The sequence below is a fragment of the Canis aureus genome, chromosome 37, assembly GCF_053574225.1.
Source record: "Canis aureus isolate CA01 chromosome 37, VMU_Caureus_v.1.0, whole genome shotgun sequence".
Lineage (NCBI taxonomy): Eukaryota > Metazoa > Chordata > Mammalia > Carnivora > Canidae > Canis > Canis aureus.
This window is the reverse complement of record NC_135647.1, coordinates 20,120,501-20,246,401: the sequence shown is the minus strand read 5'-3', so window position 1 is coordinate 20,246,401 and position 125,901 is coordinate 20,120,501. Positions and strand designations below refer to the sequence as shown.

The 125,901-nt window shown below is 38.0% G+C and overlaps 2 long non-coding RNA genes across 5 annotated transcripts; both read left to right on the top strand.

The window, feature by feature from the left end:
* The first annotated feature begins 5,512 nt into the window (after positions 1–5,512).
* On the top strand, positions 5,513–73,967 carry LOC144306422 (uncharacterized). Its single transcript, XR_013373539.1, has 3 exons — positions 5,513–5,834; positions 24,655–24,807; positions 71,502–73,967. It is a non-coding gene; the product is annotated as an uncharacterized LOC144306422 (long non-coding RNA).
* A 625-nt stretch (positions 73,968–74,592) lies between these two features.
* LOC144306421 (uncharacterized) lies at positions 74,593–111,419 on the top strand. 4 transcript variants are annotated; one of them, XR_013373536.1, is made up of 3 exons: positions 74,593–75,149; positions 85,385–85,556; positions 109,450–111,419. It is a non-coding gene; the product is annotated as an uncharacterized LOC144306421 (long non-coding RNA). The 4 variants fall into 4 exon arrangements; XR_013373535.1 differs by lacking the exon at positions 109,450–111,419 and adding an exon at positions 93,080–94,736; XR_013373538.1 differs by lacking the exon at positions 109,450–111,419 and adding an exon at positions 92,116–92,450.
* The last annotated feature ends 14,482 nt before the right edge of the window (positions 111,420–125,901 follow it).

Here is a 125,901-nt window from a genome sequence, read left to right as displayed (position 1 = left end):
TTTTTTCTTCTCCTTCCTTCTTTCTTTTTTTCTTTTTCTCTTCCTTTTTCTTTTCTTCTTTCTTTCCTCCATTTTCATTTGTTAAATAGTTTTTATATTTAACTTGTCTGTTATGGAGCATAATTTCTTTATTGAGTTATAATCAACAAATAATATTGTCATATATTTAAAATGTACCATGTGATGACTTGATATACACATATGTAGACACTGTGCAAAGGTTAACACCATCGAGTTTTAAGTAATCCGTCTATCACTTCACATATTTGCCTCTTTTTTTTTTTTTGTAGGACAGTTACGTTTTACTATCTCAACAGATTTCAACTGTATCAAACAGTGTTATCAACTACAACCACCATGTTTTACATTAGATCTCCAGACCTTATGCATCTTATAACTGATTATCTGTACCCTTTGACTAACTTCTCCCTATTTCTCTCTTTCCCTAGCCCTTAGCAATCACCATCTATTCTACTCTCAGTTTCTATGTGTTTGATTTTTTTCTGGATTCCATACATAAGTGATACTATATGGTATTTCTCTTTCTTTGTCTGGCTTATTTCACTTAGTGTACTGCCCATTGGGTCCATCCATGTTCCCACAAATGAAAGGATTTCCCTTTTTTTTTAAAGGCCAATATTCCATTGTATGTATACATACCACAGTTACTTTATCCATCCACCTGTTGTCCGATGCTTAGGTTGTTTCCTTACCTTGCTACTGAGAATAACGCTGCAGTGGACCTGGGGATATGAATATCTCCTAAAATAGTGATTTCACTTCCTTTGTGTATGTATCCAGAAGTAGGAGTGCTGGATCATATGGTAGTTCTATTTTTAATTTCTTAAGGATTCCCCATGCTGTTTTTCATAGTGGCTGCACCAGTTTACGAGAATTCCCTTTTCTCCATATCTTTACCAACACTTGTTATCTCCTTTTTTTCTTTTCTTTTTTTATGATTTTTATTTATTTATGAGAGACACAAAAAGAGAGGCAGAGACTTAGGTAGAGGGAGAAGCAAGCTCCCCATTGGGATCCTGATGCAGGACTCGATCTCAGGACTCTGGGATCATGACCTGAGCCAAAGGCAGACACTCAACTACTGACCCACCCAGGTGCCCCTGTTATCTCCTTTTGATAATAATATCCTGACAGGTGTGAAGTGATAGCTCATTGTGGCTTCAATTTGCATTTCTGATGATGGGTGATGTTGAGCACTTTTTCGTGTACTTCTTGGCCATTTCTATGTGTTCTTTGGAAAAATGTTTTCTTGTGGTTTTTTTTTGGAAAAATGTTTATTCAAATTCATATCTTGTTTTTAATTTTTTGTATTGAGTTTTATGAATTTCTTGCATACTTTGGATATAACTCCCATCTCGAATACATTGTTTGCAAATATTTTCTTCCATTCCACAGGTTGATTTTTAATTTTGGTAATCATTTCCTTTGTTGTAAAGACAGTTTTTATTTTATTTTATTTTTATTTATTTATTTATTTTTTATTGGAGTTCAATTTGCCAACATATAGCATAACACCCAGTGCTCATCCCGCCAAGTGCCCCCCTCAGTGCCCATCACCCAGTCACCCCAACCCCCCACCCACTTCCCCTTCCACTACCCCTTGTTCATTTCCCAGAGTTAGGTGTCTCTAATGTTTTGTCACCCTAACTGATATTTGCACTCATCTTCTCTCCTTTCCCTTTATTCCCTTTCACTAATTTTTATATTCCCCAAATGAATGAGACCATATAATGTTTGTCCTTCTCCGATTGACTTATTTCATTTCGCAGAGGAAGACATAGACATGGCCAACAAGCACATGAGAAAATGCTCCGCATCATTGGCCATCAGGGAAATACAAGTCAAAACCACAATGAGATACCACCTCACACCAGTGAGAATGGGGAAAATTAACAAGATAGGAAACAACAAATGTTGGAGAGGATGTAGAGAAAGAGAGAAAGGGGTACCATCTTGCACTGTTGGTGGGCATGTGAACTGGTGCAGCCACTCTGGAAAACTGTGTGGAGGTTCCTCAAAGAGTTAAAAATAGACCTGCCCTACGACCCTGCAATTGCACTGCTGGGGATTTACCCCAAAGATTCAGATGCAATGAAACGCCAGGACACCTGCACCCCGACGTTTCTAGCAGCAATGGCCACAATAGCCAAACTGTGGAAGGAGCCTCGGTGTCCATTGAAAGCTGAATGGATAAAGAGGATATGGTATATGTACACAATGGAATATTACTCAGCCATTATAAAGACGTTTTTTAGCTTGGTGTAGTCCCACCCATTTGTTTTTGCTTTTATTGCCTTTAGTTTTAGTGTCAAATCCAAAAAATAATTGGCAAGACTGATGCCAAGGAGCTCATCCCTTATATTTTCTTCTAGGAGTTTTGCAGTCTCTTGTCTTATATTCAAGTATATAATCCACTTTGAGTTGACTCTTGTGTATGTTGTATGATAGAGGTCTTGTTTCATTCTTTTACATATCAATACCAATTCTCCCAACACTATTTATTGAAGAGACTGTCTTTTCCCCATTGTATATTCTTCGCTCCTTTGTTGAAAATTAATTGACTGTATACACATGGGTTTAATTTTGTATTATTCTGTCCCATTGATCTATGTATCTATTTTTATGCCATCTTTCCTCCTTCTTTCCTTTCTTTTTCTTCCTTTCTTCCTTTTCCTCCAAAAGTCAGTACCTCAGAAGCCTTCACCCTCAGTACCTCATAAGTAATCATATTTGGGGATAAAATTGTTAAAGTGGTGATTAAATTCAAATGAGGCTGTTTGGTTGGGACCTAATCCAAAACAATTGGTGTCCTTATAAGAAGGGGAAGAGACACCAGAGATTCATGCACACAGAGACAAAAACATGTGAAGACAAAGCAAGTGGGTGTCATCTGCAAGTCAAGGAGAGAGGCCTACCCAGGAGAAATTAACTATGCTTACGTCTTGCCTCCGACTTCCAGCCTCCAGAGCTGTGTGTTTCTGTTGTTTTGTTCTGGATGCCCAGGCTTTCTCCCTGGTTCCCACCTAACAACCTACACTAATATTTCAGCGGCTAGAAATGTACCATACAAGCCCCTGTTGAAATACAATTTAAGAAATGAAGTTTTTACCAAGGCCCTTCTCCAACAAAATTGAGAATGCAAAAAGAAGGGGATAATGGATTTGGGATAGGCAGTACAAGTGTAAGGCAAAGAGAAATGCTTTCATCTAGAATGTTCTATTAATTTTTTTAGAGGATATGAGATGTGAGCTAGATCTAGAGGCAAACATGAAGGAAAGGGGAGTCTATATAGAGGGGTCATCACGGCAAAGACAGAAGATCAGAGAACATAAATTGGGTGAGAGCCAGTGAGGTGAAGGCTTAGGGCGAACAAGCCAATGAGGAAAGGTACTAGGAGATTAGTCAGAACATGGAGGTCGGGGGACTAGCTGGGGAGTACGTTACTTTTCTAGGGCTGTCACAGAAAATACTGAGTGGCTTATACAACATCAATACATTTCCTCACATTTCTGGACACTGAAAGTTTGAGATCAAAGTGTCAGTAGGGTTGGTTTCTTCCTTATCTGTAGATGGCTGTTTTCTCCCTGTGTCTTCACACGGTCTTCCTTCTGTGTGTGTCTATATCCTAGACTCCTGTTGTTATAAGGAAACCAGTCCTATTGGATTAGGCTCACCCCTAAGGAGCCCATCCTAATTTCCTCTTTAAAAGCTCTCTCCAAAGACAGTCACAGGCTGAGGTATTGGGAGTTAGGATTTCAACATGTGAATTTGAGGGGAACAGAGAGGGGACACAGTTCAGCTCATAACCAAGAAGATCTTAAAGTCTCAGTTTGGGAGTTTACATTTTCTTTTCTCTGTAATAGGGAGAGAGTAGAGGTTTTTGCGCAGGGTAAAATATTACCTGAGTAATTGTTTGTCAGCGAGCTAGCCTTCTTTTGGCATTGCGTAGGATGTATTGGCAGAAAGGAAACCCGAGAGTGACTATGGCTTCATTGTAGGCAAGAGGTAGTGATGATCTGATTTAGGACAGTAGAAATAGAAATGCAAATAGGAGGAAATGGGGCAAAGAGGTCAATTCCAGAGAATAACCAGGACCTGGTGACTAATTTGATATAGAGTTGAGGATAAGGGAAAAGTCAAAGGCCATCTCCAGGTTTCTGAGGCCAGATGATGGAGTGGTGGGGGCCACACTCCCTGAGATGGGAATACAAAAGGAGAAGCAGATGGGGCGACGTGAGGGAGGGTGAGTTCAGTTTTGGGGCCTGATGGTGGTTTCAAGATGTGTGTATGACACCAGAGTGGAGTTGTTGCAAAAGCAACTGATGTATCAGTCCATAGCTTGGTCCTCACCAAGAGTCATGTTTTCAATGGCAGGTTGTCCTGAGGCAAACTTTTGAGCAGGAAAATTTATCACTGAGGTCTTTTCACTTCCCTTCCTGTCATCTCTCCTAATCCCTGGGTCCCAGGCCCACATGTTCCCAAATTGCCTCTCTTCTTCCCAAATGCAGATGTCCTTACACTTAATCAGACCCTGTGGATTCTGAGTCCTATAGAAGGACAGAATGATGATGTCCCAAAGAAGTACTAGCTTGTCCTAAGAGATCCATGGCTGGTGGCATTTCAGGCACCGTCAACGTGAGGAGATGGATTTCAGCCTCTGTCTGGGAAGCATTTTGACTAAAGATGCCTTCCCAGGGCTCCTGGAATCATAGTATGCCCTCAGCCTTCTCAAAGGATTCTGAACCTAGAAATCATACTTTTGACCGCCTACTTATGCCTGCTTCTAACAAAATGCCTTCAACTCTAAAATTTGTATTTGAAAATCAATAATCACATGCATGGGATTTGCATACGTAAAAATGGGTTTGTATCATACTGGCAAACTTGACTTTCCTGAAGTAGTAGACAACCAGATGGGCCCCTCACTCGGGGGAAGGGTCATCAACTCTACCGTTCCATTGGCATTATTTAATGGATGAATTATCTTTCTGTTTGCTGCTGAAGAGTTCTCCAGAGTGCTCTTCTTATTAAGATTAGCTGCAGGCCAATGTTTGTCCAATTTTAGGTTGCATGACAGCACCACGAAGAAATGGATACCTATTTCAAGTTTGTTAAGGTCTGTACTTTGGTGAAGAAAGGCATGCATTCTATCCAGAGATGAATTCCTTCTTTCCTCTGGGCTTCTATTTCCTTTGAGTAGTGTCACATGGATTACTTCCTGGGCTGCCCACTCCACTTCTGGGTCTGTCATTGCTGCAGTAATGCCAGGCTTTCAACTTACTGAAGGTCTCTCATGGCAGCACACTACCTGGTGATCATGCTTCCTGACACACAGGGGACACAATGATCTCTACCCTCCTACAGGTCTCCCCAAGAAATGAGCTTGCTTGCAGTCAGTCGTCCCTGGCCAGGACATAGCTTGAAGTTGGGCCAGAAACACTTTTATTCCTGCAACAGAGAAGGAAGGAAGTGAAGAAAGGGCAGGGAACCAGAAGAGCAGGTGCACAGGGCAACCCAGGTACAACAGCAAAGGGCTGTTGAGGAGACTTGGTACAATAAAGTCCCCCTCTTTTTCTCCAGGGTCTCTTTCTTTTTCTCTAACAAGTTGTGTTTCTGACAGCCTTCACTTCAAAGCTGGTAGGAGTGACCACTCCTTTTATCATTACCAAGTCTGACTGGCTGACCAAGAGCTGCATTTGCAAGTTCACCTCTTTTTAGCTGTGGATCATCTGCAGTGAGATGATACCAACTGCCCAGTGATTTCCACATGGTCATTCCCCACTGAACCCCAGGATCCTCACCCTGGCAAGCAGGTCAGTGTCTTAATTCCCTTTTCCTGGTTTCAGATGATGTTTAATTTGGAAGTATTGTATTGTTTCCCCCTTTTCATTCAGGATTGGGCATTTTAGTGTAGACAGCTCTACTTCTTTTAGCCAGAATGAGAAAAATCCTATGGCTCTCAAGCTCAGGTTTGCTGCTAAATTAATATACCAAGGTGTCTTTTTTTTTTAATAGACAACATGATTCTGGGAAAAGATCATTGTATTCTCAGTCTCTACACTGTCTAGTACAGTGGTGATTAGCCTAATGTTTTAATTTAATTTTAAATTAATTAAAAAAATTAAAATCCAGTTCCTCAGTTACACTAGCCACATACCAAGTACTCAGTGGTCACATGCAGCTAGCAGCTACCTTGTTGAACAAGAACATATAGAACATTTCCAACTTTGCAAAAAAGTTCTACTAGATTGTTTCTAAATAACCACTGTCTCAACTCTTCTACTGCTGACCATTGGTTGTGAAATGTAACTATTTCTTTGCCCTATGGCCCTTGCCACATACTTGGATTTGGTCTAATGACAAAAGATCACTGGTTACAGGATATGTTTCATTTGTATTACTGTATTTTTATTCTATTCTATTTTCATTCAATTAATTAACATATAGTGCATTATTAGTTTCAGAGGTAGAGTTCAGTGATTCATCAGTTACATGTAACACCCAGTGCTCATTACGTCATGTGCCCTCCTTAATAATGCCCGTCACCCAGTTACCCCATCCTCCCACCCAACTTCCCTCCAGCAACTCTCTGTTTCCTATGGTTAAAAGTCTCTTTTGGGGGCAGCCTGGGTGGCTCAGTGGTTTAACGCCGCCTTCAGCCCAGAGCCTGATCCTGGAGACCCGGGATCGAGTCCCCCCCTTCAGGCTCCCTGCATAGAGTCTGCTTCTCCCTCTGCCTGTGTCTCTGGCTCCCTCTCTCTCTCTCTCTCTCTCTTTCTGTCTCTCATGAATAAATAAATAAAATATTTTTTAAAAAAAGGTCTTTTGGCTTATCTCCCTCTCTGATTTCATCTTGTTTTATTTTTCCCTCCCTTTCTCTATGCTCCTCTGTTTTGTTTTTTAAATTCCACACATAAGTAAAATCATATAAAAATTGTCCTTCTCTTATTGACTTATTTTGCCTAGCATAATAAATGGCAAGATTTAATTTTTTGATGACTGAGTAATATTCCTATCTGAATTGCTATTATTAGTTGATTCACAGTAATATATCTGCCAGGTTTGTGCCTGATTTCCTTATTTATTATTTCACAGATACAATCTGCTTGTGTACTTAATAGAACTTATTTCTAAGCTGTATTCTTCTCCCTTGTTCTTGATACTCAGTCATTTATTATTCATTCATTCACCAGATACTTGCAGAGGGTATATATATTCTCCATGCTTAGAGAGTATGGTGTGTTAAGTACAGACAATATAACATTACGATTAACTGGGTCTCTGGCATCCACTTTCTAGTGCCATTCATTATTATCCCATAAAGATGACAAACATATGAACCTCCTGGAGTTATGAAAATGAAATAGTCAAAAACATGTATAGTTTTTAACAAGGCTATCATATAGCAATGGTCAAAAATGTTATTTTAATCATCAATCTATTTACTTTCATTATTCTTATTAAGGGGTGATGTTTAAGGTTTAAAAATATGAAAGAATTACTGTCTGTCCTTATTCTCTGTGCTGTCTTGTCGTTTCTAGACAATCATTCTGCAAAGGAAATGAAGGGGAAGGCCTGGGATTGTGGTTAGTGTGAGTGTGTAGTTTCTTGCTAAAACAATCATTTTTTGCAGTTGCTGCAGTGTGGTGAAATTTCCTGTTCGTTGTTTCACTGCTTTTCCTCCATAAAGAAAAACTATGAATAAGCTGAATAGTAAGCAAGCAAATAAGAAATTAGATTCTGAAAATGCTTGCTCTTCTTTTATAAAAGAATAGAGCCTATTCTAGAACAACAAACCAAGATGAAGATAATTGAGTTTGCCTTGCTCCCTCAATCTCATTCCCTACTTTAAAAAAATATGTTTATTTATTGAGAGAGAGAGAAAGAGAGAGCATGAAATGGGGGGGGGGAGGAGCATAGGGCAAGAGAGAGAAAGAATGGCAAGCAGACTCCATGCTGAGCAGGAGCCCAATGTGGGGCTTGATCTCAAGACCTTGAGATCATGACTTGAGCTGAAATCAAGAGTTGGCCGCTTAACCGACTACACCACTCAGGCCCCCCTCATTCCCTTTTAAAGTGGTTTCATTATAGCAAGAATAAAATTGGTGATGAAAAATAACACCACTTTTATTAATTGGGAGTACTTTGCATGTAGTAGAAATCTTTCAAATAATTCAAAACATTTAAAGAACTAGCTTCTGTCTAAAACCTGTACACATATGTGGCAGGAAGTCACGTTAATGGGTGGGTTCACATTAAAGGGACTCTTTGGTGCACCAAAGTTACCTTTACTTCATCTCTGCCTGTTCTTGCCTTTACTGGCTGCAGTATGAACCATCTGAGCCACCCATTTTCATGCAATTACTCTTTAGATCTTCTCAGGTACCTTACAGGTCAAACTCCCTGCTTCCTTTGGCACTGCTAACCACCTCACTCCTTGAAAATGTATCCTCAATATTTACAGCTTAGTTTCTCAGCCAGTTCCTCAGAAATCTCTACATTGGAGTGTATAGGGATGTAGTCCTATTAAAATTTAATAGTATTTCGAATAAGGACCTTGCTCATATGCTATTCACATTTTTGGATGCTGTTGAAGTTTAGAAAGTTACTTAATGTGATGGATTACACAATGAAGACAATAAGAAATCAACAGATTGGAACAATAAACCAATTGCAAAATCTTCATCTTTGGTGCCTCCAAAACAATGCCAGATTGAGCACAGAGAAAAAGAGACGTGGGTTAAGAGCAATGTAAGATGGCTGTAAGTTTATTAAGGAAAATTATATAAGTTAAGTTGGGAGTATATTAAGAGAAGTTTGGGAAATAGAACAAGGGAGTCTAACTCTTTTTATTGATGAAAGAGAAAATGATTGATATAATAGTCATGAAATATCTAGGGAGTGTGTGTCTGGCACAGACTATGTGCTCAATGTCAGACAATTTTCTTCTTTTCCTTGCTGGCTAGACTACAGCTAGTGCTTTGTGGACTTTTCTGGGATGTGTGTGTACTTTATGATGGGCATTGACATTAAGAGCTCTCAGAGGGAGGAGGGAGGAGTTAGAAGTCCATATGATGTGCTGTATGGAAGTACCATGTCTTTCCTCAAATCTGTGTAGATTGTCTAAGGACAGTCTGATGTAGTGCCTTCCCAGAATGGCAAGGACTGATGTTTATCCTGGAAGGGTCAGCCTCCAGCTCTGCTACCACCAAGCTGTAATATTAGGATTAAAATGAGTGGCCTTTGGACTGGCTGTCTTCCATTACTGGCATGTCCTGATCTTTTCAGTAAGTGTAGACCACAAGTTCCATGAAAAGTGGAGGTTGTAATTGTCTTTTATACTCCTGAATCCCACATTCAACATGACATTTGGCACAGAGTAACCACTCAAAGAATGATGTGTTGAGATGAAGACTATTTCTCTCCATAAACATGTGTGTTCCCTATGATTAAGCCCTGCCCATCTTTCACTGCTATCTCACTCACTCTGATATTTATTTTTTTTAATATTGATTTATTTGAGAGGGAGGGAGAGAGAGAACACATGGGTGAGCAGGGAGAAGTGCATAGAGAGAGGGAGAGGAAGAACTTCAAGCAGACTCCCCACTGAGCACAGAGCCCAACAAGGGGCTCGGTCTCATGACCCTGAGATCATGACCTGAGCTGAACTCAAGAGTCAGATACTTAAGCCACACAGGTGCCCCTCCTTCTGATATTTCATTCCTTCATTTGGTCTCAACTTTCATCTCTCTATGAGGAAGGTGCCTAAGGTTTGACACTTCTTGCCAGACCCATATTTCTAATTCCCTGCTAGGCATTTAATTGGAAATCTCATTATCTCTTCAATCTCTTCAATCTTAAATTACTAAATTCAAGCTCCCATCTTACCCTCCAGGCAAGCCTTCCCTCTGATTTCCCTGTTTCAGTACTGATTCAACCGCTTATTCAATCACCTAGCTTCTCAATAATGATCCATAAGCATTTGGTATTGTGAACAAGAGATAAACAGTGTAGCTTGTCATCAGCCAAAATGGGCCCAATCAAAGCTAGTTTGTAAGACTTGCATAGATAAGGCATAAGCCTAGTTTATGAGCCATCTGTTGGGGGTGTTTTATAGAAGACATGACCACCAGTTGACCTGTGAGCTGGATGCCAGCAATTGAGTCTCCTCACCCTCTCTCCTGTCCCAGGAATGTGCAATCTGCTTGCCTTTCGCATTCCCAGAAACTACCCAAGGGCATAACCTTGAGATAGTGATGTAGTGTTGAGACCATCTAGATAATATACATGATTGAACCCAGTTAAGTTCTCTTTGCAAACTTTTAAAATTTGGCAGCCTGGTGTGGAAATCTACTCATCCTGCAGCCACTCAAGACAAGCCTCATATGTAAGTTCCCTTGCTTATTAAATCTGCCACCTACCAACCTCTTTTTTTTATATTTTTATTTTTTTATTTTTTTTCGTCTCTTGCCCTCCCTGCACTCAACCTGGTTTCAGATTTTACATAGGAAGCTCCTCAGGAGGTTATGAACTAACATCATCACAGGCAAGGGAGAAGCTAATTTTGGTCAAATATGAATTTCTATGTCAACTTAATGAATAAATTCATGATTATCACTTTCTCATTAATAATAAAGGAATGCAAGCTAGTTCCATCAATGAACTGGAGACCTAGGAGAGTTAATGGTCAACTACAATCTGAATCCAAATGCCTGAAGACCAGGAGAGCCAATGTCAGAAGTTCCAGTCTTAGGGCAGAAGAGAGATGTTGCAACTTAAATGTAGTCAGGCAGGATGAATTATCTCCTACCCAGGAGAGAGCAGTCTTTTTGTTCTGTTCAGGCCTTCAACAGTTTGGATGAGGCTCACACATTGTGGAGGGCAATCTGTTTTATTTAGTCTACAAATTCAAATGTTAATCTCATCCAGAAATACCCTCACTGACATACCCGGAATAATGTTTGACCAAATACCTGGGCACCCAGTAACCCAATCAAGTGGACATATAAAAGTGGCTATCACACTTTGTAGAGTGACATTTAACCCTTGTTCATATTTTGGCAATGAAGAGGAGTCCTTTGTTCCATGGGGTACCCACTCCATGGTGGAGTAGCAGCCTGCTTAAGCAGATATTTAGCTATTCTGTCATGTTTATCCTAAGGAAATGACCTCACCTCAGTAGTTTCATTGGTCCAATGAGGCAGTTGCACTAGATGATACTAAGGCTCTGTCTTTGCCTATCTATCCAGGAATCCTCTCTTCTTGCCCTGCTCCCCTTCCACATGACAAACTTCCAAATCCCCACAGGCAGCACTCAAATCTCCCTTTAGTCTCTTTATCAGCTTTTCTACAGCTCCTTGGCACCTCTGAGAGTTTTATAAAGCATTCCCTTCATAGCACCATCATAAAATATCTAGCAGGAACTGACTTGAGGGTGAGGCAGCTCACCAGGCTCCAGGGGAGGGCAGAGGCAGCACCCTGCCCTGGGATGTCTGTGTACTACCTCTTGCATCCCAAGAGGCAGGGCAAGGGAGTCCCCAGCAGGGATGCTCCCACTTCTCTGCAGATAGAATGCACAGCCAGCCTCAGAAAAAAAAGACACTAGTGACTCCAAAGAGGAGAAAATAAGCATCTTGTTACAAAACAGAGAACCAGGTCTGGGATATATTGCTGAACCCAGAACAAAGAAGCAGAGAAGCACCAACATTTTCCTTGGAGAGGAGTCTCTGGCAGCCTTACCACTCTCTCCCTACAGACTGAGGTCCTGCTAAAGATTTGCCCTTGACTGCTTGTGCCCTTCTGCCTGAGTTTTTTTCTAAATAAGAATGTGAAATAGTTCTCTTTTTCCTAGAACCATGGTCTCTGAAGACTCCAGTAAGAGATTAGCTTTAATTTTGGTCATTACCATGCTCTGGATTAGTCAGTTATTAGCTGGACACCCCCTTTGGCAGAATGACTTAGAGGATTTTTGACTTAGAGGATGATCGAGAATATTTCCTATCTAAAATTCTCAAATATACAGCTTATAATTACATTTCATTGTTTGGCTCTTAAAGGTTTTTTAAATTTTTTTAGTTTTCTGAGGGATCTTTTGAAAGATATTCATTTCTTAAAGGGATCAGACTGTAAACCATTGTCATTGCACTCCTTAATTATCAGTGAGTGTCTATCCTAGGGGTTAGCTGGTATTCAGGTTGGTGGTACTACATTTGTGTTGGGCTGCACATACAGAAGATAGTTATCTCCTGTTGGTGTGTGTTGTTTCCATGAAAGACAGTATTTCCTGATTTTCCAATTACTTAAGGACAATTAGAACACCCTAAGGCCAGTTGTTTGCCAACTGTTCAATTGGTATAGATAGGACCCATATCGGATGCTCTGTAGAAATTAAGGACCATGTATCTACTCTCCTGAGTCTTCCACACTAAGAATTTGCTAATACATTTTTATTAAATTAAGCAGAATCAATATATGAACCCGAATTTCTCTGTTCCTATTTTAGCCAGGGGTACAATTCAACATGGCCTGTGTTCCTTTCAGTAATTCATTTAATATTTACTTGTCCGCCACATGCCAGGTACTGGACTTGGAGTATTTAAGGAGTGAAGGCAAGTAACAGGTAATCATGACACTGTGTGAGGAGAACTGTGTTAGGGGAGTTGTGGGCAAGGATAACTCCTATCATCTCAGCAAGGTCAAAGCTAGTCTGATTGTTTATAGTGAAGGGTTTATTCTGATTGGTCAGAAGAGGAGAAGGCAACCTGGCTAGTAGGGAGGGACAGCTGATAAGATCTAGAGGAGTCTTCCAGCATTTGATTTAAAGCTATGCAACCCTACCACTTGCACCTTTTGACTGACCCTCTGATATCTTACCTGCTGGGCACATCTCTGTCCTTCTTGTTCCTGCCACTGCTGGCCTCCTCTCCAGGGTCTTTAAACCTGTCCCCCACCCCCTACCCAAACCCACCACTGATCCGTCCCAACACTTTCTCCCCAACAGCCACACATAGCCATTCATATCTGGTGTAGCATGTTTTGTCCTCAGAGCATATTTCAGAAGCCTGGAGCTTCTTGGCAGACTTCTACTCCAGTTGGAGGGAGGTACAGAGAAAGGTCCCTGGAATGGGGGGTGGGGGCGAGAATTTAAATTGTTGCCCCATCTGTCAGAGCTGTGTGAATTTGGGAAGATCATATAACATCTTTGAAAAATGAGGATAATAATGTCTATCTTGAAAGGGATTAAATGATGTCATGGTATAAAATAGTTTGTAAGCATTAAAAATCTTACAGAATGTAAGGGTCTCACCTCAGCCCTTAGGAGGATTATGTGGCCTGAAGCTCCACACCTGTGCATTGGTCTTATTTCAGTTCTGTTCATCATCAAATGGCTGAAAGGTTTTGAAACTGGCAAACTCTGATTGCCTATTGGCTATTTCCATAGGAATGTCCCACAGCTACCCCTTGAATCACGCTGGCTTACTCCTACTTCCTGCCTAAGACTTAAGTACTTCTCTTGCAAGTGCTTCCTGGCATTTCCCCCTTCCTTTGTCTAATTTAAGACTGAATCCCATGCTCCTCCTGGGCATGCTGATGGCAGCCAGAGCATGCCTCTATTAAAGCACACATGTGGCACTGATTTTCTGAGCTGTTCCCCTCTATGAATCTTCAGTAAACAGTAAATCCCTAATAAATATTTCTGGAGCAAATGAATGAATGGAATTCCAGACTCATTTCTAACATGTGCATTTTCTGCTTTCTTTGAAGAGATTGTCGACATAAAATGACCACAGACATTCCATTCTCCAAAGTAGAACTGCTGCTCATCTTCATGGTAGATGCTGGCCTGGTGATGGCTTGTATGCAATACGATGCAGGGAAGGAAGCCCAGGCATGGGTGATCTCCCTCACACAATCCTTTATTACAATATTCCTCTATTGCATGCTTGGATTCTGTGGAGATGCAGACAAATGGTATAACCAAAACTCATTAAAAAAAAAAGTACTATAGTACTTTAAGAGATTCACGTTGGAATGGTTGGAGTGTAGAGACCTCACAGGATATGTATATAATGTAATATTTGAATGTCTGGACTTTGGAGTCCAACAGACATGAACTCAAACTTTAGCTGTTTCTCATCAACTACATGATCTTAGGCAACTTTCTTAAACTTTCTGGGCCTCATCTTCCTCATCTTTATAGGCTTTGTATTCCTCACACATTTGTGCTGAGGGTTAAAATAGATAATGCATGTCAGCAATTAGCACAGTCTCTGGCACCTAGAGAGTGCCCAGTATCTGCCAGTTCTTGCTTTGGTGTCATTATTTTCATCATTAGGAAGTCACCCCTTTCATCCTCTTGTCAGCTATCCATGAATATCTCTCTAGTTTAATGGATGTCAAGGGTAGCAAGGGTAGCAAAACTCCATGAGATTTTTAGTGTCTCTGATAACATTTGCAAATTTGTGTCTCTTGGGGAATAGAGTTATTCTCCAAAAAAAAAAAAAAAAAAAAAAAAAAATCCAAATTCTTTACGCATCATCAAACCAATAATGCTTCTAAAAGCATTCAATCAGGGCAGCCCCAGTGGCACAGCAGTTTAGCGCTGCCTGCAGCCTGGGGTGTGATCCTGGAGACCCAGGATCGAATCCCACGTTGGGGCTCCCTGCATGGAGCCTGCTTCTCCCTCAGCATGTGTCTCTGCCTCTCTCTCTCTGTCTGAATGAATAAATAAAGAAAATTTTAAAAAAGCATTCAATCATATCTCAGTGTCTTATGGACAAAATAATTCCTAACATTTATTCTTTTCTCTCTTCAGTGTCCAGCCACTTAGCTGGTGCCTCTTGCCTTCCATAGCAACATGTACTCTGCAGGACAACCATATTCTACTCTAGGTAGCTGCTATGCATATCTCTTGCTTTTCTGATCAGGTCTGTTTCCATGGAAACAGAAAATTTTACTCTCTTTTCCTGATTTCCTACTATTGCAGGACATATGGGTCAGGGGAAGGAATTCCTATTTCACTTTTTCTTGATGTGATTAGATAGCCAGGCTATGGTGCATTACCACAGTTAAGTGGCTCTCTTGTATCTATCTCCAAAACTAACCTGTTCACAGATGTGGACCATATCTTGATCTCTCAATATCAGTCATAAAACCAACTATATACCCTACAGGTGCTTGGAAATGTATGGTGAGTTAATGAATGAGTGAATGAATAGACAATTAAGAAAGCCAGCAATGTGAGTTGTACTAACCACGAGTCTCACTAGTTCTGGACGTCAGGGAAAAAACCTTTAAGCTTCTCTGAAAAAAGAAAACACTTTTCATTCTATATCATTCTATAACATCTCCATGTTTCATAGTATGGAGAAGGAGGAAGAGGAGAAAGAGAAAGAAGGACTTAGATAATAAAACAGTTTATATAATTCCATTTAGATGTGTTTTGCTTTACATTTTTAAAAGTATTTTCATGTTCATTTAACACTCAATGTATTTGAGTGTTAAACACACAACTACGTAGTGTTTGTAGCAATATGGCTACAAATTGAATAGGACACAGTTCCTGCCCTAGTTCACAGCAACCCTGAAAAATATAAGGGGCCTAAAGTTGGATTATGCTCCATGTAATAATGAGCAGACTGAAACTTGCTCAGAATGAAAGATCACTTGTGCAAGAGCACTTGTCCAAGAGCTAGTTAGTGCGGGGACTGAGACTGGAATTCAAAGTTGCATTCCCCACTTATACCAAGATACCTCCTTTATGCTTCAGTTAGATCAAACAATGTTAAGCTACTTGTGAACTGTCATAAATGTCCCCAAATCTGTATACTGGACAGGAAGACTTTGCGTATATTCAGTAACTCAAATACTGTGAACTTTTTTCTCATATAGTTTACTGCCCAAAATCTGGTAAGGGAGCGTTATATGACATTTATAATCCACGTCTACACAATCAAGAATTAAAAGCATTACACCAAGCTTCTTGTACATGGTTACTAGCATTTGGCGATCACATAATTAAGCAAACCAATTTCAATTCTGATGTTCAGATTTGAACTATGAACCCTACTCAAATTAAAAAGCAACACTTTGCTGAATTCTGAACCAATAGCAAATACTGATTACTACACCAGAGCCAGAAGCTAAATTCCACCGAACCACAAGTGAGTCACTTCCAACAGGAGTTAAACTGGAAAATATCGGACTAAAAAATCAAAATAGTGTTCAGAACTAAATGTCAATCATTCCAACACTGTACTCAGGTACAGTCCCTATAAATGACAAAGCAGTCAACAGAAGGAGGATGGGCATTTGCTGACGTGCCAGTAAGTACTGGCCAACCCTGCAGCCAAGGTCACCAAAGCGAACAAACTTGACCTTGTTATTTGGAAGCGAATACGGGGTGAAAAAAATTTTAATCAAAAAGCAAGACACTCATTATTCAATGGGAGCCATTTTGTAAAGAACAGCTGCAAAAGCAAATTTCACGTCTCCCTCTGTTGCAATCCCAAGTAACTGAGAGTACTGCTCCGCCACTTCTATTTTTGTAATGTCACACGCCCACAGAGAGTTCACAGGCACGCTAGCTGCAGGAAAGATTGGTTCTCCCTTTTGTACCACTCCCCCTGAGAGGCAGGCAGGGAGTTGCTGCTAAGGAGAGCTAATAAACATAGTAACTAGAAAAAGAACCAGAGACAATCAATAGATCAATCAATCAGGTTACCGAATTCATTTCACTTGTGACAGAACTTGAACTGTTTGTTGAGGACATGGTGGGGAGAGTTAGGAATTGGAATAGGAAACAAGTGAAATTTGAGGTGGAGGTAGAACTGAATGGGGTTAAGGGGGTGATCTGCTGTATTAGTTGGCAAAATCCTTCCAGTCATTTCCTTTCTTTCACTCCCAACAGGCTTCTGTTGCCACCAATCTACTCAAAGTGCTTTCTCCAGGATTCCAACTTGAAAAGTGAAATTTCCCAGTTAGAAGTGGTTGAGCCTACAGTGTGTGTGTATATATTCAATTCTTCACTCAAGCATACAGTGTGGCCCCTCTGCACTTGTGTTCAGCCTAGTTCTAAGCAGTGGGAATATGACTAAGTATTTAAATAAGATAAACATAACCTTGTCTTATAGGCCCTATATTACACTAAGCCAATACAAGCTAAAGTATGTAACAATCATTTAGGACTAAGCTCAGCACAAGAACACTAGTTATTTATGATGCATTCCACAAAGTAAAACAACTCAGATCAGCCCAGATTCAAAGAGTAGGGAAATAGTGTTTATCTCTTGATGAGAGAAGCTGCAAAGTCATGTTGCGAAGGAGATACAGTGAAGGAAAAACTGCAGCCATTTTTGCCACGAATCTACTAGAATCAGACTCCCTGCCAGAAGCATATCTTAAGATAAGGAATCGATTTTAAGCAGTTGATTTAAGAAGTGATTCTCAGGGGCACCAGGAAAGGAGTAGGGAAGGAAGACAGTGTAGGGAAGAGAGTCTAGGCAAGGTTTGTTCATAAGACAGTTCTCACTGCAGAAAACTGAGCTTAATCCCACTGGAAGCTTCTGGGAACCTATATAGAACCTGTGTCAGAGTCACCCCACCAGAAGGGAGGGAAGATAGGGCATGTAGGTACCAGCTCCGATCTCATTGGCTGAGAGCTGCTCCTGGAGACATTGACAACCTTGAACTTCTAGCCTTCTTCTAGCTAGCCAAGCTTACTTCTTTGAGAGAGAATCACAGGTGGTTACAATAAATGGCCTCTGTGTACAAAGAAATGATGAGTGCTGGGGGACAGAGGCCAAACACTAATAGGGAAGTATGAACAGAGAAATGACCATAGGATTTCATCATCTAATGGCTGGTGGAGATCTGGACAAGAGTAGTTTCAATTGAGCGATAGGAACAGGTGCTTGCTTGAATTGGGATCAAGAAAGAAGTGGAGAAAAAAGGGTAAGAATCTATTTAGCAGACTTCCACAGTGAAAGATAGAACAATGAATGAAGTACGAACTGGAGGGGACAGTAATACCAATGGAGGGTTATTTATTTATTTATTTATTTATTTATTTATTATTTTTTATTTTTTATTTTATTTATTTATTTATTTTATTAAGTGATATATTGTAGATTAATTGTATGCATATGGAATGATTCAGTAGAGAAAGAAAATGTCACAATACTTAACAGAGAATGGGCCTCTGTGAGATTCTGCTTGCTTTCTTGGGATCTTACCTCTGCTAATATTAAAAAGCCCAGACTAGTCTGAGAGGACATAAGGAGGGGGCCTGACCAGGACATTGATGGAAGAGTTGTCTCCTAGAAGAAATACTCTGCAACATGACAGTAAGAACCAAAAGTTGTTGAATCAATAGTCTTCACCAAAGGACTGGTGCTAGTTAAATATAAAATTGGGAAAGGGGAATGTCCAGATCATCTGACATCTTCAGATTAAGATCTAAGCTGATGTGTGTGCCATGAAACCACAAGCACCACCATGACACCTTGTTATGGTTGGGATTCATGGATGCCAGATTAATGGAGTTTTGATTAAAGTCCATCTCACAGTGAGTTCAGTGGGTCTATGGACCCACCTGTGGTCATTTCTTTGGTTCCCAATTGCATAATAGAGATGGATACACATAGCATCCTGAAGAACCTTCATATTTGTTTCTGACCTGTGGAGTAAGAATCATAATAATGGCCAAGGCCAAGCAGAAGACCCTTAAATTGCCTCTTTTCCTCAACCAAGATAATAAGTCAGAAGTGGTACTGCATTCCAAGGAGAATGTCTGATATTAGTGCCACCCTCAAATATGTAAAAGCATGCAGAATAGCGATTCTCATCATATCCCCATTTAATTCAACCATATGGCCCTTGCAAAAACCAGATGGATCATGGAGCTGATGGGGTGATATCATAAACTTAACCAAGTGATAGCCCCAATTACAATTGTTTTAGAGGTGTGATATCTCTACTAGATTTAGCACTAAATCAATATAGCCTCTGGTACTTTGTATGTGGATACCAATTTGGCAAATGCATTCTTTTGTATGCCTGTCAAGGAAAGGAATCAAAGGCAGTTCCCAATAACCTGGAACAGATAATTTCATGCATTTACCCTTTTTATTTCTTCTGAACTCTGTTACAATATAGTCCAACTGATTTTTGATGATCTGGAAATTTCACAGAAAATCGTGTTGGTCCACTATATTGTTAGCATCACATTAGTCAGACCTGGGTAGCAGGAAATTGCAAGTGTTTCCTATGCTCTTGTAAGATGTGTGCATTACTAGATGATGGAGGGTGGGGTAGGGAACTACAGAGATTTAGTAAAGTTTCTAGGAGCTGTCAGGTCTGGAGCATGCCAGGACATTCCTTTAAGGTAAAGAACAAGCTATTGCACTTTGCACTTCTTACCACTAAAAAAAAAAAAAAAAAAAAAAAAAAAGGAACAATGTTGGGTAAGCATCTTTGAAATTTGGAAACAGCATATCATATGCTTAGAAATTCTGCTGTATTCTATTTGTATCCTATTTATTGGGTGACTCAGACAGCTGCAAGTTTTGGGTGGATCCAGAGCAAGAAATAGCTCTGCAGCAGGTTCAGGCTGCAGTATGAGCCTCCCTGCTACTTGGGTCATGTGATCCATGGACCTAACAGAGATAGAAATACCTATAGTAGAGGAGAACAGTGTGTGGAATCTCATGCAAACCTCAATGGTAGAGGCTCAGTACAGAGCGCAAGGGTTCTAGGGCAAACTATTGCCATCTGTATCAAAGAGCTATTCACTATCCAAAAAAGCAGCTCTTGGCCTACTGTTGAGTCAAACAGAGATTGAGTACCTGGCTATGGAGCAGCAAGAAATTATTGGGCAGCCCGGTGGCTCAGCGGTTTAGCGCTGCCTTCAGCCCAGGGCATGATCTTGGAGACCGGGGATGGAGTCCCATGTGGGGCTCCCTGCATAGAGCCTGCTTCTCCCTCTGCCTGTGTTTCTGTCTCTGTCTCTGTCTCTCTGTCTCTCTCATGAATAAATAAATAAATAAAATCTTAAAAAAAATTATCACATGACTGGAGCTACCCATCATGAATAGGGGATTCATCAGAGCCAACAAATTATAGGATTGGTCGGTCAGGCTCTGCAGTAATCTATCATTCAGTGAAAACTGTACATTTGAAATTGAGCCTAAGCAGCTCTGAAAAGCATAGGCAAGTTACACAAACATGTCTAGACACCACTGCTACATGTCTCCATTGCACAAATGCCTTTCCCCCACTTCACAACTATGTGAGCCAAAACATGGATTAGTTACAAACTACAGCTCTACTGAGGAGTTGCCCTGGTGTAGGGTGGAGAGGAGAAATACTTTCAGTGGACAGGTCACCATACACACACTGGGACATGACATTTGTGTGGAAATGGCTCTACACATGGCTCCTTGGACATTGATTAATGGCCTGGCCAGGACAGAGTTCAAGCTGTGCAAATTTGAAAGGTCAGAGGCAAGCAGTTGTAGGGAAGAACATATTAGAAGGACCTGTGAGAATGAGCGCAATGAGTCTTGGAGTCAATATTAGCAGCTCAGTCACTCAGTCACTCACAGGCAGCAAAGTGTGGAAGTGGGCACATGACTATAGGATCTATCATTTCTACACTATGTCACATCACCTAGAAACAGGCAGATTGATTGAATGATGAATGGCCTCTTGAAGGCACAGCTGAAGCATGAGCCTGAAATGGAGCATGACCATTTGGGATACAGTATATACTTTGAACCATTATATGGCCCTTGTAAGATACATTATCCATGATAGCTAGACTACATGAGCCTCGGAGCCAACAATTGGGAAGGAATGATTCTCATATAATCACTCCTGGTAGCCCACTTGGGGAAATGTGTGCTTCCTAACCCTATATTTTCAGATTCATTTTGATTAGAGGTTCTGGTGTGCATGGAAGGGAACCCAGAGTTTACAGCAAGACTTCCATTAAACCCTTTAAATACAAAGTTATCATTTTGGGCTCCTACTGCCCATGTACAAGCAGGAAAAGAAAGGAATTATATTGGTGGACATAACCAACCTAGATTGTCATCAAGATCTCTGGTTGCTGCTAGATAAAGAGGAATTCAGGATGATAAAGAGGAATTCAGGAATTCAGGGATTATTTTTTTTGTGCTTCTGTGCCTAGTGATAACCATAAATGGCTGGTTATAGCAACCATGGCACGACTAAAGCACAGCAACCAGTGGTTCAAACCTCTTAAGGGTAAATGTCTGGGTTACTTATTACACAAGAAAACTAGGCTAGTAGAAGTTTTGAATGAAGGTGGAAGAACTCTAAAGTGGAGTATAGAAGATGGAGATAAATATCTTTTATATGCCTTAGGACCAACTATAGCAGAAGAGACTGTGTGTGTTCTATTAATCCTACTGTTAAAGTTTGTTTTCCTGTATTTTAAAGAAGATACACCTTGAAGTATTAGTTCCACCTTGAAGATTTGGTTACTAGAATAAACTTAAGACAGGCCAGAAGCTGACCACAGCTGTGCAAGTGTTGATGCTTCATTCAAGGACTCCTGTTGACATTCACTGTTCCCTTATACACAAGTGGTTTTGTGCTGAAGCACCCATGAACCTCTTCCTCTTCTCTAATCACACAAGTTTGTCTGGTCTATGTTCAGGACTGGCCTGAAGTGCTAAAAAGTTAATTTCCTCAAAAGGAGACCTCAGTTAATGTCAGTTGTATGTTAGTTAGATTAATAACCAATTTAGCCCACCTTCACGTGGGAAAAACTGAAGCAGATTATGTATATAGTTTTCTGGAGGCCCTCCAGTGGAGTCAAGCCCAAGGTGCCTGCTCATTAATGTCACCTTATTGGCTTTCTTCCCTCCCTTGTCTCACTTCTTCAGTCCTGATGTTTCCCTCCATTGTTACAGAAGTCCTAACAACTTCTCAAGAGTTGGGTGTCTTGGGAAGACCAGGACAAAACTTGTTTCCTTGGTCATAAAAAAAAGACAGAGAGAGAGAGAGAGAAAGAAAGAAAGAAAGAAAGAAAGAAAGAAAGAAAGAAAGAAAACATTGTTATAGATTTTAAAGTGTTGTTCCCCAAAAAGGCTTATAATTAAGAAAATGACATTAAAGTTTTTTGTTTTTAAAGCAAAATAATGATTTCTCCATAGGAAATAATCAAAGGAAGACCAATCGTAAATTACTGTAGTAGCCTAGGCAAGAAATGACGGTGGCCTGGTCCAGGGTTTTAGCACTAGAAATGCATTTGCTTGTCAGTTTAAAAAAATGGGTCTGGACTCTATTGAGTCCTCTTGTGAACATAAGCCTGAAATTTTAATAAATCTGATAAGGTTGTCTCAGTGCTACAAGCTTAGGCTAAAGGAATTGGTTAAAATCAACTTGCTCAACCAGGGATGGATTTTAGAGCACTGACCTCTTTAGAGCTGTGTTCCAGCTAGTTGACTTAGCATTTTACAGTACAGTAATAAAAATATAAAATTATATAAAGCTCATGTTATCCAAAGTATTTTTTAGGTCTTTGAAATGTCATTGGTATCATTACTATGATGGCAAGAGTAGAATGTAATGGTTGGGAGAGGTAGACACCTCTGAACATTCCTGAGGCCCCTGTTTTTTTGGCCTCACCTGGTTCTGCTGGCCTGGGCCACAGCCCCCACGACCTGGAGTAACATACTCTGAAGCAGCAGTTCTCAACCCTGGCTATCTACTGAAAATCACTCAGGGAGCTTTTTACAATTATTGAGTGCCCCGAAGAGTTTTAGTTTATGTGAAGTTTATCTGCCAATGTTCACCATATTAGAAGTTGAAACAGAGAAATATATAATTTGCATTTTAATTTACTTTAAAAAATAAATGTATTATGTGTTACCATAAAAAAAAAAAAAGTCAAGGAAGTGGAGTTTGGCCACCTGGATTCAAGTCTACAATCCATTCCATAAACAGATAAACTCTCTGTGCCTGAGTCCCTCATTCATGGAGTAAAGATAATAGAATATACCTCATAGGTTTATTGTGAAGATTGAGATTATCAATATTAACAATGGAAAAATCAATGTCATAAGATATCCTGCAGATATTTAACAAAGAAGAATATTATCAACTTTATGCTGACATAGTTAAAAATTTAGATGAAATAGACACAGTTCTCAAAAAATATCTCTCATCAAAACTGATTCAAGAAGAAATAAAAGCAATAAATAGTACATAACTGTTAATAAGCTTGAGTAAACCAAAGTGTACCTAGAAAGGTAACTCAAGGCCATTTAGTTTCACTAGATGATTCTACAAAATATTGAAGAAAAAGAACTTACAATTTTCCCAGATTCTTTAGATAAGAGAAAGAGCATACTTCTCAATTCATTTTATGATTTGAGTAAAATTTTGATACCAAAGTTCAATAAAGATAGTAAAATAAGAGAAAAAAATCACAGGTTGATCTATAAACTTAATGCAACAAGATTACATTAGCAAATGTAATCTAGCAGTTTTTTTAAAAAGAAGGATAAATCATGGCCAAATTGGATTTACCCCAGGAATTCAAGATTGTTTCAACATAAGAAAATCTGTTGTTATGATTAACCATATTCAGAGATTAAAGCAAATGTCCATATAAATAATGTCAATAGATGCAGAAAAATGTTTGATTGATTTCAGTGTTAATTCATAATAAAATACAATAGTACACTACAAATAGAATAGAATTCCCTTTACTTGTCAAGGGGATCTACAAAAAAATCTACATCAAATTTCTTTCTTTCTTTCTTTCTTTCTTTCTTTCTTTCTTTCTTTCTTTCTTTCTTTCCTTTGCTTGGGTTTATTTGTCATTCTATTTTTAGCTTCATAGATTGATGCTTAAGTCATTGCTTTTGTGCCTTTCTTTTATCTTATATATTTATCTTGAGTTATAAGTTTTCCTCTAATCATGTCTTTAACTTTATCCCATGAATGTATGCAGCATTTTCATTATTATTCAGTTTAAAATATTTTCAAACCTCCCTTACAATTTCTTCATTGACTCATTAGTTATATGGAAATACAGGTCTTTACTTCAAAATATGTAGAGATTTTCTAGTCTACCTTTCTTTAAAGTTGCTTTTTACATGATTGCTAGAATATGTTCCCTATGTTTGTAAAGTATGTTGATTACTTGCTTTATGGTCAGAAATATATGAATATATTTTGTAACTGTTCTAGGTGTGCTTCAGAAAAGTATGAATTCTTCAGTTCTTGGGTATGTGTTTTATAGTCTAAATTTGTAGCCTAAACACCTATCATTTATATTTTTTTTCTATTTGTATATTAGCTACACTCCTTTTAAAAGTTTCCTTTGGATGCTTATATGTTTTAAGCTCCTCTTCTACTTTTTCAAGCTTATTAGACATCGTTTCATGATCTGTGTCTGGTGACTGTAATAACTCAAATCATTGTGGACTCTTTCTGTTTTTTGTTGTTTCTGCTGACAGTTGATCATGGTGTCTTATCTCCTCATGTACCTGCTTATCTTTGACCAGAGAATTTGAAAAAAAAAAAAGTTGTGCATATAATTTGAGGCCCGGGATGATGGTGCCTTCCTTCAGACTAAAGGTTTATTCTGCTCCCTAGCTGCATGTGGAGCCCCCAGTGTGAGACCACCTGAATGCAAGTTTAAGTCTTGAAACTCCCCAGACCAGCCAGAGGAAGAGAACATGGGCTGTGAGTCAATGTGAATGCTGGCTTGCTTCTGGTCTGCTTTGACCTTAAGGCTGAAGAACTTTGGTAATCCTAGCTTTTTTTTTTTGTATATTTTTTTTATTGGAGTTCGATTTGCCAACATAGTATAACATCCAGTGCTCATCACATCAAGTGTCCCCCTCAGTGCCCGTCACCTAGTCACTTCATCCCCCACCTACCTCCCGTTCCACTACCCCTTGTTTATTTCCCAGCTTTAAATATGAGTAGGATGTATCAGACTTCTCTCCTTGGGTAGGCTCCAGACTTTGACTTGTGTTCCCCTTGCCCTGGGATTCTGCTTTTCATTTCCCCTCTCTGGATAAACAAATGCCCTCACAGCAAAAATTTTAAAGATTTTATTTTCCTATTTCATCTGTCTTTTTCACTCGTTTTTTTTTTCTAATTGGAGTTTAATTTGCCAACATATAGCATAACACCCAGTGCTCATCCCATCAAATGCCCCCCTCAGTGCCCGTCATTCACTTGTTCTCAGCAGGAGGGTTTGTTCAAATTGTTTTACCATTACTGGAAGTAGAAGATACCAATTGAAAAAAATGTTTTATATCCCAAATTTCAGTATTTATTGCATCAGTAAAAGGGTAATAATAATAATAATGATAACAATAATATGAACCCATTCTTTTCTTATAAATATTAAGATCGTAAAAATATGTTGTCATTTTTTCACAATAGCAGCATTTAAGCTCTTTTTCAAAAACAGACTCTAAATTGAAATCACTATAAATTCTCCAACAAAAACCACAAATAATATGCTCAAGATCTCCTTTTCTGTTTACTTTAAGGATTTGCCAGTTTCAGACTTCTCAAATAGTGAGAAATGTTTTCTTAACAAAAGAACTCAATTTTACTGCCATAAATAAATGAACAGAGTAGAAAGGATTTCCAAGTGATAACTGAAATATACACTTCCCACATGAAGGGAGTAATTTTTCATTCTGTTTATGAGAGTGGCTCAAACTCCATGATTTAATTTTACCTTTCTTAAAAATAAAAACAAGTCCAGTGGAATCCCAAAGTAGCAGAAATATCCTAAGTTAAAAATCTTTAAATTACTCCAAAAGCTAGTGGGCCCATGAAAATAAGCTCAACTCAAAACACCCTGAAAATCGTTCAGTTTATTCCCAAAACCTGCCTAAGAAAGAAGTGAGAACTGGATTTGTTTCATTTCAAGTCTAGAAACACACTCCATTTTATTGAGTTGATTACACCATTAGGTTGTAGATTAGGGAAGCCAAAATAACAAAATTACAAATTATGCTCTACACCTAACCCAAAGCAGATGAAATTTCTCCAAATTTATCAGTTACCCCATAAAGGATGCTAATCTGAGACCCACTGCAACCTTCTCCATACCAAAATATTACGGTGATTTTGTGTCTAAGCAACTGTGATTTCTAAGAAATATATAACATTGTCCCAAGCCTACCAACTTTCAATGGTATCAAAACTCTTATTTTTATATGCCCTAAATGCATGTAGTTGCTGGCTTTGGATTTGTTCAGGTTGTTCATGACACCATTTTCAATCTGTTGATAAAATGTGTCGTCATTTGTTGTGAACAGTCAGAGACCAGGAGACACCCAGGCAAAACTTTCTTTCCAAACCTAGATCAGCTGCTAAAAGATCTTCATTCACCTACATTGTTGAAAACAGAACAACAAAACCAAATTTCTCTATCACTTTAAAGTGAAGATTTATGTTAAAGATAATTTTATTGACAGGATCAAGTGTTTCATGTGTATTCTCAATTCTCTTTAACATCTTCCAAACCTGTTCATGGAGTCTCATCCAAGTATTTTCCACCTCTTTCCGGCAGCAAATCCCAAACTTTTGGCAGAATTGTAGGAATGACTGTGTCTGGCAAGCTTGCATTGCAATGGGAAGTTTTCACATGTAAACTTCATGTGAATATATGTGCAATAAGTAACAGTGAACACTCAAGCAGGCTTGCCTAATGATACTAATCGTTTTATAACACTTTTTCTTTTGAAAACTGAGAGAAAACACTCATTATGTGCAGGATATAGAAAGAGAGAGAAACACAAAATCAATCAGAAATCACCCCATTAGGGATGCCTGGGTCTTTGGCGGATATTTAGCCAACCTGGGAAATGTTTAAAGCAGGAGTAGTTTTGGTTATCCTCCCTTGGGAATCTTCCCATAGCCAGTGCTGCCCCCACTTCCTACATTCCCTCACCAGGTATCTTGTATCATTTCTGATGTTGCATTTCACTATAGGGAAGCTCAGATTGCACATTTTTCCTCCTTTTCACCTAAACTGTCCTGCATTTCATTTCCTCAGATCCTTGCTCTATTTTGCTCTGCTCTCTCTTAACTGAAATACTCTTTCTGACTCATAATGTAAATACAAGGAATCCTCACTTTGCACAGTTCCAATATGTATGAATTTCAGTCAACACTGTGTTAAATGCGACTAATTGCATCAAGTTCAAACTTTGTTACTTGCTCTTCAGTCTAAAGATCACCACATAAAAGATGTGCATTCTGATCAGGGACCAATCATGTCACTCCCTTCAGAGCTTGCCAGTGACTGGTCATTGCATCTGTTATCATGCACAGACAGCAAAGTGTGTGGTTGTGTGGGCTTCTTGTCTCCCTGGGATAAACCCACATGACATTTTACAGAAATTGTCTATGGCCATACCACCCTGAACGCGCTGGATCTCGTCTGATCTCGGAAGCTAAGCAGGGTCGGGCCTGGTTAGTACTTAGGTGGGAGACATTTTACAGAAATGAAGAATCAAAAGAGAATAAGCCAACAAAGATGAAACTGTAGCTAATAAAAAAAAAAAGTGGAACCAGTGGAAGTGAAATTCAAATTGTAAATAAGTGGAGTTATAGAAGAAATAGCTGACTGTGTGAAATGCAGATGCTGCCCTCACTGGAGAGACTCTAGACACACAGCCAGATGAGCTTCAGGCAGTTCGTGAACTTACACACAGAAAACAGTAAAGTGGCTATAATGGAAAGGATAAAGATGATCTGGGGAAGGTGACACCACCAACACCAACAATGGAAATTTGTATTAAAGGAATTCTCAGAGATTTTTCATGACACTGAAAGTTCAAAGGATAGATTGCTGGAGGCTGATCCAAACTTAGGAAGGAGGATGACAGTTAGCCAAGGCACAGAAAAGCTGCTGGCCCCAGGGAGCATGTTATATGGCAAGAAAAAGAAGACAGACACTGCTCGGATCCCTCTTAAGCAACTTTTTACAAAAAAAAAAAAAAAAAAAATCAGTCTTTAATTTCAATGTGTCTCATGTTTTAAATTACAGTGTTCTAAATAAATACTAGTGTTACTATATTCTTGTCATTTTCCTGTATATTTATAAGCAAGAGTAAGAGAGTTCTTAATATTCGGATAAGTTAACATTTTATCATTTCTATGATGAAATAGTCAGTTGCATGTTAAAAGCCCATAGTTAGGCGGTACCTGAATGACTCAGTCAGTTAAGTGTCTGACTCTTGATTTTGGTTCAGGTCACGATCTCAGGGACTGAGACTGAGCCTGGAGTCAGGTTCTGTGCTTAGCAGGGAGTCTACTTGAGGATTCTCTCTCTCCCTTTCTCTCTGCCCCAACTCACAAGCTCTCTCTCTCTCTCTCTCAAATAAACAAATACACCTTTTTTTAAAGCCCATGGTTAGTAACACTACACAAGTAATAGTTTAAGTCACCCTAAGGTGACAACAAAAATTACAATTTAAGGATTGTGCCACCTGAGCTAGAACACAAAACAGCCATCATACTGTTTTTATTTAGTTAAGCTGAACGATCTACACTTACTGATATCTTTTATAGCCCTCCAGCTTCATCTCTCTGCCATTCTCTTTTGTTCTCTCTTTTCACTCGGGCTCATTGGTCTTTCTTTAAAAGAACTAATAGGGCACGTGAGTGGCTCAGTCAGTTGAATGTCTGACTCATGACTTTGGCCTAGGTCATGATCTCGGGGTTATGGGATTGAGCCCCACATGAGGCTCTGCACTCAGAGGGGAATCTGCTTGAGATTTTGTTTTTCCCTCTCTCTCTGCCCCTCTCCCAACCCATGCTCTCTCCCTCTCTCTATCTCAAATAAATAAATAAATCTTAAAAAAAAACTAATAATAGATGTATAAAAGTATAAGGAGTGTTATAATGAACTCCATACACTCACTGCCCAACTTGAAACAAAAAGCAGAATGATAATATAGCTGAAGCCCATAGTGTGCCCCTCATAGACTGTATCTCCCTCCATCATTCCTGGCACATCAACCACAACCATGATCCCATATTCTATGTGCATTGTCTCCATTACTTTCGTTATTCTTATTCTTTAGCAGCTATAAAATTAAGAATTTTTCTTAATTCTTGAACATTTTCTGCTCCCCAACACTAACACAACTTACTTTAACACAAATTCATTTCTCTGTTTAGATTCTCCCTACCCCAGTTACCACTTGTATTTTATTCAGATCTCAACTACAGCATCACTTTCTCTGGGAAGCATCTTTTTTCCTCTTACTAGGTCAGGTCCTGCATTGCAGGTTCTCAGGGTACCTCGCACCTTCTCTCTATGGTGGCTATCTCAAGTGTGACTTCACTTTTATTTGTTTTGCTTTTCTATTAATAGATGTCTCCACTATGATCCTGATAGCAGGAATCATGTATATTTTCACCTAACGCTCTATCCTTGGCACCAAGTTCAGTGGCCCGCACATAGAAAACACTCAATCCTGATTGAATAAATGTAGGCAAGATTAATGTTAGGCACTTTGGGAATCTCTTAAGTATTTGAAAGATCAAAGCCTTCTGGCCAGATTGTAGATTCCCTCCCCCAGAAAAATAAAATGTTTGTAAAGCCATATACCAGCCTTGACCAATGAGAACCATACACACAGATCCCCAGAGGTAATGGAATTTGTCCCATGGCCCTAAAGAAAACTGGCAAAATTGAAGCAGCTTCTAAAGCTAATTTTCTTTTTTTCTGAAGCCTAATTTATAGATTAGGAAGTTTGTTTCTATAAAAAGATGGCACAGGCACCCCCACATGACCCAAGGGCGATGATGATTTCAGCAGAACTTAAAAGAAATGGAAGGAGTACCCAGTTGAGAAAAGGAACGTGACCTAATATGGTCATCAGAAGCCTGCTGGATTAGGAAATCTTTTAGGAGGTAGTAAAATGAGGCCATGTAAAGGTTTCTTTCTCAACAGCATGCATTTTTAATGAGACTGCTTTGTACTTTCTAGCTCTTCTCACCCAAGGACCTCAACTCCAGGCTCCTCACAACTTTTTCTCCCTGCCCCTGTCAGGTACGTCTGCTCATTAATCAGCTCCAACCCTTGTGAAAGAAGCAGCTCCAAAATATTGTTACCCCAGTTCATGTTAATTACTAGGGCAGTTCTACAGCCTCCTGAGGGAAGTCAGAGTCCTCTGTGCATGAAAGTGCTTCAGCAGAGGCTAATATTAGGATTTTAAAATACCCCTTTTTGAGATTAACATACTTGGTCTGAACAAATCCTATAAAGAATGTTTCCAGGTCAGCCCAAGTGGCTCAGCGGTTTAGCGCCTGCCTTCGGCCCAGGGCCTAATCCTAGACACCAGGGATTGAGTCCCACGTCGGGCTCCCTGCACGAAGCCTGCTTCTCCCTCTGCTTGTGTCTCTGCTTCTCTCTCTCTCTCTCTCTCTCTCTGTCTCTGTCTCTCAAGAATAAATAAATAAAATCTTAAAAAAAAAAAAAAGTAATGTTTCCATGTAGAGGGTAAGGCGTTTCTTATATAAAATTCTCTTGGGTTTCATTGACTTAGATTTGGGGACTTTTAGGTATAGAGAGTAAAGTTTCTGTAAAGTAGATGTTCTAAATTTTAGATTTATGAATGAACTGGGTTGGGGGAGAGGGGAACCAGACCTCCATGAAACTGTAGGCATATTTTAAGTGCTAGTACATTTTTCTGTAGCAAGAATGATAGCATTTATTAGATCCTTAAGGAAGTTTGTAGCTTTAAAAGAATCTTATTATTGGGCTGATGACTTAACCATTAAGCTAATACCTAAACTTGATTGGCCAAATCATCTTAGATGTTGCCATGTGCTGACAGCGAAGCAGCTATCTCATGACAGAGGAGCAAGATTGGAATTTTGAGGGAGAAAAGTATCACCCCTGCCTTTATATTCCTCATTGTTACTATAACAGTTTTCCCAAGATGGCCATAGATGTTTTATGCTAGGAAATAGAGCATATTATTTACAGAAATGACAAAGAAACCTGGACCTTAGAATCAACACAGACAGTGACATTAATTGGACAAGAAGCCTCTGAGATAAATTTTGCCAAAGTGGTCCCCTATGCAGGATGCCTTCTCCATTATAAGGCAAAGAAATCAGGGCAAATTGGAACCAGAGGGGTATTGGACCCTGCTCCCATGAGCCTAGGGGAGGCGGTCATGCATCTCTTCTCAGCAGCATGTTCCATGACATCACATTGGCAACTTGATGCTGCCTGTGTGGGAGTAGGTACACCGTGGAAAACAGCAAACACTACAGATTAGGGCCTTTGTTCTCAGATATCTAGTAAATAAACATTTACCAACACACCACTGATTGCACTCATTCATGAGAGTAGATGGGGACTGATTGTCTTGGGGCCACACCTATGTGCTCAGTAGAGGCCTTGAGAGACCCTCAGTATAGAAAATATTATAAGGTTCCTTTCCATAAATAATTACAAAATAAAAACCATGCTAAATGATTAAAAAAACACATACACCAATTTATAGGCTTTTTAATTATTAGAATCCAAAATTCTGGATATGTTTATGAAAATGGATGTCTGCACCATTATCTGCTATTCCCGTGTTGATGATTCTCTAAACTCATGCTTCATCTCTGTGTTAAGTATCCAGCACAGCTGTGAACGCAGATGGAATTTTATTTTGCTTTCTCAAACAAGAAGCATATTCTTTACTGCGCCAATGACCACAGGCCTACATTTTTCAAGGTTTCCCAAACAAGGTGGTGGGTTTTTGTTTGTTTTTGGTTTTGGTTTTGGTTTTTTGCTACTGTCAGAAGCTCCTAACTGGTTAGGTTGCCAAGCAGTAACAAAATGGTTTGGTTAATATAACCTGGATGGGCCTAGATGAGGCACCTTGGCTGAATTCCTAGAGTCAGGCTCCCAAGTCTGGAGGCAGCTATGTGCTAATGTCTCCTCCTGTGATTACAGCTGCCCTTAAAAATACAGGGAAAAACCCAGGGAGAATAAATCAGATTTCACTCTGCCCTTACTTCACTAGCTCACCCAGTGTTCTGGGCAACCAGAGCAGCTGAGAGGCTAGCAGATGTCTGGAGGACTGAAATATATGAAACTCCAAATTCACATGGGTTATACTGGCAAACACATCTCAAATTTGTAACCAAACATCTCTTCAGTTATTGGTTATGTTAGTTTGTGTTTGCTTAGAGGCAAATGCCAGGATGGTATTAGAAGTCCCAGAAATTTATTGAGGGAGGGATCCAGAGAAGTTGGGCACCATAGTCAATCCACACTGCAGGTCTGGCAAATGTGGGAGGAGAGAGGGAAGGGAGGAGAATTGGGCAAGGAGAGGTTTGGACTATGACACAATCCCAGGTCAGGTTCAGCCCAGCTGATGGTGAGGCCTCCGTCCATAAGAGCCACCCACAAGAGTCCTGTGTTTCACCAGAATGGGCATGCCTTAGGGCCATTCCTCTACTCAGTCTGCCTGAGAGCAGCCCACAGTGAGCATGGCCTCAAGTGAGCATGACAGTGGATTTGGAGGGCAGTGGCTGTGCTGTTAGTCACTTATGTTCCCATGCAGGCCTCAAAGGTGCATTGTTATGGCCATTGCACTGGTCCATCCTTGCATGGATGGCTTGTCAATGAATTTGCTTAATTTTTTTTTTAATAGAAGGAACTGTGATAGAGATGAGGCTCCTGTGTATAGAAGTGTGAAAAGTATGAGCTCATTCATTCATCATGAATATAATCCTAGACCTGCCAATCACCCAAGAAAAGGTCTGCACCTCAGACTAGAAATAGAACTGGGTAGTAGTTTTTCTAAGGCCATCTCTTTGTCAACTTTGGCTTGGGCTCATAATGTACAAAGTATCTAAGACAATCTACAGGGACAGAAAACTGAGAAGACAGGAAAACTTATGAGAAGTCAGGAAGCCTGGAGCTTGAACATAATGTGGATCCATCCTTGAGATTAAGAGTATATATCTCTCTGCTCACATTGGAGTAGAACAGGTAGGGATGACGATGGCTTTGTCCATCAGAAATCAGTGCTCTGTATTTTAGATTGTCCTTATCTAACTCCCTCTTTAACCTTTATAACATTAAGAAAGTCTTCCAGAAAATTCTAGCTCTTAAAATTCAAAAATTCAGAAAAGTGATCTTCATTTACCCCTGGGACAGAGTTTTAGAAAGAAAGCCAATGCAATGGTGCCCACAGTAATTGAAGAAAGAAAACCAAAAAAAAAAAAAAAAAAAAAAAAAAAGAAAAGAAAAGAAAAAGAAAGAAAGAAAACCTGTGGGATAGATGAAATTTAAGAATAGAAGTAGATGCACTTGGCCCAAATACCTTGTCTTACTTTGGCAGTCTCCTATGACTACTAAAACTTTAGAGAGTCTTCATGTTGTTTTAATAAGAGGGTTCAATTCCCTTAGACAGATTATAAAAACATATGCATATTAGTGAACCAAACACTCATTATGCAACACTTTCCACACAGTGTTCCATGGCCACCATCATAGATTTAGGAACTTAACAAACCGTTAATTCTTCCATGCAACCTTGTGGGGACTTTCTCTGACATTTCCAGAAGCCCAGCCCCATCATCCCTCAAAGGCAGCACCTATAGTCTTAGAGGTCTGAGACACTTCAGAAACTAACTGTGACCTAGTTATTTCCTAGGCACATGTGTCATCCTCCTACCTACTCTGCAATAGGAATTGAAAAGGAGTTTCCCTTGGTTCAATTCACAGAAGAATCAGAAGGTCAGAGAAACAGACTCTGACTCTCTCTCTGTCTCTCAATCTCTCTCTCTCCTCCTCATGAGTCCACTAGAAAATAAGGGTTGAATGAATGAACAAATGGATGATGCAATCAGGAGGTAAGAATTTAGACCAATTTCAACCTTATCTTCTAACATCCTATATGCCCAATTGAACAAAGAATTGGATTTATACCTGGGCAATGGACAGCACAGCAGAGATGTCCCCAGATCTCTTCTCAAGCCTGTTCCAGGTAGTAGGAGATATAAGAAGAGCATTTGATTCCTCCATGCATTTGGGACTCTGATCCTTCTAACTAACAGATGAATGATAATTCCTTATGTTTGCTTAGTGTTTCATAGTTTTTAAAGCAACTTTATATGTTATCTAAGATTTACAACAGACTTATTTGTAAAATAGGAACTACTCACATCTTCATCATATCCAAATAGGAAACTGAAGCTCAGGGAAGTGAACTAGCTTGTTCAAAGTCAAGCAGGCAGAGAACATTCTAGCTAGAATAATGGTAAAGCAACAACAACAGCGACCACCTATTGAGTGCTTATTTTGAACTAAATACTAAAAATTTTACATAGATTACCTCTAATTATTAAGGAATCCTGTAAGTAAGGTATCCATGTGTTCATTTTACATTGTTCAGAAGAAGCAGCAAAGTGCTTTTTGATATAGATCCTCAAGGAACATTAGCGGATTGACTTACTGGAGAGAGAGAATACATAATATGTTGGCTGAGTCCAAATCCATTAAACTTTTAGGAAGTGATTCAGAATTTTACAGAACTGTAGTTGAGCAGCAAAAAGAAAAGGAAGGGAATATTAACCTAATTCAGGAACATTAGTTTTCTAGTTGTCTGAGCTGTTGTACTCAATTATAAATTTTTGGCCTTTATATTCACTTTTGATTACATCACTCTCTGTTGGGATGCCTGGGTGGCTCAGTGGTTGAGCATCTGCCTCTGACTCAGGTCATGATCCAGGGTCCAGGATGGAGTCTTGCATTGGGCTCCCCAAGGGGACCCTGCTTCTCTTTCTGCCTATGTTTCTGCCTCTCTCTATGTGTCCCTCATGGATAAATAAACAAAATCTTAAAAAAAATAAATCCCTCTCTGTCAAAGTTGGACTCATTTTTAGGTGGACTAATCTTTAGGTGGAGCCATAGTTTTGTATTCTGCAGGATCCCTAAAGCCTTAAAAATCCATCCCAACCAATCATCTTATAATTGATATTCCACAACTTAGCCTAGCCACCATGTTTATAGCCTGAGTACAATCTAATTAAAATAGAAGAGAATTTACAAGTGGTTGTAAATTCTTTACAAGTGGTGTCAAAATTCTTTTGAACTATCTATCATTTACATCTTAGTATAAATAAGTATTTTGAGCACAGGTTTCGATTAGAGAGGCAGGCTGAAAAGTAAAGTAATATGAGTTGGGATGGGAGAAAGAGGAGGAAGTAGACACAGAAAAGAGGCTGGTCTCATAGAAAATGTACTGGAGGGTATTATGCTGAGTGAAGTAAGCCAGTCGGAGAAGGACAAACATTATATGTTCTCATTCATTTGGGGAATATAAATAATAGTGAAAGGGAATATAAGGGAAGGGGGAAGAAATGTGTGGGAAATATCAGAAAGGGAGACAGAACGTAAAGACTGCTAACTCTGGGAAACGAACTAGGGGTGGTAGAAGGGGAGGAGGGCGGGGGGTGGGAGTGAATGGGTGACGGGCACTGGGTGTTATTCTGTATGTTAGTAAATTGAACACCAATAAAAAATAAATAAAAAAAATAAATAAATAAAAGAATAAAAAAATTAAAAAATTAAAAAAAAATTAAAAAAAAAAGAAAATGTAATGCATACTTTTGACAGAGCCTATTGTATTTACTCTTGTAAATTAGTGCACAGTCATACACAGTCATTTTACTCATTATTCCCCATCTGCTTCGCCAACTTCTCATACCTCTTCCACCAACATTCCCTCACTTTGCACTCTCACACTCACATACACAGATAAAAGAAAAGGCATTCTCCCAACCTACCGCTAGGATATCATTCAGATACTAGAGAAAATCTGTCTCCAGCGTGGGTCCTTCTATGATTTAATAAAAGTAAAATAGCAAGTATGATAATAGAAATTAAGGAAAAACCACTCACCCTGCAGGAAAAAAAAGGAAAAATATACTGACTGCAAAACTATTCTATTGCTAAAATAGTTTACTAAAGTCCCTGCTCTTGTTCCTTTTCTTGGAAGCTTTAAATAGTATAGTAATAGTAAATAGTCAACCTAATAGGTGGTCTAAAGGCAGATGTAATTGTTGAAAGAAGGGTCAGGGTCATAGATCATTGGAGGTATTCTTATGTCTCCAAAACCAGAATAGTTGTAACTTGTAGAGAAAGCAAACCAGGCACATTAGAATATTTGTATTCACAGACTGATAGTGTGGTCTGTGCTTTAGAACGTGATCCCCAGGAATCGTTTTCTATTCTTCCTCCAATTTTATTCTTCAAAATGCAGCTTACTATCATGCTTTCCAGAAGCATTCCTGGGTGTCTCAAACCTAGAACCCTTTTTTCTCAGAAATCTTGGGGCTCGTTTGACTTATAGGCTATAAATAGAGCAGTGGCAGCAAGACCTAGCTACTGTTCAATGGACATTTGGTGATATGATTTTGTTTTCTAGAGCCTAGTAAATAAGACTACATAGGCTTAGCTACATTTTGGGGATCTCTTGATCCTATCACCACAGGATCTGATCCAGGTGTTCAGAGCAGCCACCTCTGAAGCCTTACATTTGGCAGAACTGAGTGTGACCTATTGGTTCAGCACATGAAAAAAACATTCAAGAAAAGTAGCCTCATTGATAAAGAGACAGGGGACTTGAGAGCTCTTTGTGAATATGATTTGAGTCCCAGTTAATTTGTCTGCCTCTTCCCACAACCAAAAAGGATTTGGCCATCTTGAATCCTTGGTAGGATTCAGCTACCAGGGCTGAAGTGGGGTCCCCACCTGAGTACAGGTCCATGAACCTCAAATAGAGTGACCAACCATCGTGATTTGCCTAAGACCAAAGGAGTTCCTGGGATACAGGGTTTTCAGTTTTAAAACTGAGACAGTCTTGGTCAAACCAAGTAAGTCAGTCACACTAGCCACAGAAGACCAGGGCAGAAGAGAACCCCATAGGATTGAGGATTGATTCTTGGTGGGTGAACAGAAGGCACACAAAAGCCAATCAATACAGTGTCAGGGTTGGAGTGAGATGGAGGGGAGACACTTGTGTTATAAAAGCGTCCTCCAAAAAAGTAAGTTCCCTGGACAAGATACTTCTTCCAGCTGGTCCAGAAGGATTTGGTAGCATCAGTTCATGACCATGGAAGATTTCCTGCGTACAATTCCAAAAAAGAAAAAGAACGAATATCTAATAAGAGATTTTAAGTCCCTGAATAAGAGATACTTAGAAATAAGCACTGGTGACTCAGCAAAGACCCGTGCAACTTATACTCCCGGGGTTCCCAACCAGCTAATAGTGTCTCTGTTTCAGCAGGAATTTTATGTCTCCAGTTTAGATGTTTAGGGCTCCCTGGCCCCTTCTTCTGTGTAAGACCATGTGTATGAACCAGGAAGTGAACTCTCACCAGTACTCAGTCATACTGGTGGCTGATCTTGGAGTTCCCAGCCTCCAGAACTGTAACAAATAATTCTGTTGTTTATAAGCCACCCAGTCTAAAGTATTTTTGTTATAGCAGCTCAAGCTGACTAAGACGGTCCCTAAAGAGCATTCCCCATCCTGGGAGACAGGGACATTAATGAACGCACTCTGGGAAACCTAGTGATCACATTTGTGGCTGGATTTTCTTCTTCTTCTGTTATTATTAAAGACTTTATTTGTTTATTTCAGAGAGAGCATGAGCAGGGGGAGGGGTGGAGCGACAAGCAGACTGAGTGGGGCTCTATCCGGGGGACCCTGAGATCATGACCTGAACTGAAGGCAGATCCTTAACTGACTGAGCCACCCAGTCATGGATTTTATTCTTTATAAGACTTCATTTTAGTGTGTAGGATAATCACTTCTGTCAGTGAAGTAGGGAAGTGGGATATCGTAGGGGAAGGTGTTCTTGGACTTTATCCCCTTCGAAGTGAGATAGCTCTAAGAGTCAGCAAAGGCCCTCGTGGCCATGAACAGCTACAATACAAGCTTTTCACTCCAAATTTGGAATTCCCAAAGCCTAAGGGCTATGAAATGAGGTAACAAAGCCTCCTAGGCCTAATATTTAGCGATTTGTCTCCTTGCTTTTCTCAGAAAGGGGAAAGATACCTGGTCACAGAATGATCAGATCTGTAGATTTCCAACATTTAGGAGACTTTCAGGAGGTGAGAGGCACCTGCTTTGACCACCTGCTGGCAGTGATAGCTCACCCTGTAGTTTTTGGGATCACCCAAACTGAATGTGAGTAGCACAGCTTTAAAATGTTCTTTTCTAAGTTGTTCTACATCTTCCTCATACTGGGAAACTTGACCATTTGTCAGAGGCAGGGCCTGATCGCCTCTATTGTCAGTAGCCAAAAGGACAAGACTAATTGTCAGATCTCCAAATTCTAGTGTCCAGCTGATGGTATCCTATAAGCAACATGCTTTTTAAAAATTCTGGACTTTCACACATACACTCTGAAGAAAAGAATCTTTTTGGATTTTTGCTTCAAGCTGGTGACATCTTTGATGGTGCTGGGTAATTGGAAAAGGGATTTAAATAGGTCTGGAGGCTTTCCAGCACTGTAGAATTTGCAAACACTGTACGGAATCCATAAGCAAACAGAGTTTACAAAGAAACTCTTCCCTCTGGAATTATTCAAGGATCCAATTTGAAGAGATTTTAGTTTATTCTGAGGTAATGCCAGGAGGCCATGAAAATAAGAACAAAGCAGAATAGGGTGGGGATGAAGAGAGAGTCACTTTCTGGTAGAGAAAAAAGCAAAAACAAAAAACTAGTACAACTCTCGTGTGTGATGGTGACTGAGCATGGGATGAGGAGCCCTCTGGTTTAAAGGAACAACCCTAAGGACAGAGAGGTGTGTATTGGCCCTTCTGGGCATCTCTTTCCAGAACTCGGGGCTAAACTGTAAAAAACTGTCTCCAGGAGAGCAGGAAGTCTGAGTGGTGGGGCTGCACTAAAGTCATTTCTAATGCAGTGTGTGTGTGTGTGTGTGTGTGTGTGTGTGTATAGATGTGCATACATTACAAAGATTCTCATTTACTTTGTTAGGCAGGGCAAATATTCTGGCTTTAATGCAACTGCTCATTTTCCTCCATAGCAGCTATCTCCAGCTACACAGAGTCTAGCACACGTGAATACACAGGCGTGTAGAGGCCCTTGCCTCTCACTGCAGGTGCACATTCTTAAATGAGTAAAGCAAAGACAACATTCATTCTCAATCCCTTTCATTCACAACCACTTAAAGTGCCTAGAAATAAAAAAAAATAAAAGTATAAATAAAATAAAGTGCCTAGAAATGCCTAGAGGAGCTCCTCTCCACCATCTCTACCTTGCAACAGGACACTACATTTTATTTGGAACTTTTCATGAAGCCTCGGGGATATTTTTTTAGAATAGTGTTAGAGTTATAAAAAAGAGTTGCAAAAATAGTACGAAGAGTTCCCATATCTCCTCCTGCAGTTTTCTCCTATTATTAATATCTTACATTAATATGATATACCTGTCACAATTATTGAACCAATGCTGATAGATTACTTTAACTAAAGTCCATACTTTATTAATATTTGCTCAGTTTATACCTAATTTTTTTTTCTGTTCCAGGGGACCATCAAGGATATTACATGACATTCAGTCATTATGTCTCTTTTGACTTCTCATGGCTGTGACTCTTTCTCAGGTTGTCCTTGCTTTTAATGACCTTGACAGTTTTGAGGAGTACTGCTCAGTTATTTTATATAATGTCCCTCAACTGAGGTTCATCTGATATTTATCTCATCATAAGACAGCAGTTATAGGTTTGGGGAGGAAGATCACAGAGCCTGTTGCCATCGCAATCACATCTAATCAAGGGGAGACACTATAAATAGGGCTTATCACTGTTGATGTTGACCTTAATAACCAGACTGAAGTAGTGTCTGTCAGATTTCCCCTCTGTAAAGTGACTCTGTTTCTCCTACTTATATTGCTCTATTTGGAAGGAAGTTGCTATGTGCTGCCCACACTTAAAGAGTGAGGAGTTCTGTTTCACTCCTTGAGGGCAGAAAATCTGCTTAAATTACTTGGAATTATTCTGCATGGGAGATTTATCTATTCTTCTCCATTTATTTAGTTATTCAATCATTTATTTATGTAGCATTGACTCATGGATATTTGTTTTATACTTTTGGTTATAATCAAATATTTCTTCACTTTATTGTTCAAATGGTTCCAGCCATGGCCATTGAGAGTGCTTTCCATTGGCTCCTGTGTTCCTTTGACATACTCCTCCACAATGTTATGGCTTCAAAACACAAAACAAAACTTCCTTACTTTCTGGAATTATTGGATGCCTTAAGTTCATCTTGAATATTTCCTGCCTCAATCTTAGAATCAACTATTTCTCTCGGGAACCCTGGTTTCTTTCATTGGAGAATGGTATTAGAAGTCAAGATCTAGGGGCTGCCTGGATGGCTCAGTCAGTTAAGGGGCCAACTCTTGATTTCAACTCATGTCATGATCACTGGGACATCTACTTGAGATTTTCTTCCTCTTCCTCTGCTTCTCTCCCAGCTTGCATGCGCTTTCTGTCTAAAGTAAATAAATAAAGCTTTAAAAAAAAAAAGAAATCAAATCTGGGCACTGTGTATGCTCATTGTTACCTAGGTGTCATTGTTTCAAGTTCTCTCAGCTGATAAAGCAATGAAATATATATGTGTGCATACTAATCCTTGTATATACACATATCTATAAATATTTCTTTATGTTATGGTCTGTACCTATATTAAGCTTAGTAGGAGTTACTGATGTCTCCTCTGTAGGATTTTAAAGTGTGGAACTTCATGCTTAAAAATAAAATTTATTTCTTAGAAACAGCATTCCAGTAGCCTATTGGATGAAGATGGAACAGAGGCTTCTGCATAAAGAAGGTCGACACCTGATTAAGATAGTATCAGAGAGCATTGTAAAGCCTGTTTCCAACAGAAACAGTATTAAGTGATTAAAAAACAAAAAGGGATTCATTGTTAAGAATTTACTTTCACTAAATTTTTCTACCACTTTAGAAATTTTCTTCAAAGATTTTTATTTAGTTTTTTTTTAAAAGATGATTTTTAAAACAATTTTAGGTTCACATAAAAATTGAACAGAAAAGGGTTCCTGGATGGAACAGTTAGTTAAGCATCTGACTCTTGGTTTTGGCTTAAGTCATGATCTCAGAGTCATGAGACTGAGTCCTGCATCAGGGTCTGTACTCCGTGTAGGGTCTGCTTGAGATTCTCTTTCCCCTCTGAATCTCTTGCTCATGCTGTCTCTCTCTCTCTAAAATAAATAAATAAATCCTTAAAAAAATTGAACAGAAGGTACAGAGATTTCCCATATGCTTCCTCCCTACCTCCAGTCTGCTCACTTATAACCTCCTCCACTATCAACATTCTGCATCATGGTGGTACATTTGTTACAATGGATGATACCCTATGGATACACCATTATCACCCAAAGTACATAGTTTACCTTAGGATTCACTCTTGATGTTGTATATTCTATGAGTTTCAACAAATGTATAAATGACATGTATCCACCATTGTGGTATCATACAAAATAGTTTCACTGCCTCAAATTCCCTCTGTGCTTTGCCTATTCATCCCTCTCTCTTCCCAATACCTGGAAACCACTGATCTTTTTTACTGTCTCCATAGTTTTGTCTTTTCCAGAATATAGTTGGAATCATACAATCACACAATATGTATGTAGCCTTTTCAGATTGGCTTTTTTCACTTAGTAATAATCATTTAAGTTTCCTCCACATCTTTTCATGGTTTTATAGCTCATTTCTTTGTACTAAATAATATTTAATTGTCTGCCTGTGCCACTGTTTATTTATCCAGGCACCTACTGAAGGACATCTTGGTTACTTCCAAGTTTTGGCAGTAATAAATTAAACTGCCATACACATCACATCTGTTTGTAGGTTTTTGTGCAGCTTAAATTTTCAATTCCTTGGGGGGAAAAAAAACATCAAGGAGTGTGATTGCGAATTGTAGGATAAGAGTACACTTAGTTTTGTAAGAAACCTCCAAACTGTCTTCCAATGTGGCTGTATCTTTTTTCATTCCCATTAGCAACAGAAGTTTTCCTGTTTCTCCATACTCTCAACAGCATTTTGTATTGCCAGCGTTTTGGAATTTGGCTATTCTAGTAAGTGTGTAGTAGTATCTCATTGTTGCTTTAATTTATGATTCCCTAATACTCTGATGTTGAACATCTTTCCATAAGATTATTTGTCATCTTTATATCTCTTTTTGTGAGATGCCTATTCAGGTTTTTTTGCCCTTTTTTCTAATCAGATTGTTTACTTTTTTATTGTAGAGTTCTAAGTGTACTTTACATTTTGGATACAGCCCTTTATTAGACGTGTCTTTGCAAATATTTTCTCCCAGTCAGTAGCTTGTCTTACTCACTTGATATGATCTTTTTCAGAACAGAAGTTTTTTTAGTTTTCGTGAAATCCAGTTTATTAATTATTTCTTTCATGAGGTATAGCTAACATGTCATTGCCATATCCAAGGTCATGAAGATTTTCTGCTCTGTTATCTTCTAGGAGTTTTATAGTTTTGTGTTTTACATTTAGGTCAATGATCTATTTTTACTGATCTTTTTTTTTGGTCAAAGGTATAAAGTCTGTATCTAGACTTAATTTTTGTATGTGGATGTCCAATATTCCATCACAATTTGTTTAAAGGGCTTTCAATATTGAATGGGCATCCTGGGTCTTTTGCCTTTCCATGTAAACTTGAAAGCCAGTTTGTCAATACTCACAAAATAACTTGCGTGAATACTGATTGGGTTTGCATCACATCTAAGTATCACATTAGGAAGAGCTGACATCTTGACTATATTGAGTCTTCCTATCCAAAAACATAGAATTTCTCTTCATTTATTTAGTTCTTTAATTTCTTTAATCAGAGTTGTATAGATTTCCTTGTATAAATCTTATACATAGTTTGTTAGATTTATGTCTAAGTATTTCACTTTTTGAAGCTAATATAAATGGAATTTATTTTTAATTTCAAATTCCACTTGTTCATTGCTAGTATATAGGAAAGCAATTAATTTTCTTATATTAACTTTGTATCCTGCAACTTTGCCATAATCATGTATCAGTTTCAAGTTTCTGGTTAATTACTACAGATTTTCTACACAGACAGTCTTATCATCAGTGCATAAAGACAGTTTTAGGTCTTTCTTCCCAATCCTAATAACTTTCATTTTTCTTTTCTTATCTAATTACTTTAGCCAAGACTATCTTGAAAAGGAGCAGAGAGAAGGGATATTATCTTATTCCTGATCTTAGTGGAAAAGTTGAATTTCTCACCATTAAGTATGATGTTAGTGGTAGGTTTTTAAAGACATTCTTTATCTTGTTGAGGAAGTTTCCCACTATTCCTAGTTTGTTGATGGTTTTTATGTTAAATAGGTATTGGATTTTGACAAATGCTTTTTCTGCATCTACGTATATGATTATGTGACTTTTCTTCTTTTTGTTGATGCAGATATTATATAAAATGTCTTTCAAATATTGAACCATCTTGCATACCTATAGGATAAATCCCCCTTGATTGTGGCATATAGTTCTTTTTTAAATATATTATTGGATTCAATTTGCTAATATTTTGTTTCAGATTTTTTTCAACCATATTCATAAAAAGCATTCACTTTTCATTTTCTTTTCTTTGTCTGGTTTTGGTATTAGGACAATGCTGGGCTCATAGAATAAGTATTTTCTCTGTTTCTGTTTTCTGGAACAGATTGTAGACAATTGATATAATTTCTTCCTAGATGTTCTGTAGACTTCACTAGTGAATCCATTTGGTCTTGATGCTTTCTATTTTGCAAGATTATTAATTATTTATTCATTTTTAAAATTAGGTATATTCCTGTTCAGATCCACCACTTTTTAAGTTGCCCTTGATTCTCATCCTACCCAATTTTTAAGACCTCTACCTTTGTTGCAGTTGCCTTGTAGTTCATTTAGACTACAGAGCTTCCCTATCTTCCACACTGGGAGTCGGGAAAAGCCAGGTCTCTTATTCTAGGTCCAGCTTTCATGATCTACTAATTAGGCAGAAATTACCTCTCTGAAAGAGAGCTGCCCTGCCAATTTCAGCAAAGAAATGCCTGTGGGTTCTGTGCTGAAATGAAAAAAAGTGAGGAATTTGGAGTCAAACTTATGTGGGTTTTAAATCTGGCTCTCCCACATAAATATCTTGTGACCTTGCTTACCCTAAGATTTCAGTAATCTATATTTTACTCCTCTAGAAAATGAGAAATAAGACTAATCTCATGGAATTCTCTGAGTACTAAATGGGATATAGCAATAGGCCCCTTTTCTCCAATACATTCCTGCTTACTGTTGTCTTAAAAAATGGGAAAAGTGATCAGGATCCATTTCATCACAAACCAGATATTAACTTGTCTACCATATATTGATTTGCATTGAATAACTTCTCCATTAGGGCTTGCAGTTTTATAACAACTATTTATAGTTGAGGACTATATTATATATAATTATATATACTATTATATATACTATTTGTAGTATATAATTATACTATAATATAATATAGTATAATATAATATAATATAATATAATATAATATAATATAATATAATATAATAATTACATATACTATTTATAGTCCAAAATAGTAGGACAACAAAATGGGATGGGAGGTCTAGGAACCAAAGACAAATCTCAAGACTTGACTTTTTTTTTTTTTTTTTTTTTTTTTTTTTTTTTAAAGATTTTATTTATTTATTCATGATAGTCACAGAGAGAGAGAGAGAGAGAGAGGCAGAGACACAGGCAGAGGGAGAAGCAGGCTCCATGCACCGGGAGCCCGACGTGGGACTCGATCCCGGGTCTCCAGGATCGCGCCCTGGGCCAAAGGCAGGCGCCAAACCGCTGCGCCACCCAGGGATCCCCAAGACTTGACTTTTAATGACAGTTTTAGAGTACAAATATTTTATCTTCTCAAACAACAAAGGGGAAGATCAATATAACTGTGAGTAATAATGACTCTGTAGCATAATACTGGAAGTGAGTTTTCATTTTTCTTTTAGATAGTGAATAGACAGATATTTCAAATCAAACTGCTTTTTAAATTAGCCAAACCTTTTGTATTTAAAACATATTTATAAACAGAAAAGTAAAGTTCAGTTTTAAAACAGTAAATGGAATGCCATCATTGTCAGTAATAAGATGGCATGTGTGAAAGGTAGGTATTGAGGTTGCTAGGGGAAAGACCCTAGAAGGTTACTAATTATCTCACAAACATTGGACACATTTTAGAGGCTGCTACCGGTGCAAAAATTTGAAATATGACTTTGAGAATATTAAGATGCCTCCCTTGACAGGTTAGGGAGAAATAAGGAGTTCCCTCTTTTTGGAAATAAAGAGGACCTTCAGTAAGCCACATGTCTTCCTTTCAGTTTTTCATGAGGTGTCAAAGTTTAGATAGAAGGATTTGGTTATTTTATACAGAAATACAAAAAAAAAAAAAAAAGATGCATTTTGACCAGCACAAGGACTAGGGAGATACATAATGTAAAAAAACAATTTTACCTCACCCTACTTCTAGTTGATTTATAATGAATGTGATTTTTTAAGCCATGAAGAGAGGGATTTGGACCAGGAAGCTGGTTGAATGTTCTGAGGTCATTTGAATGTTAATATGTACAAAGAGAATGCCAAATGTTAAAGGTTACAAGAATGAAGAAACCAGATTTTCCTCTAAAGACTAAGAACAAATAAGGGTTCCTTATTACCATGTATTTCAACACAGTAGTGGTTAATGTTATAGGGAAGGAAGAGGAAACAGTTTTAAGATTGGAAATAAAGAGGTAAAACTATCATTATTTATAGATAATATTACCAACTATCTAGAAAAACAAATAGAATCAACAAACTTCTAATAGAAAAATAATTAGAATAAGAGAGTTCAGTAAGATATCTCAATAGAAGCACAATCTAGAAAACTCAATACTATTTCTCCAATCCAGTAAAGACTGACTCAAAATAAAATGCAAAATCATATTTTTCAAAATAACAAAATTAAGGGATTTACAAATTAAATCAGAATATATATATATATATATATATATATATATATATATTTCTGTGTAGAAGAATTTAAAGCTTTCATAAAGAATATTAAAAATTATTTGAATAAATTAAGATACTCTATGTTCTTAAATGATCTATCTCAATATTATGATTTTCCTTACATTGATCTAAAATTCAATGAAACTTAAAATACTAGTTGGATTTTAAAACTAAATTAATTAAACTTAAAATAGAATTTAGCAAAATAAATGCATATAAACAGATTTTTTAAAAGAGCAAAGAGAAGGGACTTTTTGCTCCATCAGATTTAAGATATATGGGACACCTGTGTGGCTCAGGGGTTGGGCATCTGTCTTTGGCTCAGGGCGTGATCCCGGGGTGCTGGGATCAAGCCCCATATTGGGATCCCTGCGTGGAGCCTGCTTCTCCCTCTGCCTGTGTCTCTGCCTCTCTGTGTGTATCTCATGAATAAATAAATAAAATCTTTAAAAAAAGATTGAAGATATACTATTGGGTGGAACCACATGAAATCACCATTTTTGTAGGTCAAAAACGATTGAATATTAGTAATTTCATATAATTCAACGTATAAAGTATCATTATGATTTTTTAAAAACCTGTGTCTTGGTGAAACAAACAGATAAATAGAGCAATGAAATAGAATGGAGTACAAAAAGAGCTATGTATATGTGTATATAGTGCTACATACCATGTGTATATACTAACAAAATATCTGATGAAGAGATTATTACAAATTAATGGAGAAAAACAACTTGATTAGTAGATAATGGAGAGAAAAATTAAGTGGAGAAAATATGTGGAAAGCATATTTCTCCCATTATATGAAGAAAAATAAAGTAAATCTCTTCCTAACAATACTACATATAAAGGTGGATGCAAGGTGGATTGAAAAACAAGAAAGGTAAAATTTTTGAGTTCATAGAGTAAAATTTAGAAGAAACTTTTCTGTGAACTATGGGCAGAGGAAGGTTAATTAAAACAAAACAATGTAATGCATTGATTTAAAAATTGTTTAAATGATTTTATTGAAATTAAAAACTTTAATGAAAACACTAAAGACAAACTTAATAAACACATGGTAGATTATAAGAATATGTAATGTCTAAAAAGATTAATATACAGAACATGGGGGTGCCTGGGTGACTCAGTTGGAGTATCTGCCTTCAGCTCAGGTCATGATCTGATTCTGAGATCAAATCTTGCATCAGGCTCCCTGCTCAGCAGGGAGTTTTTTCTCCTTCTTCCATTTCCCCTGCTCAAGGTCTCTACCTCTCTCACACTCTCTTTCTTTCTTTCAAATAAATAAATAAAATCTAAAAAAGTATATCCAGAACATCAGTGCCTATCCTGTTAGTGCCAAAACAAAACAAAACATTTAGGAATCCAAAATTAAAATGAGCAAAAGATCTCAATAGGGTGTTTTTAATATAAAAAAAATTCACAAAGCTTATAATCATTGGAAGAAATGCTCAACATAATTTGATATAAGAAAAAATTAAATTCTTACATGTAAGACTGCATAAGATAGAAAGCTGTATACTGCTAAGTTTTTGTAATAGATAGTGGAGATGGAGAATCCTCATATGTTGTTGGCAGGGTATAAGCCCGTGTAGCTATTCCAGAGAGCAATATGATTTTACTTTGATGACTTAGTCAGCTTAAGAGCACACATATTTTCATACACTGAGAGCTAGTGATTCCATTCCTGAGGATATATGCCCAAACAAGTTTCACACAGATTCAAAAGAGAACATGAGTGAAGATGTTACTACAGCTTTATGTATGATGGTGGGGTGGTGGATGTAATCTGGGTGTCCACCCTGGGAGAGAATACACATAAAATAATGTGCAATCACATTTCTGGAGTATAATGTGGCAGTTTGAAGAAACATGTCTGGCTTTGAGAAAATGATGCCACACCTATTAGGGTGGCTACTATTTAAAACATAGCAAGTGTTGGTAAGGATGTGGAGAAATTAGAATCCTTCTGCACTGTTGATGGGAATGCAAACTTATGCAGCAACTGTGGAAAATCATATAGTAGTTCCTCAAAAAAATAAACATAGAATTACCAGATGATCCAGCAATTCCAGGTATATATCCCAAAGAATTGAAATCTGGGGCTCAAATGGATATTTGTGCACCCATGTTCAGAGCAGCATTATTCACAACAACCAAAAGGTGGAAGCAATCCAAATGTTCGTCAACTAATGCATAGATAAACAAAATGTGGAATATAATGGAATATTAGTCAGCCTTTAAAAAAGGAAGTTCTGACACATGGATGAATGTGAAGGATATTCTACTAAATGAAATAGGTCAGTCGCAAAAGGACAAATACTATTATGACTCTACTTAGCTGAGGAACCTAGAGTAGTCAAATTTACAGAGACAGAAAGTAGAATGGTTATTGCCAGAGTCTGGGGCTCGGTGGAATGGGAAATTAGGGTTAAATGGCTACAGAGTTTCAGTTTGGGAAGTAAAAATCATTCTGTAAAGGGATGGTGGTGATAGTAGTACAACAATATGAATATACTTGATGCCACTGAGCTGTACACTTAAAAATTATTAAGAAGGTAAATTTTGTGTTATGTATATTTTACCACAGTTTTTAAAAACATGATAGTTGGTGGAAAAAGTAAGAAATGAAATTTTAGATAGATAGACATACACCATATACACTAATTTAAAAATGCACTCATACAGTAACTTCATGCAAAATTCTTAGGTAAAAATGTGGGATACGTGAACCAGCCACCATTCCCTATTCTTCAGCCCCATCGTGGCTGTGAGGATGGTTGCCTATGTTTCTGGGGAAGTGTCCTGAGGGACTTAGTTTCAGCTTTCTCAACTGTAGCGGCAATGCTCAGTGACCTCTGTCAGAAGATTTGAAGATCCACGGCCCTTTTATTTTCTTTTGTCTTTTTGGAACCAAATATTTAAGGAAATTTTCATTGGGTCACTAGATGACAGCCGATATAATGGAACAGAAATATCAGGGACACACACAATAAAGAATATACATTTTGCAGAAGATGGATTAGAAAAATCACAAACAGATTGCTCCAGCTCTCAAAAGAGAGAAATCAATACTCCTTAGCATGTCAGAGAATCACATTTCCAGTTGCCATATTATAAAACTCAGAAAGTCCAGTTCTCAACAAAACAACGAATATTACAAGTGATGCAAAGACAAGTATAGTTCATTCACAGGAAAGAAAATGATAAAAATCGTCACTGAGAAAGCCCAGGTATTAAAATTACTTATCAGAAAGGATAAATCAACTGTCTAAAATACAGTCAGGACGGGGCAACCCGGGTGGCTCAGCAGTTTAGGCTGCCTTCAGCCCAGGGCATGATCCTGGAGACCCGGGATCGAGTCCCACATTGGGCTCCCTGCATGGAGCCTGCTTCTCCCTCTGCCTGTGTCTCTGCCTCTCTGTTTGTGTGTGTCTCTCATGAATAAATAAATAAAATATTTAATTTTTTTTAAAAAAAACATTAACAACATTGCCTAGGAGCTTTTAAAAATAAATAAATAAATAAATAAATAAATAAATAAACAAACAAACACACTCAGGATTAAGAACTACTGAAAAATTTTTAAGATATGTATGAACAAAATAAGAATATCGACAAAAAGATTGAAATTATAAAAAGGAACCAAATGCAAACTCTGGGGTTGAAAGTTATCTGAAATGAAAAATGCACTGGAGGGGAACCTGGGTAGTTCAGTCAGTTAAGCATCTGCCTTTGGAACAGGTCAGGATCCCAGGGTCCAGAATCGAGCCCCACAGAATTGCTCCCTGCTTTTTCCTCTCCCTCTCTCTGCCTGCTCCTCTCCCTGCTTGTGTTTTTTTTCTCTCTCTCTCACTCTCTCTTTCTCTTTCTATCAAATAAAGAAATAAATAATTAAAAAAAAAGAAAAATTCACTGCAGGAGCTCAAAACCAAATTTGAGCATGTAGAAGAAAGTCTTAGAAAACTTGAATATAGGCAGTGAACTAATTGAGAATGAGGAACAGAAAGAAGGAAAAATAAACAGACCCTTGGGGACCTGTTGGACACCATCAATCAGATCAACATCTACATTGTAGGAATGCCAGGAGGAGAACAGAAAGGAAGGCAGAAAAAAACACTTGAAGAAATAATTTGAAGAACTTCTTAAATGTGATGAAAGTAATGAAAATATATATCTAAGAAGCTCAATGAACTACAGATAAGAAACTCAAAGATCTCCATGCTGAGATGCAGTCACATTGCTGAAATCTAAAGGAAAAGAGAAAAATTTTAAAGTAGCAATAGAGAAGCAATTTGTCTTATATCCTCAATAAGCTTAACAACTAATTTCTCATTAAAAACCATGGAGGCAAGAGGCAGTAGGATGATTGACATATTTAAAGGAAAAAAAGATCCACCATCAAACAAGAGTGCTATATCTGACAAAACCATCCTTTAAGAATAAAAGAAAATCTCAGACATTTCCTGAAAAATAAAAGCTGAGATAATATATTACCAGTAATCCTCACTATAAGACATGCTAAAGGAGTTCTTCAGGCTGATAGAAATGGACATTGGATGGGACCCCTGGGTGGCTCAGTGGTTGAGCTTCTGCCTTTGGCTTGGGGCATGATCCTGGATCCTGGGATTGAACCCCACATTAGGGTCTCTGTGGAGAGCCTGCTTCTTCCCCTGCCTGTGTCTCTGACTCTCTCTGTGTCTCTCATGAATAAATAAATAAATAAATAAATATTTTTTAAAAAATGGACACTGGACAATAACTCAAAGTTATAGGAAGAAATAAAGAACATTGGTAAAGGAAACCACATCGGTAAATATAAATTCAGTATTATTATACTTTTGGCTTATAATTTTTCTTTTTTTCCCTATGTGATTTGAAATTCAAATGTATAATACAGTCATTGTGAATCTATGTTAAGGGCAAACAATGGGTAAAAATATATCTGTAGCAATAACAAAACAAAGGGGGAGCAATGGAGATACATTGGAATAGAGTGCTTCTATACTACTAAAACTGAGTTGATATTCTGAAATGATATTATTATTTAGTTGTTTAAGATATGAATTGTAATTTCCAAGGTTATCACTAGGAAAATAATTTTTTAAATGCATAGGACAGTAAAGAAGGGAATCAAAATGGCACATTATAAAAATCAACTAAATACAAAAGAAAAATAGAAAAGAAATAAATACATAAGAAGGCAGTAATGAAAGAAAGGAATAAGACATGTAAGGCTTACAGAACAAATAACTAAATGGCAGGTGTAAATACTTTCTTATCAGTAATAACTTTAAATGGAAATGCATTAAACTCTCCTATTAAAAACGAAGAATGGGGGGATCCCTGGGTGGCGCAGCAGTTTGGCACCTGCCTTTGGCCCAGGGCACGATCCTGGAGACCCGGGATCGAATCCCACATCGGGCTCCCGGTGCATGGAGCCTGCTTCTCCCTCTGCCTGTGTCTCTGCCTTTCTCTCTCTCTCTCTCTGTGTGACTATCATAAATAAATAAAAAATTAAAAAAAAAAAAAAAAACGAAGAATGGGGCAGGAGTGCACTGGTTGTGATGAGCAATGCTGTTGTGTTGAATCACTATATAGTACACCTGAAACTAACATTTCACTGTATATTAACTAACTGGAATTTAATTAAAAACTTTAAAAGGTTGAGTAGATTGGATAAAAAAATACCATGATTCATCTATATTGTGTCTACAAAACACTCAATTTATATATAAAGACACAAAGAGATTGAAAGTAAAAAATGTATTGAAAGTAAAAGCTTTTTACTTTCAATAGCTACTCAGCTATTCTATGCAAACAGCAACCAAAAGAGAGCTAGGATGGCTATCTTGTCGTCAGACAAATTAGACTTTAGGTCAAAAAAGTTTACAAGAGACAAAGTCATATATTGACAACAGATTCAAACCACCATGAAAATATAACATTTATAAACATACATTCACCTAGCAATAGAATCTTAAAATATGAAACAAAAATTGACAGAATTGAATAGGGAAATAAGTGGTTCTACAATAATAATTGGAGACTTTAAGTTCTTTTATTTCTTTTTTTACTTAGACATAATTGACATATAACGTTGTGTAAGTTTAAGATGGACATGATGATTTGATGCCCATTCTTGAAAGTGGATTGAACAGAAAGATCAAAAGAAAATAGAGGACTTGTCCAGAACACTGCACCCAACAACTTCCAAATATACAGTCTTCTCAAGGGTCCATGGAGAATTCTCCGCAGCAGGCCATGTGTTAAACCACAAGATGGGTCTTAATAAGTTTAAAAAGATTAAAATTATACAAGGTATCTGTTATGACCACAATGGAATGAAACTGCAAATCAGAAGGAAAATTGAAAAACTTACAAATATTGGAAGTCAACACCACACTTTTAACCAATGAGTCAAAGAAGAAATCACGAGGAAAACTAGAAGTACCTTGAAATGAATGAAAACAGAAACATAACACACCAAAACCTAGCGGATACAGCAAAAAGCATTGCTACACAAGACATTTATAGCTGCAAACAACTATATTAAAAAGAAGATAGATATAAAAATAATTAACTATACACCTTAAGGAACTAGAAAAATCAGAGCAAAGCAAACCCAAAAATATTAGAAGGAATGAAATAATAGACTAGAGTGGAGATAAATTAGAGAATAGATAAACAATAGACAGTGAATGCCTGTGTAGAAAAAACTCCTGCTAACTTAAACTTTGTTCATCTATCTATTCAACATTTCTTACCATCTTCTCTATGCCAGATCTACACAAATACTATAAATATATAAATATTGCAAAAAATACTTTTTGTTGTTACATATGAAAAGTAAGCACATTTCCCAACCTTGTCTCAGTACCACTGTCCCCTTCCCATTAGATAATTTCTGTTGAGTTTCTTATTAATCCTCCTACACATATTCTGAACATATATTACATTTATATTTACATTTATCTATTTTATTCACACAGATATATAGATATGCCTTTATGCTCCTCATTAACAAATTATCTTTTAGATAGATCTGTATCACCATGTAAAGTTCCTTGTTCTTTTTCATGACTTTATGTAAACAATGTCTGAATGTAATCACAATTTGTTAAACCAATTCCATATTGTTTCCAGTCATTTGTCATCACAAACAGCACTGTATTTTGTACATGTGTTCTAGGAGTCCAATTTCTGAGTTCAAAGATATGTACATTCAAAGATATGTACCCCAATACATGAGAATTGGTACATTGCCTCTCAGAGAGTTTGCACTTATTTATACTTCACCAAAAATGTAGAAACACATTTTCATAACCAGTACTCTGTTTTATCAAATGCTATGTATTCTACAAATCTGATTGGTTAAAAATTTGAATTATTAGCTAATTTGCATTTCTTTTATTATGGGTGGTGTACAACATCATTTCATGTGTGATGTTGTATGTATATTATATATATACATATTTATGTTTAGTTTTTTATAAATATGTATATAATATATATGTATATACATATTATATATATTTGTTTCTTTTAACTCCCTGTTCATGTTTTATTTTCCAGTGGATAATTATTTATAATAATGATTTGTAGGAGCTCTTTAGATTTTAATTAGTCCTTTGCTCTATTAAATACATTTTTCTAGTTTGTTATCCACATTTTAACATTACCTATGCTCCTTTATTTGCCATACATAAATTACAATTTTTATATACTCAAATTTGCAAATTTATCTATTTTTCCTTTCCAGTTTCTGGGCTTTCCTACTCTTTGATTTATTTTCTTTTTTTTTTTTTTTTTTTTTTTTTTAAAGATTTTATTTATTTATTCATGATAGTCACACAGAGAGAGAGAGAGAGGCAGAGACATAGGCAGAGGGAGAAGCAGGCTCCATGCAGGGAGCCCGATGTGGGATTCGATCCCGGGTCTCCAGGATCGCGCCCTGGGCCAAAGGCAGGCGCCAAACCGCTGCGCCACCCAGGGATCCCTGATTTATTTTTAAATTCTGTTTCTTTCTAGTATTTTTACATATTAAAATATTATATTTAAATACATTTGAATAATATGTAACTTATACATAGTGAAACGTAGAAAATACTATATTTAAATACATTTGAATAATATATAACTTATACATAGTGAAACGTAGAAATGCTAAGTTTTTCATCTAGTTTTAATAAACACATTCATATGTGTAGCCGACACCACTGTCAAGGCAGAAATTTTCCATTCACTCCAGAAAATTGTCCTGTGCCCTCCAAAAACAGCACCAAGTCCTGAATTCCAAGCAATAATATTCTTTTTATCTTAGTTTTACCTGTACTTAAGTTTCTTATAAATGGAGTCACACAAAAATACTCTTTGATTTTAACTTTTTGGCTCAATGTTTTTGAGGTTCATGAATGCTGTGCATGAGTTAGAAATTCATTCTTTTCATTTGTGGTTAGTACTCCATTGTATACGTACATGGCAGTTTATTCTTTTATTGATATTTAGGCTTTTCTCGTTTCTGACCATTATATGTAAAGTTGCATGAATGTTCTTGTACAGATCTTTTTGAGACATATTTATATTTCTTTTGAGTAAATATCTAAAAGTATAATATCTGGGTGATAGGGTACTTTTGTTTTGTTTTCGACTTTACAAGAAACTTTTAAACTAGTTTCCCCACTGGTTATATAAGTTTACACTCCCTTTGTCATATATGGTTATTCTAGTTGCTCCATATGGTCATGAATATTAAGTATTCTTAGTCTTTTTAATGTTAACCATTATATGATTTCTTAGTGCTATTTATTGTAGTTCTAATTTTCATTTTAGATAACTAACAATGCAGATAATTTTAAAATGTGCTTATTGGTTACTGATATATCTTGTTTGTTAAATGTCTCTTCAAGTATTTGCCCATTTTTATTGAATTGTTTTCTTATTTTGCATTTTAAGAGTTTATATATATATATGTATGTGTACATAAGATATATGAATATATGTGCTTACTGTCAGATATGTGCATTGAGAATTTTTTCCAGTATGTAGCTCTACTATTTTTTTTTTACAGTGCAAAATGTTTTTCAAAGAGCAGAACTTTTTTTAGTTCAATGAATTCAATTTCAACAGTTTATATTATAAATAACTATTCCTGGATCCTATTCAAGAAATTTTTGAATGCCCAAGGTCACAAAGATATTCTCTTAGGTTTTCTTCTCTAAACTTTATAAGCTTGGCTTTTACATTTAGATCTATGAAATAGAATAAATTTTTGTGTCTACTGTAAATTGAAATTTCCACACTTTTTCTGTTGCTCTAACACCATTTGTTGAAAGGACTTCTTTTTCTCTTTGAATTGCTTTGGTGAATATGTCAAAGATCAACTAAACACATATATGAGGGTCTATGTATGGGCTCTTTATCGTATCTTTTGATTGATATTTTTTATGTATTTACACATATATATCATATATAGCTTCTATATAATGATTCATAGTTACTGTAAATACAGTGTAAGTAGTGAATTCACATAGCATAAGTCCTCTAATTTCATTGTCATTCAAGATTGTTTTCACTACTCTAAATCTTGAATTTCTTTGTAAATTTTAAAATCAGTTTTCTAATATCTACAAAAATTTATTAGGATTGCATTGAAATTTTGCGTCATATTGGGAAGACTTGACCTCTTGACAATGTTAAGTCTTCCATTCCATGGATATTTCCTTTTACTTAGGTTTTCTATAATTTATCTCAACAATGTCTTACATTTTCAGTGTATAAGTCTTGCACATATTTTTATTGAATTTACCTTTAATGATGCTCTGTTTTTTATATTATAGTAGATGGTATTTCCCAATTATTCATGGATAGCATATGGAAACATTAAGTTTTACGTATTGACCTTGCATTTGTAACTTTGTTCTATTATTTTTTTTTACTTGACATTTCTTTTTTTTAAGATTTTTATGTATTTATTCATGAGGGACACAGAGACAGAGAGAGAGGCAGAGACAGACACAGAGGAAGAAGCAGGCTCCATGCAGGGAGCTCAACATGGGACTCGATCCCAGGTCTCCAGGATCACACCACAGACTGAAGGCAGTGCTAAACTGCTGAGCCACCGGGGCTGCCCTTGACATTTCTTTATACAGACTCCTTAGGACTTTTTATAGAGAGAATATTTATATGTCTATAAATAAAGGCAGTTCACTTCCTCCTTTCCAATCTTTGTCTTTTATATCTTTTTCTTCCCTTATTACACTGGCTAAGATCCCTAGTACAACTCTGGGTAATGACAGTATATCTTGCAATATTCTTAATCTTGGAGGCAGAATTGCATATTTAATCTTTCACTAATAAGTATGATGTTATTGCATGTTTTCATAGACATCCTTTATCAAGTTGAGTAAGTTTCATTCTCATTGAGAATTTTCATCATTAATTAGTTTTGTATTTTTTCAAATGCTTTTCCTGTATTTTTCTTTTTTTGAGGGAAAGAGCACAAGTGAGAGTGCAAGTGGTGGAGAGGGGCATGGGAAGAAAGAGAGAGATTCCTAAACGGGGCTCAATCTCATGATCCTGAGATCATGACCTGAGCCAAAATCAAGTGTCAGATGCTTAACTAACTGAGCTATCCTATCCAGGTGTCTCTAATATAAACATTTAAATCTATAAATTTGGGGCACCTGGGTGGCTCAGTGGTTGAGCATCTGCCTTAGGCTCAGATATTAATCCTGGGGTCCTGGGACTAAGTCCCTCATCAGGCTCCCCACAGGAAGCCTGCTTCTCCCTCTGCCTATGTCTCTGCCTCTGTCTCTCATGAATAAGTAAATAAAATATTTTTTAAATCTTTAAAAAAAATCTATAAATTTATTTCTAAATACTTCTTTCCTACATATTACTTTTTTTAATAAGTTACTTTTTTGTTATTACTTGGCTCAACTGTGACATTTTCTTTTACTCAAGGATTGTTAAAAATGAGTGATTAATTTCCAATTATTTGAAGATTTTTCTAGAATTTTTTGTTGTTGATTTATAGTATAATCTTATTGTGGCCAGAGAATATACTCTGTTTTCAAGCCTATCAAGAAATCTATCAAGACTTATTTTATACCCTATGTTATTGTATATACCTATTTTGAAGAATGTATTCTGAACTTGTTGCACCTGGTGATCTATAAAAGCAATAAGTGTCTAGATAAAGTTGGTCAAGCATTATCTTTTCTATCAAGTATCAAGAAAGCAATGTTAAAGTTTCCAAGTTGTAATGGCAGAATTGTCTATTTCACTCTTCAGTTCCATCAATTCTTCATGTATTTTGAAATCATTTTATTATACATATGTGCACTTAAGATTGTTATATCCTCTTGAAGAATTGGTCTTTTTATTATTATGAAATGTTCCTTTTTATTTCTGATAATTCTTCTTGTACTGAAGCCTATTTATTCTGATACTAAAATAACCACTTTATTTTCTTACGATTAGTATTTTTATGGTAAATATTTTTCATCCTTTATATTTAGCTTGTGTCTTCATATTTACAGTATATCCCTCAAAAATCGTGTACAGTTAAGTCTTGCTCTGTAAACTAGTCTGGGTTTAATTGATGACTGATGACTGGTTTTAAGTCTATTAGTATTTTTTCTAGTTATTTCAACTGTTCTTTGTTTCTTTCTTTTTCCTTTTCTGCTTTCTTTTTATTGAGTTTTTTTTTCCTTAATTAATCTGTCTCATCTTCATTATTGGTTACTTTTGCTTTAATAAGAATTTTTTAAAGGAAATTAAGAAGCAATAAAACCTTTTTACATTTGTTTACATATTTATTGTATCTGGTGTATTTCATTCCTTTTTTTTTTCATTCCTTTTTTTAAGATTTAAGATTCTGTTAGACATTATTTGACTTCAGTATGAAAAATCTTTATTAACATTTCTTGTAGTGTAGTTCAGCTAGTGACAAATTTTCTCAACTTTTACATATCTAAAAACATCATCAAAATTTGTTTCATTTTTGAACAATATTGTTATTGGATATAGAATTCTAAATTAACAATTTTATTTTTATTTAAACTTTTAAAAGATGTCATTCCATTGTCATCCATTGTCTTGCTGCTGAGGAAAAGTCAAGTAATAATTCTTATTGCTGTTTTCCCGTATGTGATGTGTTCTTTTTCTATGACTGTCTTTTACCTACTGATTTAAAATCTAAGTAATACTATGGTTATATGTATTTCATGTTTCCAAATAATCACTATACACCTCCCCTCCAGCCATCTTCTATTTAGAAAGTCTAGTAGTTTCCCTTTGAGGATCATCCCCTCTTCCTGGTATATGCTGCCCACTAATCCTACAGATTTACTCATTCCAAGGGGAGGAATTGATCCTCTCCTACTATCAGGCATAAAGGGATGTAGAATCCCATCAATTCACCATTGCTACTTTTTATTATTATTACCCAGTGTTGCTCTTGAAGCTTAGTGCTGCATAATGTCTTTTTTGTGTGTATTTTGTAGCAACATAAGTCCATATTTCCATACAGACACAGTAGTTATGTAAGAGAGGTGTTTACAATAAAAAAAGAGAGGTGTTTAAGTCAATACCTTCAGTGCAAAATTGAATCAAGCATGCTTGACACCTCATTGTCACAGTTTTCAGAGTCAGCTCTTTTTGTTTGAATATACAATTACTTCCCAGGGTATAAACTGGTCCTTGAAAGACTGGGTTAAGCTCTTACTTTATCATCCCATGGATCCATAGCCAGTGGCCCCATTTTCTGCCGCATGACCACTCCCTCTCCAACGTAGACTCATATTTCTTTTCCTAAGGCAAATGAAACCAGTCCTCGTACTGTGTGTGCTCATGTAAACATGTGCACGCAACCAGACACATGGCTACACTTTTGATGTAGGCTGCTCTGAGGATCCCAAAGAAATTTTCTGCTCCTGTCAAAACTAGTTATAGCTGTTACAGCTGATAATTTGTCATTAATCAAAATATTAATATCAGCCACATTAAAAACAAATACTTCAGTTTTTATTTTTGTTGTTATAAAATGACACATTTTAGAATTCATAGCCCTTCTCATTCTGAGCTCCACTAACCTACGGGTGTCTCCAAATCTTACATCTATATGGAAAATATAAATATTCTCAAAAAAGAGCTTTATCTTAAGTTCTCCATTAGAATTATTAACTCCTTGTCAAACAAGTTGAGGACAGAGACACATGAAGCTAGTATGTCAGTAATATTGCCAATTGAAGATTAATCATGGAAAAGAAGAACAAATCTCAAAAATACTATTTCAGTGAAATTGTATGTTTTAATTCACTAAATGTATATTCAGCTATCCAAGAATATATTTTTGCAGAAAAGTTAAAGTTACACCATCCTTCACCACAATATCTCTTACTTTCAGGAGCTGGAGAAAGGAGGTGTAAATGTAGCCAAATGGCTTATTCAAGTAACATGGTAGGGAAACAAGGAAACAAGCCATAGAAGTCTGCCAATATTCACCATGAGCACTGCTCAGCCTTAAGTATGGCCATGCGCAGCCTTCTACCTTTACTGCCACCAGGTCTCTGGAGCTTCTGAATTTACTCCCGCCCTCCCTTAGAGAAATCTAACACCTGGCACATTCCTCAGGAATACAATCTCAGTTCTTCCCTCTGCCAGGATGACTTGGCCCATCCATGACATATTGATTGGAACTCAGTGGAAACTTTTGAGTCAATTTTATTTTAAAAGAAAGAAAAACAGATACAACTGATTAAAAAAAAAAAAAGACAAATTTTGTTCAATTATCTGGGTTTGTGCCAGACTGGAGGAAACAACTTGCAAATTCTTCTTCAAAAGCTGTCAGAATATTTGCCTTAAGTTTGCTCTGACTCAGCTATCTGCAAGAAAGACATGTTGCTAATAGTTGATTCATCAATAAACTGCCTCTTGCCCAAAAATAGTCACAGAGTCACCTTTGATTCCACTTGATCCAACTCAAGAAGGGGAGTGTTTGTGGTCAAAATGGAACACCACCCAGTTCCCACAGAATCAGTATATCTTGAACTACTCAGCACATGGCAACTGAACTTATCTTCTTCATGCACTTCTTCGTATCATCTCAGAGGTTTTGAAACAGAACAAGTGTCGGGGGTAAAAGGCACAATATAAAAATGTCAAATCACCAGGTACTTTGTTTTTCATGATGAATCAACACAACTGTTTTTAAAAGGTGGCTTCAGTGTCAATCCAAAACATATACTATAAGCAGTGAAAATATAAATGTAGCTGAGTGAAGTAAGCCAGTCGGAGAAGGACAAACATTATATGTTCTCATTCATATGGGGAAGATAAATAATAGTGAAAGGGAATATAAGGGAAGGGGGAAGAAATGTGTGGGAAATATCAGAAAGGGAGACAGAACGTAAAGACTGCTAACTCTGGGAAACGAACTAGGGGTGGTGGAAGGGGAGGAGGGCGGGGGGTGGGAGTGAATGGGTGACGGGCACTGGGGGTTATTCTGTATGTTAGTAAATTGAACACCAATAAAAAATAAATTAAAAAAATAAAAAAAAAGAAAATATAAATGTATCCTCAAATTTCTTAAAAAGTTTATAGTTTTCTATAAATTGTTCTTCTGTACCCAGTTGCATTGTCTAAAACATTAAGAGTCACCTTTTACTCCTATTGCTGGTAGTAATCTCTATGAATTTAAGCATGTCTCTGTCAATAAACTTAACTGTGCTTATCACATACACCCAATGTATGTAGGCAAGCTACTGTCAAAAAATCCAGGGGTGGGAGTGAATGGGTGACGGGCACTGGGGGTTATTCTGTATGTTAGTAAATTGAACACCAATAAAAAAAATAAAAAAACAAGAAAAAAAATCCAGGATTCCTCTTGCATTTGAGTTTGGATCTATTAATTTACATTTTATTTTATGCACTATGGGAGAAGAAAATTTGATCCCAGGGTCTGTGGTTTTCCAGATTACTAGAGGTGCTTACACAAGCTATATAGTGATTAATACAATGCTAGTAAATTTAATTACAAACGTAAATGAACAAATTCCATATCCTATTACAAATATAATATGTTGACAAAATAAGCAATAGGATGCATTACTTTTACTTGCTTCACAATTGGAGGTTACACATCAGAAAAATTAAAAATTAAATATGAATTTTGTGCTGGATATTGAGCTAACAAATGGGAAGAATTTTCTAGTCCTATTGAAGATCTTGGATAATTATAATAATAATTATCAGAACTGGTATAAATATAATATAACTAATTTTTTCACCTTTTGTCTATGGACCCTTTTTTCTCTGAGGTCCTATCTGAACTCTGTATTGTATATATTCTAATTTTACAGGAAGAATACTTTAAAACTCAGAATACTCAATAGTCAACCTGATTCTTTCTTGAGGCTTATTACAAATGGCTGTGATTTATAATCTATTTTAATTTTGTCTAAGGCTGAATCAAGGTTGTTTGTTTGTTTTGCTTCATAATTTTTATTTCTAATTAGTGATGAGATGCAAATATGAATAAATTAGTGAGATTTTTGTGAAGGGGTAGGAGTTTTGGAGTGGCAGCATGAGGACTAATGTAAATCTGCTTCTCCATAAAAAGAATAAAATGATGGTAAGAATCATCGAAAACAACTTTTTCAGAACTCTAAACAGTAATGAAAGGCTTGCAATGATTTGAGGAGCATTTATTCTTAAAAAAGAAAAATAATTATTGAACCTCAATAAGAACACGGGCTTTGTGCACTTAGTAGCTGACCTCTCAGTAGATGACCACTAAACTAACTGAGCAAAGACTTCAGTGATGTAACTATACAGGGAATACAGACTTTGAAGACTTAGTTAAGGAATGTTACTACACAAACAGAACAAACAAATAGCAATAACAACAAAATAGCAACAAAAACAAAGTCTGGGGAGGATAGTGGACTCTGATGTTCAGAGTTACCACATTATATTATGCCTAATTTATAGTCCTCATTATATATTTTTGTCTCCTTGGTCATAGATTAATTGGGTTTACTTCTGGGTTCTCTATTCTTTTCTATGAATCTATTTTTGTGCCAGTACCATACTGTTTTGATCACTAAAGTTTTGTAGTATATCTTGAAATCTGGACTTGTGATACCTTCAGCTTTGTTCTTCTTTCTCAGGATTGCCTTGCCTGTTTGGAGTCTTCTGTGGTTCCATGCAGAATTTTAGCTTTGTTCTAGTTTTGTGTAATGATGGAATATCATACAGCCATAAAAAGGATAAGATTGTACCATTTGAGAAAAATGGATGGACCAAGAAGGCATTGTGCTAAGTGAAATAGGTCAGACTGAGAAAGACAAATACCATATGATTCCATTCATAAATGGAATCTTAAAAATAACAAAAAGAGGAAGTAGAACTATAAATACATAGAACAAACTGATAGTTTCCAGATGGGAGGGGGCAAAATGGGTGAGGGGAAGAAGAAAATACAGATCTCCAATATGGAATGAGTAACTTACAGGAATAAAAAGCAGAACATAAGGAATAGTCAATAAGTCAATAATATTATAATAGTGATGTAATGGGACAGAGGACACTAATACCTGTATTTGTGGTGAGCGTAACATAATGTATAGACTTGTCAAATCACTTAGTTGTACACCTGACTAATGTAATTGTGTCAACTAAACTCAAATTTAAGTAAATTGAAGTTAAATATTTTAAATAAAATGGCCAATTTAGAATTTAAAAAAAGTAAAGATTTATAAAAGGAAAAAAAGGAATCAAAAGAAAACCTTCCAAAGGAACTTCAGATATTGAACTTGCTAAACAAATATCTTAAATCAGGTATTATAAATGTTATAAGAACTGAAGTTTCCTATATCTAAAATGTTAGAATTGGTTTCACATCTGAAAATCGATCAATGTAATGCATGACATTAATAAAGAACAAAAACCACATGATATCTCTATAGATACAAAAAGGCATCTAACAGAAGAGAACACTCTTTTATGACAAAAATCATCAACAAACTAGGAATAAAACAAAGTTTCCTTCTATTCCTTTAAGTCCTGGCAAATGGCATCATACTTAATGGTGAAAGAGAGAAGGTTTTCCCCCTAAGATCAGAAAAATGTCCACTCTTGCCATATCTATTCAGTATTGCACTAAACATTTTAGCTGGAAAAATCAGGCAAGAAAAAGAAATAAAAGACCTCCATATTGGAAAAGAAGAGGTAAAATAATCTCTGCAGCTGACATGATATTGTATAAAGAACATCCTAAGGAATAAAAAGAATGTAGAACTACTAAATGAGTTCAGAAGAATTATAGGTTAAATGATTGATATTTAAAAAAAAAATCATTTGGGTAAGTGCACTTGGGTGGCTCAGTCAGTTAAGCATCTGTTTTCAGCTCAGGTCATGATCCCAGGGTCCTGGGAATGAGCCCTTCATCAGGTTCTCTGTTCAGCAGGGAGTCTGCTTCTCTCTCTCACCACCACCACCCACCTTCTTGTGCTTTCTCTCACTATCTCTCTCTCAAATAAAGAAATAAAATCTTTAAGGGGATTCCTGGGTGGCTCAGCAGTTGCGTGCCCGCCTTTGGCCCAGGATGTGATCCTAGAGTCCCGGGATGGAGTCCCATGTCAGGCTCCCTGCATGGAGCCCGCTTCTCCTGCCTGTGTCTCTGTCTCTGTCTCTGTCTCTGTCTCTCTCTCTGTATGTGTGTATCTCATGAATAAATAAATAATTTTTTTAAAAAAGTAAGAAGATCTTTAAAAAAAATCAGGGGGGCCTGGGTAGCTCAGTTGGTTAAGCGTCTGCCTTTGGCTCAGGTCATGACCTCAGAGTCCTGGGACTGAGCCCCATATCAGGCTTCTTGCTCAATGAAGAGCCTGCTTCTTACTCTCCCTCTGCTTCTGCCCTTATTTGTGCTCTCTCTCTCTTGCTCTTTGTCAAATAAATAAATAAAATCTTTTTAAAAAATCAGTTGCATCTCTACACATTTACAAAGAACAATTCAAAAATAAAATTAAGAAAATAATTTAATAGCCTCAAAAAGATAAATACTTAGGAGTAAATTTAACAAAAGAAACATGAAACTTATACACTGAAAATTACAAAACTGGTGAAAGAAATTAAAGGTCTAAATGCATGGAAATACATCTTAGGTTCATGGATCAGAAGACTTGATACTATTAAAAATAGAAATATTCTGTAAATCAATCTACAGATTCTAATGTTTATCAAAACCCTAGCTGGCTTTTGGGAGAAATTGACAAATGGTCCTAAAATTTATAAACGTACAAAGAACCAGAATAGTCAAAACCAAAGAAAACCATACCTGGAGGACTCATTTTTCCCAATTTCAAAACTAAGCACAAAGCCAGTGATCAAGTGAGTGTAGAACTGACATAAGGATACACATATAAATGAATAGAATAGAATTAATAGTACAGAAATAAATCTTTACTTTTATGATTAATAGATTTTTGACAAGAGTGACAACACAATGGAGAAAATAATTTTTCAACAAACAATGCTGGGATGACTGGATAACCATATGTCAAAGAGTGAAATAGCCCTATATCACACACACACACACACACACACACACACACCCTCAAAATAGATCGTAGACCTAAATGTAAGAGCTAAAACCATAAAACTCTTAGAAGAAAACATAGAAGGAAATCCTTATGACCTCAGATTAAGCAATAGTTTCTGAGATATACAACACCAAAACAACAAAAAATAGGTAAATTAAACCTCATCAAAATTTAAATCATTTTGCTACAATAAAATGAAAAACAAACAGACTTTGGCCCCCCAAAGATAGCCACATCTTAATTTCCAACACCTAAGGAACTTTGTGCCTTGATTAAGTCAGGTGTCTTGAGATGGGGAGATTGTCCTGTACTATCTGTGAGTGCCCAATGTAATCATAAGGGTCCTTACAAAAGGGAGACAGGATGGCCAGAGTTAGAGAAGCCTGTGTGATGATGCAAGCAAGGACAGTTAAAGAAGTAACAACAGAAGGGAGAGACAAGGAGACAAGACATTGGAAACAGAAGTGGGAGTGATGCTATTGTTAAAAGGAGCCAAAGAATGTGGGTTGGAAGTTGGAAACTGCTCTCCTGGTGCCTCTAGTAGGATAACAACCCGGCCAACACCTGATTTTAGCTCAGTGAGACTGTTCTTGAACTTCAGACCTCTAGAACTAAATAAGATAGTAAGATACTGTGTAGTCAATGACAGCAAACTAATACAATATCCAAGAGAAATGAAAGCATACGTCCACATAAGGACTTACATACAAATGTTCTTATAGCATTTTTCTTAATTACCAAAAAGTAAAAATAACCCAAATGTTCATCAATTGATGAATAGGTGAACAAAATGTAGTATTTCCAAACAATGGAATGGTATTTGAAATAGAAAAAAAAATGAAGTAGCAACGCATGCTACATCATGAATAAACTTTTAAAATGTCACGCTAAGTGAAAGAAGTTGGTTATTTATATGAAATGTACAGAATGGGCAAATCTACAGGAACAGAATAAATTAGTAGGAGATAGGGAGTGATTACTAACATGTATGGGATTTCATTTGAGAATGATTAAATTGTTCCAAATTATATTGTAGTTGTGCAACTCTGTGAATATACTAAAATCCATTAAATTATAGGCTTTTAAAGTGATGAATTTTGTTATGTCAGTTATATAATAATAAAGGCATTGATAATCTATGACATTTACTAATGCTCACCTGATTCTACTTGACAGCAAGGTAACAGCAAAAAAAAAAAAAAAAAAAAAAAAAAAATATATATATATATATATATATAGATTTTTTTATCTCTCAACTGGGTTTTTAGTTTTATTCTAATATTAGCCACCTCTACAGTGAACACTAAGTTAAATTACCTACTCACTCAAAAAATGAATGCCTACTACATGCCATACCCTAGCTGGGCTCTGGACCATAAGTACCACTGGAATAGACTTAATGGGATTACCTTTTTAAAAATTCTTGGTCCTCCAAATGCAGTGGGTCTGCCAACTTCCACCCAACCAATCATATATCTTTTTTTTTTAAGATTTATTTACTTTAGAAAGAGAGATGGTGCAGAGGAGAGAGGCAGAGGAAGATGGAGAGAGAGAATCTCAAGCAGACTACTTACTGAGTGTAGATCCTAATACGGGGCTTGATTCCACAACCCTAGATCATGACCTGACCTGAAATCAAGAGTCAGACGTTTAACCAAGCCACCCCTCAAATATCTTAAATATGTCAAATTTCTATTATTCTATTATTTCTATTATTCCTTATGTAATAAGGCAACCCTCCACGGTGGATATAGAGTCGTTTAAATTTGCTTATTTATAAGATTATTGGTCAGCTCGAAATTGTTGATACAGGTTAGGTTTAACCTGTTTATACACACATACCTCAGTACTCATGCTGGAGAATTTCAAATACAGCATAATAATATTAATCAAATGCTTACATAAATAAACATGTAACAGAATTAATACTATGAAGAGAATGTCTAAGGAGTTTAGAAAGCAATTATTGCCTTGTCTTTTAGGTCAAAGAAGTTCTTTCCAAGGAAACAAACAAAAAAGTATTTCGGGAGGGTAGCAACACGTGCAAAGATCTAGAGATAGGAGAATGTTTGCTCACTGAAGGGAGATGCCCATCATGGCTGGAGTGTATGTCAGGGCCAAGTCTTGTAGAACTTCAAAGGCCAGAAACTAATAATAGTTCCTATATATTCATTTTCAAACTTTTAATTATGAATACCCAATTATTAATATCCATTTTTTTAGCTGAGTATCATCTGCTTGGATAAAAGACTCTAAACCCAGGGCTCCTACAATGTGTCAGAGAGGTGTCACACCTTTATTTTCAATCATGCTACCTTCTGTGGACACGTCTGGCCCTGCATCAGTCTGAGTTACTTGGGAGGGAAGAGTGCCTGTCTTATCATCTGCCCCATGAATGGGATTGAGGAGTTTTCTCGCCATGTTGTCAGTCATGCTCTTTCCATGGAGATCTCCCCTTGAGGAGGTGAACTCAGATGAAAAGGGCTGTTGGCCCTAATGCTATGCAAGGCATAAGGCATCTGGTTGCCTTGCCATTTCCTGTTCATCACAGCGAGATATCCTTACCACTTTTCATGCCTCTGCAGTGGGACATAGAATGACCACATTCTCTACTATCCTTCCCCTTCTCATGCAAATGGTGAAATTTAATGAGAAGCATCAAAATTACCCAGAAATAAAACCCAGATGTCCACTTTAAAAAAATAAAAGACTATATCCTACTTCCTTTATGGCTAAGAGGTTGTATGATACACTGTGGACAACACAAGGTAAGCAGAATGGTCTGTTAAGGGAGAAAGTGTCAAAATAATTTCCTCCTTTCAGTTAGCCAGAAGATGGACACAATGACTGGAGACTAAACAGCCTTCTTGACTGTGAGTAAGAGCCTCATGTTGCAATACCAGCTAAAGGTAGAAAATGTCCATGTCTTAGGTATCATGTTATACAAAGTCAGCCCTGGTCTGCCCATCTCTTATTTCTCTTATGTGAGGGAGAAGAAATTTGTATCCTATTAATCCGCTGTGATTTTAGGGTTTTTTTTTTTTTTTTTGTCCTTCATGGTTAAACATAATCTTAACTAATACGTTGTTAAGGATGTGTTAGCCTCTCTTACAAGTATTGGGAAAATAAAAAAAAGTTATGACATAATTGCCTTTCAGTTTAAAAGATAATTTTATCATGTAAAGGCTTGAAATAGGAATAGACTGGATATAGGGAGATCAACTGGGAAATTATTACAATAATTTAGGTTAAAGATGCTAGTGAATTTAGATTAAAACAGTGTCAGACAAGAAGAAAAAATGAATTTGAGATATATTTAGGAGAGAGAATCAAGAGGACTTGGTTACTGATCGTTGTAGGGAGTGAAGAAAAAGGAGGTGTTAAGGATGACTTCAGTCTTTCTAAGATGAGCAATGGGTGGGTTGAGGTGCTATTTCCTGAAATGGGAAACCTGGAGGAAGAACAGTCTTAAGAGAAAGATCAAGAGTTTAATTTTGGACTGAACAAGTCTGAAATGGCTGAGGCTATGGCAAGTTTGCAGTTGGAAAGGAAGAAATGGAGACCAGAAGATAGGTTTAGGCTGGATTCACAAATTTGTGTAGTGGGATGCTGTGGATGAACACTTAAAATTCAAGGGGATTTTGGCTGATGCTTTTATATCTCTGATCCAGGGCTATGCTTTATAAACTGAAGATTATGATCCCTTAATGGTTCATGAAATCAAATTTTTTTTACCTCATTGGCTTTATTTTTTTAAATGACATAGAATTTAAAAATCATGATATACTACTAATAGTAAGTATAATTTAAAGAAAAGTTTTGTTTCCTTCTTACATATGTATATGTAGATAGACATATACATATACACACATACATACATTAACAGGGGTGGTATATATACATGTAAGCTTCTTGGGAAGATATTTTGTTCATTTTGATCACTGAGGTATATCCATTGCCTAGAATGGAATATGATTGGCATTCATTAAAACTTAGTTTAATGAATAAATAATGGACATGTACATATTTGTACATTCACTGGGTGGTGATGTAAAATCCATTTTTATCATATTTATTTTGACAATTTCATATTTAAAGACAGTTAGTGGGAAAAGTCAGAGATTTCCCAGATATCCTTTATCCTTTCCCCAGATCCCTCAAAAGTTAACATTTAGTTTTGTTTATTTATTTTAGAGAGAGAGTGTGTGCTTGAGTAGGGGGAGGTGCAGAGGGAGAGAGAGAATCCTGAGCAGACTCCTTGTAGAGCATGGAGTCCAATGGGGACCTCGATCTCATAATCCTGAGATTACGATCTGAGTCAAAAGCAAGAGTTGGATGCCCAACGGACTGAGCTACCCAGCTGCCCCCAAAAGTTAACATTTAGCTGCATTTGCTCTCTCTCTCTCTCTGTCTCTCTATACATCATATATCTATATATATCTATAACTGTGTATCTAATATTTTTTGAACCATTCAAATGTTGCAGATATAATGCCCATTTACCACTAAATCAGGATTTGCATCTTAAAAATGGTAAGTATCTTATAGAACCACAATGTAATTAACATTGAAATGGTACCATTATCTACCATAGTCTAATCTGCTCCTACCTCCCCACCTTTGGGGCATAACTAGATGGTCATCTGACCTTAAAATGAGGACTATCTATGTGGTCATTAATAAATTTCTAAGATATAAGGGAAAAAATCAACCCTGAAATCTTGTATTAAATAATCTCTGAGTCCAAAGGTCAGGAAGGAAGATAATTAGATGATGGACAATTGAGGAAAACAAGAACAAATTTCCACTGCAATTAATTTATAATGATTAGAGAGAAGTGTGTGTGTGTTTGTGTGTGTGTGTGTGTGTGTGTGTGTGTGAATAAGTATTCTTCATATACCCCTACAATCCTCCCATGTATGCTACCAGGAACCAAATTTGCCCAGACAGGTGAAGTAGATAAAGGCTTAGTAGAGCAACTGGAGGGGTGTCGATTGCTCTACACTACTGGTGTATGAATAGTGTGTGAATATCCAATTCTAGAGATACATTCCTCTACAAACATGAACTTTAGGCCATTTTTTCCTTACATTTCCTCTTCAGAAACCCCAGCTAAAATATTCTATTCCTTCTCTATTCATTTTTAAATGCTTTGTCTAAGTTATCCCTTATACTTGAGGGCAGAAATCCCACTGTCATCTTTATAGTGCTCAGCATACCCAGCACAGTGCCTGGCATATACGAGGTGGTCAAAAAAACATACAGAGTGGGCTAAAATATAATCATGCATGGTAATGTTAGAAATCTATCACTCATGTCAAGGGCATCCAGACTAGTTTCCTCCTGTAAGGAAAGACAAGAAGGCATCTTGAGAATCCCAAATTGCCCTGAACTAACAGAATATTGACAGGATATTAAAAAGAAGTCACTAAAGTGAAAGCACCAAAGTGGTTACATCGAAACATCTTGTACCTGGGGTGCCTGTGTGGCTCAGTGGTTGAGTGTCTGCCTTTGGCTCAGGTCGTGATCCTGGGGTCCTGGAATCGAATCCCATATCCAGTTCCCCACAGGGAGCCTGCTTCTCCTTCTGCCTATGTCTCTGCCTCTCTCTCTGTGTCTCTCATGAATAAATTAATAAATTTTTTTAATTAATAAAATCTTAAAGAAAAAAAAGAAACATCTTGTACCTATTCCTGCTTCATTAAATAATCTTGAGCTAGTCATTTAATTTCTTCATCTCAGTTCTCTCATCCACAAATTATCAAGGTTGGATTAAAAATTCTCTAAGGTTCTTTTTCTCTTTACTCTCCTCCCTGCTTTCCTTGGGAGTGGCATGGAGGACCATTTGTTATTACCTGTCATCACATTATGCCTCTTTCTGTATGCACTGCTTCAATACTATCACTCTATTCCTTAAAACCCTGTATGATTCTCCATTAAATACAAGATCAAATTCAAGCCCCTTCAGCTAACTTTCAAGACCCTCCTTCATCTATGCACTTGGCCTACTTTTTCAGACTATTTTTCATCAGCACCCTATTTTAAACACCCATTTGCTGCCAAAATTGGTCTATTTTCATCTGCCAAATAGTCCTTTAAATTTTTTGACTTTGCACCTTTACTCAAATTATTCTGTCCACACAGAATTTCCAAATCCAATGGTGTCATCTTGAAATCCTCCCATTCTTCAGAACCAAGTTCAACTACAACCTCTCCCACAAAGTCTTCAATAGCAAGATGTCTTTTCCCTTGAATTCTTACTGACTCTCTCATTTATATCAATACTAACACTTTCATAATGTCTTTTATTTGTGTATTCATGCTACTGATATCTCCAGAGTTTGCATGCTCTTTGAGGATGGAGATCATTTCTTAGAAATTTTTGTATCTTATATAATCCTATCATAGTGACTTGCAGCAAAATGGTAGAAGAGAACCAGCTTGGTACTGTTGTAACAAGATCTTTAAAGACTTACCTCTTTACTACTTATGACAATTCTATGGAGGTACTTTATCTGTGGAAACGTAGACACGGCTAAGAGCTTAGCTAATTATTAATACCTAATAAGTGGTAGGAATTCATGCCCAGGTGTGTCTAATTCTAAAGTTTGTGATTTTGCCTACCAAAAGGCATCTAATTTATATAGTATTTGCTCAATAAGTATTGATGAGCACATGGTAAATGGCAGAGGCAGTCAGTGCTCACCAAATATTCATCCATTTGTCTGTACTTTTCAGCCCTGCTTGCAGTTAGACTGGGACCATGAGACTGGATCCTGCCAAGGAGAAGTTGGAGACCATTGCTTCAGATGGCTACAAGATAGTGGAGCACTCTTCATCATAATCAGATGGTGATGTGACAGGAATTGGACTTTAATTGGTTAAATTATAGGATTTTAAAAGTTTTGTCTGTTGTTAGTTACTCTGAAAAATAAGACTGAGCAAATGAGCACAATTAATATAATGATATGTAATTTCAAAAGAATCTCTTGCATTGATTTAGGGGTCCATTTACTTATTCCTTGACATCTTATTGCTGCTTTTAGAAAGTTCGGTTAAAATGGCTCCTGTTGGGGCACCCGGGTGGCTCAGTGGTTGAGTGTCTGTCTGCCTTTGGCTTGGGTCATGATCCCGGGGTCCTGGGATCAAGTCCTGCAGCAGGCTCCTTGTAGGGAGGCTGATTCCCTTCCCATAGAGAGCCTGCTTCTCCCTCTGCCCATGTCTCTGACTCTCTCTGTCTGTCTCTCATGAATAGATAAATAAAATCTTTGTAAAAAATTACTGCTGTTCTTGAGTAGATGCCAATGAATCTTTAGTCCTTGAGCACATGTATTGATAAATATGACCTTAGTCTTAAGTCTTAAGTCTATGTATATAGACTCTCATATATGCATTTATATAATTCTCATGTTAAAGAGCGTGACTTTTGAGCTGTATTCTATCACTAGATGTTTATTTAGTGAGGTTAGTCATTTTCCCTTTGATCCTGGATACAAACTTAGGCAGGGCATGACCTTCTGGTTACTTTTACAAAATAAAAATTCCTACAGTCATTTTAAGTCACAGTAAAGTCTCAATTTAGTAATAATGTATCATTCAACTGGTTTTTGTGACCTCTGTTCACAAAAACACAACACTCTAAACTTGATTTAAATTTGAGGTTTCTCCCTTTTCCCCAGCTCAGGTCTGCTGTGGATGGGAAATCATCACTGAGAAGGGGTGGTTGTCTGGTTCCTTATTCCATTCCCTTAGCTCCCTGATCCTTCAGGGTTGGAGCCCAGGAGGGGAACAAAGGAAAGGGAGACAAAGAATGTTCTCACTTGATTGACACTGTCATGAATGGATGCAGTGTACTCTTTTGACAAAAGATTAAGCTGATTTTTATCTCTTATGAACACTTGTAAGGGTTCTTCAGAGATTCCTTCATCTATACCTGAAGAAATTCCTCCTCTATTTCCGCTAGACCAGCAGACACATCTCTGTTCTCACTTATCATTGGAAGCTCCTTTAGCCTCTGGAGTTCGGCCATTCACTTCTGATTCTTTCTGCTGAGCTGGAACTTTTAACTGGACTTTAGCTGACCCCACATTGGTTTTCCCTCTCACATGAACTGTATCCAGTCCATGGGAAACACTCATCCATCCTTAGTTCTTGCAACTCTGGAGAGATAGACCATTCCCAACCAGCAACAATCTCTTCTTTACTCAGAACTTATGTCCAGCCAATCTCCCACCTATTAGATTTTTTTTTTTTTTACTGAACTCAGATATTGGCCCAGCAAGCCCACAAATTTCAGGGGTACCTAAAAACTCTCACGGTCTCATTAACTTCCATTTGGATGTAAAATAAAGGGGAAAGCGCCTCTACTTTGAAGGGCAGACTTACAAAACTCAATGGTGCTCTCCAAAACTCTTTTCGGTAAATCTTACTTAACTCCAAAAAAGGTAACCCTTTATACAACATAGGAAGTATATGAGTTTATAACTATTATTTGGCCATCTCCTTTGGAATCCTTATGGAATCCTTGTGGAATTCCTTGTGGAATCTCCTATCTCAATGCTTCAGATACCATTTCCACTTTAATATTTAGTTAAATATACATGCTATTGCTGAGATCAAATCTAAGAAGTGGAGTTTGAGAGGGCCGGTTACTTTTTACTTTTGTACTGTTTAATTTTTTAACAAGCTTTGTGATTTCTGTTACAATAATTATTTAATGAAAATTACCCTTAGGGATAAAAATGTAACTGTTATGAATTTCAGTTTATAATGCCTGTCAGAAATGTTTACTTCCATTAATTTATTGTCAAAACAAAGTATTTTGAAAATTGGCTTAACTACAAGAAACTTTCAAGAAATAAGAGGTACAGAAAAGATATGAGTGACAGCTCCCATAAAATCATGATTTACTGCAATTTTTCTGTTACTAGAATGAGAAGGAAGCAGTTGACTGCTGACTTGGGGATCTCTGGTACAATCAGACAGCTGATTTCAAGAAGGCGGCATTTTAAATTTAAAAACTCTCATGTTTTCCATCTGAGGAAGATCTCTCATGTCACTATAAAATCTCTGGATCATGTAGCACCTGGGTGACTCAGTGGCTGAGCATCTGCCTTCAGCTCAGGGCATGATCCCGGGGTCCTGGGATTGAGTCCTGCATCCTCCTTCTGTCTGTGTCTCTGCCTCTTTCTCTGTGTGTCTCTCATGAATGAATAAATAAAATCTTTTAAAAATATCTCTGGGTCAAAGAGATCAAAATTAACAGAGTTTTATAATGTAGTATAATATTTAAACAATGTATTCCTGAAGGGCAATAAAAGTCAGTTTAACTTACCCCCACCACCACTAGCATTGGTCCCCATATTAATGGGCATATAGTACAAGTTCAACAAACACTCATTATAGGGTTTTTCAAAGAGAAGCCTGGTACCATCTCTGCCACATGCCCCCAAATTGGCCTCCTGATGAGAGCCATCACAAAATCATCTGGATTTCTGATTTGTCTATTCTGTGGTTTCAACAGCCAGGGAGCTTTTTCCAGCCTCGATTCACTTGGAACAGTCCTCCTAAGGACAAATAGTCATTACCACTTCCAATTTTCTAACTTTGAGAAAAGGAGTTATTTCCTGTCCTCTTTTTATATGTGTGGGAGAAGAAATGATTAGATTCAGACACATTTTTCATAGTATTTCAAAATAAGAAAAACATGCCCCCTCTAAATTAGAATCCTAAGAACTGATTCACTGAATATGGTGAGCCACAATGACTTCATAGAGCAATTATGGGATCACAAGGAACCAGAAAACACTGCCTTAGCTGCCTCCTTCAAAATTATAAAAACCTAGGTGCTATTTTAGTACACACCCCCTGACTCTACTTCTAACACTCATCTGGAGTTGGGTGATAAATGTCTATTAAAACCACAAGGCTGTGAGTGAATATGCCTGCCTTGTGATTTCCAACCCACCCAAGCAAAGGTGACATCGGCAGACAGTGGTTGATGGGATAGTTGTTAGAATTGAGCCAATTCCCAAACACACCCAGCAATAACTCCCAGCTCTGGAGAAAAATGCCTGTCAGACTTCCAGATGGAGCTGAGCTTCAGCAACCACAGCAGAGACTGGGAGGAGGAGGGAGATGGTGAGAACTGAGTCTCCAAGGATGGGGTTCATCTGTGTCAGGACAGATGCTAGCGTGTTCCAGCAGAAGCCAAGTTCTTGAAGAGAAAAGTGTGGGCAGAGGGAGACTGTATGGAAGGGGAATGTCCTCTCTCATTGTAAGAATAGATCCACACATAGAGTAAAGCTTGCATCTTGCTGGGTCTCCTCTGAGGATCAAACAATGAAATATTGCTTCAGTGGTCTTTGGAATAATCTGGACTTGCAGGTAATTGGGTGCAGGTAATTGGATCCCAGAAGCAGATTCCAAAGTAAAGTTTCATAAGGTGTATTAGGGAGCATATTTAAAACAACCAGTAGTGGCACAAGAAAAGGAAAAAGGAAGGGAAGAAAGTTATCCCACAGAGGGTAAATTTGGCTCAGTCCTGCAGGGGGAGCTGTAGAGATAGCGCAACCACATCTCAGAGTCCAGGGGCAGGAGAATTGGTGTATTCAAACTGCTGCAACCATCATCACTCAAGGGCTGCTCTGGGGGATGGGAGAGGGATGTAAGTTGCCAAGCACATATAGCTTCCAGAATGTGCAGGTGAAACAAAGTTGAAGGTGTCCTCACACCCCAAGCAACACCAATGGTCCTCAGACACCCATGCAGGTTGTCCGGAGTGAAAGCATATGGGGGACACGGTGCAAGAAAATGGCAAAGGAACCAAAAGGATGTGGGTGGAGCAGTGACAGCATCTGCTACAAGAGAGACCATCGCCTGCAAAATTTGCCTAGTGGCTTCTCCCGAAGAAAGTGTGACCTTTGTTCACAAAAACACAAGCCATCTGTGCTTATCTTTCTAACAAAGGGCCTCTGGGCTACTCATCAGAACTAGTTTTGATATAATTGCCCTGTTCCTACAGGCCTAATAAAATTTCCCCAGACTAGTCTTTCTCTCCCCACTCTTCCATATTCTTTTTTTTTTTTAAGATTTTCTTAAATTTTATTTGAGAGAGAGAGAGAGAGAGTGAACAAGCAGAGGACGTAGCAGAAGGAGAGGAAAAAGTGAGCTCTCCACTGAGAGGGGAGCCCTACGTTGGGCTCCATCCCAGGATGCTGGAATCATGACCTGAGCCAAAGGCAGAGGCTTAACTGACTAAGCCACTGAATTGCCCCCTTCTGTATTCTTTTATAGCCCTACCAGTGACCTGCACTTACCAATTCCTGTCCTCCCTTCTTCTTTTTCAATATTTCTCTTCCCTCTCTTTCTTCCCCTCCTACTTTTTCCAACAGTAACATCATTGTCTTACCTTGGGCTGCTTCTGATTCCACATAAACACAATAGTTCAGGTACCAAAAACGAGTTGATATAAAAAAATATACAATCAAAATCAGCATGCAAGTTTTTTTTTTCGGTTAAATCAATTATTCAAGGGGGAAAAAAATCTCTGGGAAACTGACAGACTAGTATTTGATTCCAAAATGTCATTTAAACTCCTTAAGTTTTAATAAGGTGATTGTTTCACGATACCTATAACATCATTAAAAAAATATATACATACTGGTTAAGTACTTTGTGGTACAATTCTATTTCCAGAGCTGTTTGTTTATTTAGTGGTGGCTTTCTGTTTCAGTTGGAGGTATTACCATGTGAAAACATTTGATGAGCCTGTCTTTTTAGCCAAAGTACAACCCGAGAGTTTCAAACATACTTTGAATGTCTAATGGATACCAGCCAGAGATCAGAGATGTTTCCCCCTATGTATACTGACATGAACTTTAGAATAGTCACAACTATTTTCTGTTTTCACTAATATCTTCCCCTACTTTAAATGTGTCCCTGATAAAAATGTTGAAGGGAGAGTGAATATATTTGGAAGACCACATCACAATAGTGATAGGTCACATTATTAGCAACTCCTCCAAATTACAACCCAAAGAACTGATTTATGAAATGCAGTGAGGCTAAGGCACGGACACATCAGCCAAAAATAATGGGCTTTGTTGCCTGTCTAAGCATACTAAGATATGAAGAACCACAGAATAACTAATTTATACTTTCAACAAATTTGCTTTGCAAACCAATGGGTAAAGAGAAATATAGTTTGTGGTTTTACTTATTTCTTCACCATGCCCTAGACTTTTAGTTTGGACATATCCAAAGATTTTTTTTATCCTAACCATAGAAGTTCAGTTAAAAAAGAAATAATCAGTTGTTAACAATCTACCATTGAAAGGTACAACATAAATAAGACATAGATCTTGGCCTTTGGATTCTTATACACTAAGGAAATCAAATATACACTCATGACATAATTTGAGAGTAATGAACACTTACAAGTGAAAAATAATACTGGCAATAATCCAAAGTTGGAAAACAAATCCAGTGAAGTCAGTAAAAGAAGCAGGAAACCTTGCCTGATAATGAGACATAGTCACAGGCTAGGATGGTGTTTCTAAAGTGCCAAGCTTATATTTATTTAAGTTGGAAAGTAGGACTGGAATAGTCTCACTTTTTTTTTTTTTTACCTGAATTTACTAATTCCCTATTGTATCGGGAGTTGCCAAACTTAGAACATGGGGGGGTTTCAATGGCTTCTTATTACAAGTTTTCATAGACACTTGTTAGTATTTGCTTTGACTTTCATTTGTACAAATTCTATCTAGTGAGCAGTAATGGAGTGATGAGTAAAGGTAAATAGCCTCAAGACTCATGAAGAGGCTATGGATGGGGAGAACAAAGATGCCAAGATCAGCATGAACGTGTACCTCGTTCCCTATCTCTCACCATCCCAGGAAGAGCTGTGCTTGGGTGGGGTAATGCTGTTGGACTCCATATCTGTGCTCCAGAGGAGGGGCCTTGTCCTCCTACCTTCTTATAGAGAAGAGAGTCAAAAATAGCCTTAGTTGAGGAAAAAGCAGATGGGCCATCTGCCTGTAAGTTCCAACTGGAGGCTGAGAACATCAGCTTGTGCACCTGGAGACATTTTGCAACATTGGATTCAGGCTGCTACATGAGCAGGGAGGGGACATGGTCCCATGAAAAGCTGAGTTGAGCACAGGCTCTGCCATTGGAGAACAGGAAACCTTGATCCTGGTGAGCTCATTGCCTGGCAGTTGACCTCCAGGTACTCACTGGACAATCCTCCTTGCCTTACCACCGTAGAAAACAGGGCATCTTTATTTAAAAAAAATAGAATATATTTCACAGCTATATCACTATAGCTGTGGGGAAAGTGCTATATTCATTTTTAACCCTCAACAGCCAGCACATTGCTGGACATGCCATATGCATTCTAACAAACCTTTCCTGAATATTACATGGACCCAGCACGAGGGTCACTCTGGAGCATTTTGCTTCCTCTGCCACAGCTGATGAGCTGATACCATGCGAGACTCTGTTGTCTCTACTGCAGCAAGATAGAGTCCTCACCAGAAAGGTATTCTCTGTTGTCTTTCTATTGACAATTCTTTTCGTCACATCTCTTTGCATTTTCCCTTGGGGGAACCTAATGCTACTGCACTGGGTGTCATATATTAAAGTAATAGTGATAATAACAGCACTAGGCATTTACTGAATACTGACTGTATGTCAGGCATTGTGCTAAATGCATCACCTACATTATCTTAATTTTTCAAAGAAACCAATAAGCTGGTTATTATTGTGTCATATTTTCTATGGGGAAAAATAAGTGGGAAAGTAGAGATGTAAACCTGCACTTGTAATGAGTTTTCTATTCAGTCTTGACGTTGTCTGGCAAAGAGGGCACTGTAGAGCAAAGCATTTAATCCATAAGGATTAGTAACTCTTACCTCTTATAACTGCAATACCAAAGTTCCATTAGGGCTTGTCTTCCTTGCCCCCCAATCTATCTTCAGCGATGAGATCAAAGCTTAGTATGAAGTAGAAGCCCAATAAAATCATAAAATCAATGAGGCCTTCAAAGCTTCCTCTTCCAGAACAACAGAGGTATGTACCTCGCCTCCTGTGCAATGCTTGATAGAAGGCAAGATTGGTTAAGGAGGCAAAATCTGCTTCTAGGTCCACTCCACCTCCACTCCTTGGGAGCTTTGTCCCTCAACAGCTGCTGGTTTAGCATCCTTACTTTGCCTCTTTCAATGTTTCTTCTTAGCTAGGATGTGAAATAAAGAACAATGAACCTACAATTTAAAAAGTCTCCATAAAAAGCCCCGCACCAAAAAAAAAAAAAAAAAAAAAAAAAACCCCACACCTACTATTCGGCAGCTATGTGAATTTAAGCAAATCAGTTGAGCTTTCTTAGACTCTATTAAAGGCACTAACCCATATCTCATAGAAATGTAAAAAACAAATTATAAACTTCAAAGTCATAATGCCTGTTATATGTTATCATCACTGATTAATTATTGTAAGGGATCTATCGAACCAGCTCAAGTGAAAGTGTTTATCGGTGACAAATATTTAATGTGTGGAATGTAATCTTTTTGGTTAGATTAGAATTAGAATACTGTTAATATATTCTCACATAAATGATTATTTTTACAACCTCCCTAAATGGTAACTTAGAACACTTACAATTCTATTTTCAACCGTCCTGACTTGAATTACTTTTGTCGTGCATTTTATTTTATTTATTTTATTTTGTTATTTTTTTTAGATTCCAGTGATGTTAATATACAGTGTTATATTAGCTTCTAGGAGTACAATATATTCAACCATTCTTTGCATTGCTCCATGTTCATCATGCTACGTGTCCTCTTCTATTTCACCCATCCCCACAAGGGTGTGGATATGTTTCAGATAAACTCAAAAAGGCAACCATCAGTTCTGTTTATTTTGGTCAACTTATAGTAGTATTGCACCTCGTATCCATTAACAAACATGACATCACCCGTGAACCTAATAAGTAAAACAGATATCAAATGGTTTCACCCACCTCTGAAGGGGCTTCATGAAGGCATCTAGAGTCAAGAGAAACCATACAGCTCTGGGAAATTTAGCCCATTCAACAGAAATTACTTGTCCCTACCACCACCTTTCCCCACACATACACTCTGAAAAAGATGATGTCAAATAAACAGAAGTTTTCTTTGACTAATTCAAGCTCTGTAAATAATCTCAAAAGACACACTGGAAATTTAGGAGAAGGAAAAAATGTGTTTCCTTATTTTTTACTTCTCCAATAAAACAGAAAAACTCCTGCTTTGCTTGGCGGGGACTGGAACAAATCTCACTGCACACCCAAGAGAGCCCTGAGTGATGAATATTTAACACACGGGTCAGCTGTAAACAGCTGTAACTCCCTGGTGAATCACTTGTTTCAGACACCCAAGCAATCTCATCATTGAGGTCCCGCCTACAGGTCATTGGGCTTCTCACCTTTCAACATGAAGTTGTTTGTTTACACCCTCCTTCATATTCAGACTTTTTGCCCACATAGCACAGAGGGTGATAGATGGCACTTGATTTCGTTTGCTTCTACTGATCTTACTCATCTACACTCACATTCCCTCTCTTTCGGCTGCAATCATAGTTGCTCTTCATCCACTGCACACACCACTGCTCTTTTCTAATATTCTCGCTAGTCTGTGTGCCCCCCAACTCTACATGGGCCCCAATTTGTCTTATAAATAAGGAAATTAAACTGCATTCCCTACTTCCAGCAGATTTTGCTTCCAGGGTTTGTTACTCAAGGCATCTTATTCAGATCTACCTCAAGCCTATGTCCCCAAGTCACACTGCTCCTGATACAGCTGATGAAGGCCACCTTGGCAAAGTGGTATGTGAGTAGCAAAATCACACAGATGAGTTAGCGTTGTTGGAACCAATTCTAGTGGAGAACTCCAGAGAACTGCATGTGCGTTTTTAAAAAAGATTAATTGATGATTGATTGATTGAAGAGACAGAGAGCACAAGGGGTGGGGAATGGCAGAGGGAGAGAAAGAAGCTGACTCTCCGCTGTGTGAGGAGCCCAACTTGGGACTCAATCCCAGAACTCTGGGATCATGACCTGAGCTGAAGACAGATGCTTAACCAACTGAACCACCCAAGTGCCCCATGCATGTGCATTTTTAGGGGGAGGCCACATCTAGATGCCCACCATCCCCCTACTCCTATAAAAGAAGGAAGAGTTCACAAAGACCAAGTGAATACCAATTGAGATCGCTTGTTGCCTGGCATTCAAAATGAGGAAGAAATCCTCAAGATAAAAGCTAAGAGTGTTTAGCAAAGGCATAATAGTCTAAAAACCTCAGGGACGCAACAAAATATGTTGGCCCTCCATTTGGAAGACTTGGAAAGAAACTCGAGGCCAGTGAATCCTACTCTGGGCCCTTCACTCCAGAGCAGCTATCTCATTTTGAAGACCCTCCCATGGGCGGGGGGGGGGGGGGGAGGAGGAGAGAAGTTCAGTTATTTATACAGTAGCTCCATAAGTAACATTTGTGCTAAGCAACGTTAATATTGACATGCTGCTCTTATTCTGTAGTCAGCCTATTTCTTCCTAAAAGCTAATCCAGTGGTATTTAAGAAAAGTCACTCAGTACATTCTCCCTTTAAATCCAACCTTAATATCGTGTGTTACATTTATTCTCCTTTCTTTCTGTTTTCCTCAAAAGATATGGGGCCCATTTTATCACCCATGACTTCTTTTTAAAGTATCACAAATCATAACACTGGTCTCTCTCCAGTTCCTCCTTCTTTTAGTTTAGTTGCTCAAATCCTTGATTCTTCTATGAGCCTTTTTTCTCCTACCTTATTCCCACCTTCCCACCTTCACTTCCTGGATTCTGTACAATCTCTATGACACCATTACGCAATGACCAGGGGCCAACAGAACATTTTGGTAATTTCTGGCTAATTTGGAAACCATGGGAGTCTGCCTCGGGTTGCTAAATTCTTCACTCCTTATTCCTTCCTTGGACACTCCTTGGTTTTTCTAAAAGTTGCACAACATTGCTGATTCACATTCAGTTATTCAGTGTGCAGACACCAAACAGCAAATGACATTTCTATTGGCTTCACATAAGGAGAGTGAGCTTCCTTGCAGAACAGTGATAGGGGTGAGGCTTTACCTCCAAATGCCAACTGCCTCCTTATTCTCTACTGACAAACTGACTCTCAAGAAAAGATTCAAAACTCCTTCATAAATTCACAACACTACAGTGTTGCCTATCTTTGAGTGAGTCACATTTTTACAGGGTCCAAAGCTTTCAACTAAAGAAATGTGCCCCCTACAACAGAAGTGCTTGGAAAACAAAATGAGCAGGCCTTTCCCCTAAGTTCATGCCAACTTTTCCTCCACATTACGCCTCTTTTACCAAGTGTTCACTTTGTTTCAAACTCTTTAAATGACTTCACAAAACTGCACTGGACCTTATAGAAAGCCACTATCAGTATGAATATTCTTTTTGCTCTACCTCTGCCCTCCTTAGCTTTCCTGGTCTCAGGACTTCATATGGAGTTGATTTTTTCTGAAAATGCCCCCAATTCTCTACCTCTCCTTGTATTCATATTCTTTGCAGCGGGACTTTGCAATTTCTCCCATCAAGAAATGAAGTTTAGTCCCTCACTCCCTGAATCAGGACTGGTCTTGAGACTGCCTTTGCAGCAGAAATGACAGTGTGCAAGCCTAAATCTCAAGAGGACTTGCATGCTTTTGCTCACTCTTGAAACCCCCCATCTACTATGAGAATAAGCTTCTGCAAGATGAAAGACAACATGGAACAGGACTGAATTATTCCAGCTGAAGCTACCCAGACCAACCACCTCCCATCCAAACTTCCCACATAGCTATAGACACAGGAATGAGTCCAGCCAGGATCAGCCAAGTCTGGTCCTAATTGGTGGAGATGTTCAGCTGCCCCATGGATTCACAAGAAATAAGAAATGGTTATTATTTTAACCCACTAAGTTTTGGGGTGATTTGTTATACAAAGTGGCTAATGGATACACAGCCCATACTCTGGTTCCAATTCTCTGAGTTTCACTGTAATAAATGAGGCTTTCTCTCCCATATTTGACCCCTGGCACTACTGAAGAATACAACAACTCTAACTACTGGTTTCCTGCTCTATAATTTTGGATAAAATGTACATCACTGTGCATCCACTACTCTCAATGCCTTCCTCATAGGGAAAGGACTCAGACACTCAGACCAGATGAGTACTTACCACCCCCCCTCTATGGCCCCTGTGAAGCTGCTCTTCTTTCTGCATCTATTCCTCCTGGGAATATCACCTCCCCACTACTTAATCAGTCGTGTATGCTACAACTGAGGAATAACCCAAGGCTCCTTTTCCCTCATCCCTTTGAGACCACATCCTTCCATTTATTATACCTCCATGCCACCTTTCAAAGCCATCCCCTCCATTTCCTGCACCTCCACTCCCAGGAGGGCTCCAACCACTAGCAATCATAACTACATGCCAGGTTCCCATGAAGGATTTGCTGAGTGACTCTCAAGGATGGGCAATTCACCAACTCACAACTTTCTCTGATCAGATCATCAAAGAAAAGTTTGTGAAATACAATTATTTTATATCTCCCTTTGTATCCTCCCCAATCAATAATAACTTTGGTAAGATCATCTTTTGTTGCCATTGGGCTCTCTTTTTAATAGTGGGTCCCATGATGAAAAGTCTAAATATCTGCAGGCTTTATTAATTTTTATTATAAATAACAATGAGTTGAATACATTTGGGCTTGACAGGAACATTACACAGGAATCAAATGTAAGAAAGAGGGCTAATCTTTCTGTCAGTCCTAATGTCCAATGTCCTAGTTTCCTATGTTTTTCATGTTTAACTTAAACAGCTCAAAATCATGTGATTAATGGCATTTGGCTTCCCATTACCTGCTCGTACCATTCCCGTTACCTGCTCCCTCATCCTTGCCCTGGCCATAGTCTTATAGGTACATGATGATGGTTGCACAGGACAAGCTTCAGACAGAAGGGATTGTATTGTGCAGGTGGCTGGGTGGGTAGCACCCTGGACGTAAAAACACTGCTTCTTCCTGAAACTTCAAATCCTGCCAGATGGATCTAGGACCAACAAGATGCCAGAGGGAGGCTGGTCTAGTGCTTGAGGTTCATAACTTATACACTGAAACACTGCCCATCCTCCTCCTCTCTGCAAGGTGGTTACTGACTACTATAATCAGGCCTTCACCTTGGAAGCAGACCACAGGAATTTCAGCCCTGGTTGGGAAACAAACAGTGATTATCCCAAACCGACTCTGTAGGATATGCCTAAATCTGGATGTGAGTGATTTTTGTAACACAAAACATCTGAATTATCTTGGCACTGAGGAAACAGTGACCACAGGGCAATGCCTAAGCAAGTGGTACACAAAATGAAGACGCTTGGCCACTGGCTGAGGCACAGGAGTAAGCTCCCAGCCCCAGATCCACAGAGCTTGAAAAGTTGCTGTCCTCATTTTCCCATGCTTGGAGGTGAAGATTCTCCTCCCCTCCCCCAAATCCTGATTTTTCCATAGCACTGCAGAGATTACTCAGACTTTTCACATATATTTTTTTTCAATCATTCCCATGACAATATTGCAGCTTAAGTACAATTATTATTTTTCCCATTTTATGAATGGAGAAAATAAGACTAAGGTCAGGTAATAAATTGTCCAATATTACATGTTTTTCCATCTTATATTCATTTTCTTTTGGCCTGGAAAAAACCTAGCTAAGTAGGCTGCATTAGCATCCCTTGAAAGAGTAGGAAATAGAGGCAGAGAGGTCACTGTGAAGTGATTTGTCCAAAGTTGCATATCTAGCAAGTGTCAGAGTTTGGATTTGTCTCCAAGTTTGGTGATTCAAAGCTTGTGTTTGTTTGATTTTAGCTCACTTCCCCACATTGCCTCAGCTCAACCTCCTTTGTAGCCTTTGGGAATCGAAGGATTTAGGGAAGGATCTAGAGTCAGAGCTTTATTCCCTTAACCCCCATACATAACCATTCTCTCATCTTCCTCTCTCAGGCAGAGACTGCAGATAAACTTGTGTGCAGCTGGCTGTTAAGTTTAGTGAATCCTTCTTTTTTGACAGCAATGTAACCTGCCAAATTATCCTCTACAGGAAGAGATTGACATCTTCAAAGTGCTGGATCTGACTCTGTCATTTGAGCCCAATCCTTCCATCTTCATTGCATTAGCACTTGAGAACAGCTTTCTTAGGGGCTTTGCACTGAATGTATCTATATGCTTGAACCCTTCATCAATAACCACTTATTTGGAAAATTAAAATTTTTTATCTTTCCCTAGAAGATTCTGGTTCTTAGCTTATTACTGGTGATGAAAGTTCAAAAAAACAACAATGAATATTTGTTGAGGATCTGCTAAGTTTTTAGCCACTGTGCTAACCATTTTAATATTTATTTTATTTAATTCTCATAATAACCTAATTAGCTAACTATTGTTGTTATTTTACACATTAGGTTAAGAAACAGGAGAATTTGCCTGTGATCGTACAGCTAACAAAGTGGCAAACTTGGTATTTGAACCTGGATTTTCTTTCTTTTTTTTCTTTTTTAAAGATTTTATTTATTCATGAGAGACACAGAGAGAGAGAGGCAGAGGGAAAAGCAGGCTCCGTGCAGGGAACCCGACGTGGGACTCGATCCCAGGTCTCCAGGATCAGGCCCTGGGCTGAAGGCGGCACTAAACTGTTGAGCCACCTGGGCTGCCCAGAACCTGGATTTTCTGATGGTAAGTCCAACTTTCAATTTTTACCCTAATCAGAAGCCATGTAATTTAGTAATAAGCATAGTTTAAGATTTTAAAAAATACTCATATTCTTTTAATCAAATTCTAAGTGTTAATTATAAAGAAATGATCAGAAGTAATCTTAAATACATATGCACAAGTTAAAATACGACAATTATTTATAATTGCACAAACTGAAAAATGTCTAAGAGCAAAAATATTTAAATAGCTTCTAAATATTCATTGCTTAATACTATGTAATTCTGTTTTTGAAGATATAACATGATATTTCATCACATGAAAAAGCACCCAACCTGCAATATGCAGAAAAAAAACAGAACAAAGGTGGAACTTTATATAGGCTTCTGTTACTGAATGAGGTTTGCACATGCTCACTTCCCCATCAAGGTCATTGTTCAGGATAAAGTGTTTCTTGTTGAAATCTGAAATTTCCCAGGCAAAAAATACATCTACAGGGTTCAGATGAGGCTAGGCATCACTTGTCCAGTGTCTCAAGTCCAGAAAAAGTAAGTTAATTCTTGAAGAAAATAACATTAAACTTATCTTGATTCAGGAAGCCACAACAGTTACAAACAAGGCTAAGAGAAAATTTTTGGATGGCATCTATGCCTCTGAAAAAGGAACAGTTCAGCAGACTGATGAATAAGATCTAAGAGCTGTCCAGCTACAGAAAGAACAAGATGCCAGATGAGTCTTAAGACCTACTTGTGATTTTTTAAGATGCAGTAAGAGCCCTCTATTGATTGGGGCGGGGGGGACTAGATATACAATATGATCTCAAATTTGTCCAAAATAAAAAATTTATACATATACAGATAAAAATTGTAAATGAATAAGACATCCTAACTTGTGAAAAAATGATAGTGAATTTTTCTTTTTTCTTTGATTTTCCTATATTTCTTAATTCTCATCAATGAGTTTCCAACATTATAGTACAATAGAAACAAAAATATATTATTTTTTTAAAATTCCTACCATTATTTCAAATAAGCAGAAGTCAAGCTGGGCAAATCTAAAAATGCTGCTAGAACCACCCTTTTCTTGGCTATTCCCCAACTCAGAGAGCAAGGGAGGCAGTGTTAGAGAACATAAAGTGCCAGCTGTGTGACTTTGAATAAGTCACATCACCTCTCTGGGCCTCAGTAGGTTTTTCTGTAAAATGAGCAGCCTGGATCAGTGACCCCTGCCCCAGGCCTAAGCCCACATTCTCCCTCAGTGGCCTCTAGATAGAACTATCTTTCAACATGCAATTAGATCTGGCCTTCCCTCATGACTAGAGAGAAAAAATATTTATGAATTACTCTCCAGTTTAGAAATGGATCTCTGTCTGGGAACAAAGAATCACAAACCCCACTGGCAAATTAGAGTCCATTATCAGACACTGTAGCAGCAAGCTCAGCCTAGTGGTAATTGTATCTGCAATAATAAGGCTGTGAGGGCCACTTTAGGCCATTTGCTATGTGAATCAATCATCATTACAGTCTAGCAGTGGAGTGGACATGGAAATGAGACCCTGTTACCAATGGCCAATTAGAGCAGAGATCCATCAAGAAGCTCATGGGGATGGGGTGGGGGTGGGTGGGAAGGATAGGCAGGAACATAGCAGGTGGCTTGGGTCTCTCTATCAGTTCCCTGATATCACATGTCACCTAGGAAGATCACTCTGAAACTACCCGTGATTCTGTTTAGGGTTCCTAGTAGATCTCAGTGACTTTAAATAATACAAACTCTGCTTGACCATGACATGCTAATTTCATATAAATGTACACTCCCCAGTGGGTGTTATTTGAATTTACCCTGTGTATTGGTGTCCTAGGATTGCCATCACAAATGACCACAACATAGGTGCTGTACGACATTGTGCCTGTAGTTACCGGTACTGTATTGTACCCTTAAAAATACATCAAGAGGGACATATCACATATCCTCATGTTATCACATATCCTCATGTTACATATCACATATCCTCATGTTATGTTCTTACCAAAATAAAATTAAATTTAAAAAAAAAGAGCTTACATGGCTACACTAGACATTCTGATACATTGCTAGAAAAAAAAGTCTACATTGACAAAACCTTTTTGGAAAGTGATTTGGCAGTATGTTAATAGTCTGAAAATAGCTATACGTGTTTGACTCAGTAATTATGTTTCAGGGAATTGTTTCTTAAAAAAGAAATCTGAACTACATAAAGCCTCCATCCACAAGATGTTTATGACAGCATTGTTTATAATAGCAAGGAAAATAGATAAATTTAAACAAAAGGAGATTACTTAAGTAAACAATGTTATACCAATATAATGAAGTAGTATGTCTCCACTAAAGTAACATGAATAGTTTACAAGAAGGAGAAGAGATGCTTATGTTATAACCTTAAGTTAAACTGAGATATAGAGGGGTCTGTATAATATGTTAATATAATATGTATAATAAGACTAAGTTTTTAAGCAGCAGAAAAGAGAAGAGTTACATCAAAATGTTCATAGCAGCTCTTTTAGAAAAACTGGATAATTTTCCCTTTTCTCCTTTTTCCCCCACCTTTTTGGATTTTACAACTTCTACAATATACATAAGTTACTTTTTTAATGGGAAAAAAGATAATAAGGAAATAAAAAATGCAAACCAATGTTAGTGACAAGGCAAGCAGGATTTTTATGGAAGGGCTGAGGGAGAAAGGAAAGGGTGGTAAGATCAAAGATCTCCTAAAATCTAAGCAGGACACACTAGTTGCTTTCTCAGAGGCTCTGGCATTTGGTATTAAATTCTGAAACAGTAGATTAAACAGTAAATCTAAATTACGGGTTTGACAACGGTACATACTACACAGATGTCTCTTGAAAAATAAATAGATATCTGAGCTAAGTAAATACATGGCATAAACAAATGCAGAAATCCATGTACAGGTAAATTAAATAAGTACTTTGAACAGAAAATGCCTTTCTTTACTAAAGGGAACAGTTTAAAGTCACCTCCTTCTTTGCTTCTTAGGAATCCCACTGGGGAGAAAAAAAAAAAAAAAGAATCCCACTGGGAACCTGAACACTTAATGTCATTGACTCCACTTTGTAAGGCTGTGGATTAAGCTTTACCTCTGCAGGTATAGGGGATAGAAACTCAGAAGAAGAAAAAAATATCATTAGGCTGAGGATCAAATCAACAGAAATTAGACTGACCTAGATCGATGCCCCCCCGCCCCCCAAAATAGCTTTTCCTTCTGGACAAGCGCTGAAATGACAACCTAGTTGATTTAAAGGACAAACTGCCCTTCAGTTCAGGAAATCAGGAACACTTTAATATATATCAAACCTTTGCAATATACCCTCCTACTCCCATTTCTTAATTAAAAAGACTTCTACTTGTGTTTATTACCACATAGCATCTGTTAGCAACCAGGATGGTTTTGTGGCTCTAAGTTAGGGCACAGAGCTCAAAATCTGGACCCATTGAGTTAGTCAGATTGCCTTGGCCATGGGTCCTCTGAGGTTTATTACTGAGTATGACACAAACATTCCCATGTTTTGACTTCTAGGACTGGCTACTGAAAATGTTTATGTCCCATAGTCATATGGTTACTCACACTCTTTTAATGACCCAGAGAACAGAGGTCTGCTTGGTCCCCAAAGCCAGGACAGGTGGAGATGCAACTCTGTCCATGATTTGATAGTGCAAGGTCATACACTAATGACTGGGAACAGACTGGCTGGCCCCTAGGACTCCAGATATGGCTGTTTCCCAAGTGGACTCTCAGGTGACTCTGCTCAAGATATTATATCAGGATGTCAGTGGAGAACACATGTGGGCCAGCCATCATGGACAAGCAGCCTGAATGTCCCACTGCAAGGAAAGAAAGGCCTAATACAATCAGGCAAAAGGCTGATGAGAGCCACATTTCACTGGCATGGCTATCCAACAGACTTCTATTCATTCATTCAACAAAACCTTGGGAGGGCCTTTAAGAGCTAGGCACTACTACCAGTGGGTTTTTTTTTTAAGATTTTATTTATTTATTCATGAGAGACACAGAAAGAGAAAGAGATAGAGAGGCAGAGACACAGGCAAGGGAAGAAGCAGGCTCCATGCAGGGAGCCCGACATGGGACTCGATCTCAGGTCTCCAGGATCAAGCCCTGGGCTGAAGGCGGCGCTAAACTGCTGAGCCACCCGGGCTGCCCATTACTACAGGTGTTAAAGACACTAAGATCACAGTCTACAGGGAGGGGTAGGGGCATAAACTGACAATTACAATATGCACATACTGGAGGGTTGGAAGAGGCACTGAGCTCAATTTGGAAGATTGGAAAAAAACATATCAGAGGAGAAGATGGTCAAACTGTGCTATGAAATTCTGTGCTCTCATGGAGCAGAGACTTGGGAATCTGGGAAGAAGTAAAGTTTACTGCCTACATTTGCATAGAATCTGAAACTAGCCTTTTTTTTTTTTTTCCAGGACTACTAAGGGTACAGCCGGTGCACTCTTTGGGCCTCTAGAAACACAGGACACACTGGCTGCAGATAACAGGGTTTATGATACAGAATGAGATCACTGCTTTCATGTCCACAAAAAGATAAAATGAATGCCTATAATGCCTGGCCCTTGGCAGCATTCGCAGGAACAGTATCTCATTACTAGGGAAATGATATAAAAAAAAATTATAAATTGCGGAAGCCATGGCTTAACTTGGTGATTTGGAGTAAGTCATTGCTCACCCATGTAAACAGTGCTGCCTCAGTCTGTGCTTTCGACTTACTGGATGAAAAGTATTTGGATTCTTTGTTGGCTAAAGAGGAACCTTTTGCTTGGCTGATCATTTGGGTTTTGAATGGAGTGGGCAGGATCTTCAGATTTTAGAACTTGCATCAGAGTGTCTGCTCAATTCTAAGAAAAGCACTTCATTTGTCTGGTTAAACGAGCTGTGCCAGCTGCATATGTCTTATCACTGAACTGAGACAGGCCAAAATTGGCAAGATTTTGGAAGTCATTGAAGAAAAAAAAACCTAAACTATATATTTTCAAATTATAAAGGTGGGTAAAGCAAAGACCTGATTGAGTTAGAGGAGTGTATAAATTTAGGATTCTATGGGAAGTAGTGAAGAAATGAATTCTCCAGACTAAGTCCTTCCAAATATGCTCTCTTACAAAGCCAATAATGACAGATCAGCTTGAAAAAATTATAAAGAGACCATATTCTGAAAAGAGAGGTTCTACTTGAAACCACCAGGGTGACCCGCCTTTGAGCACTGGTAGATGAATGACTTGCACCTAGAAAGGAATCAGAGTCCCATGAAAGGGCTGAAAAGAACCAAGAGGCTATCTGAACATTTTTTCCTTTTTTTCCCCCCATAGTTAATTTCAGAGTACACTCCAAGTTCATGGTCACAGACAGGATTGAACCTCCATTTGCCACTCATTAAAATATTCTTCTTAAAATTTTCTTCTTTAAGAAGTCTTCTTGAAGAATGACTCTCTTAACAAAATTTGATACTTAGAAAGTAACATCTTTATGACTTTGATTTCAGTAATGTAGAAGCCTGGGGATTTTATTTCTCTTAAAAATGAACAAGAGACACAAATTAACTGGGAGAGTTAAATCCATGTTTTATTAAACAGAGTTTTCAAAATGTGATTCTGGGAATCCAAAATGTCTGTATGATGGTGCCTCTCCCCAACACGAATCCTGCAAAGGAGACAGATGGAAAATCTCCTGGGTTTCAGGAACCTCCACGTTAAGGGGGATTTTTTAAAGCCGTGAAGTCCAAATCTGCCCACACACTACACATCATCTCCTAAGGGAGCGTCAGAGCCACCAGCAGCCAACAAAATCACCAGACCCTGGGCTCCTGTCACTCCATAGTATGCGATGCTTGGATGAGGTATTTCCCTGACTTAACTTATGCCATTAGCTCCTGGGATGAAGAAGTGTGCCATGGGAAAATCCCATCTTCACACAGTGGAAAACAAAATAATTTTATCTTTCAAACATTGGTTTCTGTATTTTTCTAAAAGCCAAATGAAGAACACATCAATTATCCAGGAAAATAAACTAGAAGTTTTTTTGTAGCTTCCAGGAGGACAAGCTATATAGGGAAGGCAAGTCCATTTTATTTTTTCTTCAGCAAAGCAATTACTGTCCTTTTCTTGGTGTTGGGTGCTCTTGTCACATCTGACACACCAGTTTGATTGCCGAGAGAATGAGCAAAACAATGAGCCCTTAGCACAGGGCTCCCAGAGGCTGCCAGCACCCGAGTGCATTGGGTAAACACTCCACTTTTGGCAGTAGAAAATTAATCTTTTAAACAAAAATGCTTTGTCACAATTCCACTCCTACAAATGAGAGAGAAAAGAGGGAAAGGACTCTGAGCCTTATTTCTTCACAATATGCTAAAGAAAGATATTCAATTAGAATAGATATTGTCAGTGTCCCAATTTACAGATGCCTTCTAGAACACGTAGTCAAGAGGTACAGCTCTGGGAATATGAGAATATAAGGATGTCAAAACATGGGGGTTTTTTTGGTGTTTTTGACACATTTTTTTCTGCCTAGGCTGATTGTTACCTGCAGTCACATTGGAGAATTAATGACATTAGCCTGGGAAGCCATCTGACGTGGCAATGGGGGTAAAGTTGGAGGCATTCAGAAGGAAATCACTTTAGGAAAGTATTCAAACCACCACAACCATCTTTCTATTCTAAAATATTTTCCACCTGGATGGCTCAGTTGATTAGGCGTCTGACTCTTGATTTCAAGCCCAGGTCATGATCTCAGGGTCATGAGATTGAGCTCTTAGTCAGGTTCCACACTCAACATGGTTCAACATGGAACCTTCTTGAGATTCTCTATATCCCTCTCCTTCTGCCCCTCCATCCCTGCATATGCATGCTCTCGTAAAACATATATAATATAATAAATATAATATAATATAATATAATATAATTAATATAATATAATACAATAATTTTCCTTAGAATGGCCCAGAGGAGTGAACTTAGAGTCTCCCAGTCTGGTCAAAGGGAAAGCCTTTTCAAGTTGCTTGGCAAGACAGATTCTGGAACCTCAAAGAATGAAGTAGGCTGCCTGCTAGGGATCCTCTCAATAGAGTGCTGGTCACTGAAAGTCTGAGTCACTCATAGTTCACTGAAATCAAGAGAAGGGAAAGTATTTTCCAATTTCAAGGGCTGTGGAACAGTGCTAGAGGGTGGTTGGTGGTGGTAGTGGGGAGGGGAGGTTTCTGCCAAGAGAAATAAATTCAATTATATGAGGGGTAGATTCAATTTATATGAGGGGTAGATTACAACTGGGGTGCATCTGACTGTATGGTGTTGAAAGAGATGGGTTTCACTTGTGTTTTTACAGTTGTCACCCAGGTCTCTATGACAGCTTAATGGAAATGGAAATCTAAACTAAACTAAACTAATCTAAACTAAAATATTGTACATTGCTCACCTTTATAAATAAATTACATTTATGGGATCCAAAATGAAGAACTATTCTTCCTCTCTTTTATCAGGTGGAAGCAGCCAGACAAAAAGGACTAAAGCAGATCCCAATACCAGGGATGGGACTGAAAAGAAGTCAATGAGGCTGGGACTGTGTGTAAAAAGGTTTAGGACTGCATGCCAATAAATTAGATTCTGTTAAAATAAAGAGCTTTAAAGAGAGAAAAGGCAAACATCAGTGGGAGAGGATACTTGCAACAGATAGACCCAACAAAGGATTTATAACCTATGTTTAAAGTCCTTCAAGGCAGTCAGAGCAATCAGATTTTAAAATATGAACAAAAGACTTGCAACAACATTTCACAAAACAAGATACCCAAACGACCAATAAGCATGTGAAAAGTTACTCAATGACATTACTCATGACAGAAATGCACATAATAACATAATTGAGATACTAGCAAATACCGCCTCTATGAACATGCACACACATGTGCGTGCACACAAATAACCAAGATTTAAAAGACTGAAAACACCAAAACATTCTTGTCTGCAAGAATGCAGGACAACAGAGAGCGTTCTACACTGCCGCTAGGATGTGTGGAAAATGGTACAATCATTTTGGAGAACTGTTAGCAGTTTTGTCTAAAGATGAATAATATATGCAGCTCGGTGATCCAAAAATTTCACTGATAGGTATAAACCCAATAGATGTGAGCCACCAAAACACATGCAAGATTGTTCATAGCCACTTTATTCATTATTACCTCAAACTGGAAATTATCTGAATGACCATTAGTGGTCAAATGAATCAATCATAATATAACCATTCAGTAGAGTACCACAGACTGACAAAGAAAGAAGTACTGAAAAGTGAACAGAATGCCTGAAATGTTACAGCAAAATATTGAACGGATGAAGCCAGATAAAAGAAGTATGACACGTGTGTAATTCAATTTATATGAGAAACCAGTCAAAATTAATCTATGATGACAGAAGTCAGAATAATGGTCACTTTTTTTTTTTTTTTGCCTGTTTGAGGGAATTATTTATTTATTTATTTATTTATTTATTTATATAAGTTTATTTTTTATTGGTGTTCAATTTGCCAACATATAGAATAACACCCAGTGCTCTTCCCATCAAGTGTCCGCCTCAGTGCCCGTCACCCAGTCACCCCCACACCCACCCACCTCCCCTTCCACTACCCCTAGTTCGTTTCCCAGAGTTAGGAGTCTCTCATGTTCTATCTCGTTCTCTGACATTTCCCACTCATTTTTTCTCCGTTCCCCTTTATTCCCTTTCACTATTTTTTTATATTCCCCAAATGAATGAGACCGTATAATGGTCACATTTTAGGGAGAGTTACTGCACGAAGAGCAAAGGAGCCTTCTCAATTGCTGAAAATGTTCTGTATCTTGATCCAGGTGGTGGTTATAATGGATTGTGTGCATGTGTGAAAATTTATTGAGTTGCACACATAGGATATATGTGCTTCTCTCTGTGTGTGAGCTGCACCCTGCTCAGAAAGTTGCAAAGTAGTACAATACTGCTTCTTTTTCTTCTCGAGGTCCTTTTCAGGACTCCAACTCTGCATTTACCATGTTATGGAGGAATCATTTGCATTCTGTATTATTTAAAAGTTGCTTGAAGATAGACACCATATATGTATTCATAATACACATATGAATGAAATGTATTCATTTGTATTTCTCCACTGCTGAGTACAATGCTTGCTATAGAAAAATTCCTCAATAAATACGTATTAAACTATCCCTAAAACACTCTAATCCCATGTAATTCAGACTCTCAATCATGTGTGTTGTTCACCTCCCACCTTATACTTTAGTTGTAAAGGTAAAAACGGGAGCAAACCTGGGTAATCCTTCCAATTGTCAAGGCTTCAGGTGATGAAAATATGTTGAATTTTCCTGCCTGGGGTGACCCTGTTTAAACCAGAGGTTCTCAAGATTGAAGAACATAACACTCAAGTGCAGGACATATTAAATCTGCAGCTCACCGGCTCTGCCCCCAGAGTCTGGTCTACCAGGTTAGGGATGGAGCTCCTGTCTATACTTCTAACAAGCACTCCAGAAAATTCTAATGATGCACACTGTGACAAATACGGGCTTGGACACACAAAACTTCTGGCTTTGTAGAGATTATAGGAATATTAACTGAATAACATGACTCGCCCCCTCACCTAAAAGGAGACCTCCACAGTTTTAGATTCTCTCCCCTCAGGATATGAGAGTCTCTGGAGAGTCTTTCAAGAGAGGAATTTTTGGAAAACACCTAGATTAAGTGATCTCTCCTGATGCATTAGATTCCACCTTTCTTTGGAAACCAGGAGGAGATACAACATCTCTAATTCAACTAAGGAAACAGCTGTTATGGCTGAGCATCCACTTCTGAGGTAACGTGTTACTGCACATTGGGAAAAGAAGGAAGCTCTGTGAGGTTCATTGAGAGATTTTTCTTTTTTCAAAAAATGATATTCAGGGAAATTTTTGCCAATTCTTTTTTCAAGATAGAGGTCTTAAGGCCATGACAGACTGACAAGCAGCTGAAAACTCCAAATCAAGACTGGCACCTTGTCCCCAGTTTCCATCAGTAAGTTGAAAGTGGGTTGTCAGATTTAACGTTTCCCTTATGTTGAATTATTTTGTCAAGTAAATGGTGTTCTTTGGAGAAAATATATAAAAACAAGGGAGATCCATTAAGTATAAAAGTTAAGTTTCTCTTCTCTAGGCACCGAAATATATATATATATGTATATTGCATATATATTATATATACTTATATGTATGTGTCTATTATATATGCTTTGTATGTACACATATTATATATATTTTGTATGCATATGTATATATACATATATATACACAAAATATATATATTCATTTTTATATATATACACATACACAAAAATATGTGTATATATAAAGAAAGAAAGAAAGAGAGAGAGAAAACATTACCAAATCTGCAGATAGTGGGTTATGCTTTACCATAGCTACTACTCTCTGGAGAAACCACTCAGAATGTAGGCACCCCTGTAATATACCTGGGCTAATGTATCTATAACGCAAAACCAACAAATTAAATATAAATAGAGAGATAAATAAGTATATGGACCAGCCACGTGCAAACACATGAACATACGTCACGAGCAAGTACGTGGCCATCCAGGAAAATTTACTTTAGTTCCTCTGACTGGAATATAACAAATAGCTTTTTAGTTTTGCTTAGTCATCTATTTCTTCCTAATGCAGACAAGGAAAATATTCTTGAAAAGCAGCTGTGAATGGGTAGTGACAAGTGGTTTCCTGTGGTCTAAGAACAAGACAGCAATTACTGCCTGTTACGTTCTTTTAAATTCCAGAGGCAAAGGAAGTTCGATAATGTTGTATTGGCTTTACAGTTATTGAACGAAGAGGAGGAGTCTTGAGATAAAACAGGGTTGTTGTTTTTTCTTTCCTTTTAGAACAAAGTTATAAATATATCTCCACAGACGATACGAAATATCAGGGGAATCTCTGAGCTTCAACATGGCTCCCTATTATCTCTTTAGACAATATAAATGGTAGAAATTACAGAATTAAAGGCAAATGCGAACTTTCCCCAAAGAGGTCCAGTAGTGCTGGTTTCCCTGGGAAACCTGGTGCTGGTCCTTAACCTCTCGAGGCCTTCATCCCTGCATTGAGAGCCTTCTGAAAATACTTCTGGTCTGCTGACTCTGGGTTCTGGTCTGCTGACTCAGAACCCAGAGGCTGCAATGAACTCTTTGGGAAGAAAGAGCTGGAATCCCAGAAAGTAAAATTTAGATGAGAGAGTTTATCCTCTGTGGGCTCAAGCCTCTGAATCTTCTCTTCTCTTCCTTCCATGTCCAACATTGTAATTACTGGGTAAAGCGGGTTCTATCTTTGGGATTCAAGCAGAGCAGACGGGAGCAGAGGGAGTCAAGAAAAGACTTGAGGGAAAAGGTGAAAGCTGAAGAAAAGCCACAGGAGATGGAAAAGTGTGAGTGAACATCCACAGGCAGTTCCATCAGCTCAAATTCTGGAACGGTCAAAACGTCTTCCCTCAGGAATATGCGTGCAGGCATCACCTCGGAGAGACCACCCTGTCTAAAGGAGTGCACCCCCACAGTCACAACCTTCCATTCTGCACTTTGAGAATTCCATTGTCTTCTTCATGGCATTTATCACTGCCTAAAATCATATCACATGTTTATTTCCTTGTTTATTTATTTTTTTCTTTATTTATATTCCTTGTTCCTGTCTTCCTCATTCTCAATGAGGAGAGGGCGGCCTGCATCTCATTTATTGCTGACTTTCCAAAGGCTGGAACAGTGCTGCACATAATAGGTACTCAATAAATACTAGTTGAGCTAATGAATGAAGCCCATAGATGGATCGATGGGGTCAGGCTTCTGCATGTCCCTGTGTCTCTAGGGGGATACCCCAGACAGCACATACCTGAGGCTCAGAGTCCAAGAGCTAGGATGAAAAATAGATTGGGTTTGCCTGGGATTGTGGGGGTTCTAGAGATGAGAGACTTTTAGTGCCAAGGCTGAGAAAGTCCTAGGCAAACTTGAACAAGTTGGTCATTCTCCCTCGACTTCTGAAGGTCTATGATACCTTACATGAAAGGAGAATGGGGTCAAAGTATTTACCATCCTTTCAAGGTCACCCCAAGCTGGCTTATCCTCTGACTGAAAGTCATGGCTCCTCTCAGGTCTTCCTGTACAGTCTCAATCACTATGTCTCTGGTGCCTTGGATGGCAATAGCTCAGCTGCTACTAAGCCCAAGTATCCACACCATCCCTTGTGGTTCTTCTCTACTCTACACCTTAATAAATAGTTCTTTTCCAAATAAATCTTCCAGAATTACCTAAAGTTGAGTGAACCACTGTGTCCTATGGACCCTTGACTGGCAGGAGGAGAAAATGGGAACCATAGAAATAAGCCTCCTGAGAAACCATTAATACGCAAAGATATTTAACTTCTCAGCCTCTTGGTTCCCCTTCTATGAATCTGTGGCCATCCCACAGGGTGGTTAAAAGAAGTGATTAAGAAAATCTGCTGAAGGCTGTTTGTTAGCTTATCAAAAGCACTTCCCACTATCTTTTAGCCACTGTTACTGGTTGTCGTACCTTTGCTCTTCACAACAGAACAACCAGGGAAGGAGCCAGCTTGCCCCAGGTTTGATAAGGGCCCCAGGTTTTCACCTCTCCAAAGGACATGAAATAATAGGCAGAAATACTCCAGATTTAAAAATCCAAACATGCATGAATTGCTATTCTCTTAATATTGTTACTTCAGGGCCTTGAGTGAAACCCTTAATGTTCTATACATTCTGAGCTTTAGTGGTAATTTTGATGTCTGTTTTAGGGGAAGGTAAAGAGGTGGAGACTGTAAGTTTGCAGGAAACCCTCTACCTGTTGGATAAACCCACACCTCCCCACCAGGCCAAGCTGCTGAAAGAAGCAAGAAATCAACAGGCCACAAAATGAAACTATTTTGAAGTCAAGAAAAAGGTTCTCCATTTCTGATTTAAAGATGCTGTGAGCTGTCTGCAGACCTTAGGTAAAAACAGGCCATTGAGAATGTCCCTCGGGGGAGGATAAGCATGGAGGCTGAATATTAACAGCTAAAACAGTATTTTTTCATTATAAGAAATAAAGTAAGTACAAGCAAGAACATGATAATTCCGTGATGAAATAAGACAATTTAGGAAAGACAGAAAGGTGGACAGAGCTCTCATCTTATTGTAAAGTGAATGAAAACACACACAATATAGGAGCACAAAAGGCTTTGCACATAACTAAGAAAAATGAGAACAAAGAAGGAATATATGGGAAATAATTAACACTAAAGTTCATAACAGCAAGGCCCACATTAACTCATGTTGTAATGTGTTACAAATAAGGACACCTTCTGAGTTTTCAAGAGGACATGGATTTTGTGGGGAAAACTATGTCCTCTTGAAAATCCATGTCCTCTTGAAAACTCAGAATGTGTCCTTATTTGAAAATAGGGTCTTTGTGGATGTAATTAGTGAAGGGTCTCAAGGTGAAATCTTTCTGGATTTAGAGCTCACCCTAAATATGATTACTGGTATCCTTGTAGGAGAAAGGAGAGGAAGACTTGGACATAAAGAGATTCACAGGGACACATGGCCACATGAAGGTGGATGCAAAGATTGGCGAGAGGCCTCCCCCGCAAGACAAGGACCATGGGGAGAAGGAAAAAGCTGGAGGAGACAAGTCTCTCCTAGAACCACTGAAAGGAGCATGGCCCTGCCAACACCTTGATCTCAGATTTCTAACCTCTAGAACTGTGATGTAACAAATTTCCATTGTTTTGAGCCATCAGTTTGTAGTAATATGTTACAGCAACTCTAGGACACTAGTGCACACATCAAAGTTGTCTACATAGTTTATACAGCAGGAGCTCAATAAATATGGATGCTCCAACAAGTCATCTGGATGAATTTGCTCTACTGTAAAACGACAGAGGTACCACCATGCTTACATCGTGCTCTTGTCTCACAGTGAAGATCCAGCACTTCATGCTTCCTGTTTTAAATTTTGCAACCAGTGCACTTCATGTAGAAAGAACACAGGGTTCAGAATATGGAACCATCAGACTGAGATTGACGTACCTGCTAATCAAACCCGGCATTCCATTTCCAAACCACTCATTCCAGTGAGAATCACTAATTACACCCATTAGGAGGCTTTATCCAGCGCTGCAGGGATGTTTATATCAGTGGCATCTCTCTCAAACAAGGCCCTATGAAGATGATTCTATGCCGAATCTTTGTAAGGGTGTAAGTATAGCCCCAGACCTCGGGCATCCATCTATGCAGGTGGAATCCTAGCATTCCACCCCTTGGCTGGGAATATTTTTACTCTCTCCAACATCCCAGTGTACTTCACGTAGCCCTGGTGATAATTCTTGTCTCCTTTTCCCTGCCTACCTCTTTCCCTGCTCTTGAAGCTGTGGCTTCCAAGCCCACTTTTCTGTTCTTAGGTTGCACTAGTTCTTTCATCACCACAATTCTGATCTGACGCCAAGTTGACCACACTTGTGGTTGATTACTGTGCTAATATTTTCCATTTGCCTCTCCCTGTCACTGACTGCCCTTCTCCTGGGCTCCAAGGCATCAGCCTCAATGGTTTGCATGAGCCAGGCCCCCTTGTCGTAGCTTCTAGTTAAATAGAGGAGGTACTGCCAGGAAACTGGAGGGTGGGAGGAAAGACAGGTCAGATCAGGGTATTGATTCCCCTCCATGTGCCCTCTGTGCCAGCCCTCTGTCTCTGTCTCTGCAGCCACAGCTCCTGCTGGAGACCCCCTTGCAAGGCTAGATATCCATTGGTCCTTCGGGCCTGGGGCTGTAGACTGCTTTCTGCTGGTGTCAGTCCCTGCAGTGGGCTCCCTCAACTCTGTCCCCACATCTATAAACAGTGACCCTAATAAACTCTTTCCACTTGTACCTCTGATATAGTTCTCAATATTAATCCTGATTTGCACATTTAATACTCTGCCTAGCTACAGATGTTAACCACACACACACACACACATACACACACACTATCTATATCATAGGAAGAATTTGGCTTCAGAATCACACATCCCTTAAATAAACAGTCATGTTATTGGATTGCTATGTTCATCTGAGTTATTCAGTCTCTTTGAGTCCCAGTTCAGTCATCTGTGAAACAAGACCATATACCTTGTAGGGTTATGAGGAAACTGAAATGAACTAACATGAGCATTTCTTATGTGCCTTTCATCTCCTCATTCAGCTTCCTACAAATATTCCAGACCCTGTCCAACCTACTTCCATGTGCTATCAGGTATGGCCCCTGCTGGCCAGTCTCTTTTTTAAGGCTGGCATTTGCATGGTCCTGTCCACATGTCAAATAAGGATTCACCCAAGGAGCACCTGGGTGGCTCAGTGGTTGAGCATCTGCCTTTGGCTCAGGTCCTGATTCCAGGGTCCTGGGATCGAGTCCCATAACAGGCTCCCTGGGGGGAGCCTGCTTTTTCCTCTGCCTATGTCTCTGCCTCTCTCTCTATGTGTTTCCCATGAATAAATAAACAAAATCTTTTATAAATAGATAGATAGATAGATAGATAGATAGATAGATGATAGATAAAATTTTTAAAAAAGGATTCACCCAAGCCTCAGTGCCTCCACATCAAGTAGGATGGATACGCTATTGAGACAGACAGACAGGTGAAGTGGCCTGTCCACAGTCACCAGAATTCCGATGTCAGTCTGTCATCTCTTATGCTGGAGCTTTGTTCTCACCCTGTTGCCTCCATTCTCCTAGAGGAGATCCCACCCACCATGAGGTTTCTGGTTTGTTCTGCTGAGTGTGTGGTATGCCTGAGAAGACAATAACAATGACAGCTTTTGTCACCAGCCATGGGGCAGGGTGGGAGAGGTTAGAAAAGAAACTGTGGAGGAAGTGACTGTGGGCACAGAACCAGCCCCCATGCCTTGCACACGATGACTTGAACGGAAACAGATTCGCTTCTCAAATTGATGAATTGGCAGATGAACACCCAGCTGCTGGGTGTTTCCATCCTGATTGAAAAGCCTGCGTGACATGACCATGAGCGTGTCATGCAGAAACTAGTCCTAAATAAGACCCTGTTCGTCCCTCAGCCCTTAAGAATTGTGCCTCTGTGGGCAGAGCAATGCAAGACAGGATATGGGTAAACTAAGGCTGGTCTGGAATGAATGCAAAGTTATCATTTCACAAGTAAGGGAAAAGTGGCATGCATCCCCAAGATTTCTGAAAAAGAAAAAAAGAGAAATTAATTCAGAAAATATGAGCAAAGACAGAATAGAAGGGAAAAAATTCTTAAGATTTGCTATTGGAGACTTCACTTTTAAGATTCATTCCAGCAAAACAAAAAGGCAAAGAAACATTAATATCTCTTTCATGAACTATATAAAAGTAAATAAACCCATAAAAGGCGGTTAAAGAAAGACTCCAGTCTATTCTGTCACCAAAAAATCTTTAAGGAGGACATAGCTTGCTTTTAACAAACCCCAGAGCCCCAAATTCAAAAAAGTTTAGAAAGAGTTGTTACAATTACTTTGGAATTTAATTTTTAAATTGAATCTATTTATTTTTTTTAAAAAACCCTGAATTTACAGAAAACATAAAATGGTGAATAATAAAGATTGTGATTGGTTCTATGTTCAGCAGAGGAACCTCCTCCAAACATAACTGCTGTGCCCAGTCCATGGCTAACACTGATGGCCAGGGTCCATCATCCAGACTGACACTTAACACAGAATGACAGATCACCCATACCCATAATTCGTCAGAAAAGCTCTATCTCATAAAAGCAGCATATGCTCACTGCCAAAAGCTGGAAAAAAAAAGCAGGGAAAATCACACAGCAAAACAAATGAAAATAGTCACCGATTTCACATTCCAGAGGTACTCATTGTTAACATTGGGGAATGCCTTCCCATAGTTTTATAATTCTTATATCAATAAAATAAATCAAAAAATAAGATTTAAATACATGTGAATATAAATAAATACTGTGAAATATAAAGAAAGTAAATATGAAGTTGTACAATATGAGTCCATTTTATTTCATCTCTATCATAGTTTATCAGTCTCTTATTATTACTCAGGGTGATCTTCTCAAATTTTTCTGTTATAAAATTAACAAAGTTCTGTTTTTAACATTTAAAATAAATTTAGGCTTTGTAACTTGGTATAGCCACTATGGAAAGCAATATGAAGGTTTCTCAAAACAATTATGAATGAAACTACCAATATTTTTTTAAATTTTTTTATTTTTATTTATTTATGATAGTCAGAGAGAGAGAGAGGCAGAGACATAGGCAGAGGGAGAAGCAGGCTCCATGCACCGGGAGCCCGACGTGGGATTCGAGCCCGGGTCTCCAGGATCACGCCCTGGGCCAAAGGCAGGCGCTAAACCGCTGCGCCACCCAGGGATCCCTGAAACTACCAATATTATCCAGCAATTCCACTTTGGGGAATATACCCAAAGGGGGTGAAAACACTAACTGGAAAAATATCTGCACTCCCATGTTCATAGCAACATTATTTACATTAGCCCAGACATGAAACAATGTAAGTGTGGATGAATGGATAAAGATGTGAGATATATAGAGATAAACAGAGTATTGTTCAGCTATTAGAAAAGGAAATCCTGCCATTTGCAACAACATGGATGAATCTTGAAGGCATTATGCTAAGTGAAATAAGTAGGACAGAGAATGACAAATATTGCATGATCTCACTTACATATGGATTCTAAAACAAACCAAACTCATAGGAAAAGAGGAATACCTGGGTGGCTCAGTGGTTGAGCATCCTTCAGCTCAGGGTGTGATCCAGGAGTCCCGGGATCGAGTCCCACATCGGGCTCCCTGGGTGGAGCCTGCTTCTCCCTCTGCCTGTGTCTCTGCCTCTCTCTCTCTCTCTCTCTCTCTCTCTCTCTCTCTCTCTGTGTCTCATGAATAAATAAAAAATAAAATCTTGAAAAGAAACCTTATAGGAAAAGAGATCAGACTTGTGAATACCAGAGGTGGTAGGGAGGGAGAGAGGGAATTGGAGAAAAGTGTTCAAAAGGCACAAGCTTCCAGTTATAATATAAATATGTAGTAGAAGTAGAGTGTACAATATGATAATTATATCTAAAACTGCTACATGATCTATAAGAAAGATGTTAAAAAAGTAATTTCTAAAAGTTCTTACAGGGAGAATTTTTTCCTTTATTTTTTTTCTTATTTCTTTTCTTTTTATTGTATCAATATGAAAAATGGATGTTAGTTGAACCTGTTGTGGTAATCATTTCACAATATATGTAAGTCAAACCATCATACTGTATGCTAAAACTTGTACAGTGACATATGTCAATTATTTCTCAATAAAACTAGAAAAAACAAAGTTAGTCTCCTGTCCCTAAGTAAAAAGAAACACCAAAAAAACTAAACAACCAAATTCCATGCCATGTTTCTACAAACTTTCCATGTTATTGTAGACCCCAGAAGATTTGCATGTGCTATTTCCTCCATTTTAAATGCTCCCTTCCTTCTGTTCATCTGACTACAAATTCTGGCTTTTTGTGAAGGGTCCTTGACAACTCAGTCCCATATATTTTCATTAAAGAAAAAGAAAAACCTTACACTTTATTCCCAGAAAGGAATAATATAAGAAGCATAACTCAAGGTTATTCTCTTCTCCCTTGCTCAGTGCTTCTAAGAGGTATCATGTAAAAATATAATATTAGTGAACCCACCTTTCTTGAGTGGATGGAGTTAATGCTAAAGCTCAGGCTTTCCTGTGACTTCCTTCTTTTGGACTCTTCCTTGCTTTAGTTGTACTTGAAATTAGAGGAGGTTGGCTATGGTCATATGTCTGACTAAGTTTCATATGGTCATATGTCTGACATTTCAAACTCAGTTATCTTCTTGCTTCAACCCACAGGTCTTCACATAAAGCCATAAGTGGGTTTTTAATAGCTGTCTGATTTGCATGCATTGAAGTCTGTATACACTGGGCGCCTAGGTGGCTCAGTCATTTGGCCGTTCAACTCTTGGTTTCAGCTCAGATCATGATCTCAGAGTCATGAGGTTGGGTCCCACATCAGGCTGCATGCTCAGTGAGGAGTCTGCTTGAGATTCTCTCTCTCCTCCTTCTCCTGCCCCTCCTCCAGTCATGCTCACTCTCTCTCTCTCTCTCTAAAATAAGTAAATCTTTAAAAAAAAATCTGTATATGCCTCAGTTTGTGAACTGATTTAAAACTCAGAAGCTCTCCCTGAACCACATCCCTCATAACAGAATTAATCTTTTACACAACAAAAGTAATCTTTAACAAAATTAATCTTCAGTAGCACTGAACACTGAATTACAATTATTTGTTTATATATGCATATTTCTTTTCAGTCAGAAAATTCCTTAGAGCAAAAACCATGTCTTATTTATCTTTTTATTTCCAGCATAGTACCTGACACATAAGAGCCACTTAGCAAAAATTTTTTAAATAAACAAATGACAAATTGTTAATAGTGTCACATATTTTAAGCAGACCAATTCTTATCTAGGTTGTTTCCTAGAAATATTAGATTATTATAATCATAAGAAGTCCCTATAACAATGATTCTCACACTTAAGTATGTTTCAGAATTATAAGGAATATAATGGAATTGCTGGGCCACCAGAGTTTCTGATTAGCAGTCTGGGACCCCAGGATTTATATTTCTAACAAGCTCCTGGGTGATGGTGATGCTGTTGTCTGGGGTCTACATTTGGAGAACTACTGTTCTAGAACAAAATTTTCAAAACCATCATTCAGTATCACCTCTGGTGTTTGCTAAATTTCCAAATGCCACTATGATATTCTGATTCAGAAACGTGGACATGATTCTATTGCAGCAAATTTCATGTGTGATTCTATCGAAGCAAATCCATTCACAGGCAATTGGAAATCACTGGACTTGAGCCACACTCACAAGTAAACATTGGAATGAGATGGTAAAGAGTAATTTCCTATCCATTGTTTTCTGTGACTTAGCCAAATAATTGAGCAACTAAAACAATTTTGGGGGGGGGGGAATCTACTTTGTAATTTTGGATAAACTTTACTATTTAGTTACTGACTTCATCATACACTATAGAACTCTATTCTTCTAAACTTTCTGATCTGGATATTGCAAACCTCAGAGTAACAATCTCCCAATCGACAAATATTAACTAGATACATATTAAGCAAAAATCACTATGGAGGCTCCAACAGAGAAGGAAGGAAGGAAGGAAGGAAGGAAGGAAGGAAGGAAGGAAGGAGAAAGAAAGAAAGAAAGAAGAAAGAAAGAAAGAAAGAAAGAAAGAAAGAAAGAAAGAAAGAAAGAAAGAAAGAAAGAAAAAGAAAAAATGTTTCGTTGTCTTCTAGAAGGATCTCATGAGCTGGTTGTGAAGATAAGAAGTAGATATATTTTTTTAAAAGATTAAAAATTCCAAATAACAAATGATAATTATCAAAGAATGCAGGTAAGGAATGCTAAGGTAACTTGGAGGGAAAGGAGAGTGGATCTCCAAAGCTGGCAAAGTAAAGAGAAATCATCTGAAGGAGAAGGCATTCCACAGTAGCATCTGAAGACAGAATTTGAGAAGGATTATGCCTAGAATAAAGTTCCAAAGAGAGTTTGCAACCCAAGTCTATTGCAAAAGGAAAGTCCTAGTGATAGAAGTAGGACATCTTGACTTCTATAGAAACAGCAAGGGTATCTTTGTCAATTAGCTATTGGCGCTTTTTTGCAGATGACATTGCTCTGGAATAGTACGAATGATTCCTCTGTGCCATCTGGCATTTTCTGGCTAAGAACAGCTCTTGTGCTGAAACGCAAAAATGGTAGCAGTGAAAATAGCACAGAGAAAATGGTGGCCTGTGTTTACTGACATGTCTTGGCATGTAAAAGTAAGAGTCAAGAGCTGCTAGACTGTATAGAAACCACATTCATTTTGGTGAGCCCTGAGGTGCTGGAATGCCTTTCTCCGCTATGCAATAAAGTTATTCAGTACTTATTGCCTTTGGGAAAAGAATTTCAAGTAGAAATTAAATAAACCTCTGAAGAATAATAGCCCTTGATTTAATTTTGAAGCAGGTGTATGTGTGACCACCCATCCTTTAATTTATTGGAGCAACGAGACCATCAAGGGGTTCCTTAGTTATTGAAAATCTTGTAAGAACTACCTAAAATAAACCTTTAAGACAATCTTCTATTCATCCCATCAGTGAATATGGGACCACATATTTTGATTCATGAAATCAGAAATAGAAAATATTGAATATTTCTAAATTGTAGATTCAGAAATAGAAAATATTGAATATTTCTAAATCAAAGGCAGGATGCACTAAAATAAGAAAATTGCTTTAGTATTTACACAAATAGGGACTAGCTGTGGATGAATATTGAAAGGCTAATCATTGCCTAGCTGCCTCCATATTCTTACAAAAGTTCTGTTCCATCTACAGCATCGGTTAAGGGATACAAGCTGACCACTGTGTTTTTAACAATAAACTAATTTGGAAAGCAGCCCTATAGGAAATGGTAGACACAACTTAACTCTAGTCAATCAGATTCTCTCTCATAAAATGTTGGATTTGGCACACTGAGTGATTGAGTCAGTTACTCTCAGGAGCCAAGGCAAAGTCATGTAGACTTGAGGCTGCTGCCATGTTGAGCCACAAGCAAACAGAGGATCCAGTGAGTGTGATAAGAGATCCATGTGCTTGGATTGAGAATCTGTTTTATTAAGTATTCATAATCACCTTCAATGTTTTTTCCTTGATCAAAATGAATCTTAGGTGAATAGACATCATTGCAGGATCTAAATGGGATCACACTGGTCCCCTCTTAAAATTCAGAGGTTCCTTGGAATACTGGATGAAATTGACTAACAGCACCCCAAGGCTGTCCTGTGGCAATGGCAATGCTGTGGACATTGAGTTTTTGTAACCACAAACTTTTCCAGGAATGTTTGTTCTTCCTCTATAATCATTAGAGAGATTTTTACACAATATGGCCATTCTGCATGTTCACATAGTCTCCAGGAACATTAGTCATGGGCTCAGGATTCTTCCTCAATGTAGTGTGACACAACTTTGGCAAAAGGCCTTTAACAAAGGCCTGTGAGGGGAAGGATGGCTAACAACCAAACCATCACAACTGGAGGCTATTTTCATCTCATACTCAAATTCTTCAAGACATTCTGTTATAATTTCTGTAGAACTGTCTTCTAAAATAATTTCCTATTCATCTCCCTTCCCTGCCCCACCCTATTCCTCCAAATCCATTCTGGGCTGAACACCATTCTATATTCCCTCACATAACCTTTTGAGCATATTTGTATGTTTGAATGTACATTCTATGGCATTATTTTTGAAACATTGGCTGATTTTTTCCTTGTGATATTTGCCCCTTTTCCTTTGTCTCCTGCTCCCACTCACTCCTCCTACCCATATTCTGGATTCTTCGCCTAGAGGAAGAGGAAAAAGACAGAAATGGTCTACTGGCTTAGCTTTCGTATTTCCTAAAGCTCCAAAGAATTAAAGAGATTACATCTACACACCTCAATAAAGAGAATGTTCTAGAGAGAGGTAAAAAGCCTACAGGTCTCTTGAGAAGGGGAGACCCTGTACTGCTTCAAAGCAAGGCTTCTAAGAGATAACTAGACCTTAGAGGAGATAGTACCTAAAGTGCTGACTTTCCTTTCTGGAATTAAGTTCAAGGAAAGGAATTAAGTAAAGTAGAATGTATGCTTTTCAAACCTGAACCTTACAGTTGCTGTATCAATGTTGAGTGCTGTATCAGATGCTTGAGTGGGACTGGTTTATCTGTGGTCTCCTACAGACTCTCTGGAGCATGTTTTCTGAATTCTGGAAATGCTGTTGGCAAGTACACTTGCCTCCTTTATGAAGGATCACGTTTCTCTTGGAAGTTGCTCATTTAATAATCTCTGTGGCACATGGTAAATTGGTTGGTGAGACAAAGGTCCTTCAGTGAGATTAATAACATAGGCTGTTTTTAACTGTTTATCAAAAAATGGTTAAGAGAGGGTTTGAATTGCTAATATTATCTAAATTTCTTTCATTTGTTTGCTTCCTTTAAGATTTTCTTCTTTCTTGCTTTCTTCTTTCTAATAAGATCCTATTGTTATCTCCAGAAATAAAATATTAAACTGTAGAAATATAGATAAGAGATGAGTAGACTTTCAACAAAGAAATTCATTTTAAAAACACCACCATGGAGTGGGGAAGTGTCTGGTGGTACAAGATGGTTGATTGAGCACATGAGTGTAATACCTTCCTTGCCAGAGATTCCACTAAAATGACAAGTTAGAGTGCAAGAAGAAATAAATCTGTAGCAATGAAGAAACTGGGAAGGAAGGTCGATTGTAGATGAAAGACTTCAACACATTTCCTGCATATGAAAGCAGATGGCAACATGTCGATGGGTGAGACAAAGTAGAAGAAGCCAAAGTCCAAATGTGAGTGTGAGGGGAATTTCAGGGGAACCAGCCAGCTGCCAGTTATCCTGGCAAAATGTCAGTGCATGTCTAGGTGTAGGGTTAGTGATCCCCTCTCACTTTACCCCATGCATATTGATAGAAATAAGGGAACCAGGTTTTTACTTCCAGAAGTGAGAGGAAAAAAAGTAAACAACTGGAGGCTCTTCTCTAAAGTGATGAATGAATTGGCTGAAGAGGGATTTGTATTTTAGTGTGAGTGTGTTGGTCTAATAGTAAAGCTCTCCTTGTTCTGACATTTGGTGGAAAGAGATGAAACAGAATGTCTTACTAAAGGCTCATTCCCCATGTACACATAGTAAAGCAAAACCTGCCTGCTAACCAGCCTTCTTCCTTCTCATTCAGGAGACAATCCTATCAAGAAGCATATCAACTCAAACTCAGAAGAAGCCAACAATGGATAGTGATCATTAAGAAATCCTTCATTTATAAATATGAATGTAAAAACAAGATCACCAGATATTTGAGGAAAACTACCAAAATGAAATGAAAAGTCCAAAATGCACAGTCTCAAGGAAACAGAAATAATTCAGGAACCAGAAAGAGATTTTTAAAATATTTAATTAATATCTTCAAAGATATTTGAAAAAAGACATTATATTCCTAAAACAAGAATAGTATGATTGAAAAGGGAACAATTAGAAGACAAGAAAGAGGTTTTACAAATTAAAAATATAGTACCCAAAAATGAAATTCAATAGAAGGGCTGAAATAAAAAACCAAAAATCTCTCCTAGAGTTTAAAGCAAATAGCAAAGAGTAAACTTGAGGGTAAAGACAAAATGTATAGAGGATTAATATAAGAGTTGCAGAAATCCACCAGTTGGCTAAGAGGAATTACAGAAAAAGAGAACAGAGAATGTGAATGGGAGAATTTTTTTAAAAGAAATAGTAGGACATTTCCTCAAATAGAAGAAAGACAAATCCTCATATTTGATGAATCTACTGAGTACTCAGCAGGATGAATGAAAATAGTTTACACAACTAGCACATCCTTTTGAAATTTTAGAACACCAAAAATCGAAAAAAAAATCATAAAAATCTCCAGAGAAAAATGCAAGGAACCACTCAACTTTTCACTAGTCACATTAAATTCAGAAGATAACAAATCAATGTTTTCCAAGTTCTATGGGAAAAAAAAATATTTTGAACCCATAATTCCATACCCAGTCAAATTTGCATTGTCTGAGAGTAAAATAAAGATATTTTCAGACACACAAAGACCCATTTGTATGTTGTATTTTCTGTCTTAGGAGGTCTTCGGAGTATATATCCCAATAAAACCAAGGAGAGTACCAAAAAGATGACATGGAATGTAGGACAGGCCTTAACTCCAGGAGATCACTGAAGAGAAGCCCAAGAATGATGGCTATGCAGCAGATCTAAACAACAGGTCCAGATTAAAACATTCTAGGAGGGACCATATTACAGGGGACCATGAGAAGATAAAGGGATTCTACATAATAGTAATTAGTATGATTGAAAAGCTGGATACATGTGAGGTTGTGATGGAGACCTATGGTTCTTTTTTAGGTGAAGAAAAAAGAATCCCAATTAGAAGTACCCAGTAAACATAAAGAAAAAAAGTCAGTTTCCAAAAATGAAGAGAATAAAATATGACTTGATTTTGAGTGACTGATAAAGTGTAAGAACAGAAAAGTCCATGTGACCTGAAGGCTAGAAACATTTTCCTTCCAGTGCACTGGAATCATGACATCAGACCTGTAAGGCAGGACAAGTAATCCTTAGCTCCATTCTTATCTCTGAAGTCAACATTTATATAGTCTTAACAATGTCAATGCTGCTTATTAGTTTTCCAGTTCTAGAATCCACAGAGAGATAAAGCATAGAAGATTTAATTATCATCATAGAATAGAATAGAAATGTTCTCAATTTTGACAAAGTGAAAGCACAGTTACAGCTGCCAGAAGATGGGAAGTGGGAGGGCAGTGGGAGATGGAGGCAAGTGTAGGGGGTTACGGTCCCAGGAGTGTCAGATCAAGAGATAGAGTTTGTGAGTGCAGGGTGGCAGTTACCAGGCACTGGGGTCAGGAGATGTTGGTCATAGGGTACAAAACTTTGTATTAGAAGATGAATAAGTTTGGGGGATTTAATGTACAGCATGGTGATTATAGTTAATAATACAATGTTATATTGAAAGTTGCTAAGAGAGTAGATCTTATATGTTCTTTCCACAGAAATGGTAATTATGTGATATGATAGACGTGCTAGCTAACTCTATAGTGGTGATCATTTTGTATTATATAAGTGGTCAAATCAACATGTTTACCTTAAACTCATGTCAACTATATTTTAATAAAGCTGGAAAAAATAAATCAAGTTTATAGAATAATAAGTGGAGATTTATTATTAATATTTATTGTCATACAAGTAAAATATAATCACCAAAAAATGGAAAAGAAGGGAGAAAAGAAGGCAGAGTGGAAACAGTAAAATAAACCTTTATCTCCTATGGCAGTGGTCAATATCCTGGTCAAAAGGACTAGTTAGTTCTTTATTGCAAGGAGCAGAAATCAGGATGACTAGTTTTTAAAAAAATAATTTTAAATAATTTTAAAAAAATAAATTGGGTATTGGAATCAGATTTCCCTTAAAGACTCATAGAACTGGTTACACAGTTTCACCCAATGCAGAGCCCAGCTATATTGCAGGAGGGGGCTCAAGAGTCCTAGCATTAAATGCATAGAGAAGAAAAAGCAAACATTAGCTCCTTAAACAGCTCTGCAGGGAGTGTTTTTTGTTTTGTTTTGTTTAGAGAAAGAGAGCATGCAGGAGCAGTGGGGCAGGGGAGGGGCAGAGGGAGAGGGAGAGTATCTTAAGCAGGCTCCATGCCCAGCACAGAACCCAAGGTGGGGCTCAATCTCACGACCCTGAGATATGGACCTGAGTCAAAATCAAGAGTCAGAGGCTTAACTAACTGAGGCTCCAGGCACCCTGCGGTGAGTGGTTTTGTATGGGGCTGCTCTTAGGAAATCTCCCCATCTCCACCCCAAACGCTGGCACAGACTCCATACCCCCTCCCAATGCCACTCAGGCTTGGATGACAGATGTTCTTCCAACAGCTTGAAGTCCTGCTGCCACACCCAGCAAAGAAAGTAGATCTCCTAATACCAATTTCCTCATTCTGCTCCCTGCTAGGTCACAGCGCAGTCCTGGTAGATCTCCTTAGTGGAGCCACTGCCACAAACTTGCTTCTCTCAAGCAAGGGAGGCTGAAGAATAATTTTGGCTTCTAGCTTGGGGAGGCAGGACCCATAACACTGGAAATCTCCCACAGAGGAAAAGAAATAGGAAAAAAGGTATTTGTAACACATAGAATGTTCAGAAACCTAGCAAGTGCCCATCATACTCAGGGTGACAAAGCAAGAAATCAAGTGATATGTGCACAGAGAAATATGGCAGTAATAAGCATAACATTTAGAAATATGACATTTGTCCAACAGAAAAACAAAAAGAAATGGGTAAAAGGTTGCCTCTGCATAGTGGGATTGGAGTGATACTGGAGGTATCAGGAGACTAGGACTCTTCATTATAATCCTGCATACAATTTTATTTTGCACATGCATGTGTCACTTGAATGAAATCCTTAATTTATAATTTAAAAACTCATCCTAGGGAATCCCTGGTTGGCACAGCGGTTTGGCACCTGCCTTTGGCCCAGGGGACGATCCTGGAGACCTGGGATCGAATCCCACATGAGGCTCTGGGTGCATGGAGCCTGCTTCTCCCTCTGCCTGTGTTTCTGCCTCTCTCTTTCTCTCTCTCTCTCTCTCTCTCTGACTATCATAAATAAATTAATTAATTTAAAAAAATTAAAAACTCATCCTAAAACATTTTTACCCTATATGGACTCAAAAGTACCAGAAACCCTACCAGTATCACCTGCCCTACACAAATTCCTACTTAAAAATTAGCTTTCTTATGTTTAAACATTAGCTAAATGCAAGTTAATATTGAACTTACTGAAAACATTTTCTTTTCCTGCAAGCACTGATTTTCTTTTATCAGAAGAGGAGCTTTTGTAATAGTCTGTTGTCCCAAAGGAAATATAGGTGAATGTACAGCATCCTGGCAAATGTTGCTGACGCTGGGAAGGTTCTTTTGTGACATACCAGTTTATCAAGATAGAGTGAGAACCTGAACTACTAGGAACAGGACACTGAGCCTAGCAAGGTTGCTCTGTGGAAAATGCCTCCCCATTTCAAAAGTAGTGTAGACACTGTTTCTTATGCCCTTGATGTTTCCGAACTCTATCTAGAAACTCAGCTAATACTATCTTATTTTTCTTTTCTATTTTCTGTTTTGCTGTATAAAAAGTTTGTAAAAAAAAAAAATAATAGCTGGTTTTTGTTATGAACTTATCACTTGCCAGGCATCTTTTATTGTTTCTTTTATTCATTTATTCAGCTCAGTTTACCAAATACCTGTCATGTGCCAAGCAGTGGGAATACAGCAATGAACAATATAGATTGACCCCTTTAAATACTGCAGTCATATAGGACAGTACAGCAGTAAAGCCTAGGAGATTGGGAGGCCGACTCCTATAGGTTCAAGTCACACATAGCCATTAACTGGCTGATTGACTTTAAACCACTTACCTTAATTCCCTATTCTTGGTGCCCTTGTCTAAAATAGGGATAATACTTATCTCAGGGGATTATGGTGAGGTTTAAATGGTGAGTTATAGAGCAATAAGTATAAGAATAGGTGATTAAAGGAGTCCACAAAAGGCCACCTATTCCTGCTTGGGTAGGCTACATAAAGAAGGTATCTCAGAGGTAGTAAGATCTAAGCTAAGGACAAATAAATGAGTAGGATTGTGAGCCAAGAAACCAGAGGGAAAGGTTAGTCCAGCTGGAGGGAACAAGTCCAAGAGGGTTTTCTAAAGTATGCAACTTTCAGTTATGTTTAGTGTGCGTGACTGCAGAGCATGAGTCAAAATGCAACCAGAGACGGAAGCAGGAACCAAATCAGGGATTTGAAGACAACATTTAAAAACTTCATCTTTCTTCTAAGAGCAATGAGGAACCATGAAAGGACATTTGACAAAGGCATATTTTGAGCAGGTCTGCTTGTCTGGCTGCAATATAAAACACGCTTAGAAAAGAGGAGAGGCTGGGGATAAGGCAATCCATGAGAAGAAGGCTTATATTGATCTAGGAAAGAAAGAATGCTGGCCAGTAGGGGGTATAGGTGGTGGGACACAAGAAAGTAGAAACCATGGGTTTGGGCAAAGTATTTAGTGTGAGGCCAAAGGAAGATGAAGGGGTCAAGGATACTTCAATTGTATGGGTATGAAAACTTTCACTGAAACAGAGAACACAGCACAAGAAGAATATTTTGAAATGAACATAATGAGTTTTACACTGAATATGTTGAGTTTGAAATGCCAGTGAGATATCCAAGTGAAAATAAGTACAAGGCAGTTAACGATATGCCTGAAGCCGAAGAGAGATCTGAACTGAAACAAGGTAGAGAGAGACCCTAACTGCAGGGTGTGATCCTGGAGACCTGGTATCCAGTCCCATGTCAGGTTCCCTACATGGAGCCTGCTTCTCCCTCTGCCTGTGTCTCTACCTCTCTCTCTCTCTCTCTCTCTCTCTGTGTGTGTGTGTGTGTCTCATGAATAAATAAAATCTTTAAAAAAGAAAAAAAAAAGCATTTCCTACCAGAGATGTTTCTTTTCCTTATTGAGAAAAAATTGCAAATAAATAACTTCATAGTCCTGGGACAAATGAAAAAAAATCTTAATGTAGATATTCCTTGTTTAGTGAAGACCATCTTGGTTGGATCCCCCTTTAGTTAGATGGATGTGGATCTCACCATCTTAATAAGTCCTTTGTGCTTTAACTGTGTTTTAAAAGCTGCTTATGACATTCAAGAGAGTATGTGCTTGAGTGGGAAAGAGTATCTATCAGTCAGGATAAGCTAGGTTCTGCAGTGGTAACAAATAACATGAACAATGCCCCTAGCTTGTAACTGCAAAGGTTCCATTTCTCACTTTTTCTGTGTCCATGGTAGGACAGCAGAGAGTTCTGCTCATTGTGATCTCTCAAGTACCCAAGATGATAGAGCAACCATATTTCTAACCCTGCCACTGTCTACCAGAGAGAAAGGAGAGCTTTGGAGGGTCTAGGACCAGCCATAATATGCTCTTGCCTCAAAGTGGCCCACATCATATCTGCTTACAAGTCATTGGTCATAACCAGTCATGTGGCCCCACTAAACCAGAAGAGGGTCAGAAAGTGCAATTGTATTGTATACTCAGGAGATAGAAAGCTGGAAATTTTGAGTAAATGATATTAATGACTACTGCAAAGGGGACTGTGAACCTATAGCCTATCCCAACCCATATCTCATGGTAGCAGCCTAGAAATTGCTTGTCCTTCAGGATCTTCTGGAAGAGAGCTTCCACCAGCACCCATAGTAGCTTTGGAACCAACCTGCCAATTCAGTTTTCCTAGCACAGGTAACACTCCTTTCCATGTAGCCCCATCTTCTAGTGAGGCTCAGTTACCACCACATTCCTGTATAGCCTCATCTCCTCTCAAGGGAAGATGCAATGCCTCTGTGTATCTGTGCTCTGTGTGGCCTTGTGTCATTAAAGATGCTTCAAAATCTAGCTTCTCTGGAGATTAGATGCAATCTTATGACATTAGGTGACTAACACTAAACCCTTTCCCATTGCTCTGACCCTGGTGCCTTGATGAAGTATGTTGGGGAGCAAATGGAATGATTTTTAATCAGTCAGGCTTTGCTCAATTTGGACAAGAGCCCCTTTCCTTGTTAGGAACCTTGGGAAGTGAGAAACCCACTCCCAAAGCGTCACTTTAGTCAGTGCAAGACTCTACTCCATCACTAGTGGTTACTGTGGTGGTGAGGATTTGGTCTGTTGTTCACACTTATACAACTTACCGAATCCAGCCTCTGCTCAGCAAGGATCACTCATCAAGCCCTTAGAAGCAAGAGAGGGCCAAACTAGACTAGACTAGACCCTTTCCTCCCAGGGGCTTCCAGTTCTCTGAGACTCCTGGACCCCTAAAGGGTAAGGGAGTTGAGAATGGGCTAGGGAAGTGGGACATGAGGAATGAAATGACCTCTGCATTTCCTGCACCAGCATGTGGTCTCCAAGCATGGCCATCTGAAGACGGACTGGGATATGTTGTGTGAACCGAAATTATGTAGTAGAGATTCCAATATAGGATGACAGCTGATGTCATAGATATAAATGGAACTCTGTAGCAAAAGTGTAAACAAAAACAAGGAGATGCAGAACAGAAACTGAATACCATCAACTTTAGAATAAAATATAGGAGAGGAAGAGATGAATACACTGGAGATGGACAAGTGCCCACAGCGGGAGAAGGAAGCAATCTAAGTGTGATTTTTGGAAGCCAAGGGAAGGGAATGCTTCAAGAAGGTGGAATTGGTCAGTGTTCCTAAGAAACACCTAAGACAAGACTGATTTAGTAACAGAAGTGGTGCTGGTTACCTGGCCAGTGCAATTTCAGTGGCAGGATGGGGGTGGGAACCATGTAAAAGAATGTGGAAGGTAATAGAGAGATGAGAAAGGAAGGATGGAAATATAAGCAATATCCTATATATTACCTCCAAACATCATATATCCTATAGCCAGGTATGGCTCTTTGAAAAGTAGGAAACATAGAGTGGCCCAAGTTGCTAGGAGGGAGCAGAGCTGAGATTTAAATAGAAAATCTTTGCTACAAACCACTGCCTCCCCAAGCACCCTTGCCACTTTTTGTGTCCTTAACCCTGACGACATGCCCCACAGCAGGTGTCAGAATGGACTCTGTGTACTCTGACAAAAAAAAAGCACTGGGCAATGGGAAGGAAGCACTATGCATATTTGTCTGTTAGAGAAACAGAGTTACATGAAAAACTGGAAAAAAAAACAGCAGCAGTTTCCATTTTCTTTTCATGGCAACATGTGTGTTTGTTTTCATGGACCCTGTTCATGAGCTCCTATTGCACATCTCAGAATTCGTTGGACTCAAATACCCCTTTGCTATGGTGCAAAGATACTGAACTGCCAAAAGCGTGTTACAGGCTGTGCCTTTTTGAAGAACCAGCTTGAACTGATTGTTCTTCAGTTTTTCACATAAATTACAGAACATGAGGCCCACAGCTTTGCCCAAAGTTGTCAACAGGTTTTAATTGTCTCTGCTTTTCCGTACACACAGATGGCTTCGTTAAGCTGCTCTGAGCAGACCCCTGCCATCTCTACTAAGAAAAATCAGACACAACAAATGAAAATCCGTTTAAAAAGAAAAATTATGATAAAACAAATTCTAAAGTAACTATTGTTATTTTTTCCCCAGAAGGTAGATGTTATATAAAAGAAAACAGTAGAGATGACAGTGTAGAGATAGGGGCAAGGTGAGAAAAACTACAATGAAAGTGTGGATGTTTGAAGGCAGGTATACACACTACTAAGAAAAGTAAGCAGAAGTATTAGGAAAAGTCAGAAGATCCTTTTTATTACTAAGAAAAGTAAGCAAAAGTATTAGGAAAAGTCAGAAGACCCTTTTTATTACTGGTTATCTATAATGAGACCTCGATCTCAAGTTTCTGTTTCCAAGCTCATTCAGAAAAGCTACAAGCAATCCAGCAATTCTACTCACAGAACTCTCTCCTTCAGAAATATTGGGAAGGGACACCTGGGTGGCTTAGTCTGTTGAGCATCTGACTCTTGATTTTGGCTCAGGTTGTGACCTCAGAGTTGTGAGATTGAGCCCAGCTTTCGGCTCTGTGCTCAGTGCAGAATCTGCTGGAGATTCTCTCTCCCTCTCCCTCTGCCCCTCCTGCTTGTTCTCTCTCTCTCTGCGTGTCTCTCTCTTTCTAAAATAAATAAATAAATCTTTCGTTTAAGAAAAAAAAGAAAGAATGGGAAAACTATATAGTTATGTAAAAAAGTTTACATTATAGCATTTTTATAATAGCAAGAACTGGGAAGTAAATCAGTTAAGTACAGTTTAACTACTTGGCAAAATGCCATACACTTTTAAAGTTGATCATGATGTAGCCTATACTCAAGAACATGAGATGACTGATTTATTAAGTGGGAAAAAATAGAATGCCCTAAAATTATTCAGTCTATATGCAGTCTATATTCAGTCTATAGCCTATGTATATGTTCCTCTATCCACAGGGAGAGGTCTGATCATATATTTGTTAAAATGTTAATAGCACATAGGTCATAGCAATGACCTTTTGGGTTATTTTAATTTTATCCATTTTATTAATCTCTGTTATCTGAATTTCTTACACTGTAAGAAAACATATTATCTTTAAAATACAAAAAAAAAACAATGAAGCAATTTTCATTTTGAAAAAGCAAAAATAAGTGTACTTGGGTGGCTTAGTCAGTTAAGCATCTGCCTTTGACTCAGGTCATGATCTCAGGGTCCTGGGATCAGGCTCCACATCAGATCCCTGCTCAACCTGCTTCTCTCTCTCCCTCTGCCTGCCACTTCTGCTGCTTGTGCTTTCTCTCTCCTTGTCAAACAAATAAATAAAATAATTTTTTATAACATAAAAAAATCACAAGGTGACCAAGAAGTTCTAGGGTGCTGCCTGCCTGAGCTGCTGCTGACAATGTGGAGTCTTCAGTGTGCAACACAATATAGGCCAGAAAAGAGAGGCGACAAGACCATCATAACTTGCAGGTGATGGCACCCACTTGCATTTGCACTCTGTTGAAGACAGCTGCCATAGCCCAGCTCTGTGCACACCACCCGGGTCAAGAAGAAGCAATCAATCAGTAGATATTGAACAAAGTATTTCACTTAGGGGAAAGGTACACATACAAACCATGAGGTATTCATTTGAAAAGAATGACGTATAATACAGTAGGAAAGGAAAAAGTCACAAAGTTAAGAAAACTGGGGCTCAAATCCTTACTCTACATTTATTACATGAATTTGCACAATTTATTTAACTCTGGTGCTCATATTTCTCATTTGAAAAGTGAAAATGATAAAACAGATAAAGATGGTAAAACAGGTAGAATGAGTGACATAGCATGCGTCAGTGGCTGGCACATAGCAGATAATCAAATTGAAGTTATTATTAGCATAATACCAATAATATTGGCAAAAACAATAAGGAAAACCATTGGTTAAGAAACAGAAAATCTATGTTCTAGTAAGAATTTCTGTTATGACTAATGGTGAGACTAGATAGCACCCTGGGCCCTGTGTCTGGTTCATAGCTACCTCAACACTGCTAAGGCCAAAACAGGATGGTATATGAGGATATACTTTGCACAAATCTAAGTATTTTTCCTGAAATATTTACCTCCATCCTTTAAAATAGGAACCAACACAAAAAAACAACAAATATATACTCATTTTAATTGTAGTCTTTCTACTCTTTGGCAAAAGAGATAATCGTTCTATAGAAGCCACCTTGAGATCAGATCATCTTAGAAGTTCTCACAAAATTATTACTAATGGCCAGTAAAAAAAAAAAAAAAAAAAACATGTTGAAGAATGGTTAATACTTTCTCATGGCATAAAACACAAAATGTATCAAAGATGCTATCTTTAAAAGTAAGAATTCTTCTCTCTGGTCTTCTCCAATCTCCTAGTTCATCTTCCTTGAAGCATCCAATGTAACCAATTCCTTGTGTATCTTCCAGAGACATTTTATATGTTAGCCTGCATATTCACATACACATATATTATACATAAACACATATGCACATACGTATGCATGCATATACACATATATGTATACATTGTGTTTACCCAAATAGCAACATACTATATTCATTGTTATGCAAATTTTTAAACCTAACAATGTAAGGCCTATATGTAATATATGAAGCGCTTCCCCATTCTTTTTATTGACTGCATGGTATTCCATAATATGGAATATGGGTATACCATACCTATGGTCTATTAGCAGGATTGTAATTTATTTCCAACACACAACGGTCTGGTGGATACCTTTATATGTAAGTCATTTCACAAGTGTGAGTACATATGAGATAAATACATAGAAGGTCAAAGGGTATCAGCATTTTTAAAGGTATTGCTAGGGATCCCTTGGTGGCTCAGCGGTTTAGCGCCGCCTTCAGCCCAGGGCATGATCCTGGAGTCCCAGGATCGAGTCCCACGTCGGGCTTCCTGCATGGAGCCTGCTTCTCCCTCTGTCTGTGTCTCTGCCTCTCTCTCTCTCTCTCTGTGTCTCTCATGAATAAATAAATAAAATCTTTTTTTAAAAAAATAAAGGTATTGTTAATAGCACTCCATAGAGATTGTAACAAATTTCACTCTACCAGCAATGTTATGAAAGAGCCTGTTTTCTAGTTTCCAGCTGATGCAACATACATTATACTATGTAATAGGTAAGACAAAAAATGATGTGTCATTATAGTTTTAATTACTATATTGCTTATTATATATAAGGTTGTTTATCATTTTGTTTGTTTGAGAACCATTTGAATTTCCTTTATTACGAAATTGTTCTTTCATATCTTTATCCATTTTCCCATTGAGTTGTTGGTTTCCTTACTGATTTGAACCTATCAATCTTTTGGGAATCCATTTTTTTTCCCCAGATAGTTTTCAAAGTGATCCAAAACCATTAGTTCCATAGTCCCTATTTTCACCTACTCTCTTAAAATTCCACCTATATCATTTATTAAATTTCTCAATGCATTAGGGTATCTTTCTGGACTTCTTCTTGTTCTATTTATCTTTTTCTAGCCATGCAGCAATATCATATTGTTTTAATTTTTGCAGCTTTAGAATATGTTTTGATATCTGATAAAGATAGTTCTCCATCTCCTTTTTTTAATGTGACTGGCCATTCTGTCTTATTTTTTTCTCACATGATGTTTACCATCAATTTATCTGGTTAAATGATTGTTGGATTTGCATAATATTTATGAATTAATTTGAGAAAAACTTTATGCAGTTGAATTTTTCTACTCATGAAAAGACTATAGTCTTTTCTAGTAGAGTTCCTTTTTGAATGAGGTAAACAAAAATCAATCATGTCCCAGGGATGTCAGAATCCTAATACAAAGTTTTATTCAGAATCTACAGGCCCATTTATTTGATTGACACAAAATCTGGCTTTGCCTTAGATGCTCTGTTTCTATTTTTGCAGAAAAAGATACTCAATAACTTAAATAAGGCTTGTCTGAATGTCACATTTGCACAACAAGGGCAGAACCAAGACTAAATGAGTCACTCACATGTGGAATGCATCTATTTAATAATGCATTGACCTCCAAATGCTCTAAAATTAGTTAGGTGTTCTTGCCCAACCCAAAACCAACTTAGTTCCATTCCTTCATCTCATATGCTGCGTGATGCATCACCCAGCAAGAAAACATCTAAAATTATCTCATTTGTAATCACTTAAGAAAATAGGTATTACCAATTAACATTTGATAATTAGCTTTGAAAGATATCAAATGTCTTTGACAACTGATAATCTTGGAAATTTTTATTATTGAATATTCTTATTATACGATTGTCACATTATCTGATGATTTAATAGCATAATTTATAATCAAGTGCCATCAATTCCCTAGACCAAGAAGGAGAACCTCTACTGAGGTTCCATCAAGGAACTGAGATTAAAGGAAGGAACTATTTCATGATCACAAGAGTCAACCATCTCAACCAGTGTTGATCCAATAAAATGTTGTTTCTGAAACATAGTCTATTAGCTCTGGGCTTATTTTTAAACAGCTGTTTGTCCATTAAACTGCTTGCTTCCCTCATACATAGTTCTAGGGTGGGCCTGTTGATGCCCAATAATTGCTCCATTCTCACTACTATTGCAGTCTGGTGTAGCAGAGGGGAAAGGCTGGACGTGGTTAGGGACAAATAGTCCTCTATTCAATCTGAAACATGTCCCTGAACCTTATGAACTTGAACAAGTTATCAAAATGAGTGTTTCAGGTGATGTGGCCCAGGGACCACCTGAACCAGAATCTCTTAGGTGTTGGTTTAAAATGCACATTCCTAAACCTCATCCCTAATGTACTTAACCAAAACTATGGGGCTAGTCAAATCATCTTCATTGTTAACAACCTTCCCAGGAAATTCTTGTCCATTCAAATTGCCTCAACCTTATCTGTTCATCTGTAAAATGGCACATGACCAACCTTCTTCATAGGGTGTCTTTGGGAGTTTCAAATAATTATATAGGCAAAGCACCTGGCACATAGAAGTAGCTCAACAACATTAGTTTCCTTCCTCTCCTCTTTTTCTCTTCTACCAAATAATAAGGAAAAATGGAGAAGAATATAGCATGCTATTTTAAAGTGTTTTTGTTCTTTGCTAGGAATAGATGAAGCCACTATCCTCTACTTAGAACTAAATAAATCTTAGTCATCTCAAGCTCAAAATTTTTCATGAAAAGTATTTAATTGACGTTATAGATCTGAACTTACCAGATGGCCACATAATTTTGAAATACCAGTAGGCAGCAATCCTCCACAATGTCTATTCCAGTTATCAATCTATTGCCTCTTGAATCTAAATTCATACTTCATTACCTGCTCTGGGAAAATGGATATGGGCCCCTTCAAAAGTATTTTTCTGCTAAATGGCATGATATTAAATTTTGTCAGTAGAGGGCATTGGAGAGACATTATAAGAAGAAAGGATTTTGCTTCCTGGTTTTTGTGTGCTTGCTTGCCAGGCTCCTGCAATGTGCATGGCTTCCCCAGGACACAGTTCATATATTATACATGGCTTCCCCAGTGCCCAGATCTTGCAGTGTGGGCAGGTTGGCCAGCACCAGATTCTTGCAATGATTATAGCTTTTCCAGTGTCTAGCTTCTGCAGTACACAGAAACCAGCAGCTTCCCCTACCACTCCCTTCAAGGTGAAATACTTCTACTTCTAGACATAGTGGGTTAACAGAAACCTGCTTTACCTTTCTACCTTAAGTAACTAAAAAATTGGACAAAATATATGAAACAATAGTCTCTAGTCGTTGGATAACAGGCATTCCAGGACAGCAATCTCTGAGAGAAGGGAGGCAAACAAGGTGACTGTTCACCTTGACACTTGGAGTTTGCAAGCCACTGTGCAACAGGGAAAGGGAACTCAGAGCTCAGTGGTCTCCTTGAGTTGAGAACTCAAGTTTAATATTTGTTAGGCCAGAGTTGCTAAACTTCCCAGGGTAGAGCACTAGAGGAAAGAGAACTGAACAGAGAACTTAGGAAATCTTCAAAACATTCATCTTAAGTGCTTAACTAAGCATTGATGTGTGCATGCATGCATGGGAAGCAACTACCACACTAGGGGTGAAAACACTGAAAGAAGGAGGGGGAACAATCCTCAGAGATAGAAATTATTTGTTGAAGTAGAAAGACCTCTGGATACACAGAGTATTGAGTAAAGTCCTCAGCAGGGAATTGCCTCAGTAGTGCAGCAAAGTGTAAAGGCCATTCTGGGCTTCTCTTAGTCACCTTGGGCTGCTACAGCAAAATACCATTGAATCAGTGGCTTAACCAACAAACATTGATTTCTCACAGTTCTGGAGGCTGAAAAATCCACGACCAAGGTGCCAACTGTTAGTGGCTAGTGAGAGTTCTCTTCCTGACTTGCTGATGTCTGCCTTCCTACTATCCCCACATGTGGAAAAAAAGCACTCTGGTGTTTCTTCCTCTTCTTATAAGGACACTAATCCCATCATGGGAGCTCCACCCACATGACCTATCTAAACCTACTTACCACACCCAAAGCCTTCACCTTTAACTATTATTTCATCAGGGGATAAAGCTTTACTGCATGGATCTGGAGGAGACACAAGCTTTCAGTCCATAACACCTGCTTAGCAAAACTTAAAAGTAAACCTCTCAAGAATCAGGCAGTTTCCAAGTAAATGAACTCTATTCCAGAACAACAACAAAAGTACTTAAAAGAATAAGCCATTCTCCAGCCCCCCTAAAAAAAAAAAAAAAAACAAGCACCAAAAAAACATAAAATTCAAAATATCTAGGATCTAGTACAAGCATTAGAACTTCAAAGAAGCAGGAAAATATGGGCCATGGTCAGAAGAAAAGTCATTCAATAGAAACAGACCCTGAAATGATAAAGGTTATAGAATTGGTAGACAAGGACATTAAAATACTTACTATAAAATACTTACTATAAATGTATTCCATATGTTCAAGGAGGCAAAGAGCATGAGCATGATAAGAAGAAAAATTAAAGATACAAAAGATACTCAAAATGAACTTCTAGAGATAAAAAACACACTAGATGGAAATAAGAGCAGATTAGACACAGCAGAAGAAATTATTAATGAACTTTAAGCCATAGCAACAGGAATTATCAATAATGAACACAGGAAGAAAAGATACAAAAATAATAATAAATGAATAAGCTTCAGTGAGATATGGGACTATATCAACCAGTCTGACCTATATGTAATTGAAATACCAGTAGGAGATTGTGGGGTGGTGGAGGAGACAAGTAATGGCCTAAAATTTACCAAACTTGGTAAGAACTAATGCCCTGAAAAGCTGTCTGAAAGTTCCACAAACCCTAAGCAGAAGAAACGTGAAGGAAACACACTAAGAGGGATCCCTGGGTGGCGAAGCGGTTTGGCGCCTGCCTTTGGCCCAGGGCGCGATCCTGGAGACCCGGGATCGAATCCCACATCGGGCTCCCGGTGCATGGAGCCTGCTTCTCCCTCTGCCTATGTCTCTGCCTCTCTCTCTGTGACTATCATAAATAAATAAAAAAAATAATAAATTAAAAAAAAAAGGAAACACACTAAGAAACATCATAGTCAAACCGCTAAAACCCAGGGATAAAGGTGCAAAAAGCCATTTCAATGAAGAAAGGATATTCTTCAATACATGGCGCTAGAACATTAGGATATCCACGTGCAAAAAAAAAAAGAACTTTGATCTACATGGTGCACCCTAAAAAAATTGTAGAGTGGGTCACAGGCCTAAATGCCAAACTTAACAACATAAAAACTCTGGAAGATAACATTTATGAGCTTAGATGCTCAAAAATTTCTTAGATAAGACACCAAAAGTAAGAATCATATTTTTAAAAAGCTATAATTTGAACTACATCAATGGAAAACCTTTTGCTTTTCAAAATGCACTACGGGGGCACCCGGATGGCTCAACTGGTTAAGTGTCTGCCTTCAGCTCAGGTCGGGATCTCAGGGTCCTGGGATTGAGTCTTACACCAAGCTCCTTGCTCAGTGGGAAATCTGCTTCTCCCTCTCCTTCTGCCCCTCCCCCTGCTCCTGCACTCTCTCACTCTCTCTCTCAAATTAAAAAAAAAGTTTAAAAACAACATCTTCTTTATCCATTCATCTTTCGTTGGACACCGAGGCTCCTTCCACACAAACAAAACAAAACAAAAAAATGCATTATGAAGAATATTAAGACAAGCCACCAACGTGGAATAAACCTTTGCAAAACACACTGATAAAGGACTTGTATACAAAATATTGAAAGAATTCTCACAACTCAAATATAAGAAAGCAAAACACCAGTCAAAACAAACAAAAAAGCAAAGATCTGAACAGACATTTCACCAAAGAAATATAAATGGCAAATAAGCACATGAAAAGATGCTCAGTATTGTTAATTAGGGAAATGCAGATTAAAACCAAAAGTAAATATGAATCACAAGCAACAAAAGAAAAAAAAATACACTGGGCATTATCAAAATGAGAAATTTGGGGCCTCAAAGGAAACCATCAAAAAAGTGTGGGGTGAGGAGTAAAGACAGTCCACATAATGAGAGAAAACTTTC